The 106778-nt window shown below is 41.8% G+C and overlaps 3 protein-coding genes across 5 annotated transcripts; 1 reads left to right on the plus strand and 2 right to left on the minus strand.

Moving 5' to 3' along the window:
* Positions 1 to 8753: 8753 nt before the first annotated feature.
* Lancl2 (LanC like glutathione S-transferase 2) lies at positions 8754 to 47959 on the minus strand. 3 transcript variants are annotated; one of them, XM_075955094.1, is made up of 10 exons: positions 47846 to 47953; positions 47168 to 47690; positions 34334 to 34451; positions 27699 to 27906; positions 26549 to 26696; positions 25472 to 25618; positions 20239 to 20421; positions 15052 to 15228; positions 11926 to 11998; positions 8754 to 11078 (listed from the first exon to the last, which is right to left on the minus strand). In XM_075955094.1, the coding sequence occupies exons 2-10, from the start codon at positions 47369 to 47371 to the stop codon at positions 10984 to 10986; spliced, it is 1353 nt and encodes a 450-aa protein (XP_075811209.1). In that variant the 5' UTR covers positions 47372 to 47690; positions 47846 to 47953; the 3' UTR covers positions 8754 to 10983. The 3 variants fall into 3 exon arrangements, with proteins under 3 accessions (XP_075811209.1, XP_075811208.1, XP_075811210.1); XM_075955093.1 differs by having other exon boundaries at positions 47168 to 47959; XM_075955095.1 differs by lacking the exons at positions 20239 to 20421; positions 47846 to 47953 and having other exon boundaries at positions 10835 to 11078; positions 47168 to 47508.
* Positions 47960 to 57444: 9485 nt separating this feature from the next.
* Pyurf (PIGY upstream open reading frame) lies at positions 57445 to 60329 on the plus strand. The gene is made up of 2 exons (XM_075955491.1): positions 57445 to 57748; positions 59488 to 60329. The coding sequence occupies exons 1-2, from the start codon at positions 57552 to 57554 to the stop codon at positions 59627 to 59629; spliced, it is 339 nt and encodes a 112-aa protein (XP_075811606.1). The 5' UTR covers positions 57445 to 57551; the 3' UTR covers positions 59630 to 60329.
* Positions 60330 to 66666: 6337 nt separating this feature from the next.
* Positions 66667 to 68307, minus strand: LOC142839469 (proline-rich protein 30-like). Its single transcript, XM_075955605.1, is given in 2 exon segments — positions 66667 to 67165; positions 67167 to 68307. Coding segments are annotated over 2 exon segments (1227 nt in total). The 5' UTR covers positions 68139 to 68307; the 3' UTR covers positions 66667 to 66910.
* Between the last annotated feature and the right edge of the window lie 38471 nt (positions 68308 to 106778).

A 106778-nucleotide genomic window follows, 5' to 3' on the forward strand; every position in this document is an offset into this window, starting at 1 on the left:
TAAGGAAAACTGTTGTCTTTCCATCTCATTGTTCTGCATGCTATGGCTGGGCCTTTTATCAGTGTGCTCTCTTCCCTGCTTATTACAGAATAACTCATCTGACAGATACCGATGCTGGAAACATGGCAGTACATGGGACTTTCAAAGGTCTGTTTATACTTACATATAGTCATCAATAAGGTACAACTCACAGTGACTCATTTCATGTTCAACATCAACTCGGGATTAAAGGGGCAGCCTCAAAGCGGTGCACAGATGTGAAATGGCCTTAAACTATATGAATGACACTGTGAGGGGGTGTAAGAGACTGTGTGGCCGTACACAGTTGCTCTCTCAGCTCCTCAGGAGGCTGAGACTCTGAGGAACACTGGAGCCCAGGAGGACAGGATTGGTAAGAGCAATACACTAACACTCTGTTGCAGATAAACAACTGGGAAAACCAACAAAACCAATTACCAGTTTCTAAACAGACTGAGCTTAGAAACAACTAACCCTGACTCCAGGACTCCTAGAATGCTGGACCACAGGAAAATGTATTGAGATGTTTTGTTATGAATAATTTAAAATACACAAAAGAGAAAAAAGTAATTGAGAACACTCATAAATCCACCACTTGTTTTCTGTAACTCTTAGGTATTTTAAAATAATTTCATAGTAGCTAGTGTGCATTTTATGACGGTTTCTCTGCTACAGTTGAAAGCACTGACAATCGCTGGCAGAATAAGGAGAGAGTCTTTGAGAGAGTTTTTAATGTGTTTATGCTAACTGCCCTCCCCTCCCCTTCTTTTACTACTTCTGGGCTCAGTTCTAGCCGGATTTCTTCAGAGCACTGCTAATATGCTTTGTGACAAAATGCCTGAGAGAATCATCTTATAAACAGAAAATGGTTTAGACTCAGAGTCCTAGAGATATCAACCCATGGTCACTTGGGCCTATTGCCCATAACACATCATAGAGCATGGAATCAAAGAGGCCTTGTTTACCTCAAGAATGATAAAGAGCGATGGTTACAAATACCCCTTTCATGGGCATTTCTCAGATACCCAAGTTTCTCCCTCTACAGTCGACCTCCCAGAGGTTCCACTACCTTCCAATAGCACTATAGGCTGTTACTGAACTTTTAACACATGGCCTTGTGGGGATAGTCATAATGCAAAGTATTATACTACCTGTTGCTTACTTCCTCTCAGGCCTCCATGGGTCCCTGGGGAGTCTCAGCCCTTAGAGTACCAACATCTGAATTGGTACTATCTTCTTGCTGCTACTCCTGTGCATTTGTGGCACCCGCCCATCTGTGGGCTGTTTAGACCTGGTAGCAATGCTTTACCGGATAGTTTGTGGTAGGGCCATCCTCCAGCCCATAGGCCAGGTCTGGCCACCTATACCGACAATTACTCTTAAAGCCACTCTGAAGTTTTATCTGCAGTACCCCTAGATCGATCATTCGATGTGAAACATGTCACCTCATCTGAGAAGGGTCTACCTCCGTCCTTCCCTGTCAACAGGAACTTACTTCTTGTCACTCGGCATGTGTGCCTACCTCCTTACTCTGTAGCTTTACTCTCAATACTAGGAGAGAGTTCTAGGCCCCAGTGACCCTTAGACCTTTTATTTAAGTGTTTTAGTTTGCAGTGAGTAACTAGCCATTTTTTTTAAATGTATTAGTTTTTTGTTTTGGTTTTTGGTTTTTTCGAGACAGGGTTTCTCTGTAGCTTTGGTGCCTGTCCCAGAACTAGCTCTTGTAGACCAGGCTGGCCTCGAACTCCCAGAGATCCACCTGCCTCTGCCTCCCGAGTGCTGGGATTAAAGGCGTGCGCCACCACTGCCCGGCAAATGTATTAGTGTTTTAAATGTGTGTGTGTGTGTGTGTGTGTGTGTGTGTGTGTGTGTGTGTCCCATGTAATACCATACATGTGGAGGTCAGCTGACAACCTTGTGGAGTGAGTTCTTTTCTTTCACCTTTACATGGGATCTAATGATCTAATGACTGAGCTTGTCAGGCTTATGTGACAGGTGTCTTAACCACTGAGCCATCTTGTAAGCTCCTTAATTTGTGTGGTGGTTTTAATAAGAATACCCCCCAATAAAGGAATGGTCCCCATAGACTCATATATTTGAATGCTTGGTCATTAGGGAGTGGTGCTCCTTGAGAGGGACTAAGGTGTTGCCTTGTTGGAGTAGGTATAGCCTTGTTGGAGGAAATGTGTCCCTGGGGGTGGGCTTTGAGGTTTTAGGAGCTCAAGCCAGGACCAGAGACTCTTCCTCTTCCTGCTACCTACTGAACTGGATGTAGAACTTTGTGTAGGAGGTTCTTCTGTTCATGTGTTGCTCTTATTGATTAATGAATAAAGAAACTGCTTTGGGGCTGATAGGGCAGAACTTAGGGAGGCGGAGAAGATGGAACTGAATGCTGGGAAGAAGGGCAGGTGAGAGATGCCATGGATCTTCTGTCTGAGACAGATGCTGGTTAGAATCTTGCTGGTAAGCCACAGTCACTTGGTGATACACAGATTAATAGAAATGGGTTAAATTAAGATGCAAGAATTGGCCAATAAGAAACTACAGCTAATGGGCCAAGCAGTGTTTTAATGAATACAGTTTCTGTGGTTATTTCGAGTGTAAACTAGTCGGGCAGGCGGGACAAACAGGGGACCCTCTCCTTACAAGAACTCTCAGCTACCTCTTCAGCACCATGTCTGCCTGCATAGTGCCTTGTTTCCCACCATGACAATAATGAACTAAATCTCTGAAACTGTAAGCCAGCCCCCAGTTAAATGTTTTTCTTTATAATGGTTCTGTGGTCATGATGTCTCTTCACAGCAAGAGAACAGTGACTAAGGCGATGTGTTTTGGTGACTGACCAGTTTTATTTGGTTAGGTTAGGGGTTTTATAAGGATAGGTTTAGAAAATTCTGATCTCACTCAAACCCCTTTAGGAGAACAGGAAACAAGACAGAAGAGGCTCACCCACTTGCATTGCATCTACCTTAGGCAGGAAAGACACCCCTTCTGGCCAACTTCTCCCAGGAAAAAGGTCATGACTTAAGATGGAGAATCTAGGGCTCAATTTCATCTGTTCTTTCCAAATTCCAGTGAGCTTCAAAATAGCCATAATAGCTATCAAAGCAAACAAACAAAGGACAGAAAGGGCTAGAGCAAAACATGGCGTAATCTCTGTAATATAAAAAAGGCTGGTGAGATTTGTCGATGAGAAAAGAGCTGGGACAGGAAGGGCACACATGGGTGTTGAAGGGAGAATACCTTGAGGGAGTTCAGTGGGTTCTGCCTGGCAATGCTCCAGGCACACTGGTAGCTAGAAGCTCATCCCTTACCTGAGTGAGGCACACTGAATGGTGAGACTCTTGCATGGTTCTGGGAGGTGAGCTACTCAAATTGTTACCCAGTTTTAATATGTGACTTTGTGTTACTGTGTTCCTATTAAACATCTTCGTAGCCCTTGTGGTTTTCCTTCACTAGATCTCTACTACACTTTGAATCTAAAATACTCAGCCCCCAAGTCCCATGTGTTAAAGGTTGGGTCCACACCTGGCTTGTGGTAGAAACTTGAAGAGGGAGGACCAAGTGAGAGATCTTGTGATTGTTAAGGGCACATCTTTAAAGTGGGTATCGGGACCTCAGTTCCTAAGGCTGAAAAATAGGTTCCTCCTTGGCCATGAGATGAATGGCTCTGCTCCAACATGTGCCTTTGCCTAAGTGCCTCATCACCAGCCCACAGCAACAAGACCAACCTATCCGTGTGAGGTGAAACCAGGAAAACAGAGCCAAAATAAACCTGTGTTTTAGTTTGGTCTTCTTTGCTATGTGTTACATTAATGCAAAGCTGCCTAGACTAATTGCCATCCAAATGAATGGAGAGATGTTGTGCAATGCAAAACCTCATGGGCCTGGAGAGACCCAGTTGCTTATCACCGCCCTGCAGATGCTTCTCCTGGCACCAGAGAAGATACAGCTGTGCTGCCTCTTCCTCCCTGACCTCAGTCCATGTGACTCTGAATCCAGAGGCTTGTCTGTTCCATTTCTGATGCTGGAGTGTTGTTCTATACTACCCCAGCCCTCCTATTTCATTGTGGAGGCGTTACTCAGCAAAACCAGTCCTTGGTATTTTGAAATATTAGTTCTTTCAGCTTATAAACCACAAAAAAAATTCTCTCAGGTTCTATACATTTTCAAAGGGGGCGGGGCTGAAATTAAGGTGTCTGTGGAGATCCAGCCCATTGTGCCAGCTATAGAAGCCAGAGAGCAGGAAGGAGCACAGTGTTACAGTGAATACCTATGTTTAGAAAGCATTACAACGTGTCAGGGTTAAAGACAGTGAAGGGAGGAGCACTGAGAAAGGCACACAGGAAGCCTCACAGATCTCCAAGTGTTGCCCACCATGTGGACGGAGGAGCCAAAGCGGTGCAGGTAACAGTGGTGAGAGGCGCTGAGGGTGGCCCCTGGAGGGTGAGTATAAAGGCCGAGATATGCTCCTAAAGTAGTGCTCTGTGTGTGTGTGTGTGTGTGTGTGTGTGTGTGTGTGTGTGTGTGAGAGAGAGAGAGAGAGAGAGAGAGAGAGAGAGAGAGAGAGAGAGAGAGAGAGAACACTGCTTGCTGTTGTGCTGATCCAGCACAACAGTACTTAGTAATATGGTAAGTGGGTGAGGTCACTGGACCCCTGGTACCTCCATTTCCTCCCATAGAAGTGGGATGAGGAGGTACATGGGCTTGGAGTGGGTTGAAGATCTCAAATCCAGCATCACCACATGTGATGAAGGTGGTGGAGACTATGGAATGTGTTATGATCTGGTAGAAGAAATTGGGCACTGGTGAGAGGAGCTAGAGGGCAAAGGCTGCCTCGTACACAATCTACCACAGCCCAGAGCCCACACAGGGCTCTCCAAGTGTTGGCTACCATGTGGACAGAGGCCAAAGAGGTGCAGATAAAAATGGTGTTGTGGGGAGGGTTTCTGTCCTGCCTGGTTTCTGTCCTTCCACCAGGAGGGCAGCAATTTAGCCCCAAAGAAATCACACAAAGGTCTATATTAATGATAAACTGATTGACCCATTAGCTCAGGCTTCTTATTAACTCTTATAACTTATATTAGCCCATTATTCTTGTCTATGTTAGCCACATGGCTTGGTACCTTTTTCAGTGGGACAGGTCACATCTTGCTTCTTTTGTGGTGAGCTTCCTCCTTCCCAGAATTCTCCTGTTCTCCTTGACCCACCTCTACTTCCTGTCTGGTTGTCCTGCCTATTCTTCCTGCCTGGCTACTGGCCAGTGTTTATTTAAAACATAATTGACAGAATATAGACAATTGTCCCGCACCACAATAGTGAGAGGATGGTCCCTTGAGCATGAGTCTAAAGGTCCAAAAGTCCCAGACAAAGCTGACTGTTTTTCTTATTCAGAAAATAGTGTACACTCAATGCATACAATGTAGAGTGAAGAGGCATGAAAGGCACTGGCAAGCCTGGTTTGTATAATATTTGGGGTGTTTCTGCTACCTTTCCTCTCTCTAGAAGAACTCAGGATCAAGATAGAAATCTCTGTGGCCCATTTTCCTCCAATACTTTTTGCAGCATTCAAACACCCTGATGCCTGAGCCACAGCCCAGTCACATTGGATGGGGCCTTTAAACACACTTTTCTACTTGAAATTATTATTTTATACGTGCAAAATTTGAGTGTGATTTGTTGGCATACTTTTCTGTTCTGCCAGCTGCTCCCCCCAATAACCACATAGAGACTTAACATTATAAATGCTCAACTGATAGCTTACTCTCCTTTTCAGCTAGCTCATTCATATAACTTAAATTAACCCATTTCTATTCATCTGTGTGCTACCCCAAGGCTCATTTATCTCATCTATGTGCTTCCAGTCCTGCTAGTTCTGTGGAGTCTCCCTGATGCCACTTTTCTTCTCCCCAGCATTCTCTCTGCCCTAAAACTCTGCCTAGCCATCGAGCAATCCTATTTTTGTTAACAGTAAGAGCAGCACATCTTCACAGTGTACAGGACTGCTCCAAAGCAGTGATTTTTGGATAATGTGTGGCCAATGCTAACTAACCCGCTGTTCTTGAACTCTGTGCACCTCCTGTCTCAGCCCCAGGAAGAATGCCAGGGCCACACAGGCTGAAGATTTAGGAAGCCAGTGAATCAGGCTGGTCCTTCCAGAGTTTCCTACTGGAACCTAAAGGTTCTCCCTCCCTATGGTCTGGAAGCAGAGGGTCCTGCTGAGCATTCCCAGGCCATTAGAGCCCATGTCTATGAAGCAGAAAGCTCTTGCCAACTCACAACTTTGAGTAAAACATTAACCTTCATCACGCTGTCTCAGTTTCTTTGCATTACTGTGGGTGATGCCAACCAAATAAAATAACATGAACACGCTATTGCCCTGTATCATGAATAAATTGAGTCCTCTTCCTCCTTGTGGCCCACCATATTTCAAATTTCATGATTATAATTCCTTTCTTTATGATTTTACTAAGCTTTGTTCTGCCCTATTTTTCATTTTGAACTTTATAATCACAGTACCTTTTTCAATTTGTTTTGCTCACATTGTTATTCTTTTTTTTATTGTGATTATTGTGCTGTGCAATTCTCATTCCTTTCATGAGCATCTCTATTTTGGAATAAAATAAGAGAAACAAGTTGCTAGAGCAAAGTATAAGTACTTATTTTGGGGCTTTTGCCATGTCAGCATAGCATACTGATTTTTCCCATCAGGTTTTGCAGGCACTACTTCTGTGTTAAGCACGATTATACATGGATGGAAACCATTGTAACCATAATAATGTAGCATTGAGGAATAATAATTTTGAATGAATTATAAAATCCCTATAATTATGAGATATATTGATTTAGTCCATGTATGATTGCCAGTGTGAGAGGTAAAGCCCCCATGTTTGTTCCTTTGTTACATGGGTCTCTCAATATGTGCAGGCACCACCTTCTTGAAAAGGCTTGGTAAACTAAGACTAGCAAAGTGAAGATGTCATAAAAGAAGTATCATGTTCTGTATCAAAAGTGTTCTCTAGAGGCCATATGTTAAAAGCAAAAGAGCAAAATGGACTTTAGGGAAGTGATTAGATCCTGTGGCCCTCAACATCATTAGTGGGTTTCCTACCCTACCTACTGATGGGTTTGTAATTAATGACAACTAGATGCTGGTTTTAAAACTATAGATGGAAGCACTTAGTGGTAAAAAGTATCTTGTCCTTGGCCTTCCCACTCAACTCCTGGCGGCCATCTTTGCTCTGTCACACACTCCTGATGCCATGATGCTCTTCTTCACCACAGGCCTATAGCAATGGAATTAGCCAACCATGCACTGAAGCTTCTGAAGTTTTGAGCCAAATAAACTTTGTTTCTCTTAAATTGTGTGAGCTTGAGTATTTTGCCATGGTAATGGAAAACTGACTAACATATAGGGGTTAGAGAAAGAATATTAAACATAACATTAACTTTATGAAATACATACATATATGAAATATAACATTAAGTATATACATGAGTACACCAAATAGTTCTCCGGAGTATGTACTTCCAAACCTAGCTCCAGGTAACTCTTCTCCTGAATTTCTGTCACTTCATTTCAGATGAAAACATCAGTGACCAGGGTCAGCCCCATAGCTCTCACTACCTGTTTTTGAGGACATGCAGATGCCACAAGTTCTCTAATGATGTGGGAGTGTCATATATCAATCTGTTGATTTCATTGGTTAAGCAATAAAGAAACTGCTTGGCCCTCATAGGTTAAAACATAGGTGGGAGGAGTAGACAGAACAGAATTCTGGCAGAAAGAAGCTGAGTCGAGGAGTCGCCATGATTCTCCCACTCCAGGCAGACACAGGTTAAGATCATTCCTGGTAAGCCAGCTCGTGGGCTACACAGATTATAAGAAATGGGCTAGTCCGGGTGCGAGAGTTAGCCGAGAAAAGGCTAGATATAATGGGCCAAGCGGTGTTTAAAAGAATACAGTTTCTGTGTAATTATTTCGGGGCATAAGCTAGCCATGCGGGCGGCCGGGTGCCAGGAACGTAGCCCTGCCGCTCTTATTACTACACTCTAAGTGTTTGAACCAACCCCAGATTCAAGCAATATCACAGTCCTAGCTCTCTTCCTTGTGTCTGTGGATCAGGGTGCAAGATCTCAGCTACTGCTTGAGCACTTAGCTTGCCTGCCTGCCTGCCTGCTGTCATGCTTGCCATAATGGTCATAGACTCTAACCCCTAAAACCATGCACCCCAAATTAAATGTTTTATTTTATCCTTGGCCATGTGATTTGTTGCAGCAATAGAAAAGTAATCAAGACACTCATAATTCAGTTAAACCAGCACTGCATCCTGCTATAACTTCCATTCTTAAATGCTTCCTTTCTGAATCATGGAGCAACATTTCAGTCACTTGGTATATCCAGCCCCTCATTCTTCACCCCAGTCTTGCCTTTTAAATAATCGAGTAAGTCATATATAGCAATTGTCCCAGTCCTATGGTGGGAGAAGATGATGTGACCAGTTCTGGCTATGAAACATTCATGAAACACTCAGGGATTCGGGGAAGGGTTTGTCTTTCTCATGAACAGGACTGAAACCTCTGGCACTGTCACATGCCTCGCCACAGCCCGTGGATCTTTATAACTACCGAAGCTGGATTGTGACCAGGAGGAAAAGATCAGTATAGTCATAGCGTTTCCCACTTTCACGCTGTTGAACTGAGACAGAAAGGAGGAAATAGGAAGGCTCCATAAGTCCTCATCACAAAACTGTCTTTTATTAACAAAACCAAAGAACCCCAAGCACTTTTTGTGGACATTACCTTTTTCCCTCCAAATTTCAAAATGGTATTCTGTGTGTACATATTTTAAATTTTCCAACACATTTAGAATACAGTTGTTGACATAAAACAAGCCTAAGAAACAAAAGTGAGATGTTCTTAAATTAGATTTCATACATTTATAACTATCAAATGGTCATATTTGAGCCCTCGGTCCTGGTTTGCATGCCATTCCTCCTTGGCCTTATGGGACGGGGGCTGCAGCACAAGGGTGTGAGGAAGGAATCGGTGACATCGGTGACAGCGACGGAGATGCACGACTGTCGATACTAGTGGTGAGTGGGAACAAACAAAACCCCCCATTCATCCTGGGGGTATTTGAGTTTTCCCTCGGCAGGTTGGCCAGGAAGATACTAGTTATTTGTCAACCAGTTATGAGTAAACATAAAGGGGAGAGTCACCGCTGCTACTGTTGCCTTGAGGGCCCTTGGTCAGAGCCCTGTAAACTGCCACCTTGGTTCAGAAAAGGGCTTACTACACAGCCCCAGGGGCTTGCTTCATGAACTACACAATCCGGATCTCAGAGATTAGTTCTGCTGTGTATTATTTGTGTTGCAATGGGTAAGAGGATGAAAACTGTACGGTTCGGATGGGACTAGACAGCACGTGTCTAGTTCTGCAGAACAACTTCCCCTCAGCCTGTCTGGGATGGTTTGCCCTACCTTTAGGTAAGAAGGTGCTGGGCGGCCCTGAGAAGCCCATTATCGGGCTCAGGGAGATTAAAGGATAATCATGGGGATTTACATACATGGAACTAATCAACCCAAGGTGAACCAGAATAGTCACGTCTTAGAATGAAGAGATTTAGGAGGCATCACCTGGAAACTGAAGGCCAGATGTTTAGGGTACCAGTCCCACAAACAACGTTCAGCACTCAAAATGGTCCACGCGTGAAGAGGCCTTTTCTTGACGACTCACAATTCTTCCTACTTTATGAAAGGAGTAGTAACTAGGGCAAGTATTCAGGAAGTACTGAGGTCCAGACTGTTACACAATCCTGCCCACTTGTATCACAAACAACAACCAAACTCTGAAATTTATGTGACAGGATTATTAACCGTATGTGAATCCAACAAGATGTCCTTAAAAATAATGTAAAAATCACCCAGAAGCCGGGCGGTGGTGGCGCACGCCTTTACTCCCAGCACTTGGGAGGCAGAGGCAGGCGGATCTCTGTGAGTTCGAGACCAGCCTGGTCTACAAGAGCTAGTTCCAGGACAGGCTCCAAAACCACAAAGAAACCCTGTCTCGAGAAAAAAAAAAAATCACCCAGATAATATAATTGTCTTGGTTAGAATGTTTGTTCCTTGTGTGTATAAATTCAGCCTAGAATTTATCCCCTCAATTTGTATGAAAAATAAAGGATGTATTAAATTCATACCTTAATAAGTTACCAACATAAGAAATAAACTTTTGAAGGGCTATAGATGGATCTGGCTGGCATTCTCTACTCTGTTTTACAGGGATAAGCTGTACTGATAACAGGTGGGGGCTGTTTTGATCTGGGTGACTGTCTGAGGACTGCTAATAATTAATCACTAATTGTGTTGACCATAAGACACAAAGAGGGAAGCGGTGTCCCCTGCGCCTTCTCGAGCTGTACAGTGCATGCTGAGTTGCCCACTTTCCTTCTGCCTTTCTCTCCCACTCTTCTGAAAGCTGCCCGTGGAAAAGGCTAACACACTTTCCTCACAGGGTATCTAGATCTGCTCGCTGATGTTTCAGACACATCACACAACTGTTTCTTTGTTGATAGAGATGACACCCTACTTTAGATACTATGTACAAAAAGGTGTGGCTGTCGCCTTAAACACTCCCACATGCTCAGCTAAGAGGTCAGGTGATGAGTGTGACTCTTCTATCTAGTCAATTTACACCTATAGACAAGCACCAAGAAACATGCACACTACAGGGAGCCTAGAGAGGGAGAATTCGTATTTCACCATGAAGGGGAACGCTGCCACAAAGTGCTGACGTGTGGTTTCCATCGCTCATGCTCTAATTTGGGGGTCTTCGCAACAAAAGGGGCTGTGAGGGTTTTGTCCCCCTCCTTTTTTTTTCTCTTTACATTAGGTTCTGTGTCAGGCACTAATCAGTCCGGTGGATTTTGGTCCAATGGTATGTTAGTTGTCTTTTTGCACCATTTTAATCCTTCTGCAAAAAGCCAAGTTCAAATGCTGGAAACCGTGACGTCTCTGGTACCAAGATGTCAGAGAGAAAGTGAACAGCACCAGCCATACCTGCAAAGCAAAATGTGCATCTCTTAAGAACTGCATGGGCTAGTGAATAAAATAAAGTGACATTAATCCCTTCCTTCATCTACAGGGGCTATAAGGACATAAGGGAAAGTCCCATCATCAGTTGAAAGTGGCATCATTAGGAACAGCACTCATCAGGCAATTATACCATTCCTTATTAGTGTGTGTGTGTGTGTGTGTGTGTGTGTGTGTGTGTGTGTGTGTGTGAATTCAGGCATATGCCGTGTGAGTATGGACATCAGCAGACAACTTGAAGTGTCAGTCCTTGCCTTCCACCTTGTTTGAAACAGGGTTTCCATTTTCTATTGCACACACACCAATGTAGCTGATTGGCAAGATTCTGAGGTTCCTCCTGCCTCACGTCCCAATTACTCTTCAAAGTGATGGAATTATACACTTGAGCTATATACATCTACATGTCTGGATTCTGGGGATTCAAACTCAGATTCTCACACTTGTGTGACAAGCCAATTTACCTACTGCGCTATTTTCTCAACTCCATTATATTATGTTTATATTATAAATTTACCTACTGCGCTATTTTCTCAACTCCATTATATTATGTTTATATTATAAAATGCAGAAGAGGAAACTTATTATCCCCCTACCCAATAAGCCTTCCAGGCTTTGTCTGCCTATGTATTTCACAGAAGTTCCAAAGTTTTTGGAGATATTCACAGAACAAATGTAGGCAAGATAAACATGCTTACTATAATTTTGTTTTAGTTCTGAAGTGTTACTCAAGCAACATTGAATGTACTAATGCTTGTACTTAGAGCAGAAGAACCAAATATCCAAATGTAAGATTTTATTTTTAATACTCTCCTACCTTCAAAGAGGGAATACGGTCTGTCAGGAATGCGACACCCATGTGCTCCATAATCGAGGCACCACTCTGCAAACTAACAAGAAAGACAATCCTTTTTAAGAATAGAATTTCTTAAGAGGCAACAAATGGGACACTTGAACGAGTTTATAGGAACTGAATAGGGGGCTCAAGAGAGGCTCAGTGGTTAAGAGCATATAGTACTCTTCCAGAGGACCCTAGTTCAATTCTAAGCACCCACGCCAGGTGCTCACAAACACCTGAAACTCCAGTGTTAGTGGGAACTGACTCCTCTGCCATCTTCAGACATCTGCACTTACATGCACATTCCTATACATAGACACACACCAACACATAACTTACAAAAATAAATATTGAAACAAATCATTAAAGAGGGCAGTTTGAACCGTAGTGATTCTAGGGCTCTGAACTTTATTGTTTGAACAAAACCCCCTAGCAGGATGAGAGGTGGGGACCCTTCCTTGCCTGTTTCCTCTTCTGTAGGGTTGGAGAAATGGCTCAGTGGTTAAGAGCACTGCCTGCTCATTCCAAAGGTCCTGAGTTCAATTCCCAGCAACCACATGGTGGCCTACAACCATCTGTACTGAGATCTTGCGCTCTCTTGAGTTAGAGACCTGGTCAGTCGACCTTATCAACTTAGACTATGAAACCCAATATGGACAAGGATCACCATATATGGGCGCCCATGCATGCTTCAGCATTGCCAGGGCATAAATTTCATTTCCAAACTTTCAGGCCACATCTACCTTAAAACATTGTAGGGACACCTGGAGGAGAAAAGCAAAATTCAACAGCACCCTGCCTATTACTTCCAAGTGCTTGCTCCATCTGAATAAAAAATCCTGCCCTGAACTTGCCTTCAGACTTGGCTGCTGGCTCCCGCTGGCCTTGGTTACTTCTGGAGAACACACTCAGTGTGCTGCTTTTTCCTCCGTGTCTCTTTGCTGTCTTATAAACTGTTGCTGGAACAATTCTCCATTAGGGAAATACTTCGGCCCTTAGCTCTTTACTCTCTGGGCTTTGCATCCTTAATAAGCTAAGGCCTTCCTTCTTCTATCACAGACACTGCCTTGGTGTCTAACTCATCACTTCCCCACCAAGGACTTGACAAACACCAGTGTGGGAACTCAAGTTCCTCCTGATCCTTCCCACCCAGATCCATGGTGATGTTTCTAAAGAAGAGTCTCAACATGAATCCTCCATTTTCCAAACTGGTGTTCAGTGCTGTCTAGTTTTAAAAATCACCTGTGGGTCCCAAAAATCACTAGTAAGAGGGATTCTTTATTTAAATGGTCTAGAGTAGGTCACACTGGTCCTCAGGTGTAATCAGGGTTGAGAACTGCTCTGTGCACATGTGACTTCAAGTCATATTTAACACACCGCCCCCACCATGGCATCACACAGCACTGAGGTGCTCCCTCTCCAAGATACACTAAGATGCCCCCGACTCTGTGGCTTTGTGCTGGGTACTCTAAAGGAAAGTATCCCACTTCCCTAGGTTACTCCCTTCCTGACTCACTTGCAAAATATTATTGTTGAGGAAATAGGCCTCCCTATTTATGTAACCATCTAATATTAAAGTTACCCCTGCCTCTAGCTCCTGTTCTGCCCTGACCCCATGACCTAGCAATCATGAACTTTATATCTTTGGATGCTTCAAGCTCCAAGCCTCTGGGCAGGCAGTTTCCTCTCTCTACAATGTTCCCCATTCCCTTCTGCATAACTTCCAGCTGTCTTCCTGTTTTGGCTTACACACCACTTTCTGATCTTGCATAACCAGACTGGGTTCTGCCCTCTTACATGCTTCTACAGCACCCCATGATTAATCCGTGAATTGGGCACCCTACAGATATTCAAAAACAGAGAAGCCATTTTATTTGAGTTGACAAAAACAAACTAACAAAAACACCCTAAAACACAGGTGGTCACTGTCCAGATGGTATACAAATATGTTATCCATAATGCCTCTATCCGTCAATGTCCACTGCAAACATTTTGGTGTATTTTCTTCTATTGTTCAGTGTCTGTACATAATTGCACCATGTGAAACATGCATAGTAATAAAAATACAAGCAAGCATTTACACAAGTCTAGCTTCTTGCCACTCATGAAAATATACTGAAGCCATATTTGTTTCTATTTAGGGCCATGTGCTACTGTTGTACATATTCCAGAAGAGTAACCTAGACAAGGACGACCATGGAGCTTACATTTCACCAGTTTGAGCCAAGCAATAAGCAATACACTCAATGAATAACTGGAAGATTCTTCCATGTGGCAGTCTTAAAGATCCTGAAGAATGTCACAGTTAAACTAACCCTGGAGTGGCAAAGAGTTGCTCTGTAAATTGCAGAGGGAAGTACATTTTTGGCGAAGGAAACAGGTAATAACAGTTTAGAGTCCGTTACATTGAGAGGGAGGTGCAGTGAGGCAGTATGTCTGAAAGGGGCATAAGATGAGAAAAGGTAGGGAAACCGGCAAGGGCCAAGGCATGCAGGACTACGGAAACTTGGAGAGGAGTGTAGGTTTGTCACGCAGTCGAATGTGACACTAATGAAGGCTTTAACTAGGAACAGTTGTAGATAGTCTACATGTTACCTCATTTAATTCTTGAAACATCCTGGGTAGATAGGTAGTTGTTTTCTCTTCATTTTTTTCAAATAAAGAAATAGAGGCTTGAAGAATAAATGTACTTTAGGACAATAAAGCTTATATAAAAGCTGGGTATGACATCAAAGATCTATAACCTAGAACCTGGGAGGGGGAGCAGCAGGAAGATCAGAGTTCGTGATCATCTTTGGGAACAGCAAAACCAAAGCCCCTCTGCGCTAGCTCAGACTCTTCAAAAACAAACACATAAACGATGCTTATACACAGTACAGTAACTGACTAGGCAGTGTGATCCCCGAACTTCTGGTCTTCAGAGTAACCTTTATGTTTGCTGCCCTCATCTCAAAGATGGGGACAGAGGATCAAGGACAATGATGTGACAGAAGAAACAGGTTCAACCACAGATTGGGATGGACAGGCTCACGGAGGGAAGAGGAGTTACGCTGTTGGACTCTGTCCTGGGAAGTTACGGAGCTGCAGGGATAGAGGTGTCCTCACCTTGCAGGCTCGATAGAGGTACTTCTTATCCTGCGTAAGGTGGTAAAGGGACAAAAAGGAATAACCATTTCCGGAGGTTCCATGGCAGATTCCATAGCCTTTCCGGAGCAGACCTCGCTGCCAAATCACATCGCTGCACTCCATGGCCTCTTTCAAGTATTTTTCCTCTTTAAAAACCTAGAGAGGGAGAAAACAAAACAGTGTCAGCAAAATGTTTTCAATGAAGAACTAGAAAACCATTTCCCCCACAGATTAGAAAAGTATACAACATTAGGAAGACTGAACAAGCATTATGGTTAAGCAAACAGAAGAAGCTCTCCAGCCAGCCAAGTCCTGCTCATCCTTCTCCTCTAGGATGAGCAAACATAAAGGTTACTCTGAAGACTCCCAGTGAGTCCCCCACCCCATCCTCCTTAATCCACCAGATCTAGCTCTGGTCCCACATCCAGTGTTGAGGCCTGGTCTGGCACCCTGTGCCTGGATGGCGATTAAACTCTAAACTGGGCCTCTCCTCTCCACACATCCTGAGCACCTCCTCCAGACTTCTACTGGGCTTAGAAACTTCCCCGAGTCTGAGCTGAGCCCCACCTACTTCTGTTACCCCATTTGGGCATCAACACTAAATTGCTCCAAGACTGAACCCTAAACCCCATTCAACTGAAGACAATCTGACAAGTTGAGGTCAATGGAAAGAGAGATCCAAACATCAAGTCAACAAAGTACAGACACGATTTCCATGCCAAGAAACAGTACCAACAAAGTAACTTCAGATATCTAGGTCCCATTGCAATAGCACACGCCACATAAATAGACCATCACTGAAAACGCAGTCCTCTCTTAGTGATGTTCCTGAACAAATGCAACTCAGATGATACAGAAAACAAGATGTAAAACAGAAATGATACATATGAACAAGGAACTCAAAGAATATATGAACAAATACCAGAATAAAGACCAAAAACTGTGAATAGAATAACGAAAACAATACAAGATATGAAAACAGAACCTAATAAAGAGACTCTCAGAAGAGAGCCAAAATGAAATAATTCAGGAGAGTCTCATCCATAGATTGGATCAAACTGAAAAGAGAATATCAGGCTTTGAAGACAAAGGAGAGGAATTTGATCACTGAATCAAAGAAAATCTCAAGTCCAACAGAAAAAAAAAAAGAAACCATGAACAGGACATGAAAGAGCCGAACACTAAAAAACAAAACTGAAGCCGGACAGTGGTGGCGCACGCCTCTAATCCCAGCACTCGGGAGGCAGAGGCAGGCGGATCTCTGGGAGTTCGAGGCCAGCCTGGTCTACAAGAGCTAGTTCTAGAACAGGCTCCAAAAAACTATAGAGAAATCCTGTCTCAAAAAGCAAAAATAAACAAACAAAAAACCACAACAAAAAAAACTGAACCTACAAATAATAGGTATAGAAGGAGAAGAAATCCGGGTCAAAAGCAAAGAAAATATTTTCTACAAAATTATACAAAACTTGCCTCATCTAAAGAAAGAGATGCCTATTAAAGTTGAAGAGGCATACAAAATACCAAATAGACAGGACCAGAAAAGAAAGTAAGTCCCCATGTCATGCAACAGTCAAAACACTAAATTCATAGAATATAGGACATTGAAAACTAAGAAAGATCAAGTTACTTTAAAAGACTCCCCATCAGAATACCAGCTGGTTTTTGAAATGTCAATTTTTAAAATATCTTTGAGAAATTCGTATGTGTACTATATTTACACAATTTCTTCCTTTTCCCTTCCCTCTCAGTCCTTCCATGTCCCCCAAATTCATGACTTCTAAATTATTAATTATTATTGTTACAGCTGGGTGATGGTAGCACACTCCTTTAATCCCAGCACTTGGGAGGCAGAGGCAGATGGAGTCCATGGCCAGCCTAGTCTACAGAGTAAGTTCCAGGACAGCTAGGGCTACAAAGAGAAACCCTGTTTCAAGAAACCAATGTGTGTGTGTGTGTGTGTGTGTGTGTGTGTGTGTGTGTGTGTGTAATACACATATATGTATATAAAATTGTTACACACATACACATATATACATACATATATATCATTTAGTGTTGCTTGTATGTGTATGTTTAGGGCTGACTGATTGCTTTGGAGATCACCTATCTAGAGGCTCGTCCCTGGAGAAGACTGAATCTCCCTCACTAAGGTTAAGGGTGGGGCCTTGTGAAATGTCTGCATTCACAGTGGCATGTCAATTGGTATTGTCATTTTTCAGGTCTTATTTAGGAATCCATATTGTTGAGGTTTCATGGGTGCAGAATACCTATCACATATACAAGAAATTACCCTGCAGCAGAGCACATGTCCTGGTCCTTTAGCTCTCAAAGTCTTTTCACCACTACTTCATAGTGTTCTTCATAGTGTTCTGAGTGGTACATGAAAGGGTTGTATTGAGGATGTATCAGTTGCTGTTGGAAACCCCATAGAGAGTTGGTCTCTGAATTTTGACCAGTTGGGTCTTAATGGTCTTTGGCTACTGAAAAAAGGGTGCTTTGTTTTCATTTCCTTTTTTATTTTTAAATGAGATGAGAGCTACACTTCCCTGTGACTAGGTGGATAAGTATCTAGAATGTGGTTCCAAATGACACTGGTTTAGAGAAGTGGCAATAATAGGTTCTCCCTAGGGTCCCTGGGTAATACCAGTCCTGGATAGCAGACTAGTTTTACCATGTCATACATGAATTCCTTCCTGTGGTAATTTGAATAAGAATAATACATTCTCTGGAATTTGAATATTTGGTCTCCAGTTGGTGGTGCTGTCCTGTGAGGCTTGGGAGAAGTGGTGCGGCTGTGGAAAATACATCACTGGGCGTGGCCTTTGAGAGGGTTCTAAATCCATATGCCTTTCCTACTTCACTCTCTGCTTTCTACTTGCAATTTAAGATGTGAATCTCCAGGTTCTGCTCCAACACTATGACTCCTGATTGCTGCCATGTTCCCTTGCCATGATGAACTATAAGCCAAATAAACCATCGCTTCTATCAGTTGCCTCGGTCCTGGTGTTTTATACAACAGAAAAGTAAACTAACATAGAAGATACTGGTATCAGAATTGTGGGGGAATTGCTGTGAAGGACCTGACCATATTTGGTTTGTTTGGTTGGTTGGGTTTTTTTCAATGAATGATGAAATCTTTGGGACTTTGGATTAGAAAAGTGGTTCAATCTATAAGCAGGGCTTAATGGACCACCCTAGCAGGATCTGAAAGACCATGGAGAGAAAAGCAGACCGTAGCAGTAGGGCTCAGGAGGGAAGCAAGAACTTTAAATGTACTAGTATGTCTAGTATCATCTATCTATCTATTTACCTATCATCCATCCATCCATCCATCCATCCATAAATTTTCCTAGTATACTGGTTTTGATAGGATGGTTATTTTCACAATATTTAAATATTTACTCTGCCAATCTGTGAGTATAAGAGGTCTTTCCATCTTCTAATGTCTCCTCGATCTCTTTATTTAAAGATTTAAAGAATTCACTAGCGGGGTCTTTTACCTCCTTAGTTAGTTTTATTGCTACTTTTTCTTGTCTTTGTTTTCTTTTTCTTTTTTTTTTTTTTTGGCTATTGTGAATGGTATCACTTTCATGATCTCTTTCTCAATGTGTCTATAGCAAGTTGATTTTATATCCTGCCATTTTGCTACAAGTGTTGATCATTTCTGGAAGTTTCCCAGTGGAATCTTTGGGATCTCTTCTGTATAAGATCATGTCGTCTGTAAACAGGGATAGTTTGACTTCTTTTCTGACTTATGTCCCTTTACTCTCTTTATCTTGCTGCTGTAGCTGGTGATTCAAACACTATATTGAAAATAAGTGGAGACAGTGAACAGCCCTGCCGCAGTCCTGATTTTATTTATTTATATTATTTAAAGACAGATCTAAGTAGCCCTGGCTATCCTGGAATTTGCTATATAGACCAGACTGTCTTTGAACTCACAAAGATCTGCTGCCCTATGTTTCCCATGTACTGGGATAAAGGGAATATTCCATGCCCAGCCTTGTTCCAGGTTTTAAACTAAAGGATGCTGAAAGGAAAAAAAAAAAAAACAGTCTTCTTCAGGAAAGAGCACAGAAGTTGGTTATCCAGTGCAAATGGTCACCCCCAAAACACATTTACAAGTAATGTCATATAGAATGAACATATTGTATTTGTATATTAGGGAATAGATATAATATATACATGTAATGTGTATAATCTGTGTATATACACATATATGTAATATATACATATAACATAAAGCAATATATGTATATACAATATGTACGATAAACATATGTGTGTTGTGTGTGTATATATGTATATATTTATATTTAACAACTAAAGAAAAAGAGGCCATGAATTTGAAAGAAAGCTAGGGAATACATGGGAGAGACTGGAGGAAAGAAAGGGAAGTGGGGAAATAATATTATTTTATAATCTCAAAAAAATTTATATATATGTATACACAGAGAGAGAGAGATACATACATAACTTAAAAAATAAGTCAGATTTGTTAGCTTGTAATCCTGGTGCTGGGGAGACGGAGAAATGCTGATCCCTGGAGCTCACTGACCAGCCAGTCTAGCCCACTCAGTGTGTTCTAGGGCAGTGAGAAATTCAGAAAAAAATAAAACAAATGGTACTGGAGGAACCATATCCGAGGCTAACCACTGGCCCTTAAATACATGGACACAGATATGTACCTAAGCATACATGATCGCACAAGGTACACAAATACAAAACTAATTAAATTAAAAGGTAGAAAGTGAGGTGGGAGATATGGTTCAGAAGTTAAAGCACTTGCATAGCATGCGGCCTTGGGTTCAGCCCCCCAGAATCTGTGTGAAGGTGGCTGTGATAACACACATTCGTAATCTCAGTGCTCCATCAGGAAAAAGGAAGCAAGGGAAAGGAAATCCTCAGAAGCGCACAGGCCAGACAGCCTAGCATGCATAGCAGCAAAATGACAACAGTCCCTGCTCAAACATGATGGAAAGCGAAGACCAACACCCCAGGTTCCCCCTGACTTGGCACATGTGTGCCCACGTGAACATGGAGATGACACCCAAGGCCCTCTGAGCTTTACACACATGGCCCGGCACATGTACACTCACATCAGCACAGAATGCAAAATTTAAATCAGTATTCGGTGTACAAGCTGAACGATGCAGAGGCACTCACCTGATAGGCCTGCAGGAGCATGTGGATGACTCCCGGGGCACCATGGCACCAGTGCACCAATCGGTCTGTCTCATTGCTTAATGAGGACGGGTAATTTCCAGATCGGAATTTTTTGTGGCGCACATAATCAATACTAGGTTTCACCATTTCTGTTAAGGTTTCTTGGTCCACTTTTGCTTCTGGCTTTAAAGGCACAAAAGAAAACAATTTATCTTTCTGTTTTTTAACTACTGTAACATGGCTAATCTAATAAAGCATTAATTATTCATAACACTAAAGAAGATACAAAATTAGATACAATCTTTTGTTGTTTTTTTTTTCAGACATAGCTTTTTTGTTTGTTTCACTTCTTGGAAATCTTGAATGTATTAGTGTTCCAATGTGTTGAACTTTCTATTCTTTGACGAACTGAGGCCACCGCTTGAAATCAAGCCATCATCCAGAGGGGTGAGAAGAGCAGGGGACTCTAATGAACCCTGAATTATGAGAGTTTTGTGTGTGTGCTGTCTAATCTCTCATTTCCTTCCATGTGGCTTTTGCCTCCTCCAAAAGGCCAAGTACAACACACCTCTCAAATCTATCAACTGGCTTTTTCATTCTGGTCAAATTATTTCACCTCAATTTCTTTATAAGATAATCAGAATAATTAGCTCCTATTGAAAAGTATATGCCTATCTCCTTCATTCAGTAGTTTGTATAATAATGGTTATTACTCACTGAAAACATTCATTAGCTGTTACCTTGGAAAATGAATCAAGTTTGCATTATGGAACTCGGACTACAAACAGTTGGAAAATACTATTTTAAAAGGAACTCTTTCAGTTCGTTCTTTTTAAATAAAAGTAGTGAAATATAAAATATTCAAAGGGTTTCACAATACTATACAGATTCTCATCAAAAAATGGTGGCAATAAATTGCAAGTACGGCTAATTAGATGTCTTTTAGTGTGACAGATTACCAAGCCCTCACAAATCTGGGCTATTGATAAAGTCTGGGATAAAGAAGTCTCTGTCGGCATACATGGATCTCTGTGGGAAGGGGAAATAGACAAGAACTCCTGAGAAAACTGGGAGTGTGGGGAGAGGAGAAGGGAGGGTGGAAGGGGAGAGGAGGCAGGAGAAGGGAGGTGGGGAGGAGAACATGAGAGAACTAGATGGGGGAAGGACAGAAAGGGGGAGCAAGGAAAGAGATATCTTGATTGAGGGAGCCATGATAGTGCTAGCAAGAAACCTGGCACCAGGGAAAGTCCTAGGAATCCAGCTAAGGATGACCCCAGCTAAGACCCTAAGCAATAGTGGAGAGGGTACCTGAACTGGCCTTCCCCTGAAATTAGATTGACTACTTTAACTGTTATCATAGAAACTTCATTCAGCAACTGATGGAAACAGAGACAGAGAGCCAAGCTAGCACTAGGCTGAGCTCCCAGAGTCTAGTCAAAAAGAGGGAGGAGCAACGATATGAGCAAAAGGGTCAAAACCATGATGGGAACACCCACAAAAATACCTGAATTAAGCTAGTGGAAGCTCACAGACTCCAGACTGACAGCAGGGGAACCAGCGCAGGCCCAAACTAGGCCCTCTGGATGTGGGTGACAGTTGTGTGACCGGGGCAGTCTGTGGAGCCACTGGCAGCGGGACCAGGACTTAACCCTAGTGCTTGAACTGGGTTTTTGGAGCCCATTCTCTTTGCAGGGATAGCTTGCTCAGCCTAGATATAGGAGGGAGGGCTTGTCCCTGCCTCAAAGTGATGTGCCAGACTTTGTTGACTCCCCATTGGAAGGCCTCACCCTCCAAGTAGTGGATGGGGGGTGATGGGGTGGGTGGAAGGCGGGGTGAGCTGGAAGAGAGGAGAGAGTAGGAACTGGGGTTGGTATATAAAATAAAAATAAAAAATAAAAAAGAGAAGTCTCTGTCCATTGACTTAATTTTCATTTGATTCTTTGAACAAACTTCTAAATGAGGCATACATATTATTCAAGACTAAAGAGAAATATTGCTGTGAAATTGCTATTATCCTATTACTATTACATAAGATAATCTTATTTCCTTATCAAAAAAACTTTGTTAAGCATGGAGTAAAATGCAACTTAAAGAATATACTTGCTGGACTGGAGAGGGAGGGGGAGAAGAGTCGAGGGAAGGGGAGAAGGGTGGGAGGAGGGGGAGGGAAATGGGAGGCTGAGAGGAGGCGGAAACTTTTTTTTTCTTTTCTCAATAAAAAAAATAAAAATAAATAAAAAAAAGAATACATTTGCTTCTAAAATTTGTTAGGAAAGTTAGTTTAATATTAAAAAATATTTACATATTAGAAAACCTTTTATTTTCCTGAGATACAGAATGTGTTAGATATTTTTCTAACTATAGTTCATGATGTATATTTCAGAATACTAAATTATGCCTAGAAAAATTTATATCTAGCTAAAGTCTGAGGTGTGCATGCTTTAATTCTAACACTCAGAGGTGGAGCAGAAAGATCAAGGAAAGGTACAAGGCTATAACAGCTTACACAGGGAGGTCGAGGCTAGCCTTGCTACATGAGATCCTGTCTTAAAAAAATAAAATAAAATACATAATACAATGTTTAGAAAACTTATTATGCAAAAAAACCACCATTCCTTCTTGAGATACAAATGGCTTTCCTTTTTTAGTGATTTCCTCACTATTGCTAAATAACATGTAGACAGCTACGTCCTGGCCTACTGATTTTAGACGTCAGTGTTTGCCTTGTTTCTCATCAGCCCCAGAGCATTTTCTCATCACCGTTTTTGGCTATATTCCTACTCATTGTGTTCTTTCTAGACTAAACTATGCAACTACTTCTTGATGTTAAGAAATTGGTTGGTGAATTATATTCTACAAGCTTAATGTGTGAGTAGAGTAAGCGCCAGACTGCAGAAGTGGGGGAGACTTGTAGTTCAAGGCTGAAAGCAGACGGCCCTGTCCTCAGGAAGAGCTAATGCTATCCAAGTCCTCAACCAGTCTGCTGGAGAACACCCTGTGATTGCCCAAAGTCAGCCTTTGTCTGTGTTGGGAACTTCAGTTGATGAGCTGGGCTCATCTCGTCTCATCTCAAAACAACCTCACGGAAATGTCTAGGATGTCTAACCAAATGTCTAGGCACTGTGGCTTAGGCAGATGTAAACAACAAATCAACCATTCAGATGCCTGGCCAACATTTTTCAACAGCAGGGGGCTTGAAAATGCCTGTTGTTTATACATCTACCTGAGATAGGTGTCCTATTTTGAGTCTCAAGTACCCCTCCTCTCCAGCTGGTGGCACTGTTTTAGGAAGTCCTGGGACCTTTAGGAGGTGTGCCCTAGCTGAAGGCTCTGGTAGGCTTTGTTTCCAGCCTGAGCTCTGGCTGCTGATGCCCGTGTTCCCGACACCATGCTCTCCTCAACTGCAGTGAATCGTATTGTCTTGAACCAGGAGTCCCTTAAGCTGTCTGCAGGGATTTTACCACAGCTTCTAGTTAAATATAAGCAGGATCAGGACATCAGGGCTGAACTTCTTCCTCATAATTAACAGCTTATAAAGCTAAGAACTGGAACCTCAGGACTCTGGCAACTGGCCAAAGGAATGAGCTCTAAGAAGAGACATGGTATCCTGAACGGTCCTTGAGTTCACGAACCAATAACTACCTAGACCTAGACCCTAAACCTTGTATGTTTACTGTTTAACAGAAAGCCTCTCGATAAATAACAGAACTAAAGCTTTGCTCCCTTCTGTGATGGTTAACTACTTGAATAAGACGAAAGACCCCGGGAAAGTTGCTTGTCTCAGAGACTTTAGAAATAGTACAAAGTCTGCCTAAAATGAATACAGTCACAGCAACAACAACAGCAAAATTAAAAAATTAGAGTCTCCCAAAGGAGATTTTAGTCTCTTCCCTGGGGCAGAGGCTGCACTGGCTGCTGTTTGAAAGGAGTCTGAGGCCAGTAATGCAACATGGTACTCCCATGTGGAGTTCAGCTCCCTTTGATCTCTTCTTGGTCTGGCCTTCTCTGATCAAAACAGATGGTTTCTTTTTCTTTTTTTTGGTTTTTTTTTTTTTTTTTTTGGTTTTTTTGAGACAGGGTTTCTCTGTAGCTTTGGTGCCTGTCCTGGAACTAGCTCGTGTAGACCAGGCTGGCCTCGAACTCCCAGAGATCCGCCTGCCTCTGCCTCCCGAGTGATGGGATTAAAGGTGTGCGCCATCACCGCCCAGCTAACAGATGGTTTCTTTATCAAACCCCAACTCCTTTTGTTGCTTATAGAAAAGAAGGGTCTAACAGATCCAAAAGCCCCTTAGAGATGTCTGAAGAAGCCCCTTCCTCCACTACACTGGCTTCATCTCAACACAGACATGGACCAGTGCAGCTTCTGTTGTATTTAAGTTCCCTAGTTCTATGGTTCTACAGGAAAAACTAATTTTTTTTCTTTTTTTTTTTTTGCTGACAGCTTCCTTGGGCATTTCTGTGTGATCCTTTGTCCCGTTAGGTCGTTTGCCATTTTTTAACTTCTTTTCAGTTAATACCTTTTTCTTTTGGGATCCTACATGTTCCTAGTTTCATCAAAGAGTTAGAATTTCTGTGTTCATTGTTCCTTTTATTTAGAAAGGATTTAAAAGAGAACTTTGTCTTTATCCTACCACTGCAAAAGTGGACTTCCATTTTTCAAATGCATTTGGAAAAGTTTTCATATAGACTATACTGCCAGCCTTCTAAATGACAACGAGAGATGGGAGTGACCGCAGGACAGGCGGCATGGTGCTGAGGGTATGCTCGTAACACAGGTAGCCACTTCGGTAGCAGCCAGCTCCATCACACTCCTTAACTGTGTCTGTAGAAGCTGGCCCGTGTTTCTAAACAGCAGTTACTAAAGAGTGCTTCTGTGTTCCTCACCTTAAAAGCAAGTAAGTAAAGTTTTCATAATTTGTATTTCTCTTAAAAAAAAACAACATCAACCCAAGCATCTGAATCTGAAGCACATACCTGCCTTAAAGAGTCCCTACTTCATGAGGAGGATGAGGGCAGAAGGGAGCAGTGGGTGACAAGCGACTATTCTGGGACAAACTAGACACGGAATGCACTTTCAGGAATTCACTGCTGTAAAGCCAAGCCAATTATCTGTGAGTCAAACCAGAACCCTCAATTCAGTCTATTTGGTCTCTATGAAGAATTTAATACCCCGTTCATATTGGTCTAATGTATATGGTCACTATGTTTATTATCCCAGGGAACTCTTACATACCTGCATTAACATGTAGTAGATTCCAGCCATGCCATGGGCTGCTCCAACATACTGCTTTCTGTGCCACTGATACAGCAGGGGGCAGCGCTCAGTTTTCCTTTCTTCCCTTGACAACGTCTTTCCTGACTCAATAATAGCAGTGACTACCTGTGGAGACAGGAGACATTAGACACCAAGACAACTTACAAGTATCTTCATCTACTCTAATTAACATTAGTGTGTGGGAGAAGACAGAGAAGGTATTTAATTAAAAAAATTAAGCATCCATTATCTAACAATTACATTTATTTAATAAATTCAGTCAGAGAGAAATCAGAAAGTAATGCTTGAGGGGAAAACATTAAAAAGTCTACTTAGGGAACTGAAGTTCTTAGTATAAATAGTTGACTAAATTTTATAAAACCTTCCTATTAAAAAAACCACCCCAAACTGCTTACTTGCTTCATAGCTGTTACGTTTTCTCTGAAAGGCAGCAAGTAAATCTCTAAGGCGGTACACACACTAGTTTCACTGATGAAGTTGGTGGGGTGTTAAGGAACGGGGTCTTCTATGTTATGGTCTAATGCCTGGAATGACTATATGGCAAAGACCCACTTTGTAAAGTGCTGCGAGTTTTAGATGGGCGTCCATCCAGCCTTCTGGCCAGCCATCTAGGTTGTGGGAATGAGACATGAGCAGATGTGAGGTGGGCACCTTGTAAGTGGAACCCTGCCAAAGGAAGCTGTTTCTTTACCTTTCCAAGCAGGCTACGGGTGCCCAGACTACATTTGGCTATGTGGACGGGTATATGTAGAGGACAGCAGAACAGAATGAAAAGAATACAGATACCCAGCTGTGATCACCTCCCTCTAACCTCTTGAAGTTGAACTATGTAGTTCCAATGAAACACAACCTAACTAACACAGTTCACTGATTTTTAAAAGATGTTTGAGAAGAAAATTAGCTATTTCTAAAAGATATTTTATAAGATACTTTTTTAAAAAACTAATCCTACCTAGAAACAGAGGCCGGGTATTAATATAACTGTATGCTATCAGTTAGCTTTGAACTTTGGTAGGTCCAGCAGACCCACAATACCTCTTTAATAGCTGTCTCACCAACAGTGCCGGGGCCAATCTCTGTGTTCAGGTACAGTAAGGCATATAGGTAACCTGCCCGTCCATACAGCAGCTCATCAGGAAGCTCTGATTCTTGACAGACAACAGTTCTGTGCATCTGTAGAAGTCTAACCAACAAGACAAAGGGTTATCCCAGAAAATGCCTAAAAATCTCTCAATTATGACCGAAAAATAACAAGTTCATAAAACAATCAAAACCTCTCTACTAATTCCTGTTTCAAATAACAAAATTAGGGGCTGGAGAGATGGCTCAGAGGTTAAGAGCACTGACTGTTCTTCCAGAGGTCCTGAGTTCAATTCCCAGCAACTACGTGGTGGCTCATAACCATCTGTAATGAGATGCCCTCTTCTGGCCTGCAGGCATACATGCAGACAGAACACTAAATACATAATAAATAAATATATATTCAAATAACAAAATTAAGACCAAAAGTATCTGGATTGGAGTTGTAGGCCAGTGTTAAAAGTGTATGAGGTACTGGATTCAATCTCCAGCTCTGAGAAAAATTCTTTCAGCCCCAAATGTCCTCCTCTCTACCACTCTAAATCATACAGTACAAACAGAATTCACACTTTAAGAACCAGTATTAGAAGAAAGGGATGTAAAATCCGAGTAAGATAAAGCTGAGATGGAGTTACTGCTTAGGTAAGACTAAGTCACTGCATCTTTCAACATCAGACGTCCTCACGTGCCAGATACGCTACCAGATCCAAAAAAGGGACCTTGCTTTCTGCTTGTTCGGGAAGAATACAAGCTGACCATTGCAAAACCTTCACACGCCATGATCATTCCCTCATCACCATAACTAAGAGCTAAAAACTGACCTCCAACTATTCTCCAACTATTTCATGAATGCGAACTCACTTTCATACATTGAAGGCAATCAAAAATTGTTTAGAATGATTATTAAAGCCCCACTGAAATTAAGAGACACACTCATGTATGTATATAAAAGAACACAAGATCCCACCAGTAAGACTAACATATTTCGCTTTTCAGAGAGATCTGTTTGCAATTGTCGATTAGAAAATCAGCTAATTGTTGACCATCTTTGCTCAGTAATTCTGCAACAAAACATCTGGAGACATTTCCAATTTTTCAGACTCACTTTGTGATGCATTCCTGGGACTCACATTCACTTTTGAGTTTGTGGTAGATCACAGCTCCCACAGCAAGGGGCCCAGCATCTCCACACAGGAAAGTGACTCTGCGACCACTCAGATTTCGGAGTGTTCTCTTCACGTAATCCAGGGATCGCAGCAGGTAGGTCTGGTCGCCAGTGACCCGGTACAGCTGCAGGTAGAGAAGTGCTATGCCTGGAATGAGTCCCACCCCCAAAAGAAAAGCATTACTATCTTCCTTTCGCCTGCAGGGAGTAATTTTACAGTTCAACAAAACATTTTCTGCAAAGACTGTGTATTTTCAAATAGACAACATAAACAATAACAACAACAAAATATATAATTTATTTCATAAAACTGAGAACTGCTGAAAACAAAAGACACAAAAATTAGGGTGGAAAAGGCCATGAAACAGTGGAAATTTATCATTCTGTTAACTGGCCCAACACGGGGAGGCAGCACTTTACGCTGATTGCTTTTCGGGCTGGGGGGAGACTTAATTGGGGGAGGGGGAGGGAAATGGGAGGCGGTGGCGGGGAAGAGACAGAAATCTTTAATAAATAAATAAATTAATAAAAAAAAAAGAAAAGAAGACAGAAGGCACGCTACTGCTCCAGCCACTCCCGGTTCTGACTCACGCCCGGCTTAGCCTCAGCCCCCCTGAATCTCAGGCTGGTGAACTCCTTTTCTGCTTTCCCTCACATCACTTCCTTCTACACTGAGCAACACCCAGATTCTTCGCCCAAGTCTTAGCTCACAGAGGACAAGAGCCAGGAGTCCTGCTGAGAGCTTTGCAGAAGCCCTTAGGAGAATGACTTATCTGGAAAGGTACTCTGACCCCCGAGCTAAGGGACTGTGGGAGAAGGTGCTTAGATTTGATCAGTACATGCAGTGGGTCACAATAGACTCCATTACAATGTTCAGTTAATATGTATTAGTAAAAAAAAGAAGTCAGCTAAGTAAAAAAGGAATCAATATAAAGAAAGCACACTGCATGAGAAAGTACTGAAATAAATGTGACAGCGACTAGCTCAAATAAAACATTCATTTAAGCTAAAATTGATGTTCTTTAATATTCTAGATTTCATCTAATTTACCTAATAATCTGATTTTTATTCTTTTTATTTTAATTTTTAAATTTCTATAGCTATCTAGCTGCTTGTTTCTTTTGTAGCTAATTCAGGGTACTTCACATGTTCAAGTTGATCTGAAACATATTTTAAAATTACAATGAATATATGCCAATTTAAAAACTAGGGGATAACTCTATCAAAATAGAGACAAGGAGGGCAGCTGGGGCCTATATCCCCATTATTCCTAAGAAAGAATTAATTAAAGATGAAGAGACACAGTCTACCTTTGTCTCACAGCTTTCTATAAATTGTAAGATGTCCACAGAGAAGGTAAGAGGGAAAAAATGAGAGCACTCACCTTGCCCAAACAGTAAATGATTCCATTTCACTTTACCGTTTTCTGTGACCTAGTTCCTACGGAAAGCATGGCCTCTAAGGTGGTGGTGGCTTTATAACACCTCCCTTATAACACCGGTTCCTGCAGGTCAACCTCCCTTATAACACCGGTTCTTGCAGGCCGACCTCCCTTACAACACCGGTTCTTGCAGGTCAACCTCCTCTACTTGGTAACGCTGTTTAAGAAGTCTATCTGCACATTTTCTTGCCTTTTCCTCTCTGCCTATCCCAGCAATATTTTGCCAACTTTTCACTTATAAAAGTTCCTTCTCAGGGTATACCATTCTTTCTAGGAATGCCTCCTTACTTCGGAAGGGATTAAGAAACACAATCTATCTTTTCTTGCCTCCATGAAAATATCTCACTGCCAATGGCAGACACCACCTGGTGGGAAAGGATATCACAAGCGAGTATAACTAGGAAATAGGCAAGCATTGCTATCCTAACATGACAAAACAGGCTTCAAACATAGCCTGAAGGGATGAGAAAGTCTTCAAATTCTCAATAAATAGCCCCAGGTGATATAAAATTTCTAAACACACACAATCAAAACCGGGTGCATACAATATCATAAAATATTTTCTACTAGATGTAAAAGCACGGATTAATAATTATAAACCCAACATAGTGACAGCAGATGATTTTAATACCCCATTCTCACTAATACACAAGCCATCCAGAAGAAACATCAGACAAACACTGGAATTAAGCAGAATAACAAATCAAATGAATCTAACAGAAATCTGCAGGACATTTCACCCAAACACTGAAGAATATATATTCTCAGCATCAGGCCATGGAATGTTTTCCCAAAACGGCCCTGTATTTGAAGACAAGCAATTCCCGATAAATACCGTAAAACTGAAATGACATTCTGTACTCAAACAGACTACAAGGAGGTAAAGCTAGACACCAGCAGCAACAGAAACCACTGAGAGTATAGTCTCATACTGAATGATAAATGGATCACTGAAGAAATCTGCTGCCTAAATAAAAATAATTTGAGAGATAGCCCTCCCCTCCCAGACACATGCCCCTGCCAGCCTGCTGTGGAACAATCCTTCTGTACACTGTGAGAATGGGTTGCTCTCATTGTTAATAAAAAGCTGATTGGCTGACAGCTAGGGAGAATTTTCAGGTCAGAGAGAATGCTGGGAAGAAGGAGGGTGGAGCTGGAGGAATCTTGAGCCAGACTTGGAAGAAGCAACCTGGGACGTTCGTGGATGAGGTAAACAAGCCTCAGGGCAGCACACAGATAAATAGAAATGGGTTAATTTAAATTATAAGACCTGGCTGGAGATAAGACTAAACTATTGGCCAAGCATTTATAATTAATAATAAGTCTCTGTGTGGTTATCTGGGAGCGACTGCCGGGATATAGAAAAACTCCCCCTACAACATTCACCCACCTACCTAGCTCTGGCACCTCCTGGAGTCTGACCTGAAAATCCACGCAGCTACCAAAGACCCACTTCTTTACCTGCTTCCTAGTCACACATCCATGGCATGACCTGGCACTGGTCTTGTATGAATTCTAACCCAGAATTCCAAATAGGATCCCCAGACACATTCTGCTCAACCACCTACCTATCAGCCACCCTACTCACCATGGTACTAGGAACTGTGTGAATACGACCTGGAACTCCAGGTACAAAATCCCAGAAACAATTTGCAAACCCACCTACCAAGAATCCCTAGGACCACTAAGCATTCCGAGTCTTTGACCCCAATGAGTCACCAAATCTGGCTTGTACCACAGCCACCTCCACTTATGCCTAACCCCTATGGAGCATCTGCATAGTGAGCCTGCTACAAATTTCTGTGAATCACCAGAGAGAATCTGTAAGCTGACAAAAGTTCTGTGTGGTGGGTTTAATGAGAATGGCTTCCATAGGCTAATGTGTTTGAATGCTTGGACCCCAGTTAGTAGAATTGTTTGGGAAGGATTAGAACATGTAGTCTTGTTGAGGTGGTGTGTCACTTGGGGTGTACCTGGAGGTTTCAAAAGTCCATACCAGGCCCAATCTCACTGTCTCTCTCCTACCTGCCTATGGATCAAGATGGAAGTTTTCAACTTCTGCTCTAGTGCCATACCTTGCTGCCTGCCACCATGCTCCCTGTGAGGATGACCATGAACTAAATAACCCTATGAAACTATAAGCAAGCCTCCAATAAGCTGCCTTGGTCATGGTGCATCTCGACAAGAGAACAGCTAGGACAGAGGTTGGTACTAGGGACTGGAATATTGCTGTGACAATAGTGATCCTGCTACTGTTTAGAGCAGCGGTTCTCAACCTATGGGTTGATACCTGTTTGGGGTATCAAAGAAACCTTGCAAAAGGTTCAAATATCAGATATTTACATTATGGTTCATAATGGCAAAATGACAGTGATGATGTAGGAACAATAATAAATGTATGGTTGGGGTCACCACAGCATGGGGAATTGTATTAAAGAGCTGCAGCATCCAAAAGCCTGAGAACCAATGGCTGAGAGGAATGTGGAAGACACTGGGACTTTGGATTAGGAAAGCAGTTGAATGCTGTCAGTAGGCCTTAATGCGCGATCCCAGCAGGAGCTGAGAAGGTAATAGTGCTGAGAGCAATGCGGGCTTCGGACGCTCAGCTGAAGAGGTCAGAGGGGAATAATTGCAACTTGGATAGAGACCGCGCTTGGCATATTTGCCAGAGTTCAAATTGAAGAGTTGTGGTGTAGTATCACTGGCAGAGGGTGGATACGAAGAAAGAGGGAAATGAATGGAATTGAGATGCATCATGTGAAAGACACAAAGAATAAATAAAAAGTTAAAAAAGAAAGAACACTTCAAACTGCTGAGAGAGACATGTTCATAGATTTGTAGGATTAGTATCATGAAAATGACCATTTCCAAAAAGCTATTTACAGATTCAATACAGTTCCTAGTTCATTCACCACAGAAATAGAAAAAAAACGATCCTAAAATTCAACTGAAACCACAGAAGACCACAGATAGCCAAAACAATCCTAGAGAAAAAGAATAATGCTGGAGGGATTACAGAACGTGATGATACTGGTCCACAAGCAGACGTGTAGACCACTGAGACAAAATAAAAATAAAAATCGAGAAGATCCGGGTTAACATCAGCACAGACCTGTTTGTACAAACAAAAATATATAGGGTACTTTGAAAATATTTCCATCTAGTGAAAAAATATAATTCTTCCTAGGGCCTATGACTTCCCATTCATGGTCTTTTGACCAAGTTTTCAGTGGTGTATTGGTTATGTTTTCTTCTAGAAGTTTCAATGTTTCAGGTCTCACATTAAGGCCTTTGATCCATTCAAAGTTGGTTTTCGTGCACAATGATAGATATGGGCCTAATTTCGTTTGCACCACAGTGGTTACTGCAGAAACTCCTAGCTGATCAAAGTGCCAAGAATAAGTAATTGCCAGTGTTCCATTTGAGACAGGCTATCTATAGCAAACTCCTCCCTTCCACGTCTGAGGAAACATCACAGAGGATGAGGCTGGAAGAATGTAAGGCTAAAGAGAGGATGGGAGAAGGGTTGTGAAATGCTGGACGTGGGCTGTTTCATACCGCAACTCCCAACAGCCGTGGTTGCCTGCACAAGACCTGTGTATGGTTAAAGTAGCCAAAACTCCAGCATAGATGGGAAGGGTCACCCTGGGTCACCTGGCAGATGTGGTGGCTTCGGGTAAGACTGTCCTTGCCCTAGAGGATGACCCCAAACCCATGCACACATACTCTACATTAATTTGACTCAGGGAGTTATCATTATTATTAATAATATAAAAGAATATACAAAGTTGAGAGGAAGATGGGTTTTGGGTCCTGGAAGGTTGGAGAAAGGTAGGAGGGGTAGATATGATCAAAACACATTGTATAAATGTATTAAATTATCAAAGACTAAGTAAAAATATTTTTTAAAGCTAAGAAGAAAAGTCTCTAAATTTGTATGCGAATTATGAGCATGTAAATCAGACTTCACTATAATTCCAGAGAACAAGGTGTATCTTCTTTTACAAAGCTGATAGAGCTACAAAAATGTTCTGACTACCTGGTAGTGTTGGGTAGCCAGTTAGATACTGAAGGCCTGGGGCACATTGGAGCTGACTACTTCCTAATCTAGAACTTGTACAATCAAGGTCTAAAACAAATTATCTGTCAAAAGAATGAGACTTGAGTCATGCCACGAACAGACGCTATCTAAACCTTGTTCCAGGAGCCCCACACCTAGGAGGATTACTAGCGGACCCCCTCCACGGCCCCTTCTCCAATAGCCTGTCCAAACAGAATGCCAATCCCCTGAACAGGAGACAGCCTCAGAAAGAGCCATCTGTTCTAGAAATAGTACAAATCTGACCTAAAACAGGTCTCACACTGTCCGCTTTGCTCACTGTTCCCTCAGACTCTTTACTAGTGTTACAGTACAAAGTGATCCCTGTACCACCACCCACTTTCACCCCCTTCACAACGTGTTCAACCTTAATCTGTCATAAACATTTGCTATTCCTTAAACTACACTCTGTGTATCTCATCTGAGCTCCCTCATCATAGATCATGAGAACCAGGAAGAAAAAAACCCTGTGCTAGAACAGCAAAAACGTAAAATTAGTTAAGGCAGTTAATTTTGAGTCCATATTTTTTTCGGTCCTGAATTATACGACTTTTGTTTAAATGATATAATAAACAAACAAACAAATAAATAAATCATTAAAATTATATATACATATATATATATGTGTGTGTGTGTATATATATATATATATATAATTTAAATTATTTGGATCAAATTAAACATAACAAACCAGGTAGTCATTTATGAAAGAGACCAGAGACGCTATTTCATCAAAACTTGCCAGAACGGAAAATGTAACAACAAGCTAAAACCAACAAAGTAAATCATAGGTAGGCCTTTTATTGCCACACATTTGCATAGCTATATATAAGGTATGTTGTAAAAATATACTACATGTTAAAGATCAAAACTTCAGACACTATTTCTTCAGAAAGAAGACTACAAAACAGCTCATAATAAAACTATCTAAGCTTCAAGGGTATAAACATCACCATTTTAAAAATAGGACAAAATTTCAAAGTTGTGGTGTATATACCACAGTTCCAGAATGGAAAACAGAGGTTACTACTTCACCTGTCCAACCAGTATATGCAGAGCAATCATGAGGGTCCGCTGTCTTCAGTCCCTCCTCCATTTGCTGTAGAAGATCTTTGATTTTGGTCTGGATACGCTTTATGAAGTTAGAAACAATCTAAAAATCAAAGAAAGAAAGAAACTTAATTGCATAAGAAGAGAAATTCATGAAAGCAGTGGAAAGTTGTACTGGACACAATAGCAAAAATGACCTTATTTGGTTCCCAGGTGGCCAGAGCCTATTTTGGCTTTTCAGAGTTAATGCTTTAATAAAACAATGCCTTATATGGACTATAATCATATTATTATGATAAATAATATCATAAAGAATAATTCATAGAAATCAAAGACAGAGACTAAAAAAAGCAAAAACAGAAGATTATTTGACTACACAAACATTTTTGGTCATATGAAAAACATTGAAAAAATCTGGGTGATAGTTATTCACACTGCCAACTTGACTGATTTAGAATCACCTAAGAGAGACAACAATGAGTGTGCCTCTGAGGGCAATTCTAAACAGGTTTAACTGAGAGCAAACCTACCCTATGTGTGGGTGGCACCAACCCAAGAACTAGGTTCCGAGACTAAGTTCAAAAGGGAATCAGCTTAATGCCAGCATTCTTCTCCCTCTGTCTATGACCGCGTACTCAATGTGACAAGCCATCTCAAACTCTCACTCTCCCAGTGACATGCCTTCCTGCCATGATTCTTAAAGAAATATAGCAGCCAAAGCACTACAGACACGGTAGCACTTGCCTGTAATCCTGGTGTTTGGGAGGTGGAGACAAAAAGACAAAGAATTCAATGCCAGGTTTAATTGCTTAATTTCAAGGCTACTCTGGGCTCTGCCATGCCCCACCTCACAATGAAAACAAAAAAACAAACAAAAGCTTCCTGCTGTCCCACCCACTCGCAGACTATCCCCTTTTGGTCAGGGACTGCACACCACACACCTTCAAGGTTCTTTCAACCCATATGCCATTGGACAACCTCAGCAAGGTCTAAGATGTATGCTATGAGCTCACGCGTGCACTGGGGAATCCCATTGAGACCAGAGATAGTGAACCCACTCACCTATTAATTCCCACTGCCCCCACATACCATCAGATCAAGCCCATGAGACCAGAAATGCTTTCCTGCAGCCTGAGTCTCCCCAGTCCATACACCGTTGAACAGCCCCACGAGAAAAAAACCTGTCCCCTGGCTCACACTGACCGGTGCCCCTTGAACAAAGGTTTCTTTGACGTTTGAGACTATACTACAGCCACCTATCTACAAGTAAACACCCAACAATTTCTCTACAACATAATTTCACATAGTACCTAACCATGCCAAAAGAAGCTAAGTCCACAAAGAACACAAAGCACAAACACACCCTGACTACAGAAGTGCCAGGAACTCATTCAGAAAGGTACAGAAGTGTCTGGAACTCATTCAGAATGGTAAGCTGCAGTTCCAAATAGAAACACCTCCCAGAAAAAGGTTGAACCCCAGAGACAGAGCAGAGCCAACATCAAATCAGGAGAAAAGACCAGAAATGGAGCAACACATGGACAGTGGTCCGGAACAGTCCTTGGAAAAAGAGAATGTAAGTATGAGACCATCCATCACAGAGGAACTCCTGGCATTGAGTAAAAACTTGTAGGAAGTAGAAAAAGAACGTGCTGGATGTCATGTATTCAGGGGTCCTACTGCTGGAGTCAGTAAGTTACCCTAGGGGAAGGTCTAGTAATACAGTGTGGTACCTTGAACACAGTCTGAACATGGAAAATGACAACTCAACTATGCTGCAGCCTCGTCTTCATCACAAACATACCCACCTAAAAAAGGAAATGAGACCTAACAAATAACAACCCACTAACAAATTCCTGAGAACAAAAAAGTGCAAACTGAACGCAAAAAGACAGCCACAAAGAAGACACCAGAGGACGGATAGATCCCCTGGGCTCAGGGATGGGTAGAATTAATCTAGGAATTCAATCCAGTCTCCATAAAAATTCCAACGTATTTTTTCATAGAAACTTAAAAATAATTTTCAATTTCATATGAAAACATAAAAATGCAGGTCAGCTAAAACAATCCTGAATAATAAAGGAACTGCTGGAAGTATTGCCATCCCTGACCTCGAATGTTACTGTGGAGATATAGTAATAAAAACAGCATGGTATTGGCATAAAAACAGACATGAGGTTTGATAAAGAAGGAAGAAGTACACACTGGGGAAAAAGAAGACAGTATCTTCAACAAATGTTGCTTGTCAAACAGGATACCCACATGCAGAAATAAGCAAATGAATTTCCACTGATCACCCTGCACAAAACTCAACTTCAGATGGAACAGAGATCTCAACATAAGGCCAGATACACCGAACCTGGTAGAAGAGAAAGTGGGGGAAAGTCTTGAACTCATTGGCACAGGAAAGGGCTTTCTGAACAGGACACCAACATCATCGGCACTAATAATAACAACTAATAAATGGTACTTCAGAAAGTTGAAAAGCTTCTACACAGCATTTGGACAATGCAGCAGCTTACAGAATGGGAAAATAACTTTAGCAATTATTCATTTAATAGGTTAGTATCTAAACTATATAGAGAAAAACTGAATACCAAGAAAACAACTTAACTTTAAAATGAGATACTCAACTAACCAGACTTAGAAACACTTAAATGTTCAACATCCCTAACCACTAGGGAAATGCAAATCAAAATTACATGTTACACCAGTCAGAATGGCCAAAATCAATATGCAAATGATAGCACATGCCAATGAAAATGCAAGGAAAACATAGCACTTTCAAAACAATCCTGAGCAAGAAGAACGATACTGGAGGGATTATCATTCCAGATACAGAATTACGGAACTATAGTAGTAAAAATACCATGATATTGCAGAAAAACCAACATGTTGACCAATAGAACAAAATAGTACTTGGGTACACATAATTACAGTCATCTGATAGTTGATAAACATGCTAAAAGCATACACTGGAGAAAAGATAGCATCTGCCAAAACTGGGTCTGGGAAGACTGTATGTCCACAAGTAGAAAAATGAAATTAGGCCCTATCTATCACCATGCACAAACCAAACTTCAAATGGATCAAAGACTTCACTGTGAAACCTGAAAGGCTTAACCTCTAGGCAAGAAACAAACACACAAGCATACACACAAACAAACACTGTAGGCAGCACCTTACAAGACAGAGGTGTAGGAGAGGATTTGTGAATAGGACTCCACCTGCCGAGGAATCAAGGCTGACAACTGACAAGAGGAACCTCATATAACTTCTGGGCTCTTTAGGAAACAAGCAAGCAAGCAAAAATTAAGCTTACAAAGTGTGTGAGACCCTTTGCCAGCTATACATCTGACAAACGATTAATATCAGGAATGCACAAAGAACTCTAAATACAAAGAGAAAAATAAACAATTGAAAAATGGGCCATGGATCTGAACAAAGTTCTCAGAAGAATAAGTAAAACTGCTAAGAAATATCTTTAACATGTTCACTGTTCTTAGCAGTTATGGAAATGTACATCAAAACAACTTAGAGATTTCATCTTACCCTAGGCAGTATGGTTAACACCATCAAAACCACCTACAACAAATGCTGGATAGGGAGCAGGGAAACAGGAACCCTCAGCCACTGCTGGTGGGAGTGCAAACTGATGCAGCCAGTCCGGAAATAAGTGTGGAAAAATCTCAGAAAGCTAAAAATAAATCTCCCATATGACCCAGTTATGCCACTTCTTGGCATATGCCCCGAGGACTCAGCACCCTATTCTACAGATACTGTGCTTAGCCATGTTCATTGCCACTATACTTAAAATAGCTAAGGAATGAAAAGAAACCAAATGGCCTTAAATTAATGAATGGACAATAAAAATGGTCTATATACACAATGGAATACTATTCAGCTATAAATAAAAATGCATTGTGACATTTGCAGATAGGTGGCTAGAACTAGAAAATATTAAAGTTAGTCAGCTAACTCAGACCCACATGGATAAATATTGCATTTCTTTCTCATCTTTGGATCCCAGCTCCAAATATTTAGATGTATTGTCTAAGTTAGGGTTTCTATGACTGTAATATAACAGTGTGATACAGTCAGAAACACTACCACATCAGAGTCCACCACAGGAGAAAATCAGAGCAGGAGCCCAAACAGGGCAGGAAATTATAGGTAGGAATTGACACAGAGACTATGGAGGAGTGATGCTTAGTGGCTTGTTCCTCATGGCTTGATCATTCTAATAACTCCATGACCAGCTAGCTACTCGGGGATGGCACCATGCACTTGAGCTGAGTAATCCCATATAAAAATTCACTATAATCTTATGTATAGGTTAAGAAAAGCTGGCTAGAAACAAACCAAGCTAAGGCCAGACACTCCTAAGAAAGAATATGTGTGATTCATTTGGGAGCTTGGTGGCAGACCCCAAGAGTAAAGAGAAAAGAGTAAAAAGTAAAAAGAATAAAACAACCAACTACATGTGTCCACTTCTCCTTTCATTTCTAGGGCTCTATATGGTGCAGACCCATATGGGGGCTGTGCAGGCTGCCTCAGTTTCCTTGAGTTTATATGTGTGCTACCCATGTTGTATCTAAAAGGCCTTGATTTCTTGGTGTCCTCCAACCCCTCTTTGCCTCTTACACTCTTTCTATTTCCTCGTCCATGAAGTTCCCATGAGTCCCAAAGAGTGGAATTTGATGGGGGAGAGCCCTAAAACATCTCTCACTCTCTGCATGTTGTCTGTCTGTGGGTTTCTGTATTTGGTTCCATCTGCTGCAGGAGGAGGATTCTCTAATGGCTATGCAATGAACAGATCTATGAGTATGGCAGAATATCATTATTTGTTTTCTTGATGTCCATTTTTTTAATCTCTTTATACAGTTTTAGATACTTAACCCTCTATTTGACGTGTATTTAGAAAATCTTTTCCCATTCTGTAGCTTGCCGCTTTGTCTAAAAAATGATGCCCTTTATTATAAAGTAGCTTTTCAATCTCATGAGATGTTGTCTATTAATTGCTATTCTTAGTGTCTGTTCTATTGATGTCCTTCTGTTCAGAAAGTCCTTTCCTGTGCCAGTGAGTTCAAGACTGTTCACTACTTCTCTTCTATCAGATTCAGTATAATTGGCTTTATGTTGAGACCTTTGATCCATCTGGACTTGAGTTCTGCACAGGGTGAGAAGTGTGGATCTATTTGTATTCTTCTACATGCAGCCATTCAGTTTGACCAGCACCATTTGCTGAATAGTCTGTCTTTTTTCTGGTGTGTATTCTGGCTCCTTCATTAGACCTCAGGTGTCCACGGGTATGTGGACTCTAATTCCAGTGATCTACATTGTCTGTTTTTATGGCAATACTGTGCTGTTTTTTCTCCACAGTACAATTTGAGATCAGGGATGGCAACACCTCCAGCAGTTTTTTTATTATTCGGGATTATTCTAGCTGTCCTATTTGTTTGCTGTTGTTGGTTTTGAGGGTTTTTTGTTTTGTTTCTATATTCACATATGAAGTTGAAAATTATCCTTTCAAGTTCTGTGAAGAATTGTGTTGGAATTTTGTTAGGGACTGCACTGAGTCCATAGTAGTATGATTATTTTTACTATATTAATCCTATCATTCTATATGCATGAGAGATCTTTCCATCTTCTGATATTTTCTTCAATTTCTGTATTCAACGTCTTAAGGTTTATAAATACCAGTTTTTCACTTGTTTTGTTAGAGTTACCCCAAGAAATATATTTTTGAAGTGTTTGTAAAGGTGGCTTCCCTGATTTCTTTATTAGTTCATTTGTCCTTGGTATATAGGAAGGCTACTGATTTTCTGTGTATTAATTTTCTATCCTGCTACTTTGCTGAATTTGTTTATCAGCTGCAGAAGTTCCCTGGTGGAAGATTTAGGATCACTATGTACACTATCGTATCATCTGCAAAATGGATACTTTGACTTTATCCCTGACTATCTGTACCCCCTTTATCTCCTTTGGTTGTTTTATTGCTCTAGCCAAGACATCAAGTACTATACTGAATAGATATGGAGAGAGTGGACAGCCTAGTCTTGTTCCTAGTTTTAATGGAAATGCTTAGAGTTTCTCTCCATTTATTTTGATGTTGGCTATGGATATGTGCTTTCTGCAAACTGCCTTTATTATGTTAGGGTATATCCCTCGTATCCCTATTCTCTCCAGACTTTACTAAAAATATTTTTAGAACTTTTTTTTTATCTTTTTCTTACTTGGTGGTTCCTTTTCTTCATTATTTTTCTTTAGAGCAGTTATAAAACATTTTTCTTAATAATTATATTTAATTCTAGGTGCAGTTAGTTTGCCCCCTCCAGCACCAAATACACATTTCTTTTCCTTTTTTTCCCCTTCTGGGAGCTTCAATTCACACCATGGTGTCAAGTGCAAAGCGGTGGATCTGCATTCAGAGGGCACAGGTTCCCCAACTCAGTGTCTCAGGGCAAAGGACTGTATGAGGGGCACATGGTTAGAAATGAGACAGATGGGGGAGGGAGGGCTGAAGATGGCGCCTCCAGCTTTTAAGAGATGCCTATGCACTTCTACCTGAGGGCTTTCCGCAGGTGCATGGCCCTGGAACCCGGAAACGTCAGCCATATTGTGGCTGAATCATTACAGTTGCAACCCTACTCAACAACACCATGATGGTGTCAAAAGGACAGAGATGGGATGGGCTTATAGCCTCGGGTGGTTCTTAAGCATACAAATCTCCCCAGTCATGTTCTTGAAAAATATTCAAGATAATATTTTTTCCTATGTGCCTCACAAGAATAATAAGGGGAGACCATAGTTTCTTAGGTTTGGGGTGAGAGCTGCATTCCTAACAGGTATCTCGTTAGTGCTGATGCCCTTGACACACAACCCTCACTCTGACAAGGATTATAGATGAGACCCCTTCCATCCATATCCCCGCACCCACACACTACTCTTCTTCACTTTGTACTTCAATTTCTCTGGTTTTAAGATATGGAATCTCATTTAAGTTTCTCATGCTTGGATTCTAACTCCTGAGCTCAAGCCATCTTTCTGCTTCAGCCACTTGGGTAGCTAGAGGCTCACATACCCATCTGTGCATCTGGAATAAATTATATTCTCTTGGCAACTGAGAAGTACCAATTTCCTTATATTTTGTTTTGGTTTGGTTTGGGTTTTTTCGACACAGGGTTTCTCAGAAGCTTTGGAGTCTATCCTGGAACTAGCTCTTGTAGACCAGGTTGGCCTCAAACTCACAGAGATTCGCCTGCCTCTGACTCCCAAGTGTTGGGATTAAAGGCGTGCGCCACCACTGCCCAGCTTCCTTATATTTTTATAATATAGATAATTAAGATGTCAAATACATTTTAAAATGGAAGAGAATCCATTAAATTTTTTAAGCTATGGAAAATTAAGTAGCCATAAAATAAACCATTTCCAATAGTTCAAGACGATCAAATTACGAATACAAAGTACAAGTTTCTCTAATTTCATTCATTTCTTCAGATTAATCAAGTCTTTCAAAACCGGCCCTCTTTACTCTTCAGTCTCGGATTCTGTGAGAACACGCTTTAGCGTTTTGTGTCTTCTTGACCACTCGCTGTCAGGAGAGGCTAGCTGCTCTGTCATGAAGGCAGCTCTTGGCAAGACCTGCGTGGTGAGAAACTGAGCCCTTGGGGATGGTGAGGGGGTAAGTTGGTATAGGCACTTGCTGCCAAGCCCAGCAACCTGAATTTAATTCCCAAAAACTACATAGTGGAAGGAGAGAACCACGGCGTGTATGTGTGTGCATGTACACACACACACACACACACACACACACACACAGAGAGACAGACAGACAGACAGAGAAATATAAAAGGGAAAAAAGGTAGTCAACTGAAGCCATCAGCGAGTAGCTAGTACGTACGGCCTTCCAACAACTGTGTGAAGGAGGGAGATTATCTTTTCTTTACTGAACTCTAGAATGGCTGCATTTTTGTGACAAGCCCTGAGTCAGAACCACACAGCTAATTGCAGTATTGTGAGGATCTGGATTCCTCTCCTTCAGACACTGTGTGAGATAAGTGTTTTATAAGTTGCTAAATTCAGGGTAATTTATAGTCCAGCATCAGATAACTGCTACCCAGAGCCTTGTCCTTGTGTGCTCTCTCGGTCCTAGCAGTACAGGCTGTTCCTCATGTCTGCTATTCCTATATTCTCCAGAGTTCTCTTTGTTCCTTATGAGACATTTCTCATTACACCAATCTCATTATAGTTAATAGCAATCCTTTACATTAATTTCCTCTATCAAATTTGGTGCAGGTTTCCTCCCCCAATACCACAAAATACCACATAAAACTGATGCTGCTCAATAAAAAAAAAAAGAAAAAAAATAAAACCAAAAAAAAAAAAAACTGATGCTGCTGGTTAAAAAACCATCTACCCTTCACAGCTACTGGATTACTTGCCATAACCAGTTCCTGGAGCTCAGTAGCTCTGAACCAGATGGACACAGCAATTTCAGGTAAAGAGCTGTCAAGTACTAAAAGTGTTACAGAGAGAAACTCCTACGCTAGGCTCTGCTTTCACAGTATCTGACCCTTCCCCTTCTAACGTCTCCTTTTCATTTTCAAGGGCAACACAACTTCTGTTTCACTTTTTCGCTAGCTCATAATCAATCACAGCGCTGGTACGACACCATCTTCATCACTGTTCAGTTGCTGTGAAAAGACATCATGACTAAGGCTGGTTACAAGAGCATTGGGGTTGGTCACAGTTTCAAAGGTTAGTATGGTTTTCATTACAGCAGAGATCTTGGCAGGCAGGCATGGTGCTGGAGCAGTAGCTGCGACCTCACACCCCATCCACAGGCAGAAGACAGAAAAACAAGGAAACTGGCTCTGGCCTGGGCTTTTGGAATCTCAGAGCTATATACAGCCAACATCAAACTAATGAGAAAAGCTCAAAGCATTCCCACAAAAACCATGAACAAGACAAAGATCCCTGTGCCCTACAGTCCTCTTCAACAGAGTGCTTAAGTTCTTAGCTAGGAGTAATGTGACAGAGAAGGAAATAAAGGGACACTAATAAGAAAAGCCAAAGGTGCCTCTGTTACCAGATGATGAACCCCTATACAAAAGAGACCGATAGAGACTTCACCAAAAAACTCTTGAGAGCTGATAAGCACTTCCGGCAAAATGGCAGTATACAAATCTAACACACAAATCAGTAGCCTCCCTATTTACCAATGACAAACATACTGAAAAGGAAACCAAGTAATTAAACCCAGTCACAACACACACACACACACACACACATACACACACACACACATGCATAAACACACAGGCATGCATGTACAAAATACCCAGGAATAAATCTAGACCTCTACAGTGAAAACTTTAATAAGGCCCCAAAGAAAGAAACTAAAGAAGATACTAGAAAATGGGACTACCCGCCCATGCATATGGATTGGGAAAATAAACATTGTGAAAATGCCCATCCTACCAAAAGCAATCTACAGATTCAATGCAATCTTCATCACAGTGTCAAGCAATACTTTACAGTAACAGAAAACGTAATGCTAAAGCACATATGGAAACAAACAAGACAGGACAGTCATCCCAATCCTAGTGGAGGCAACGCCACACCTGATTTCAGTTTTAGCTCAGAGCCATATTAATAGAGATGTCATGGGGTTCAGACAAAACATGTAGATCAGGGGAGTATAACAGAGAACTCAGGGATAAAACCATGTTACTTCCTCTACCTGGGCTTCTTATTGTTGTTTGGGTTTTTAGTTTTAGGTTTTTGGGGGTTTTTTTGACAAAAAAAAAAATGCCAAAATCTCACTGGAACAAATGGTGTCACGTGGGAAGCTGATTAAGTCCACAGGGAGTGGGTATTATTGACATGACCAAGGCCATATCAAGGACTCCAGTGACTCAGACTATGCAAACTGCATACCCTTCCCCATGTCAGAATCAGGGAACTGGCAAAGGCTTTCCCTGTTCCAAGAATGGATGTTGACAGGATTTGCAAAGATCAACATCTTCCTCCCTGAATGACTGCAACCTCAGATTGTTCCCTTGCAGGGAATCCCAACAAAGACTAGCCAACCACCTCCTCATTCAGCAGCATATGCTAAACCCACCTCCTCACTCAGCTCTATATAACAAACCCACTAAAGAAAGAAAGAAAAAGACATGACTGCTCCTAGGTATGGTGGAGGGAAAATTTTATTACAGATACATGGGAGAGCATAGTCAGAGACAGGGACATCTGGGAGAGTCCCAGAGTGGACATGACCCTAAGCTGGACCATATGGGAAGAAGGGGAGGGGAATGGAGAGGGGAGAGGGGGGAACCAGGTGCTGCAGCCAGGAGGTCCAAAAGAGAGTAGCTGAAAAGGGCCAGGTAACCAAAATGGTTGGATTATATAGGAAGGGCAGCCCAGTCCCTGGGCTTGAGAAGTTTGCGGTAGAGGGTGGACTATGCCAGCCAGGATGGCCCTGTAACAGGCAAGGACTGAGCGCTACAGGGAGAATCTGGCTGCCAGTGTCCACTTTGATATGTTAAATAGGCACCCCAGCCTTTGTCCCAGGTTTGAGACCTAACATCACCTCCACACTAAGTTCTACATAACCCATGAACCAAATCTGGACTGATGAGACCAGTTCTCCAGACAGCGCCTTTTCTGTAATAGGTCTGTTGTTTCTCCATCCCCCCCATTGCCCCACAAGGTAGTCCTAAAGCTGTGCAGGTCGTGGCAGTGCTGGGAATCTTGGGTATCAAGTTTCAAAAGAAAGAAACTAGATCTTCACCTGTCTCCTGCACAAAACCACCTCAACATAAGACTTGACATTCTAAAACTATCAGAGGAAAAAGTAGGGAGTATATTTCAGTGTGCAGGCACGGGTAAGGACTTTTCAAACAAGCCTCCAGCAGCATAGGCATTATGGCCACAGTCAACGAATGGGGTGGATCTCAATGACAGCCCATGGAACAGGAGAAAACCTTTTCCAGCTATACATTCAAGAAGATTATTAGTGTCTAGTGTTTGGAACATACAAAGACCTAAAAAGCAAAACAAACTAAAAAAAAAAATCACCCTAAACACCAAGAAAACACACAACAATTTTTTTTAAAACAGCTACGTAGGATTGGAAGAGCATTTGCTGCTCTTGCAGAGGATCCAGGTTTGGACCTAGCACCCACACAGTTGCTCAAAAGGGTCCAAAACTGCATTTGCAGAGGAACCGGTGCCCTCATCTGACCTCCTCAGTACTAGGCATGCGCATGCAGGAAGAACACTTCCACAAACTGACTTTTTTAAAAGGTAGAGGTGCCTGTGCACTTCTAAAAGGAAGTTCTCAAAACAAGTACTACAAATGGCAAACATTTTTTTAAAAAGGGTTCAACAGCCTCCGCAATGAATGACACACAGCGTGACATGCAGATTAAAATTACCTTAAAATTCCATTTTACCCCAGTCAGAACGCCTATCACCAACACAAATAACAAGGGCTAGCACGGTTGTGGAGAAAGGGGGGGGGGGGGTCCTTTTACAATGTTGGGGAGAGTGTAATCTGGTGCAGCAAATTTGGAAATCAACCTATAGGTTCCTCAAAAGTTAGAGATAAAAACAGCCTAATGCGCTGAGCACGCTGGGGCCTGTGTTTAATCCCAGCACTAGGGAGGCAGAGGCCGTGGGTATCTGGGAGTTCCAGGCCACCCAGGAGCTACGCAGAGAGATTCTGTTTCAAAAATAAATAAATAATGCTTTAAGACAGTCATAGCACTTTTGGGTGCTACAAGTAACAGATGAAAGCTTGGCCCTAAATAAGCCATTTGTACTACACCCTCTAAGATGTGGGAACATTGGGGAAGAACGGTTAGAAAAAAACGCAAGAGCCAGAAGATAGGGACGAATGGGAAAATGCTAGCCTCTAAGATAGGACACAATCAATGTAACAGTGAGCTCTGAATTGCTAATTATTTCACTGGATGTGCACAACAAGGGCCTCCCAACAGTCAGGGATGGGGAGGAGCTCAAGGGACCCTAACCCATAATGCCGAACTATCAGGCTGACTCTGGAAGAGGAGTAGCCATTGTCTTCAGTTGTGTACCCTAGGGAATCCACCGGGTTCCAACGGATAATTCACACAGACGGTCAAGCCCAGGAAGACTCAAACAAACAAACGATGTAAATGTGGAGGAAGCGATTAGTAGGGGAGGTAGCTTTAGATGGGGTAAGGAGCCGACAGTGAGGTGGGAGCAACCAGAATGGATTACATACATGTATGAAATTGTTCAAGGAACAAAATTAAGGCTGGGCGGTGGTAGTGCACGCCTTTAATCCCAGCACTCGGGAGGTAGAGACAGGAGGATCTCTGTGAGTTTGAGGCCAGCGTGGTCTACAAGTGCTAGTTGCAAGGCAGATTGGGCTGTTACAGAGTAACCCTGTCTCAAAAAAAAAAAAAAACGAACAAAATTAATTAGAAAGATTGAATAAGGTGTGACTTTAGCCTTTCTCCAAGTAAGGGCGTGCCCACAGACAGGTGTGGTAAAATCTACTAACACCAACAATTCACTCTTTAGTCCCAAGAAACAACAAAGTGCTCCATTAGAGTGCTTCAGTGGCCAAAAGATCCAAGTAATGTCTATCAGATCTCGAACCCACCGCCCGGCCGCCTTTTCCCAGCCTCTTCGGCTGGACAGACACCAGACGGGACGCACGCCGATGACGTCATCGCACCCCAGGGCGTGGCCGCCGGACGCTACCATTGGCAGAGGTGGCCTCACCCTCCCAACCGCTGGTGCGGGCCCTGGCAGCCAACTCACCTTCCCGTTGGGGTGGAAAGGCAGGCCCGGGTCGTCTGTGGTGGGGAGAGGGCAAGCACGGCCCGTTTCCTCCGCAGCTCCAGCGGCGAGCCCCGCGGCGGAGGCGGCGGCCTCATAGTCTGGGAAGGGATTGGGGAACGCCCGCTCCTCCATCTCCGCCTCTCCGAGGTGCAACTTGAGTCTCTTTGACATGGTCTCGCCCATGTCCGCGCGCTTTCCCTGCTTAAGAGCTCAGGGCACGGCGCGCAGGCAGGGACAAACCTCCTGCAAGGCGTTTAGGCCGGGGCTGCGCGGCGAAGCCTCCCTGGCGGCGGCTGGCTTGCACATCTGGATGCGGGCAGCGGGCGCGAACCTCCAGCCTTCGCCCGTCACGCCCTCCCAGCAGCCGCTCGCAACCTGCCCGACCACCCCGCAGACCCGCAAAGTCTCCCAGTTACCGTCGTCTCTCCGGTGGCTATGTCCTTCCGAGAGGGTCTAGAGAAAAAGCGCTCGCCCGCGAAGCTCCCTTTCCGGTAGGAAAAGCCTGTAAAGATGGATGGGTTCATTCAAAGTGTGAGCGGTTCTCAGACCGGGGAAAAGCGCATCTTCAGACACTCCATCAACCGGACTGCATTTTCACCAGCCCAGCCTTGCCGACCGTCCCTGTCCTCGGCTCCTTGTTTGTGGTGTGCCACTCACAGGAACAGCAGCTGCTTTGTTTGATTTTAAAAAATATCTCTTCTAAAGAAAGAATTTCAAAACGGCCTAAAGCAGTGAAAGGATAGTCTCCCGAGGGAGGGGGCATACAGTCCCTCCCATTCATCACCACCGGGAGGGGGGTTGCTTGGAGGAGGAGCCACAGGCCTTGGTTTTGTTTTGTTATGTTTTATTTTCATGCTCTTTGTTTTGAGTAAACGCACATCTTTGCTAACAAGGATTAATATGGAAGAATGCTTATTAATCATCTAAATATTTTATAGACCAGAGAATTCCATGGTCACTTAATTAACATAATTGACCTGCAGAATAACACGGATGTCAAAGAGGTCCCAAGCAAATAGATCTTCTCATTTCTATAATCACAACGTATAATGCAGAACCACAGCCTTTATTGGTTCTGTGTTTTTTGCAGTGTTTACCTAGAACCAAATCTGTGTAATGATTACTCTTAAAAGGAAATATCTTATTTCAGTTTTCTTTCATGTAATAAACGTTGGTACTTGGTGTCAAAATGTTTCTGCCCCCTGGCGAAATCAGCATACACACACACACACACACACACACACACACACAAGAATCATTGAGCAGCCTAATTGTGTAATCCCCCGAGTCCAAGCTAGGTACATATTAATATAATGCCAAAGGTAACATGATGGAAAACTACGAAGAGCAAAGATTTCAGTCACTCGCACCTTTGACCTCAGAATGGAGTAAAGTGGAAGGTTTAGATTTTCATGCCGTCCTTTGTCATATACGTAATCTTCCCCTCTCTTGTCGTAAAAGTTTAGATCAGAGTTGTAGGAGTTAGCCCCTGTACCCTGGCAGCCCTAACTAGCTAGGCTCTGTCACCAGCCTCAATATCCAATTAAGAAACAACAGTGCAAAGAGGTGCAAAGAGAACCAGTGACAAACTCAAACAGGCGCATGCGCGCACACCCAGCTATTCAGATCCTGACCCAGGCTTAGTCTTAAGAGGTAGACTGGAAATTTGTATACCTCAGAAGGCAGCCCAGGTCCGGGTGTGGTCCGGCCCAACATAGTGTCTATTTCTCTGTCTTCAGAGGTGGTCTGGCAAGTCCTCACAACTCTGGAATCACTGGGAGACAGTTCTCCCTGGCACCAGCTTTCGGCCTTCTATTATGTGACTCATGAGGCAAGTCCTCAAACTGCATGCAGTTTATGCTGTTATTACATCTGGGATTTGTTTTCCAAATAATATTGAAGTAAAGCATGGGGTTGCTTCAATATTAAAAAGCCCCCATTAGCTTTTGTGGTTGCCCTTTAGATATAAATATCCCGAAGTGTCACTATTTTGTCTGCCATTGTCTGGGTATCTGATGATCATGGCAAAGCCCAGAGCTTACAGGTGGTGACTGAGTTCTTTTTCCTCGTTATTGTTTACTCCCAGTTTTCATGCTTTACTGTTAATTGTGTTTAATTCTTATCATTACTTATAACATGTATATAGAATATGATTAAAGAATCACAATTTGATTAATTTGGGAGAACAGGATTAAATGTGTCATTTTTAGACTCTCCCCGTGGGAGTCTTACAAATAGATAATTTGTCTTTCAACATGAAGGTAGCATATCCCCCCTTTCTCTCCTCCAGTCCGTCCCCTACAACTTTCCCTCCTTAATTCACGTGGGGTTTTGTTGTTGTTGTTTTATATTTTTTCTTATTTATAACATAATTCTTATTGATTTCTTGGGAATTTCACATCATGCACCCCAGTCCCACTCACCTCCCTGTCCATTCATATCCTCCTTTCACCTCCAAAGCATGCCCCCAAAAGAAACCACACCCACAAAAAATCAATTCCAAACAAAACAAATACCAAAACCACCTTACTTGTTCATCTTTCCAACACCTATTCATTCATCCTAGAGGCACTGGGAGAAGCAGTGTGTCACACACAGTGCCCCCTTTTGTCCAATGAGTTCCACCCGCAAAGTTCCCATTGCAGAGATTCGCTGGTCTGGCTCAAGGCCTCTGGTACACCATCATCACTGGACCCTCACCAAAATCCTCTCAGGTATCCTGCTGTTGCCCCTGTCTAGCCTAGCTCACCCCACTCAAAGACTGGAAGCATAAAGATAAGTCATTGTTTTGTGTTCCAGAACACCAAAGCCTTGCAGGACATACCATTTCCCCGAAGGAATATAATTGTCTATTCTGATGAGGTGATGCAATAATCTTGAGCTAAGCTCGTGGGTGTGGAGATGGGCAGCAGGTGAAGTGGTAGGTGAAGAAGGGAAGAAATGACTTGCCAGGCAAAGGCAGCTTGTGAACAGACATGGTTTGTGGGCTGTGGGCCTGGAGTTCAGCCTGTGGGTGTGAAAATAGCCACACGATAGGGACTATAGGAAAGAGAAGAAGTGACTCACGATCCAAGAGGGCTCACAGGCCTGGGGGCTGGAGCTAGGTTTGTGAGTAAGCTATGGGCTGTGAGCTGGGATAGGAAAGTATGGGGAAAGGAGGAGGTAACTTATCCAGCAATGGTGGCTTGTGGACAAAGAGTTTTCCTTCTGTAATTCTATTATTCACACATTCCATCACTCTGCTAGGACAGGTTATTACCATACTCTTTTGTCTTATAAGGAAAGAGTTCTAAAATTAGTAGGCATAATAAAATCATGTATTCTGTATCAAGACCAAAGGATAAAAATACATATGCTTTGACCCACAATACCCCCTCAAATAAATATCAAGCAGTCTAGAGGATGCATAGGAAGAAGGGAGGTCATACCCTCAACTCAAATTGGTAATTAAGACAACCAATATTATCTTTTGATGGATGCAGAGCTATAAATAACATCTAAACAACTCCTTGTCCAAATAAATGATTAAAAGATCAAGAAGAGATCACAAGCTAAGGGAAAGTGGTCCACATAGCAGTCCAAAGCTAAAATGGCTAACCCATACAGTTTATTTAGAAAATGGTTTTCAACTTTTGGGGGATTTAAAATATTTCTGTTATGTTTTTGATTCTGGAAGGATACTTGATTTTATCTTACACTGTTTCCTTACACACAGGTTTCTCTCCAGCCTTATAGAGGTCGTGGGGGAGGGGGGAATGGTCACCTATTATGATGCTATTAAAATTCAAACTAAAATGATGTTATTGATAATAAGATTAAGCATCAACAGAGGGGGAATGTGGTAGGGGGAACAGAGGGTGTTTGAGGACTAAGTGGAAAGAAACAGGAAACAGCCTGTAAGCTGGTCAGTGTCCATGCTCAGGTTGGTCAGTTTCCCTAAGTGGACTGATCACATCGCTCCTGCGGTTCTCTTCCTTTCCCCCGTCACTCTAGCCAAGGACTGTAAAACATTCAGTCAGAATGTATGCAGCCATCTACAGAAGACAGAGAAGCAAAGATGTGTGAAAACCTCATGTCTGTAATTCTCCCAGCTCTGGCATTTGGATAATAATCTGCTAGAAGTCTGACATCATAAACTGCTTTCTGGTAAGAGAAGTCTTGGGGTCCCATATATTTTTGGCTAGAAGCCTGCAGCAGAGCTGCCTGTATTAGATTTAGAATTTTCGTGGAATATTTATGGGGTTCGTAAGGATTGTTGACGACATCTGTTTCCTTCCAGATAGCTGTATGAGTGTACAGTACCAGATAAGCATAAATATCAGTTTGCTTCCCATTTCTGTGATAAACACCATGGCCAAAACCAACCGAAGAGGAAAGGGTTCATTTGGCTACACATCCTGATCACAGTCCACCATAAAGGGAGATCAGAGCGTAGAAACAGAAACCACAGAGGAAAGCTGCTTATTAGCTTGCTGCCCTGCCATAAGGAACCTTATCCCCCTGGAACTGTAAGCCCCCACAAAATTCCCCTCCCATAAATTATGGTGATTTATCACAGCAATATAAAAGTAACCACGGTAGAAGCTGGTGTTACCATTGCTGTGAGGAACAAGACCATGTTTATTTTTTGTTTTGTTTTGTTTTTGAGGAATATGGGCTTTTGAACTCTGAACAGCAAAAGCAGTATTGATATGGAGAGTTTTGGATTCAAGAGTCTAGTATTCTATTCCAACAGTCACTTCCTGCCTTATTAATTCTCTTCTGAATGGATGAAATCCCATCAGCAAACAGTGGGAGGATGGAGTTTTCTATAGATTCGTCTTTAAGGTCATGGTTTATAGCAAGACCTCCTGGCTTACATGCTCAAGATTCTCCCCATCAGGAAGGTAAGTAGCAGGACTGAGGGAGGGACAGACCTTAAACAGCACCTCTGGTCCTTCCGGTAGACAAACTTGATATTTCACAATTCTGCTGTCCTTTTGAGTTAAGTGTGTCCCAGTGTTGGGGAGGGTATATGCAATGAGTTGACTTCCCAGGGTTAATTTATGTGCTCCAGGGGCCAGGAACACTGTGACTTTGATTTCCCTTAGGGATCCTGGCTATCCCTTAGCCGCTAGTTCAAGTTCTTGCTAAGGTATCTCACTGCTTGTGGCGTGGGTCCTATCAGCTAGATCAGAATTCTCAGGGAAGTTCCTTTCTCTTGGTGATGTAGAGGGAAAATCAGAGCTGAGTGGGCAACACCAGAGCGGGGCTTGGTAGGTGCATCCTTGTGTTGTTTAAGCTCTGCTAATAGAAGGCATTGTTACCATAGGAGGGTGTGAATTTTCTCATCAACTCCTTCAAAGAAATCATTCCAGAGGCCTCTGGAAGTGAGGTTTGGGATCTTTGGGTTGAACTCTTCTAGGACCTTCAGTGTATGGTGGATAGGGCTCCAGGAGAGGCAGGGTAGGTCAGATGGTAATACATGGCTTTTGTAGGAGCCAGGGAGCGATGACTCAGGTGGCAGAGATATATGGGTATGGATGTGATCGCCTTATTTCAGGTAGAGAAGTAGAAACATAGACCATCAAAATAGTGGAATCTAGCTGATAATTGTGACCCACTTTTGGGTAGTCTTGAAGAGAAGAGAAAAGTTGAACAAAGGGGACCTGGGCCTATTTTCTTTCTCTTTTGCATTATTGATCCATTTGAAGGATAGTATTATAACCGAGGGTGCATTGAGGTGGCCATTTTTATTTATTTATTTATTTATTTATTTATTTATTTATTTATTTATTTTATTTGTCATCAGCTAAGAGCTATGTCTTCTGACAAAAGAAAGACAGAGATTTTGGGTTGAGGGTCTAATTCTGAGCTTTGTTGGACAAGGGTGCTGAGTGGAGACATTGGAGGGATCTTGGAACCAGTCTGTCCCATCTACAAGGAGATGAAGGAGGAAAGATAGAGAGGTCTTGGGTCAAGGTTGCTCTTTCCCTACCTAGACCACCTGCTAACAAGGGACAATGGGTGCAGTCTAGCCTGTCCAGGGTAGAGGCCAGAGCAGGTAGTGGGATTTCCACACCGACCCATGGCTCAGTCTCCTGTCACATCCCAGTTTTCTTTTTCTTTTTTTCTTTCTGGTTTTTCTTCAGGGCATATTACTCTCTTGTCCCTGATTCAAGTTTAGGTCCGCTATACCTCTACATCCAAGATAATTTTGATGCCACCAACCCTCAAACCTCTTGATTTGACATTTAATTTCTTGTAGGAAGCATATCAGTCACAGAGAGGTTGGATCCTCAACAGGAAAAGACCTGTATAGTAGGGAGTATCTAATTGAGAGGACAGTGGCCAGAGTCTTAAGGATCATCAGAATAGACGGGCCCATGGTTCAGCCAGTGGGTAACTGCAAGGGCACTCTTGGCTACTAAGACAACGGTATCCTCCAACTTCCCCTTGCCATAGCAACCAGGCTGGAAAGGCTACGGAGTGGGGTTTGTGATGGGAAGGTTGCACTGGGGGCAGAGTAATGGATTTATTTAGTGAAACTGGACACCACCAACCCCCTCGTAGCCATAGAAAGTGAGCATGTGCAAGGAGAACCACCCAAGGTGCTCTGAACCCAGAAGTCCGACTTCAGACTCCAGTGTTGTTGTTTTGTTTTTTGGTTTTGTTTTGTTTTGGGGCTTGGGGTATTAGTTTTTCAAGACCGGGTTTCTCTGTATAGCCCTGGCTGTCCTAGAACTTGCTCTGTAGTCTAGATTGGCCTCAAATGTACAGAAATCTGTCTGCGACTGCCTCCTGAGTGCTGGGATTCAAGGCATGTGCCACCACACCCAGCCTAACCCCAATGAGTGGTTTCTGCTACAACTTGTGCACCCCGTGCCCATTGCTTCTGGAGGATGCTTCCCTTATTGGCAATGGTTAGGAAACACAGGGACCCACAGCATCCGTGTAAACTTCACCGAGCAAGAAGTCTGTTCAGCTGGCATAAAGCCTACACCCAGACTGTGGAGATGTTAGCTGCAACTTGTATTATTCAGTGCTGGGACTAGAACCCAGGCCTTAGCACACGCTGAGCAAGCCTTCTGCCGCACCCCACCCACAGCCTTACTGTTAACAATCCTTGCCATTTTCTTCCGCACTCCCACATCAGCTGGGGGACCTCCAGAGCCCAGTGTCTTTTGCAAAGACAGCAGAGAGCTTTACACACACTCAGGGACACAGTGGAGCCCGGGCTGAAGAAAGGGTGTGTGTGGGGGGGAGGGGGATATTTGTAAGGTCAGAGCTGTTATTTGCCAGACGATCCAGCTAAGTGAGGCCCTCGTCCTGACACCCATGTCCTTTCCTTCACATGCCACATATAGTGACAAAGCTTTAAGTGGAAACATTTGTACTTTTTGAGAGCTCTAAGGAAGAGCAAAGACAAGTCTTCAGTAGCCATATGGGTTCACCACAGCAGCTAAGGCCCCAAAGAAGTGCCAGCAGCCCGAAAAGATTTCTTACACAGTAGCTCACTCTTAGCTGCCCCCACTTGGATTCCAGGCACGAGCCACCTCCAAGGCACGCTTGCCATCACTTTCTTTTCAGTACATCAGAAATCTTCAGGACTCGCTTATGTGCTAGAGCGGCTTGAGAAACAGAGAACTGAGTGAGTTGCTCCTTCTCCCCCCCCCCCCCCCCGAGACAGCCTATCCCCAGGGGCCTACAGTTGTCCATTCATTCTCGGGGGCTCAAAAGCCAGGGGATCAATCAAGAAATTACTTTGCCCACAGACCTTTCCAGGTGTATCAAGTGAAAAGTCTGCCCTCTTCTCTCTCTGGAAACGTTTGTTTTCTCAGGGGTCCAGTTTGCAATGTCTCTTGAGTTCTGATAGTCTCGCCCTAGTTTTTGAAGGAGAAGACTCCATTTAGTCATCTGAGATGACAGCGTGCTGTTGTATCAGAGCCAGATCCCCTACTCTCCTTACTCCCAGTAGAGGTGGGGGTTGACCTGGGGTTCAAACCATGTCAATCATGGACACAGGGTTCCCTCACTCCAAAAGAGGCCCTCGGAGTGCCAGAAGATCATGACCACTTCTGAGTCCATTGTAGTTTTTAGTAAGGTATAGCTATCTTGAGTAGAGGTCTTCTCAAATCACAAGCAAACCTCCAAGAGATGTAATGGGGTGCTGGTAGTCATTTAGGGAGTCTCTGAGTTCATCATATGGGATGACAAGGAGTTGAATGTCAGTGAAAGACAAGGCAGAGCTGTGGAGAAAGCAAAAGTGGCATCTTTATTGCAAAGAGCTCCCTTTGGGATGGAGAAACCCGGAAGCTGGGAACATGCTAAACCCTCAGTTGGGTGTTTTATGAGGCCCTTGGGTTCTCCCCTTTCCTCTACTGGTCCTGTTTAAATACATACCCTTATGCTGTCCTTTTTAAAAATTTTTTTCAGACAGTATTTCTCTGTAGTTTTTGGAGCCTGTCCTGGAACTAGCTCTTGTATACCAGACCAGCTCCAAACTCACAGAGATCCACCTGCCTCTGCCTCCCAAGTGCTGGAATTAAAGGTGTGTGCCACTACCGCCCAGTCCACTTTTGTCTGGGAAGAAGAAGCCACCATCTTAGGGAGCCATTTTCAGTTTTCCTGCCTACCTATGTCCCTCTAATCCTATCTCAGTAGCAATTTTATGAACTTTTATTAGAAGTTTTTTTAAAGGTCATAAAATATATTAGTGGGTACATCAGGCAGGTGGGCTACAGCCAAGCAAGGAAACTGTGATAGACCCTAGCTGTTGTCTGGCAGATCCTTCTGATGGGTGGAAGGAAAGTAGGGCTCTGTTCATATATTCTTTTGGTCACAAAAGTGTCAGGTCATGTAGAGAGGAGAGTAATAAGTGGCTCCTAAGGGGGCTAAGGATGCTCCCAATACACACTGGCTCTGGACTTGAGGCCTTCCAGCTTCTTCCCATCTCTGAAGCTCTAACCGGTCAGCCAGTCTGTGCAGACATAGCTTCCTTCTAGGGATTCTCTTTCACATTAGCTGACAGTGGGCTGGTAGTACATTCCCAACGGAATGTTAGGTCAGACGCAGAGGTAGGCAGTGAATGGCTAATAAGGCATCTAAAGACAGCTGAAGAGAATCTGGCTCAGGGCCTGGAACATTCCAATTCTCCACAATCATGGAGGGTTCTATTCTGTCCACCAGCTTTGTAGAATCTTTTTCTTTTCTTTGGACACGGGGTTTCTCTGTGTTGCTTAGGCTAGCCTCACACTCTCAAACTCAGAGACCTGGCAGCCTCTGCTTCCTGAGTTCTGGGATTAAATGTGTGCACCACCACGGCAGGCTAGTCTTATAGAATCTTAAATAGAGAAGGTTCCCCAAATGCTCACCCCAACTTCAGTTCATAGTCAGGACAGGTATTGATCTTACTATACCTATAAGGAAACTGGATTATTTTATTATACCAATAAGGAAATTGAGTTGTCTGTCTTAGAAATGTGGAACTGTCTGGGCCCAACTTCTTGCCTACCTCCCAACTGTATAAGGGAAATCAAACAGGCATCACGCCCATGCGAAGTTGGAGTCAAAACCCCAGCTAGTAGACCCTTTGACTAAGGGACATATGTCTGCTTCCTTTCCCAGACAGCCTTCTTGCAGCTGTGGGTCTCAACTTTCCTCATGCTGTGACCTTTTAACACAGTTCTTTATGTTGTGATGACCCCCCCACACACACACCCGTGCAACCATAAAATTATTTTCATTTATACTTCAAAACTGTAATTTTTCTATGAATCGTCATGTAAATATGTATTTTCCGACGGTCTTAGGCAACCCCTGCGAAAAAGTCACTGGACCACAGAGTCTCCACTCACAGGTTGAGAAGAGCTAGTCGGCTTACAGGAATGAATTAGTTATGCTTTATCAAGGTAGTCACAGTTAACAAACCTAGGTTTTAAAAGCCTTCACGGCTTACAGAGTACGAGAACAAAGCCATTCTTTTCAGGTTCTTAAATTTCTGAATGGGGACGAAAACTGAAAAAGGATTAACATAAAAAAAAAAATCTGTTGCTTCTAACACTGTACGCCTGTGCTTGAAGACTGAAGATAACCACCCGAGTCGAAGCCGAGCACTGTGTGACCGGAGTCCGGCCCCTGGCATCTGTGATTAGCCTTACAGAAAAGTTGGACACCCGAATGAGCAGTGGTTTGGTTCACAGTTTCGTAAAAGCGAAGGCGCAGCCACTGACCCCGGAACGTCAGTCCTGCTCCCGGAACCACAGCTGCAGCGCTGGCTGCGCTGGGGCTGCATCCGGCAGAGCGCAGAGGGGGCGGGGCCTGGCCAGGGTGACCCGGCGGGTCGGTGCGGGGGAAGCGAGTTGCGGAACAGTTCGGCGCGGTCATGCTGGTCACCGCGTGCTGCAGGCTCACCCCAGCGCTGCGGGGGCCGCGCGCACCGTCTGCGGTCGCCGGGAGGTATCTGCTGGCGCCTGGGGTCAGGTCCTTCGCTGACCGGAGCGACAAGGCGGAGGAGCCCCGCACCTTCCACCCCGCGCTGCTGCAGTTCCTCGTGTGTCCGCTTTCCAAGAAGCCGCTCAGGTGAGAGTCGCCGGCCGCCTGTACCCCGGGGAAGGGTGGTGGCCCAGCGGCCACAGCCAGCAGGTCCAGAGCCCACTCCCTGGCTGCGGGTCTCTGGGCCGTTCTTTTGCTGGGGTCAGGCCCGCCCGTGACGGGAGCCGGGCGTTTCTCGGGCTCTGCAGTGGCTGCTCCTTACAGTCAGTCAGTTCTGGACCCACAGGGTCTTCAAGAAAGACAGGGTTTTGCAGACTGGCGTCTCCAGAACCTGTTGAAGCAGAGTATCAGGGCCAGCGTCTGGACCTTCCTTCCTTCCTTCCTTCCTTCCTTCCTTCCTTCCTTCCTTCCTTCCTTCCTTCCTTCCTTCCTTCCTTCCTTCCTTCCTTCCTTCCTTTCTTTCTCGCTCTCTTCTCCCCTTTCCTCTCCCCCCTTGCCCCCGCCGTGTCTCTCCCTTCCTTCTGTCTCCTTTTTCTGTGAGAGTTCACGCGCTGCGTCAAAAGCCAAAGGTCACCGTGCATTCGTTGTCCTCAGTTTCTCCCCAATTTATTTTAGGAAGGGATCTCAGAACCTGGGGCAAATTGAGCTGGGGCGTCACATCACTGCACAGGAATAAGCTTATCAGAACTTAGTTCCTTGCCTGTACAGGGCAAATACTTTATTGACCTGCCTACATCTTCCCAGTCTTTTTCATCTTTGTTTTTTGTTGTTGTTTTGTTTTGTTTGTTTGTTTCGAGACAGGTTTGGATATTTTGTCTGGCCCTTCCTGGAACTCTTTATGTAACCCAGGCTAGCAAGTTGTGGTACTCTTCCTGTCTCAGCTCCCTGAGAGCAGATTACAGGAGTGAACGCCCCTCCCCACCTCACCCCCATCTCTTGTTTCCAGTGTTCGGCCACGCATATGAACCTTAGAGACTCTGGAGAAATCCAGAACTATTCACTATTTAATACACAGTAAAAAATTATAGTATCTTCCAGAGTCTTGTGAAGTGCCGTACCTGTACACCTGATGTCTAGCACTCTTGATCTGACTGTGCATTGTCCCATGGTTTTAGTTGTGGCCTAGCTGGTTTTCATTAAAGTTTAACCTCCAGCTGGTTTGGGGAGGAAATACACCCACAGTTCCAGACTCCAGAAACAGAATAATAGACAGCATTAACAAGATGCATAAATGATAAAACGTGGTTATCTTCAGATTGCATGTTACTAGTGATTTTTATCATCATTTTCACCTTCTAGATTGGTTCCTTTGTAGTGAAGAACTTGTTCGGTTTCCTTAAATCTTGAAATCACCATTTGCTTTACTGTCTACCTGTGTAGCTAGCTCACTGCGGACTTGCTGCTTTCCAGACTTCCTTCCTTTGTGCCCTCTCGCCGTCCAGGCTTTTATTTGTACGTGTTGATTCTCAGTGACTTCCTTCTGTTGTCTCACAAAAGTCTCCCTAGCATTTACATCAACAGAGGAAGTTTTTGTTGCTTCCCTTTGGAGTGTTTTGGGGTTGACCATAGCAAGGAAGGAATCCTGGCATAAAATGTAGACATCTTTTCTAAGTAGTATGAAAATGTTAAGACATAACTTGAATGAAGTTTATAAAAGATAATAGGAGAAATTACTGATTCTAGTGGGAATAACTACAGATTGTAACATGGTTTTCTAAGAGAAATGGTTGGGTTGGCTAAGTGCATGTAAGGCGAAAACTGCTGGATTTATTGATTATTAAGATCTTTGATTTCTCACAGTTCATTGTGTTCTTTTTCTCCCTCAGATATGAAGCATCGACAAATGAATTGATTAATGAAGAGTTGGGAATAGCATATCCAATCATTGATGGGATCCCTAACATGATACCACAGGCGGCAAGGACAATACATCAAAATAAGAAGCAAGAAGAAACTGAGCAACATTAGACCATGATTGTTAAAAGCATGACCACTGAGTTCTTGTAATACTGTATACCTTTAAAACAAGGAAGGGCAGCTGGGGAAGAACAGTGGTTCACTTCTGCCTGCTTGACTCTTCTTCCACTGCTCTCCTTAGCAGGTCTTTTCTGATCTGCTTTCTGGAGGAGAATTTCCCACAGGGCTGCACCAGCACAGCCGGGCTTTGCTTTTACAGTCTGCTCTTGCCAACTGCCATGCCAGTATGTGTGTGTTCTACCTATGGACCTAGATGGCTCTAAAGCATAGTACATGCAACCAGAGTCAGGATGACGTGTACATTAGAAAGAGGTCTAAGGCAGCATCTGTGGAAACTACATGTAAACTTACAAAAAGACTTGTCTTGCTTCTGTCAGGCTAAGTCCATGAGACAGGTTGGGGAAGCTTTTGTGCATGTACTGTCCTCAGCATTTTGGATTCACACTTATAACTGCTGTATCAGAATTTCAGCAAAATATTTCAGTGTAGATTGACAACTGAAGTCACTGCCTGAGGCCTGCTTCTCGTCCCATTCATTTAAAGATTAGTCATTCTGACTGTTTGTTTATTTCAAGGTCAGTGGTAAGCTTAAGTACTTAGAAAATTCTGAATGTGTAAAATTACCTCCATTACTTTGACATCACATGCTTACATCAATAATAAAATAAAATGTTGACAGTTTACCACAAAACTCAGTTTGCTGGAGTAGGAGGGTGTCTGTCTGAATGAATGTTTTTGTCTCAAGAGTCTGGTCGTAAGAGAAAATGTTGAAATATCTTATGTAACTACATTTTATTTTTGGACGCACTTAATATTTAAAGTAGTTGAATTTCTCAGAGAAGCGAGATACCTCCAGCAGGTAAGGTCAGGAATGGGAAGCCAATTATGCCGTCTAAGTTTAGAGATACCTTTCAAGGTACACTCAGTTATTTCTGCCCTGGGAAATTTGGTAGGGCTTGAGCTTTGGTTCTCTAGAATTGGAACAGAATTGAGGCAAGCAAGGCAGTGTCTGCTTTAGAAGCATAGAATGCTTCCATCCTTACCTTAAGGAATTGCTTATAACTGTAACCAGCCCAGGGCCTTGTGCTTGCCAGGCAAGTGTGCAGCCACAGAAATAGTCCATGCCTAACTGATGAATCTACCTTCTGTTTGTGTGGGGGAGGGGCATAGCATGGGGGTAGTCAAGGGACAGCTTTGTGGAGTTGATTCTCTCCTTGCACCATGTGGGTGCTGGGGCTTCAACTCAGGTAGTCAAGCTTGGAGGATACTTTTATCTGAATCATTTCACTGGCCCCCGAATTGGTTCTTACGAACCAGCATCCTAAAGTAGTTTGATAAAAGATTTACAATGATTCTGCCTGTCAAGAGAAAATTACAACCTGTCATATATGTTTCCTATTGTATTGTCAATATAATGAAGTAGAAGTCACATTATTTTTTGGTTTGGGTTTTGTTGGTGGTGCTGTTTTTGTATTTTGAGACAGGATTTCTCTGTATCTTTGGAGCCTGTCCTGGAACTAGCTCTTGTAGACCAGGCTGGTCTCAAACTCACAGAGATTCCTCTGCCTCTGCCTCTGCCTCTGCCTCTGCCTCTGCCTCCTAAATTGGTATTAAAGGTGTGCACCACCACCACCTGCTTTATAAGTCACATTCTTAAATTACCCAGTGGCAACACAGAACTGAGCTAGAGGGCTGTATAGCATCTCGGTCCCTGCAGTGGAGTTTTTTTTTTTTTTTTTTTTTTGGTTTTTCGAGACAGGGTTTCTCTGTGGTTTTGGAGCCTGTAGCTCTTGTAGATCAGGCTGGTCTCGAACTCACAGAGATCCGCCTGCCTCTGCCTCCCAAGTGCTGGGATTAAGCAGTGGAGTTTTTAACCCTGAGTTTCACATTTAACCAACTGGAAACTGGCCAATGAACAGTTTTGCTGGTGAAGCTAGTGTTAATCTCAAAAGTCAGGTGCAGCTGTTGGACTTAATCATGTTAGGAAGCTGACAAGTTGTTTCTGAGGGAGCTCAGTGTTTACCTCCTGTCTCTCACTATAGAATCTGCTCGTACAAATCACCCCAGGTGTGGTTATTGGCATAGTACATAGTCTTTAATCTCAGAATCTAGAGAGGCGTTAATAGCACCATTTTACAGATGCACAAACAAGAATATCAATACTGACCTGAGTCGGGGAGTCCCTCTGAAACCCAGCACTTGAGAAGTGCAGGTAGGATCAGGAATTCAATCAACAACAACTTGAATTAGAAAACCTTTATCAGCTGGAGAGATGGCTCAGAGGTTAAGAGCATTGCCTGCTCTTCCAAAGGTCCTGAGTTCAATTCCCAGCAATCACATGGTGGCTCACAACCATCTGTAATGGGGTCTGGTGCTCTCTTCTGGCCTGCAGGCATACACATAGACAGAATATTGTATACATAATAAATAAATAAATAAATATTAAAAAAAAGAAAACCTTTATCAAACCCTAATTAAGCTTATGGGACACCAAAGACAAGTAAGTAGAAGAGAATGGGGAAGAGGAAGTAGGTCAGTGGGAGGGGGTTAAACATGATCAAAATACATTATATACATGGATGAAAATATGAAATTCATTTTGCATAATTAATATGTACTACTAAGTACTCAGAAAAGAATTGTTGGTAGGTGTATCTAGGTTGGGGTTTCTTTTGCTGCCATGAAACACCATGACCACAAGCAATTTGGGGAGGAAGGGGTTTATTTGGCTTACACTTCCATATCACTGTTCATTAGCAGAGTAAATCAGAATAGGAACTCAAGCAAGGCAGGGACCTGGAGGCAGGAGCAGATACAGAGGCCCTGGAGAGGGCCCTGATTACTGGCTTGTTCTCAAGGCTTGCTCAGCCCGCTTATAGAATCCAGAACCAGCAAGGGCTAGCACCATCCACAACAGACTGGGCCCTTCATCAATCACTAATTAAAACGTCCTTCAGGCTTCCCTACAGCACAATCTTATGGAGGCGTTTTCTCTATTGAGGCTCCAGCCTTCCAGATGACTTCAGCTTGTGTCAAGTGACAAAACTGTCCAGTACAATTGACCCCTTGCCAATTGACTCACAAACACATCACAGTTAAGCCACAACCCTTCTTTTCTCATTCATCCACAAGATTGCACATTAAAAATATAAATAACTAAAAATCCCCACTCTTCAAGTTTAAACATTTTAAAGTTCAGCCTCTTTAAAATGGTCATCCTCTTAAAACCAACATCTTTTAAAATTCAAAGTCTTAGCTGTGGACTGCTGTAAAATAAAAAGTAAATGCTTTCTTACTTCAAGAAGGAAGAGCCAGGACACAGTTACAATCAAATCAAAGTGAAAACCAAGTTTTCAATGTCTGGGATTCATGAACAGTCTTGGACTCCTCCAGAGGTCTTGGGTCGCCTCTCTGACTCTACTCTGCACCACTCACAGCTTGTCTTCTAGGCTCCAGTTGGCTCCACTCCACAACTGTTGCTGTTCTTGGTGGTCGTCCCATGTACTTGCTTCTCCAAAACTCTGGGGTCTTCTGTAGCAACTGGGCTGCTCTTTGACCAATAGCCTCTCATAGGCTGTCATCATGGTGCCAAGCCTCAACTTCATTGCATGGTCCTGTCAATCCTGGACCATCAACTGAGGCTACATCTTCACCAATGACCTCTCCTGGCCTTTCAGAGTGCCAAACCTCAGTTACTTCCCATGACTCCCTCATGCCTTCGGGACCAGTACCACCTGGGTGATTCTCACAGTACTAATTTCAGCTGCCACTGTGAGGTACAGTCTTTGCTGCCTCTGGAACAGCTTCTGTGTGCTGACTCAGGAAACACGTCCCCAAAGATTTTGCCTCAGTCATGCTGGTCTCTTCACCGCTAATTTCTTAGCTCCAACCAACCAGCATCAAGCATCCTAGCAAAGCAAAGATTTCACTTCAGTAGTTCTGGTATCTTGTTAATCACAGCTGATTCTTCAGCCCCAGCTAACCAGAACCACAGGATCTTAATTCAAAATAACAAATGGCCCTGATAGGGTCTTTAAACTTCCCCCTGACACTTCACCAGTCAGGCCTCTATCATCTGCATTGCCCTCAACATTCTTCTCTTCCAAGCTACAAAATAGCTCACCAAGTGTTGGAAGAATACTCAATGGCTCTTCTTAGCCAAGTCCAAAGTCTGTCTACAATCCCCCCATGCCCAAAAACGACATGGTCACATCTGTCACATTAGTACCCCGCAATTCTGGTTCCAACTTAGGGCTCTGTGGCTATGATGAAATACCCTGACCAAAAAGCAAGTTGGGGAATGTGGTGGTTTGAGTAAGAATGGCCCCCTTTGGCTCATATATTTGAATTCTTGGTCACCAGAAAGTGTCACTATTTGAAAGGATTAGAACGTGCAGCCTTGTTGGAGGAAGTGTGTCACTGGGGGTGGGCTTTGAGGTTTCAAAAGGCCAAGCCAATCCCAGGCTCCTCTGCCTTCTATCCAGACATAGAATTGTCAGCTACCGTGTCTGCCTGCATGCCACCATGCTTATCTGCCGTGAGGATAGTGGATTAAACTCTGGAACTGTAAGCAAGCCTCACTTAAATGTGCTCTTTCATAAGTGTTGCACATGTGGTGTCTCGTCACTGCGATAGAACATTGATTAAGACCGGGAGGAAAGGGGTTATCTAACTTGCACTTTCGTATCACTGTTTATCATCAAAGGAAGCCAGGACAGGAACTCCAACAGGGTAGGAATCTGGAGGCAGGAACTGATGCAGAGGTCATGGACGGGTGCTGACTACTGGGTTGTTCTTATGGCTTGTTCAGCCTGCTTTCTTACAAACCAGAACCACCAGTCCAGGGATGGAATTAGTCACAATGGGCTGGGCCCTCCCCCATCAATCACTAATGAAGAAAATGTCTTATTGACTTGTCTACAGCCCAATCTTATAGAGACATTTTCTTAATTGAAGTTCCCTCCCCTCAGATAATTTTAGCTTGTGTCAAGTTAACATAAAACTATCCAGCATAGGGTAATACCAGACATAGAAATCTACCTACCTTTTATTATTTTCTGTGTATCTGAATAAACTCATAAGAAAGCAAGAGCCTTCTCCAAGGGAAAAAAAAAGATTCAAGCTAACCTAATTAAGGTAATGACTAGGCCATTAATAGCCACAGAGTAGCATGTTATCTTTCATGTTCAAGTGACAAAAATATTTTACACCATTGACATCAGGGTTCAAATGAATAAATTTTCTAAATAATACTAAGATGATATTTAAATGGTTTTATTGCTCCTACTGTAAGTGGTTTAAAATTATTTTTAATATTTTATTCAAAAGTTGTAAAAGATGACTAAGAAGAGGTAAGTGATAAACAATGTAACCAATGAACTTGAAATTCTGAATATTCTATTCTTTCATGTTCTCTGAATCTACAAGGAGATAGTTGGGGCTTCCTTACCAAATCTCCAAACTGAAACTAGCTCTTCTCATCAGCAATATTCAGGCTCCTTTACAGGGAGACATCTGGGGTTGTTGGGAACCTAGGGCACCCACCCAAGGCCGTTGTTTGACACGACCTCAATGGCCCCTGACTCAAAAGTTATAAAGGAGCAACAATATTAGGCTAAAGAACACATCATACCATGTGTGAGTGTTGTTCTTTTGCTGAACTACAGTTCCCAGCATTCTCCTGGATACAGACATTTCCCAGAAGCCTTTGCATTCCCCGTTAAAAGCGAAGGTCTTCACGAGTTCGTCCTCTTTTCCTTTTTCCCAGTTTTTCCTATTGTATCGGCACACCCTCACCTGCCTGTTGCCCCTCCCCCATTAAAGTGCACCCACGTGGGACCGCCGCGTGTCTGTGTCTTTTCCTCGCGTAACCGTCTTTGTCCTCTACCCTGCAGCCAGAAATTAATTTAAGAACAGTGAGCACATGATTTTGTTTCTTGATGGTCATGAAAGGTTTTATTTTTCACCATTTTAGACAATACTTTAGAAGTATTGCTAAAACAAAAATGTCTCTAGAATTAAAATCTAATGCAAGTACACATACTCACTGGAAAGGGAGAGAGGGCATTTCTCGTCATTGCTCTGGGTGGGCTGTGAGAGTTCTTGCGGGTAATCTCCAATAATGAGCCCCCTGTAGAAGAAAAGACATGATCACGTGATAAAAAGGGGAGATGGATTTCTGCCCTCACAACCTACAAAACTACTCGGAGTTCTACGCGTGTCCATCGGTGTAGCGGCGTAAACGAATGCAGACAGATTGTAAAAATATATATAGTTTTAATGTAGAAATAGACTTACAGAACCACCGTTCCCGCGGACACCAGGAAAGCAGAAGCAGCAGCTCAGAGGATGCTCGCCAAATTTATAGGCAGACATTAGCCCGAGGCGAACAGGCCCCCTAAGGGGCGGGACTTATCCCTACATAAAGGCATGCACCACCACTGCGGGGCTACTGCTACCCCTTTTAAAGTTGTTCTCTCTCTTCTCTCTTTCTTCCCCTCCTTCCCTCCCCTCCCTCCCTCCCTCTCTCTCTCTCTCTGGCGTGTGTAGTGTGCCCACAGAAGCCAGAGGAGGGTGTTAGGTCTCCTGGAACTAGGGTTGCAGTTGTGAGCTGCCATATGGGTGCTGAGAATTGAACCTGAACTTGCAGGAGCAGCAGCTAGCGAACCACTCAGCCATCTCTCCAGTCCTGGAGCCTTCTGGTCTGTACATGGGATTTCTTTGTTTGCCTGTGAATGAGTTGTTCGCCATGTCTTTCCCAATGAGGAAAATGGGCTGCTGTGTGTCCATCCAGGCATGCCCTGAGAAATGGGCCCAGTGACCTCTTCTTTGATTCCAATTATGTGTCCACAGACTAGAATTAAACCAGAAAAGGGCCTTGCAGAGGTCTCTAAGCAGCTCAGATACTGGGATGCGTGGCACTTTCTGTCCTTGACCTTCCTTTCCCTCCAACCTTGTTGAGAGACCGTATCCTATAGCCCTTGAATCCACCCTGTGGGCACAGTAGGACACAGACACAAGTCTCAGGGTTAGACTTTATTGGATACAGTGAAATGGAAGGATGGCTGAATGGGGCCTTGGGTGCTTCTGGTCTTCAACCAGGGGAGAGCAGACTCCACAAGGGGTTTCCAGGGTTCAGGGCAGGAGAACACACTTGGCCTCCAGCCAGCCAGCCCTTCAAGGTGTTGCTGTGGCTTCCTAAGGTCTGAGAAGTCCTGGTAGGGAGGGTGGGGTTTGGAGAGGGTGTTCCATAGGGTCTCCGCTGCTCTGGAATTAAGGTGGTAACTTTTGGAGACTAGATTCTGGAGACGCCAACCTCTTTGGGGCTGTAGACAATCTGGGCCTTAGGGAGGCAGTGACCCATCTTGGTGCCTGAGCTGGAGGCACGGAACATTGGCTGGATTTTAGTGATTGGAGGCCTGCAAACTTGAGGGGCCCGGCCTGGGAGAGTGTGTCCATAACTTGAGCTTCTAGGGTCTGGGTTGTAGGCGGTTGCCTCAGGACGACCTCTCCTTGAGGACTTGCTTCCTGCCGTTTTTTTTTTTTTTTTTTTTTTTTTTGGTGGTAGCAAATGCAAGGCTTTGGCCTGGCCCCGAGACAAGTGGAGGCCGTAGCCAATATTTATGCGGAGAGGCCCAGACTCCTGGCCCTGAGCACAGGGCAGTAGTTGAAGGTAGGCAAGAAGCCTTGCCCCCATCTTGTACTCGGGGGTGGGGCAAGACCGGGTGCGGGGCTGGAGGCACTGTAGACAAATGGGATACTCCACGACTGGGGCCTGGCCGGGTGTGGATGTGCCGAGCAACATGTGCCGCAGAAGCAGTAGCTGGAGATCTGTTGCAATTCTGCGGCGCCCCACACGGCCGACTAGGGTTTGGGTGAGGGCCATTCGGTCCTTGAACACTGCAGGGTCCACCTTGCTTGCCTTGCATCCCCCTGCCACCCCAAGGGACCTGGAGTTTTTGGATTGAGGACACTGCCATGTTTGTTTGTTACTGGAAATCCCTCCAGAAGGGGGGCTGGGGCTGGGGGACGTGGCTGGGGAACTATGGATGCCCTGGAGGTGGGGAGGAGACTGGCAAGAGTGAGGAGAGGAATTTTGTACCTGGGAAAGAGAAGAGTGATGGGAAAGAGGAGGGGAGGTGCCCAGCTGGTAGTTGAGGGGAGGGGATGAGTGTCGTGAAGGAAGACAAGGGTAGTTCTGGTGAGAGAAAGTGGGGGAACTCGGGAGGGAGGAAAAGAATGGGAGGGGAACACAGTCAGAATTTGAGTCAGAAGAGTAGAAGTGAGGCCGAGGAGAGTGGGGCTGTGGCGGAGAAGAGAAGGAAAAATAGGCTGGCCTGTGAGACGGCAAAGGTAGGTGGGGAAGAGGGAGGGACTGATGGGGGGAGAGAGATGCTAAGTTGGATGGAGGGGAGTCAGCAAACTGTGAGAGGACCTGAGGGGGACACCCTGGGGGTACTGTGTTCTGTAGCAGCACCTGGTCCTCGTTTTGAGGCAACATTGCCTTGAATCCAGGAAAAAAAGTGGGCGGGGCCACAAGACTAATTAGAGACCTTCCTAGTTGGTGACTGCCTTCTGCCACAGCAGTGTGGCCGCTGCCTAGTTTCACTGCAGATGTCAGCAGCAGGCCAAGGGAACACGAAGCCTCTTCTGCTTGTCTCTTGCGTGCTCAGTCCGGAGCCTGCATCTAAGCTGGCTCTTCACTTTTTCTTAGCTAGAGATGTACGGAAATGGGGAATGAGAGCTGTCCCTTGGGAGCCGAGGGGCAACCCTAACTCTGTGGGTGGAACTGAAAAGACGACCCAGTCTGGAAGACCTGCAGAGAAAAAGACAGAGATCAGGATGTTGGAACGATCGGTCCACTTCTGGACTCTGCTCCAGGCACTCAGTTCCAGTGTGAACTTATCACAACCCTAGATGTGAGGTCTTAGGGTATAGTTCAGCTGGTAGAGCCAGCGCTTGCCTAGCATGCATGAAGTCCTGGGGTTGATCTCCAAGAGCACATAAACATGGCATGCTGGGTAAAGCTTGTATCCCCAGCAGGGACACAAGGAGATCAAGACCAACCTGGGTTACAGGCATCTGTCTCAACATAACAGCAAAGACACTAGCTGTTTGTCACCTTTGAGGTCAGAAAACCTGGCGGATGCTTTAGAGAAGGGTAAAGCAGCGGAGCAGATCAGAAGGATGGAGGAAAGGATGGAGATGGGAAAGGAATGGAGATAATAGGCAGTTTTACCAATGTGGATTCCTTCTGCTGTTTCCAAGACACTTCCTCAAGCAGAGTCACAAAACAGTCTCTGCCTCCAGCCTCTGACCCCTACACAGACTCTTACCCTGAATTCCACTCCTAGTGGTGCCTCAAGGCCTCTGTCAGGCAGAGCTCTTCTGTGGTGCAGGGTTTTGTCCCTCTATCCCTGACACACAGATTTTGTAAGCATCCTGACTTACTGGCATGCTGGCTCCCCTGGCCACTTGTCACCCTTCACAGTGGTGTCCCTCTCACTCTACCTGGCCTTGACAGAGGTGACTGTCAGACCCAGTGGCAGCAACAGTAGGGTCAGCAGGTAAATGGCTCCCAGAGACTGAAGCTTTGCCTAAGGGGCGGCATTGCTGCCCCCAGTGGGAGCTGAGGGGCTCATTCCCTGGAAGCAGCTTTCTCTGGTATCAAAAGCCTATGTCACAGAGGTCAGATAATGACATTATAGATTCTGTCCCCCCTCTCCCCCCATGCTCTCTCTCTCTCTCTCTCTCTCTCTCTCTCTCTCTCTCTCTCTCTCTCTCCCCCTCTCCTCTCCTCCTCCTCTCCTCCTCTCCTCTCTCTCTAAGACAGGGTTTCTTTTTGAAGCCTTGGCTATCCTAGAACTCGCTCTGTAGACCAGGCTGGCCTTAAACTCACAAAGATTCGTCTGTCTTTGCCTCCCAAGTGCTGGGATTAAAGGCGTGCACCACCACTGTCTGGCTGGATCTTTCTCTCAGGGACCGTGCAAAGGCTGTTTTGGTAAAATTGCCAAGTAGACAGAATTGTAGGAGGCACACCCACAAACCCAGCTCTGCCCCTTCTGCTCTGATCACTCCTCAGGTGGCTGAGCCTTCTAGCTTCCTCCTTGACTTGCTTCCAGAGGAAAGTAGCTGCATTCCATACCCTTTTATCCTTGGAATATTACTATATGTTTTAATAGCTCTTTTTAAGATTTTGTTTACTTAGATGCATTTCTTTCTGTCTGTGTAAGTATGTATCATATATGTCCACGTGCTCACGAAGGCCTTGGAGAGGGTGTTGGACCCCTGGAGAGTTTAGACAGTTATGAGTTGCCTGATAATGGTACTGGGAACTGAATTCCAGTCCTCTGCAAGAGCAGCCAGTGTTCTTAACTGCTAAGCATCTTTTCAGCCCAATAGCTATTTTCTTTTTTAATTATTTGTGTTAAATGGTTTGTTTATTTATTTGCTTATTTTATATTTTATGTGCATTGATATTTTGTCTACAGTTATGTCTGTGTGAGGATGTCAGATTCCCTGGAACTGGAGTTACAGAGAGGTGTGAGCTGCCACGTGGGTGCTGGGAATTGAACTCCAGGTTTAGTAAGAAACTTAATAAAGTGGATTGCAGTGGAAGCAAACACCCGACACTGACCTCTGACCTCTGCACCCGCACAAGGGCAACACACCAACTCCATACTTCTTCCCCAGACACACGCACACAATGGGGGAAGGGCACTTATAAAAGGGTAGAAATGACAATCTAGTAAAAAACTTCAGTCATATCAGTTTTAAGAAGGAATATAGAGGTTGAGGCCTCATCACCAGGACTGACTTGAATTTTAGCACAAAGACCCACAAAATGCCAGATAAACTGGGCTATTAGGTTACCCTACTATTTGAGTCTTTTTGGAAAGTGTCTATGTCCTAGGGATACGAGGACCAGAATTTGAAGATTGTTCATATTATAATATTTGCTGTCTTTTGCTAGTCATAATGAGCCCTAGTCAACCACACATGCATCTATGCTACTGTGATATCTCTCGGTAGACCCAGTCACCATAACAATGGGAGCTTGTAGTCAGAAGAACAAACCAGGTGATTAGAAGGATGCAAATTTCAACCCTATTTACTGACCTTGAAGGAGGAGAGAAGAAGTTGATACTGAATTAAGTCACCAGTGGCCAATAGTGTAATCACTGTGCTCATATGATGAACTCTTCATTTAAAATAAAAACCACCCTAAATAATAGGGTTCAGTGACCTTCTGGGTTGGTGATCTCATGGAGGTGCTAGGTGGATGGTGTGCCCAGAGAGGGCAAAGAAGCTCCGCCCCCCTCACCCTTCACCCTCTACATTCCCTTGTCCTCGGCATCTCTTCCCCTTGGCTATTCCTGAGTTCCAGCTTTTATGACAACAGAGAAAGGCTAGGAAAGGTGTGAGCCTGCATTCTGTGAGCTGCTCTAGTGATTATCAGACAGAGGAAGTCATGGGAACGTCTGACTCACAGGTGACCCAGGACTCAAAACTATAATCTGTCAATGCTTTGGGGTCTGTCCCTTTGAGCTGTGGGAGCCCATGTGAACATCTCTGAGTGTATAGTGCTAGAATTTCCTTGAATTGTTGAACACCTGGTGGGTGTCTAGAGAATTTGGAGGAGCTGTGACAGAAAATACCCTACGTTTGGCTTCAGAAACATCAGAAGAAGCAGCATTTCTCGCTGTGAGAATGAAGAATGACTAGGGAAACTACAGTTCACACTGACCCCGCTTCTTTTATTTTGTGTTAATTACTGTCAGTAAAATACTGTTAAGCATGCCAGGCGGTGGTGGCACATGCCTTTAATCCCAGCACTTGGGAGGCAGTGGCAGGTGGATCTCTGTGAGTTTGTGGCCAGTCTGGCCTACAAAGTGAGTTCCAGGACTGTTACACAGAGAAACCCTGTCTTGGGAAAAAAAAATTGTTGATCAAGTGAAAGGAAGCCCTTAGGCTGTAGAAGGGTTCAGTGGTTAAGAGCACTGACTGACCCGGGTTCAATTCTCAGCACCCACATGGCAGCTCACAACTGTCTGTAATTCCAGTTCCAGGGGACCTGATACCCATGGCAAATCACCAATGCACATAAAATAAATACAAGAAAAGAGAAGTCCTCTAAGCCTTTGTCATCCAGGTTGTAATGCAGTTGTTTTGGTTTGCTGGTTGTTTCCTGTTGTAGATATTATCTGCCACATACTCTTCCCACCCAAATTCCTCCAGCTCCAGGCTTAAGAACACCATGTTCTATTTCTTTTAAACATTCTACTCTGAAACCTACAAATAGCAAGGAGGATGGGTGAACAAGCTAATTGTAGCTGGCCAAGAGAGTTTGACCCTGTCGCCTTTCCTTCCCTTTTATATCTTGTTTTTATGTGTGAGAGGGAGAGTGAGGCACTCACGGGTTGCGGCGTGTGTGTGTGTGTGTGTGTGTGTGTGTGTGTGTGTGTGGTCAAAGGACAGCTGTCAGGAGTGGGTAACCACTTCCTTCCTCCCTTCCCCTCACAAAGCTGTGAATTTGTTTCTGAGCCCAATCAGCTTACTCCTGTAAAGCAGATAAACACCAACGCAGGTTCTTCTTTTGTTTTTGTTTGTTTGTTTTTGTTTTTCGAGACAGGGTTTCTCTGTGTAACAGTCCTGGAACTCACTTTGTAGACTAGATTGGCTGGCCCGAACTCAGAGATCCGCCTACCTCTGCCTCCCAAGTGTTGGGATTAAAGGTGTGCGCCACCACCGCCTGGCAGAAGAAGACCTTTTTAACCTAGCCCTTAAGAACAAAGGTTAAGAGAAAGAGAGGCACTCGGGAGAAAGCCACAGCCAAGAGCGTGTGGACATCTCAAAGAGAAATCACCTTAAAGCCTTTGTCGTTGTTTGTACCAGGGTCTCGTGCAGATCAAGCTGGCCTTGAACTCCTAAGGTGGCTGAAGCTGTCCTTGAACTTTAGATCCTCCAGCCCCCTGTCCTGACAGCTGAGGTTACAGGAATACACCACAGCTCCCCGTCTGTGACGTGCTGGAGACCAATCCCAGGGCTCCACGTGTTTTAGGCAAGCATCCTACCCACTAAGCTATGTCCCGAGCTCGGCATTCTTCCTTGTGTAAGGACAGAACCCCATGACCTAACCAGCACCCACACATACTACCGTGTAATACTGTTGTGCTGGAGATTAAGGTTCATAAACTTTGGGGGATGAATTCAGTCCACGGTGGTGGTGGGGTCTGAACTGTCCCATTTCAGCATTAGAAATGTGCACTTGGCCATCCCAATCAAACAACCCATCGATGAGAATAGAATATCCAAATTGTACCAGACACAGAGGGCAACGTGTCTGACAGGTTTTGTCTTCACCTTCTCAGAGAGTCAGTCCCATGCAGACGGGACAGCGCGACAGCTGTCTGACTTTCAGAGAACTATCACGGGGGCTCGTCACACCCAGCTGAAGCGGAACCCAGAAGTAAACTTGTTTTCACTCCCTGGAAGCCACAGTGGAAGCCACGAAGCCCAGCGTTCAGGAGCTGGACCAGTACCAACCTGGTAGAAGCATGTTTGAGGCGTGGGGAGTAGCCTCTCATCCCATGTTCTTGCCTGGCTGCTGCCGGTATGAAACCACCTGGGAGCGTCATGACAGAGTCTTCCCTGCTGTGTCCATCTCCTGGAGAGCAGGCTGAAGGACAGGACTGAGACCAAGTTGTCACAGAGAACATTCTCCAAGAGCCTGCCCCATGGCTGCTGCTACCTCGGCAGAGAGAACCAAGCCCAGCATGGCCTGAGCTACCTACCCCCTTAGAGGATGTTCAACATGCAAAGCCCTTCAAGACCAGCTCTCCAAGAGTCCTGGTGCCTTCTCTGCTGGCTGCGGGAACATTTGTAGAAATATTGGGGTGCTAGAAATGGCTCCTGCTCTTGCTAGCATGGGACCCACAACTCTGTCCATTGGTTCCACCCCACTCTTAGTCACTGCATCTTTGTAGATGCTGTATCCCTGTATTCTTTTCTTTGACTTTCCATCCTTCCTTGCTCTTTGTTTCTTTTTCTTCTCCTCCTCCTTCTTTTTTGTGGGGAAGAAACTCCTAGGCTGTCCTGAAACACACTGTATAGACCACGTTAGCACCAAAATTGAGGCAATCTTCTGCTTGCTCTTTCGGTTTGCCTGCCTTCCTTCTTTCATTTCTTCAAACAGAGCCTCACACTCTATAGCCCAGGCTGGCCTAAAGTTGAGGTGATCCTGTCTTAGCCTCCCAAGTGCCCCCTGTCTCTGTCTCTCTGTCTCTGCCTGTCTCTTTATCTGTCTCTGCCTGCCTGACTGTGTCTCTGTTTTTCTCTCTCTTTGTGTGTTTTCATGTGTGTGTATTCTCTATATATGTGTGTGTATGTGTGTTTTCTCTCTTTGTGTATTCTCTCTGTTTCTCTCTCTGTGTGTGTTCTCTCTGTGTTCTCTGTGTGTGTGTTGTCTCTCTGTGTGCATATGTAATTTCTCTCTCTCTGAGTGTTCTGTGTGTGTTCTCTCTCTATGTGTGTATATGTGATTTCTCTCTGTGTGTGTTCTCTCTCTCTCTATTGTATGTGTGCCCACATGCTCTGTGTGTTCTCTCCCTATGTGTGTATATGTGATCTCTCTCTCTCTCTGTTGTGCGCATGCCCACACACACTCTCTCTGTGTGTTCTGTGTGTATTCTCTGTGTGTGTGTGTGTATGTGATTTCTCTCTCTCTCTCTCTCTCTCTCTCTCTCTCTCTCTCTCTCTCTCTCTCTCTCTGAGTGTTCTCTCTCTCTGTTGGATGTGTGCCCGCACACTCTCTCTGTGTGTTTGTGTATACGTTACATATTTACTTCCAGCCAGACCAAGGACTCATGGCAATGAACACGTGCTGGTAAGGATGAATGGACTAAGGGTAAGCTGTGTGACTCAACAGGCCACACTACAGCTTCCACAACAAGATATTCTCTCTCTCTCTCTCTCTCTCTCTCTCTCTCTCTCTCTCTCTCTCTCTGAGTGTTCTCTCTCTCTGTTGGATGTGTGCCCACACGCTCGCTCTGTGTGTTTGTGTATATGTGATTTCTCTCTCTCTTTCTGTGAGTGTTCTCTCTCTCTGTTGGATGCGTGCCCGCACGCTCTCTCTGTGTGTTTGTGTATATACTGGGATCATACTCAAGGCCTCATGTCCTCTAAACAAACACTGTCACACTGCGCATCTCCTCAGCCTGTGACACTACTTTTCTTCTTTTTAAATTGATTTTATTGAGCTCTACATTTTTCTCTGCTCCTCTCCCTTTTTCTCCCCTCCCCTTCAACCCTCTCCCATGGTCCCCACACTCCCAATTTACTCAGGAGATCTTGTCCTTTTCTACTTCCCATGTAGATTAGATTCATGTAAGTCTCTCTTAGGGTCCTCATTGCTGTCTAGGTTCTCTGGGATTGCGAATTTATGCTGGTTTTTTTTTTTCTTTATGTCTAAAAACCACTTATGAGTGAGTACAAATGATACTTGTCTTTCTGAGTCTGGGTTACCTCACTCAATATGATGTTTTCTAGATCCATCCATTTGCCTACAAATTTCAAAATGTCTTTTTTTCTGCTGTGTAGTACTCCATTGTGTAAATGTACCATATTTTCCTTATCCATTCTTTGGTAGAGGGGCATTTAGTTGTTTCTAGGTTCTGGCTATGACAAACAATGCTGCTATGAACATAGTTGAGCACATGTCCTTGTGGTATGATTGAGCATCCTATGGATATATACCCAAAAGTGGTATTGCTGTGTCTTGAGGAAGGTTGTTTCCTAATTTTCTGAGAAATCGCCACACTGACATCCATAGGGGTTGTACCAGCTTGCATTCCCACCAGAAATGCAGAAGTGTTCCCTTTACCCCACAACCTTTCCAGCATAAGTTGTCATCACTGTTTTTGATCTTGGCCATTCTTACAGGTGTAAGACAGAATCTCAGAGTTGTTCTGATTTGCATTTCTCTGATAGCTAAGGATGTTGAGCATTTCCTTAAGTGTCCTTCAGCCATTTTAGATTCCTCTGTTGAGGGTTCTCTGTTTAGGTCTCTACCCCATTTTTTTTTATTGGATTATGTGATGTTTTGATGACCAATTTCTTTTTTTTTTCTTTTTATGTTTCATGTTTTTTTTTGTTTTTTTTAATTTATTTATTTATTAAAGATTTCTGTCTCTTCCCTGCCCCCACCTCCCATTTCCCTCCCCCTCCCCCAATTAAGTCCCCCCCCAGCCCGAAAAGCAATCAGGGTTCCCTGTCCTGTGGGAAGTCCAAGGAACCCCCACCTCCATCCAGGTCTAGTAAGTTGAGCATCCAAACTGCCTAGGCTCCAACAAAGCCAATGCGTGCAGTAGGATCAGAAACCCATTGCCATTGTTCTTGAGTTCTCAGTAGTCCTCATTGTCCGCTATGTTCAGTGAGTCCGGTTTTATCCCAGGCTTTTCCAGACCCAGGCCAGCTGGTCTTGGTGAGTTCCCAGTAGAACATCCCCATTGTCTCAGTGTGTGGGTGCACCCCTCGCGGTCCTGAGTTCCTTGCTCATGCTCTCTCTTCTTCTGCTCCCGATTTGGACCTTGAGATTTCAGTCCTATGCTCCAATGTGGGTCTCTGTCTCTGTCTCCTTTCATCGCTTGCTGAAGGTTAATATTCAGGAGGATGCCTATATGTTTTTCTTTGGGTTCTCCTTATTTAGCTTCTCTAGGATCACTAATTATAGGTTCAATGTCCTTGGTTTATGGCTAGAAACCAAATATGAGTGAGTACATCCCATGTTCCTCTTTTTGGGTCTGGCTTACCTCACTCAGGATAGTGTTTTCTATTTCCATCCATTTGCATGCAAAATTCAAGAAGTCCTTGTTTTTTATTGCTGAATAGTACTCTAATATGTATATATTCCATACTTTCTTCATCCATTCTTCCGTTGAAGGGCATCTAGGTTGTTTCCAGGTTCTGGCTATTACAAACAATGCTGCTATGAACATAGTTGAGCATATACTTTTGTTGTATGATAGGGCCTCTCTTGGGTATATTCCCAAGGGTGGTATTGCTGCATCCAGGGGTAGGTTGATCCCGAATTTCCTGAGAAACCACCACACTGCTTTCCAGAGTGGTTGCACAAGTTTGCATTCCCACCAGCAATGGGTGAGTGTACCCCTTTCTCCACAACCTCTCCATCAAAGTCTATCATTGGTGTATTTTATTTTAGCCATTCTGACAGGTGTAAGATGGTATCTTAAAGTTGTCTTGATTTGCATTTCCCTGATCGCTAAGGAAGTTGAGCATGACCTTAAGTGTCTTTTGGCCATTTGAAGTTCTTCTGTTGAGAATTCTCTGTTCAGCTCAGTGCCCCATTTTATAATTGGGTTAATTAGCCTTTTACGGTCTAGTTTCTTGAGTTCTTTATATATTTTGGAGATCAGACCTTTGTGAGTTGCGGGGTTGGTGAAAATCATCTCCCAGTCAGTGGGTTGCCTTTTTGTCTTAGTGACAGTGTCCTTTGCTTTACAGAAGCTTCTCAGTCTCAGGAGGTCCCATTTATTCAATGATGCCTTTAGTGTCTGTGCTACTGGGGTTATACGTAGGAAGTGGTCTCCTAGTCCATTCTGCTTTCTTCCAGTCCTTCTCAGGGTGAGGTGCAGGCAGAGTGAGAAGGAAGACCTCGCTGTTGCCTCCCTCCACCCAGCTGGATGTGCTCCAAGAGCCCATGGCTGAGGCTCCAATGGAGCTTTGGAAGGGCACAGTTAAGGATGACGGTGGCCATGGACTTATCCCTACAATAAGTTACTCTTTAGAAATTAAATTTAACTCATCTGCAGCTGGAAGCAGCAGCAGTGTCACTGCAGAGCCTGTGGGGAAGCAGTCAGACCCAGAGCTCGATCACATTTCACATGTAAGAAGTCTGGGAAAGACATGAAAATGTTCACTGGAAGTGTGTGTGTGTGTGTGTGTGTGTGTGTGTGTGTGTGTGTGTGTATCTGTGTGTGTGTGTGTGTGTGTGAGAAATGACTACCTGCACTAAGAATAGATCATTAGCATGCTGTGTGCTGGAGCTGCTATCATGACTAAATAAAACAGCATTGAGTGAAAACAGTTATAACAAATATATTTCTAAAATTTTCTATATCCTGGATGACTTAATCAAATCCACAAAGATCCTGCCTACTGCATCAGCATCAGTGTAGATTCTTGCAGTGAATTACACAAAACAAACTGAAAATTTTGTGATGCTTACAAACAAATTCATGCTTCCATCATTTGGTTTTCACGGTGTGGATGATCTGTGTCTAGTGAGTAAGTGGCATTTATTGGCATCCTTTTATTCCAGTTTTAAAACAACGATTTCATAGTCCCGCATTATCTATTTAACACTATAATTTTGTTGTATTTGTGTGTAGGAGAGAAAGAAACAGGAGAGCAGCTCAACATTAGTTCAAACTGATTTCAATCAAACTCGTAGAAACACCTGTCTTACCCTTGAAACTGCTGGATTCATAGGTGTCTGCCACCACACCTGACTTCACTTTCCATTTGAGTCTCCTGTATATTTATAATTTTATTTATAATATTAATAATTAATATTCCAGCATATAAAAATGAACTTATGACATTCATCAGCTAAACTTAAATTTACTTGGCATATTTTGAATATGTATACTTTAATAAAAATTGTATTTTGCAACTATTAAAAAACTTTGGGTATTTTGACTTTAAATAATTTGATACTAGTAATTCAAGAACTGAAAATATTTCTCACTGCTAATTAAAAGCTTATTCAATATTATACCAATAGCAGTGTAACAATGACAAACTTAGAAAACGTAAAATATTAAAAATTAATTCATTTTATTAAAACACTCAAACTCCTACTGAAAATTACTTAGTTTATATTTTGTTAAGATAACATTGAAATGATTTAAATAGTTTATTTTCTCTTTTAGAAAAATAAAATACAATGAGAAAGAAATAATTTAGTGAATAAGTGAAGTAGGATTCTAGATGCTTTTGAGATAACCAAAAAGATCTACTTCATTAAAAAATATTACAACAGGATAAACATATGTAAGAAAAATTTCAATCTAATTAATAGAATGTTAAGACCATCTTACATTTTACTAAGCCATAAAGAGAAACTCTCCTAAGAATTCCCAAGTATACACAAACTAAACAGAACAGAAAATTACTGATAAACACTAAATTAATTAAAATTGTTGCATAGTCCTGGTGAAGTTTCCTATAAATAATTGCACAAGTTTGAGAAAGGTAGAAAAATGAGAAAATATAAAATATAATTTATATATATATATATATATCTTAATATTATAAATGTACTCCTGCAGATTAATGAATGCATGTTCTTTGTGTTTCACCCTCTGAGCCATTTCAGCTGTTTTGTGAGAGGGTTGGAAATGTAACACAGCTGCAGTTATTTAGGAAGAATCATGTGTATAAAATTATGAGCTACTCTCAGAAGGATCCATAGTCAGATATGCTCATTTAAATACTTCATGTGGGGTCACTTTTTTACAGAGATATAAATGTACATTTACTGTACAAAGAGATAGATATCATTACATTTTCATTCAATACATAATATTCATGATCACCTTCACCCTATTAGCCTTCCCTGTCTAGGCGTTGTCCTCTTTCCAAAAGGCCACCTTCTACTATCACACACATTACAATCAGAGGTCACAGCAAGAGAAATCTATGTTCTTTTACAAATTATTACACTGATATTTTATGTCTGCAGGCATTTGTTGTGTTTTCTCTTGACATAATAAGGCTCAGAAATGAATTCTAAACAGAGAACTCTCTAATCATTTTATTACAGAAAAATCTGCTTCCTTCTCCTCACTATTAATGAAGAGTAAAAGACACACTCACCTGGCAGGACCTTTAATAAACATCCATTTAGAATGAGGCAATAAGGCATAGTTATAAAGAACAAGTGTCATCAGCTCATCTCTCTCTAGACCCATAATTACCATGTCACTGGTAAGATGAAGTTATAACCTTGAAGTTGTTAGAAAGTGAACTTTCCTAATTCCAGGACAACAATTGAGAAAGAACAGCTGAACACTGGCTTTCCCATGTGTGATCTCTTCTCCCAAGTACCTATCGGTCTGGTCTGTGTAGATTAGTTCATCCGGTCCTTCTGGACAAAACTAAAGTAAAAATTACATCACATTCAAAAGAAGTAGAAAAACATTTTGATTCCTCAAGGAATCCTATTTGCTTCCAAAATGTTTATTAATAACCTCCATATTTACTTGACAGTGGCTTCATGACCTCACCGAGAAATTAAAAATCTTTTGCTAAAATTAAAAAAATATTTGTAAATACACTTGGGAAAATTAATCTTTCTTACAGGAACACAGACATGAGTTGAGGTAATCAGCAGATAGTGAGCTGTGGATGTGGGTTGTAACTTAGTTGATAGAGTGTATGTGTAGACATTGTTGTTAAGGTGGGATACCATGGAGAAATCAAACCTTGAACTTCTATGCACATGTGAGGGAGAAGAATCCCAAGTCAATGGCGAACACAAGACCTTCAAGGAGATCTTAGAAGAAATCTGTCCAAAACTAAGGAAAGTTCACCCATACACATAGAAGAAGCACACAGAACATATTAAAGACAAGAACATAAGAAAATTCTAGAGCATCTCATATTTAAAACATTGAGGAGACAGAGCAATAAAGGTGCATTGAAAGTTCCAAGGGAAAAAGTGCAAATCACAAGTGAAGAACACTTTTCAGAGAACAGCTGATTTTTCAAAGAAAACTTTCAAAGCCTGAAGAACCTGGAGTCAGGTTCTTAGAACCCAAGTCCTAAATGACAACCAATTTAACAATATGACCAACAAAACTACTGTCGTGATTTAAGGAAAAGGAACAATTTTACAAACACAACCAATTTAACAATATGACCAACAAAGCTACTGTCATGATTTAAGGAAAAGGAACAATTTTACAAACATTTACAGCCTAAAAATAATTTATATGCAACAAACCAAACCTAAGGTAATACAGGAAGCTTTATTTTGCTGTAAATAGAGGGATAAGCTAAACATAGAGGCTTCGGAAGGAACATGAGCCATAATTATTAAACCATAAAGACCACTGAGAACACAATAATGAAAATCAATAACATGATGACCAGAACTAGCACACACATTTCAATAACAATTTAAGCGTGAATGGCCTCAATTCGCCACTTAAAAGACAGAGTGTGACCTAATGGATCAAGAAACCAAATCTATCTATCTGGTGCCTACAAGAAACAGATTTTAGTTATAAAGATAGGCACTACCTTAGAATAAAAGGAAAGACAAAAGTACTCCAATCAAGTAAAACTAGGAAGAAAGAAGATAGCACCATCCAAACATCTAAGATAATAGACTTGGAACAGAAACTGAGCAACAGAAATAAAGAGGGAAACTACATTTTGATCAAGGGATCAGTTAACCAAAAAGTCATTACTGCCCTAAACATATGCACACCAAACTCGGGGACAGAAAATTTCAAAAAAAAATATATCTCTGTTTTAAAAGACACAGATTAACCCTAATCCATTAATAGTAGGAGAATTCAATGCCCAACTTTCTACAAGAGACATGATATCTTGCAAGAAAAAATATACAGAGAAACATCAGAATTAATTCACATCACATATCAAATGGTCTTAAAAATGCCTATAAAAAAGTCCACTCAAACACTAAAGAATACACATTTACTTTGCATTATAAAGAAACTTTTCTAAAATAGACCACATATTGATATGTACAACAAATTATTACAAATGAAAGAGATTGAATGTCCTTGTAGCATAATTGAGTGTCCTTTGGGTCTATGCCCAAGAATGGTATTCCTGGGTCCTGAGGTATGTTGATTTCCAATTTTCTGAGAAACCACCATACTGACTTCCAGAGTGGTTGTACAAATTTGAAGTCCCATTAGTAATGGATGGATGTTTGCCTGACTACACATTTGCTCCAGCATAGTCTATCATTGGTGATTTTGATCTTAGCCATTCTGAGTGGTGTAAGATGGTATCTCAGAGTTGTTTTGGTTTGCATTTCTCTGATGGCTAAGGATTTTGTATTACAACCATTTGAGATTCTTCCGTTGAGAATTCACTATTCAGTTCTTTACCACATTTTTAAAAATTGGGTTATCTGGATTTTTGATGTCTAATTTCTTGAGTTTTTAAATATATTTTTAAGATTTGTTATCTGTGTCATGTGGGCATGGTGATGATCTTTTCCTATTCAGTGGTCTGTGTTTTTGTCTTTTTGACAGTGACAACAAGCTTTACAGAAGCTTCTCAACTTCAAGAGGTCCTTATTTTACTGTTGCTCTCAGTGTCTGTGCTACTGGTATTATATATAGGAAGGGGTCTCCTGTGCTCATGCATTGAAGGCTACTTTCCACTGCTCTTCTATCAGGCTTAGGGTGGTTGGATTTATATTATATTTAATCCATTTGGTCTTGACTTTTGTGCATGGGGATACATATTGATCTCTTTGCATTCTTCTACATGCTGACATCCAGTTATGGCAGCACTATTTGTTGAAGGTACTTTGTTCCATTGTATAATCTCAAAAATCAGATGTTCATAGATGTGTGGATTAATATTCAGGTCTTTTTTTTTGATTCGATTGGTCAACCTGTCTGTTTTTATGCTAATACTAAGCTGTCTCCATTACAATAACTCTATAATAGAGCTTGATGTCAAGGATAGTGATACCTACAGGATTGTTTTGGTTATACTGATTTTTTTGTTTTTCCATATGAAGTTGATTATTATTCTTGCACGTTCTGTGAAGAATTGTGTTGGGATTTTGATTCTTATTGCTTTGAATTTATACATTGCTTCTGGTAGGATTGTCATTTTTATTAGGTTGCTCTTACCTATCCAAGAGCATGGGAGATCTCATTTTCTGGTATCTTCTTCAGTTTCTTTCTTCAAAGACTTAGAGTTATTGTCAAACAGGTATTTCACTACTTTGGTTAGTGTTAACTCAAGATATTTTATGTTATTTATAGCTGTGGTGAAGGCTGATCTTTCTCTGATTCATTTCTCAGCTTCTTTATTATTTGTCTTTAGAAGGGTTACTGATTTTTATAGTTGATCTTCTCTCCTACCATATTACTGAAGGTGTTTATCAGCTGTAGCAGTTCCCTAGTAGAGTTTGGGGGGGGGGGGTCACTCATGTATATAATCGCATCATCTGCAAATAAGAGAAAGTTTGACTTCTTTCCAATTTGAATCCCCTTGAATCTACTTTTGTTGTCTTATTGCTCTAGTCAGAACGTGCAGCCTCCACTTTCCTTAGAGCTAAAATTGGTGTGGGGAGGTTTGCATCAGGTCCCTCACCTGCTGTAGTTGGCTAACAGAATGAGGAAGGGTCTTTCCTTCACTACATAGCCACATAGCAGGCTTGACCTGCTCTCCCATTCTCTTGCCCTCACCCATGCCCGAGCACATAAGTTCATCTCTGTTGTGCTGTCCAGAGGATGTGTAGGACTCTCTCTTTGGAGTGCTTCTTTAGGTGAGAGCCATGACCATTCTCCATAGTGTTGTAGCCAGTGAGAGGCAAGATCAATTCTGTACAGCCTTATCCTCTGAGCGTTGGTGGAATTAGGAGCCACAGACATCAACAGAAATAATGGATGTACAGATCAAAGACCCCAGACATGATCCCTGCAGGACAGGCACAGAGTAGAAGGTGGGGCTACTGGAGAGGACAGGGCCTAGTCAAAGTGTGGAGAGACAGGAAAGGCTAACAGGGTGAGGATAATCCAGATCATAACTGGATATTATGTATTGAATGAAAGTGTCATAAAATCCTTGTTTTACACTGAATGTACACTAGTACATATGTAAAAAATGACCCCAAGTGGAATATTTTAGCAATCTCATCTGACTGTGGATTTTTCTATATGTTCTCTAATAATTCTGAGAACATGGTTCCAGCTAGTAATTAATGCCCACTGTCTTAGTTTTCCATTCTTGTCACAAAACACCTGAAATAACGTAGAGGGTGAAAATCAGAGAACACACATTTATTTGTTTGCAGGTGTACATTGATAATAAAAAATGATACTTTGTTTTTCTCATTTTACTACTTTTCTTAAGTTAACTTACCATGCATTTATTTATATAAAACAAAATCCAGAAATATACAACAAATATTAACTAATTTAGTGTTTAACAGTAATTTTCTGTTCTGTTAATGTGTATTTACTTAGAAATTCTAAGAAGAGTCTCAGCTTACGTCCTACTAAAACATAGGATGGTCTTAACATTGTATAAATAACTTTAAAATTTTTGCATATATTTGTTTATACTATTGCGGTGATTTCTAATTCTAAAGAGTGATATTGCTGGATCATGAGGTAGGATGACTCCCAGTTTCCTGAGAAACCGCCATACTGATTTCCACGGTGGTTGCACAAGTTTGCATTCCCACCAGCAATGGTGTTTCCCTTACTCCACATCTTCTCTAGCATTGGTTATCTTTGGTGTTTTTGATTTTAGCCCTTCTGACAGGTGTAAGGTGGTATCGAAAAGTTGTTTTGATTTAAATTTCCCTGATCGCTAAGGAAGTTAAACATGACCTTAAGTATCTTTTGGCCATTTGAACGTTTTCTGTTGAGAATTCTCTGTTCAGTACAGTACACATTTTTTAATTGGGTTATTTAGAATTTTAATGTCTAGTTTCTTGAGTTCTTTATGTATTTTGGAGATCAGGCCTTTGTCTGATGTGGGGTTGGTGAAGATCTTCTCCCATTCAGCAGGTTGCTTTTTGTCTTAATGACAGTGTCCTTTGCTTTACAGAAGCTTCTCGGTTTCAGGAGTTCCCATTTATTCATTGTTGCTCTTATTGTCTGTGGTACTGGGGTTATACATAGGAAGTGGTCTCCTGTGCCCATCTGTTGCAGTCTACTTCCAAATTTCTCTTTTATCAGGTTCAGTCTGGTCAAATTTATATTGAGGTCTTTAATCCATTTGGACTTTTATTTTGTGCATGGTGATAGATAGGGATTATTTTCATTGTTCTACAGGTTGACATCCAGTTATGCTAGCACCATTTGGTAAAAAATGCTTTCTTTCTTTTATTATATAATTTTAAGTCCTTTGATGAAAATCATATGTTCATAGGTTTGAGGGTTAATATCAGGGTCTTTGATTTGATTCCATTGGTCAATGTCTCTGCTTTTATGTCAAAACCAAGCTGTTTTTATTACTGTAGCTCTCTGATAGAGTTTGAAATCAGGGAAGGTAATGCCTCCAGAAGTACCTTTATTGTATAGGATTATTTTGGCCATTCTGGGTTTTTTGTTTTTCCATATAAAGTTGATTATTGTTCTCCCAAGGTCTGTGAAGAATTTTGTTGGGATTTTGATGTGGATTGCATTAAATCTATAGATTGCCTTTGGTAGAATTGCCATTTTTACTATATTGATCCTCCCAATCCAAGAGCATGGGAGATCCTTCCATTTTCTGATATCCTCTTCACTTTCTTTCTTCAAAGACTTAAAGTTCTGGTCAAATAGGGCTATTGATTTTTTTCAGTTGATATTGTATCCTGCCACATCACTGAAGGTATTTATTAGTTTTAGGAGTTCTTTGTTAGAGGTTTTGGCATCACTTATGTACACTATCATATCATCTGCAAATAACGAAAGTTTGACTTCTTCCTCTCCAATTAGAATCCTTTTGATCTCCTTTATGTTGTCTTATTGCTATTGCTAAACTTCAAGCACTATATTGAAGAAATATGAAGAGAGTGGACAGCCTTGTCTTGTTCTTGATTTTAATGGAACGGCTTTGAGTTTCTCTCCTTTTGATTTGATATTATCTGTTGGCTTACTGTATAGTGCTTTTATTATATTTAGATATGATCCTTGTATCTCTAATCTCTCCAAGACCTTTATCATAAAGGGGTTTTGAATTTTGTCTAATGCTTTTCAGCATCTAATGAAATGATCATATGTTTTTTTTCTCTCAGTTTATTCATATGGTGGTTTTTATAGATTTTCATATGTTGAACCAGCCCTGCATCTCTGGAATGAAGCCTACTTGACTAGAATGGATAATTTTTTATTGTGTTTTTGCATTCGGCTTGCCAGTATTTTATTGAGAATATTTGTATCGAAGTTCATGAGTGAAATGGGCTGTAATTCTCTTTCTTGGTTGAGTCTTTGTGTGGTTTTGGTATCAGGGTAACTGTAGCTTCATAAAACGAGTTTGGCAATGACTTTTCTGTTTCCATTGTGTGAAACACATCAAGGAGTATAGGTATTAGCTCTTCTTGGAAGTTATGGTACGATTGTATTAAAATCATCTGGTCCTGGGCTTTTTTGGTCGGGAGGTTTTTTTTTTATGACAGCTCTTATTTCCTTGTGATTTATGGTTATATTTAAATTGTGCACCTGGTCTTGATTTAATTTTGGTATATGTACTTATTGAAAAAATGTCTATTTCTTTTACATTTTCCAATTTCGTGTCATACAGGCTTTTGTAGTAAGACCTAATGATACTTTGTATTTCTTCTGTGTCTGTTGTTATGTCCCCCTTTTATTTCTGATCTTGTTAATTTGCCTATTCTCTCTCAGCCTTTTGATATGTTTGAATAGGAGTTTGTCAATCTTTGATTTTCTCAAAGAACCAACTCCTTATTTAATTGATTCTTTGGATTGATTTCCGTGTTTCTATTTTGTTGAATTTGGCCCTCAGTTTGATTATTTCCAGGCTTCTACTCCTCCTGGGTGAGTCTGCTTCTTTTTTTTTTAAAGAGTTTTCAGGTATGCTGTTAATTCTCTAATGTGAGCTTTCTCCATTTTCTTTATGTGGGCACTTAGTGCTGTTTACTTTCCTCTTAGTACTGCTTTCATAGTGTCCCATTGGTTTGGGTATGTTGTGTCTTTATTTTCATTAAATTCAAGAAAGACCTTTCTTTCTTTCTTTCTTTTTCTTTCTCTCTTTCTCTCTCTATCTTTCTTTCTTCTTTTCTTTTTTTCTTTCTTTCTTTCTTCCTTGACCCAGGGGTTGTTCAGTAGTTGACTGTTCAGTTTCCACAAGTTTGTAGGCTTTTTGGGAGTGGAATTGTTGTTAAATTCTAACTTTATTCCATGGTGATCTGATAAGACACACGTGGTTACTACAATTGTTTTGTATCTGTGGATGGTTGCTTTGTTACTGAGTATGTGATTAATTTTTGATAAGGTTCGATGAGATGCTGAGAAGAAGGTATATTCTTTCCTGTTTGAGTGGAATGCTCCATATATGTCTGTTAAGTCCATTTGATTTTATTACATCTGTTAATTTTCTTATTTCTCTGTTAAGTTTGTCTCTGGTTGACCTGTCCATTGGTGAGAGAGGAGTGTTGAAATCTCCTACTATTAGGGTGTGGGATTTGATGTGTGCTTTGAGTTCTAGTAAAGTTTATTTTACATATGTGGGTGCTTTTATATTAGGGGCATAGATATTCAGGATCGAGACTTCATCCTGATGAATTGTTCCTGCTATGAGTATAAAGTATCCTTCTCCATAACTTCTGATTTATTTTAATTTGAAATCATTTTGTTAGATGTTATTTAGCCAAACCTGCTTGTGACTTAGGTTCTTTTGTTTGGAAAACCTTTCCCCAACCCATTACTCTGAGGTACTATCTGTCTTGGAGGTTGAGGTGTGTTTCTTGTAAACAGCAGAATGTTGGATCCTGTTTTCGTGTCCATTCTCTTATCCTGTGCCTTTTTAAAGGTGAATTGAGCCCATTGATATTAAGTGATATTAATGACCAGTGGTTGTTAACTCTAGTTATTTTTTTCTGGTGGTAATGTTCATGTGTTTCCCTTCTTTGGGTTGTGCTGGTGGAGGGTTGTTAGATGTCTGTGTTATTTTGGGTTTGTTGGCTTCCTTGGATTGTGGTTTTCCTTCTAGTACTTTCTGTAAGGCTGAGTTTGTGGCTACATATTGTTTAAATCTGTTTTTGTCCTGAAATATCTTGTTTTCTTCATCGATGGTGAAATAAAACTTTGCTGGGTATAGTAGTCTGGGCTTGCATCCATGGTCTCTTAGTTTCTGCAGAACACCTATCCAAGACCTTCTGGCTTTCATGGTTTCCATAGAGAAGTAAGGTTAATTCTGATAGGTTTGCTTTTATATGTTACTTAAACTTTTTCCTTTGCAGCTCTTAACATTCTTTTGTGTTTTGATTATTATATGGTGTGGGGATTTTTATTTTGCTCAAGTCTATTTGATGTTCTGTAAGCTTCTTGTACCTTCATAGGAATATCCTTCTTTAGGTTGGGAAAGTTTTCTTCTATAATTTTGTTGAATATATTTTCTTGACCTTTGAGCTGTAATTTTTTCTCTTTCTTCTAACCCTATTATTCTTAGAATTTTTCTTTTCATGGTGTCCCAGATTTCCTGGATGTTTTGTGTTAAGGATTAGCTGGGTTTGCTGTTTTCTTTGACCAATGAGTTTATTTCCTCTATAGTATCTTAAACGCCTGAGGTTCTTTCTTCTACCTCTTGTATTCCTATGGTTATACTTGTGTCTGTAGTTCCTGTTCATTTACCCAGATTTTCCATATCCAGCCATTCCTCAGATTGTGTTTTCTTTATGACCTCCATTTCAGTCTTCAAGTCTTAAACTGTTTCCTTTACCTATTTAACTGCCTTTTCTTGGTTTTCTTGGGTATCTTTGAGGGATTTATTGATTTCTTCTAACTTCTTGTTTGTCTTCTCTTCCATTTCTTTAAGAGAGTTTTTCATATCCTGTTTAAGGGTCTCTATCATTTTCAAAATGTTACCTTTAAAGTCGATTTCTTCTACTTCTTCTGAATTAGGGTGTTCAAGTCTTCCTATTGTGTGTTAGCTGGATTCTGGTGTTATGTTGCTTTTCAGGTTGTTGGAGGAATTCTTGCATTGGCACCTACCCATGTCTTCCTTCAAATATGGCCAGGAGAGTCTTGGCGTCTTGGTCCAATCTTTGCTGTGCCTGACTGTGTACTTGGTGGTTTTTCTTGATCTGCCCTCTCTTAGGTCCCCTCAGCACTGGAGCTGGCTCTCAGATCCCCACCACCCTGAAGCAGGCTGTGCTGGTGGATCTAAGGACCCTGCAGATGAAAAGGAGTGCTTGCGGGCAAGATGGAATAGGGTAAATAAAGAAAGTCAGTAGCTGGGGGAGACTCCCCGATGAATGGCCAGAAATGTTTAATGAATTAGAGGGAGCCTGTACTCCATTCCTGTGACCCTACAGCCTGGCGGCCACACACTCACCACTCCGGATGGATGTCCTCAGCACAGGAGCAGGACCTCTTGCTGGGATGAGGATCTTGCTGACAAAACGGTGTGCTTGAGGGGGCAGTGTAATGTGGAACAAAGAACCCCTGCAGCAGGAGCACTCACCACTGGCTCCTAGACCCTTAGCACTGAAGCCAGCTGAGTTGGGGGATCCCAGGACACCAGAGATCGAAAGGAGTGCTTGAGGGCAAGATGGGATGGGGTAAATAGAGAAAGCCAGTAGCTAGGGAGACGCCCCACAGAATGGCCAGAAACATTTAGGGAATTGGAGGGGGTCTGTACTCAGTTCCCGGGACTATCTGGCCAGACTGCCAAACACTCATCACTCTGGATGCATCTTTTCAGTCTACAAAATTCTCTATATGAGGCCACAGTTATCCTGATTCCAAAAACACATAAAGACACAGCAAAGAAAGAGAATTACAGACCAGTTTCATTTATGAACATTGATGTAAAAATACTCAATAAAATACTTTCAAAACAAATCCAAAAACACATCAAAAAGATCATTTATAGCAGATGCAGAGATCCATAGACAAGCACTGGGCCAAGCTCCAGGAATACAGCTGAAGAGGAGAAGGGACTATATGAGCAAGGGGGTAGCATAAGGTCATGATGGGAAGGCCCACAGAGACAGCTGGCCTGAGTATATAGAAGTTTATGGACTTTAGACCAACTGCTAGAGAGCCTGTATAGGAGAAATGTAGGCCCATGCATGTGGGTGACAGCTGTGTAGGTTGATCTGATTATGAGGCTCCTAGCAGTGGAATCCGAACCTACCACTAGTGCATGAACTGGCATTTTGAACCTATTACCTATGGTGAGATACATTTCTCAGCCTTGATGCAAAGGGGAGGAGCACAATACTGCCTTAACTTGATCTGCCATGCCTTGTTGACTTCCATATAACGGCCTACACTTTTGGAATGGAGACTGAGGAGGAGTGAATCGGGGTCAGGTAGAAGGGAGGTGTGGGGGAGACAATGGGAGGAGAGAAAAGAGGGGAACACTGCGAAGAATTCTACCAGAATTTCAAAGAAGAGCTAACAGCAAGAGTCTTCAAATTGTTCCAAACAATAGAATCACAAGGAACATTACCACATTCCTTTTATGAGGCTACAGTTACCCTGATAACCAAACCATGCAAAGACACAACAAAGAAATAGAATTACAGTCCAGTCTCCCTCATGAACATCTATGCAAAAATACTCAAAAAATATTAATGAATGTAATCCAAGAACACACACACACACAAAGATCACCTGGCTTTATCCCAAAGATGCAGTTATGGTTTAACAAAGAAAATCTGTCAATGTAATCCACCCTGTAACTAAACTAAAAGAAAAAAAATACACAATCATCTCATTAGATGCTGAAAAGGCCTTTGACAAAATCCAACAGACTTTCATGATAAAGACATTGTTGACAGGGTGATTATAAGAAACAGACCAAAACTTAACAAAGACAGTTTACAGCAAACCAGCAGCACAACATCAAATTAAATGAAGAGAATGTCAAAGCAATTTCACTGAAATCCAGTACAAAACAAGGTTGTCTAATATTTCCACATCTACTCAATATGATACTCAAGTTCTAGGTAGAGCAATAAGACAACAAAAGGAGGTAAATGGGTTATTGGAAAGAAAGAAGTTAAAGTTATGCTATCTCAAATGAAATTATAGCATACTAAGTGACTCCAAATATTCTACCATGGAATTCCTACAGCTGATAAATACCTTCAGTAATATAGCAGGGTACAAAATTAACTAAAAAAAAAAAAAAGAAACTGTAGCCCTCCTATATACGAATGATAAACAGGAAGAAAAGGATTCAGAGACCATCACCATTTACAATAGCCACAAATAATATGAAATATTGTGGAGCAGCTCTAACAAAACAAGTGAAAAATCAAAATGACAAGAACATTAAGTCTTTGAAGAAAGAAGTTGAAGAAGATATCAGAAAGGGAAATATCTCCCATGTTCTTGTATAGGCAAGATTAAAGTAATAAAAATGACAACCTTACCAGAGCAATCAACAGGTTCAATGCATTCCCCATCAAAATCCCAAAACAAAAACACACAGGATTCAAAAGAACAATACTCAGCTCCATATGGAAAAATAAAAAAAACACAGAACTGTATTAAAGGGTTGCAGCATTAGGAAGGCTGGGAACCACTGTTCTTATCTGTAAACACCAGGTGTTTGGTATCAGCATTAACATGGAACTCTAATTTGTCCTGTCTTTTCTACCTTCCAGGATGGTTCAAAGTCAGGATCCCTCTTACATTTCATGACAAGGAGCACACAAAGGATGCTTCACTTGGGTTTCTGGGTGTTATTGCGGCTTGCTCTCATGGGAAGAAACATGAATGATTTCAAGCAGCACGGGTCCATGACTAAAACTGGAGATCCAAAAATATTGCTTGCCTTCTTTCCTCATATCAGGATACTATGTTTGTACCACTAAAATTTTTTTTAATTGGAAATAAAATAATTTAATAGCATCTACCCATTAAACTAAAATGCAACAATCCAGAAAGTTGGCCTTAGTTTTCTTTATGAATGTCTTACATGCCTCTTCATTTTGAGCAAATATCTGTTTACAAAACAAACACACAGCAGGAACCAAAATGCATAAAATTCTAGTTCCTTAGGCTGAGAGGTTTTACTCTTTGAAGTACCATATGTTTCAGTTGTGGTCTGTAAAGAATAATATTCCGTAGCACAATAAGGTGACTAAACTTGGTGGCATTTTATAAAGTACAAGGAATATCTCTAACAACAAAATGTTCACGGAGAGGGAAATTAGTTTCCTTATTTGATCATCGTACAATGTATACATAATCATGCCCCTAAGTGTGTGTAATTTTGTGTCAATTTAAAAGGCACTCTATATTTTAGTATTGTACTTTGTATTATGATTGCCTGTTTTCTGTTTTCGGTCTAGACCAGTGATTCTCAACACCCCTAATGTTGTGACCTTTTAATACAGTTTCTCATGTTGTGGTGACCCCCAACCATAAAATTATTTTTGTTGCTACTTCTGTAACTGTAATTTTACTACTATTATGAATCATAATATAAACATCTGGGCTTTCCGAAGGTCTTAGGTGACCCCTGTTAAAGGGTTGTCCTATCTCCCAAAGGGCTCGTGACCCACAGGTTGAGAACCACTGGTCTAGACAGTAAACTCTGGTTCCAAAATTTTGCTTTCCTTTGAGTGTTTCAAATGAACTCCAGTGCCTAGTGTATGGTAGATTATCATTACAGCATTTTTGTTTGTTTTTTTAAAGATTTATGTATGTCTGTGTGTATGTACTCACATGTATGTATGTACAGGTGACATGGAGGCTCAAAAGGAACAGTGGCTCTCTTGAACCTGCAGTTTCAAGTATGTGTGAACCACCAAATGTGTTGATACTGTGATCTCTGATTATAGCCAGTGCCATAAGTGCTCTCAACTCCTGAGGCATCTCTCCTACCCTCTTGTTTGCTTAAGGCAGGGTGTAGAAGCTCAGGCTGAAGCTCCTCTAACTCCTCCTGCCTCCTGGGTGCTGGGATTGAAGACATGAGCCATCACGCCTGGCTGTCACGACATTGCTAAAATAACTTAGTACAAAGCAGGCAGTTACTTCCTGAACAAATACATGATTCAGACAAGCCTTACTAATTTTTAGTGTTTTTATTTATTCTTAGACAATTTCATATATATATATATATATATATATATATATATAAAACCTCAATCATATTAACCCCCAATTTCTCCCCAATGCAGGGCCCTCCTATCTTCACATCCTTTTTTAACGATCCACTGAATTCAATTACTACTGATAAAAAAGCATGGGGAACTTACCAGCGTGTCTTATCATTTCAGCCCAGTTAACAACATCTCACGCTCACTTTAAGAGCTAAAAAAAACCAAGAAAAAAAAAGAAAAGAGCTAAAAAAACCTTCTGCTTATATAAAGTTATGAGGTTGGGGGGGGGGGGTGAATTGTGGGTAAAGTACTTTCTCAAGCATGAGGACCTTATTTCAAATGCTTAAAGCCCACATTTAAAACATGGGTATAGTTATCTACCCCTCTATAGCCCCAGCACTTCAGAGTGCAGAGGCAGGAGGTTAGCTGGCCCTTACTGCCTGGTAGCCTAACTCCAAATTCAGAGGAGACTGCCTCAATGGACTGAGACAGTGACAGAAAGGATCATACAATGGCCTCGGCCTCTGTGTAGATGCACCCACGCACACCTGGATGTCCACACACAAATACGTACATGACATACACAGAAAAAAAGTCCTTAAAAATTCTGAAGAACAACTTGAAATTTATATGGGAAAGTTCCCCCAACCAAGGAATGAATAAAGAAATTGTGATACCTTTGCACAACAGAGTATCACTGGGCTGATAAAAACAATGACATCAAAAAAAATTGAAAGCAAATGGATGGAATTAGAAGGTGAGGGAGATAATCCAGACCCAGACAGACAAACATGGTATGTACTCACGCATAAGTGGATATTAGCTGTAAAATACAGGATGACTATGCTGCAATCCACAGTCCCACAGAGACTAGGTAACCAAAAAGGGCTCAAGAGGGACACCGGATTGCCCTGGGAAGGGGAAATAGAAGAGATTTCCTGAGTGGACTGGGGGAGGGTGAGTATAGGAATATGAAGGGACCAAGTTGTAGGGGGGATGAATGGGTATAATACTAAAAGAGACTACTAGAAAGTGGGGAGGGCATTTTGGGGTCAGGTAAAAAACCTGGTGCAAGGAAATCTCCCAGGAATCTGCAAGGAAGACCCCAGATAATACTCCTAACAATGGTGGGTACATAGCCTGAACTGGCCATCTCCTCTGACTAAGCAAGACTTTAAGTGAAGGGATTGGGAAACCAAGCCAGCCACATCACCTTCAACTTACAAGCTGTTCTGCCTATGTGATATGCTGGGGTAAAGGATGCCTAGAGATTGAGAGATTGGCCAGACTGCTCTAGCCTAAAACCTATGCCAGGAGAATAGAACTCCCCACCACATATACGCACTGCCTAGATCACCAGTACCCACAGGCTGGATGACCCAGAGATCTACTATAGAACCAAACCAATGTAATGATGCTAACAATATTCTGCTATACCCATAGATTGGTGCCTAGCCCAATTATCATCAGAGAGGCTTCATCTAGCAACTGATGGAAACAGATGCAGAGGCTCACAGTCAGACATTAGGTGGAGCTTGGCGAATCCTGCAGAAGAGAGGGAGGAAGGTATCTAATCTGAGCTCATAGGGGCTCACAGAGACTAAACTGACGAGGGAGTCTGTAAGGGACTGACCCAGGCACTCTGCATATATGTTACAGTTGTGCAGCTTGGCCCTCAAGTGGAACTCCTAACAGTGGGGCAGGGGCTGTCTCCGGCTCCTTTACTGGCTTTGGGACCCTACTCCTCTTTACAGGGCACCTTGCCCAGCCTTATTATAGGGGGAGGTGCTTAGTCTTCCTGCAACTTGATATGCCATGTTTTGTTGGCATGCATGAGATACCTGCCCTTTCCTGAACAGAAACAGAGAAATGGATTAGGGAGTGGGAACAGAGTGGGGTAGGGGGAGAGTACTGGAATAAGTGTGTGTGTGTGTGTGTGTGTGGTAAAATAAATAAATAAATAATCTATGAAAATTATACATAACTCTTTTGGGAGGCTATAACATAGCAGTCCTGCTATTAACTGTGTGGGGAGTAGGTGTGAACAAAGCTGTAATTAGATCAAACAAAGGATGACAGATGGTAACGAGTTCACAGTGACACAGAAGAGAATTGGAACCATAGCATTAATGTATTCAATTCTATAAACACACTTGACTTTTTAAAAAACTTAGAAAACACCAAAAGGTAAATCTAAACAAACAAGCAAAGGACCAATAAGAAAATAATAAATAAATAGGAAGAAAGAAAGAAAGAAAGAAAGAAAGATAGATAGATAGATAGATAGATAGATGGATGGATGGATAGATAGATGATAGATGCACAAAGAAGGCAAAACAAAAACTCTACAAAAATACCACTGAATTAATTTTGTGCTGACTGTCTACTGCTGGGTATGGGGCTTGTCCTAAAGTTTGGTTAATATATCCAGTGAGACTTGCTTGGAAAGAAAGCCTGACTTTTCCTTTCCTACTAGATATCAATACAGATAGCTTCTGGGTTGTGGAAGCCGCCTGTACCTACTTTCCCCTGTCAGTGCTGGGACCCTTTCTGGCATGAACTTGTGCAGGTATTATACACGCTGCCACAGTCTCTGTGAGTTCATATGTACATTAGACCTGTCGCACCTGGAAGTCACTGTTTCCTTGGAGTCGTTCATCACCACTGGTTTGTATAAATCAATCCACTCATTTTCTACATAGATGCCTGAGTCCTGAGGAAGGACTTTGATGAAGGTATCCCATTTAGGACCAAGTACTCCAAAGTATCTGACTCACTGCACGCTGTCCAGACTTGAGTTTCTATATTAGTTCTTATCTTCTGAAAGAAGAAGCTTCTCTGATGTGAAGAGAATGAGGCACTGATCTATGGGTATAGCAGTATGTCATTAAAAGTTTTTTTTTAATGGCTATGTTCCTTTAGCAGAATAATAGTATTAAGCTTTCCCATAAGCCCATGTCCTGTCTAGTCTCAGGTTTTTGGCCACTTTAGTGGTGTCAGGTATGGATTCCAACTTAAGGAGTGGGTCCTAAATCTAATCAGAAAGCAGTTGGTCTCTCCCATGACATTTGTGCCACTATTGCACCGGCATATCTTGCAGGCAGGTGGTTGTAGATTGCAGAGGTTGTAGTGGAGAGTGGTCCACTATTATTCCAGGTACACAGAGTATCTTCCAATGTCATGAACATTAGTCACTAGGGGTGAAGCTTCTAGTTAGATACCAGCTCAATGTCTCTGTGTTCCGTGATGTATTTTCATAAATAGGACCTTACCATCAAGTTATAGACAGCAACCAAGAGCCTGTGATGTTTGAGGGTATCTTGGTTACTGTTCTGTTGCTGTGACGAGAGACAATGCCCAAAACAACTTGTAAAAGGGATCATTTAATTGGGGCCTTGTTTATAGTTTCAGAGGTAAGTCCATGATCATCATGGTGGAGAGTGTGGCAGCAGGCAGGCGTGACACTGGGGCAGTAGGCAGGAGCTCACATCTTGATGGAGGAAGGTCATTGGTTAAATAAAAAGAAGCTGCTTGGCTCTCATTGGTTAGGAGATAGGTGGGAGGAGTAAACAGAACAAAACGCTGGGAAGAAGAGGAAGTGAGGTCGGACTCGACAGCTCTCCTCTCCAGAGCAGACGCCTTCAGAGAGACGCCATGCTACCTGCTCCAGGGAAGACGCACGCTATGAAGCTCTGACCCAGGATGGACTTAGGCTAGAATCTTCCCGGTAAGACCGGTGCTATACAGATGATAAGAAATGGGCTAGTCCAGGTGCGAGAGTTAGCCTAGAAGAGGCTAGATAGGAATGGGCCAAAGCAGTGTTTAAATGAATACAGTGTCTGTGTAATTATTTCGGGGCATAAGCTAGCCGGGCAGGCGGCTGGGGTTTTGGGGACACAGCCCCGCCGCCGCTTCATATTACTACAACATCTGATCTATACGTTGTAGGCAGAGTGAGAGTGAGACTGGATCTGGCACAGATTTTGAAACCTCAAAGCCTACTTCCAGGGATGCATCCAATAAGGCCATACTGTCTCTAACAAGGGTATACTTCCTAATCCTTCCCAAAGAATGGGAAGTTCCACGAAACAGGTCCTCAGTTGCAGGGAGCCGGACGAGATCATCATTACAAGATGGCGCCAACATCCTGTCTTGTTGGAAATAAACAACTCCATATTTGGCTATGCCTTTGGGAGCTGCGTGTCCCCCGCTTCCCGCATGTGCGGTGGTTTAGAGTCCTTGGGCCTATCCTGACGCAGTCCGGTGTCAGCTGATGGTGGCAACCAATCACAGGGAGACCCGTGTGCCAATTCCCTATATAAGCAGCTGCTTTAGTGCTCTCGGGGGGGGCCCCTTGCTTCCTGCTCTCCCTCAACCAAGCGCACTCCATTAAAGTGTGATCTGAGAAGAATCCTCGTGTGGTGGTTGTTCTTTCTCGCTGGTTGAGAAGTTCGCCGCACTCAGTATTCAAATATGTGAGTCTGTGGGGGCTGTTTTCACTCAAACTACCATGCGGAGTGGTTCCTAATACATTTGTTTTTAACCAATGACTCAGCAAGATATAACCTATTCCTGGCACTGGAGATTTTACTTGGTGCCATAAGATGTTTAATTGTGGCATTGTCTTCCTATTATTTGGTGACTCCATTTATATTTCTAATATGTATATATTTTACAATGTTTCTCCAGTAATAGGTTTCCATATGGTCTGTAAATTGGCTGTCAGTGTTGGTTGTCCCTCCCCATATTCCCTCTTTTACGCATCTTTCCCATCTCCCTCCCAATTTAATTCTGCTATTCCAGTTTCCCTTTTGTCTCTCTCCATAACAGTATATTCTACTTACTCTCCTTTAGAAGATCCTCTCCTTCCCCCAATCCCTTACATGGTACCTAACCTCTGTGGATATTAAAATTGTAGCACACATATTGAAAGCTTAAAAGCTAACATCCACGTATAAGAGAAAACATACAACATTTGTCTTTTAGGATCTGAGTTATCTCACTAAGTATAATTTTTTTCTAGCTCCATACATTTACCTAAAATTTTCAGGATTTTGTTGTTTCTTTTCTTTTCTTTTTTACATGACTTAAATTTTAAAAAATCCATTGTGTAAACATACCACATTTGCATTAATTATTCAACAGTTGATGACTATCTAGGCTGTTTTCAATTTCTGGCTCTTATGAATAGAGCAGTAATGAACACGATTGAGCAAGTGTCTCTGTAGTAGGATATAGAGTCCTTTGGGTATATGCCTAAGAGTGGCATAACTGGATCTTTAGCCAGATCTATTTCCTGTTTCCTGAGGAACCACCACACTCACTTCCATAGTGGCCTTACAAGTCCACATTATCGCCAACAATTAATATGTGTTTCCCTTATCCAAAATTCTCACAAGTATGTGCTATCATTTGTCTTACTGATTTGGTCATCCTGACCGATAGAGATAAAAGTTCAAAGTAGTTTTAACTTTCATTTCCTGATGGATAAAAATTTTGAATGTTTCTTTAAGTGTTTTTCAGCCATCTGTGTTTCATATTTTATACTCAGCTTACTTCTGTACCATTTTTTTAATTTTATTTTTTTTGATGTTCAGAATTGTTAGTTCTTTACATATTTTATATATTTTAGAAACTAACCATCTATTAGATAAACAATCTTTCCTCAGTCTGTAGGCTGCCACTTTGCCTGACTGATGGTGTTCTTTGCCATACAAGAGCTTGGCAGTTTTGTGAGGTCCCATTTATTAATTGTTGTTCTTGGTGGCTGTGCTATTGGTATTTTGTTCAGACTCTTTTCCTGTTCCAATAAGTTCAAAACTGTTTACCACTTGTCCTCTATCAGATTTAGGGTATCTGGTCTTATGCTGAGGTCATTGATCCATTTGGAGTTGAATTATGTGTGTGTGATAAATATATATCTAATTAAATTCTTCTATATACAGATATCCTGTTTGACAGCCCATTTGATTCTATATTTACTCCAGTGTGTATTTTTGACTTTGTTTTCAAAGTTTATGTGTCGATAGGTATGTGGATTTATGTCTGGGTCTTCAAATAGATTCCATTGGTCAATGTGTCTATTTTTATGCCAATACCATAGTGTTTTTATTATTCCAGTTCTTTAGCACAACTAAGTAATATTTCCATCAGTTCTTTCATTATTAAGGATTGTTTTGGCTATCGTGGAGTTTTTGTATTTATATATGAAATTGAAAATTGTGTTTCCAATTTCTGTGAAGAATTATTTTGGGATTTTTATGGGGATTACACTGAATCAGTCGATTGCTCCTGGTAGGATGTTGGTGGAGGCAGATGTTTTTTCCTGGCTGCTCAGATTCCTGAAATAACCACATAGAAACTATATTAATTAAATCACTGCTTGGCCCATTAGTTCTAATTTCTATTGGCTAACTCTTACATCTTAATTTAACCCATTTCTATTATTCTGTGTATCGCCACGAGGCTGTGGTTTACGGAGTAAAGTCCCAGCATCTGTCTCCAGTGGGGCTACAAGGCTTCTCTCTTACTACACCTTCCTTTTCCCAGCATTCATGTTTAGTTTCCTCCACCTAGCTCTACTCTACCCCATCACAGGCCAAGGCAGATTTCATTATTAACCAATGGTATTCACAGCATACAGAGGGGAATCCCACATCACTTCCCCTTTTCTGTTTAAATAAAAAGGAAGGTTTTAACTTTAACATAGTAAATTACATATAACAAAATAGGTATCAAGCAATAATTACAGTTACAATATTTATATCTACTTTATCTTTTATCATATCTAAGGAAAACTATAACTGTATATTCTTCAACTCCATCAAAGAATCCCGAAGAATATAATAGTACGTAAGTAAACAGGAAGTGCATTGTAAGCCGCTGCAAAAACTCTAGAAATTACTGAGATATCTCGCTACCTGAACAGTCACCCAAAGTTCTTCTGTATCATTGGAACATTCATCTTCAGCATATAGGCACATAGAATCTAACAGACTTTTCCACAAAGCAAGAAATTTCAAAGACAGTTACACCTATATTGGCAGTTTGTCAATAACTTTTTTTTCTGTGTCCTGCAGAATGCCTGGCAGACTCTTTCATGAACTAGGAACCCTGAAGGACCATCTCACCTTTAGGCAAGTTCAGCTATCATTTCTCTGTGGGTTCTGTATGCCCAGTTCATACAGCATGCCATCAAGCAGTCCAGGCAAGGGCAGTTTCTTGCGAAAATGGTTAACAAACTCCATAAGGAGCCTCTTTTGGTGCCCATCTTCCTCTTGAAGTAATTGGTGCTGCCAGGAGCATATGTGTCTCATGTCATAAAAAGTCCTAAGTTCTTAAAACATTTTAAATTCCATATTCCGTAGGTCTTTGAAAGGTTTGAAATTATCTAACTGAAATATATCTCTATATATCTAGAAAACCTAAATAACATGACTATAAGCTTGATTACTATAGATGACTATCTATTAACCTATATTTCTTAATTATACATTGCATTTTTAAATGAGATATACAAACGCAATACCTTAATCAAGAGCCAAAATAGACATATAACAAAAATTGACCTTAAATTTATATCAATAAACCAAGATCCATACAATACAAAGTATTCATCTCTATATCATATCCCCCTTTAAATATAAACAAACACTTATAGACAATATTTGGGAATTTGGCATAGTTCTATCTAAAGTCTTCTTGCTGTATTTTGGGTGAAGTAATCCTTGGGGTGTTCACAGAGACCTTTCAAGGAGTCTTGGTCCATCAAACCACATTATTCTGGAAGAAATCCATAGGTTCTCATCTTCTTTGGGAACAAAAGAACCTCTTTTCCAAAGAAACATATCCTTAGACTCAGGTTTTAAAGTCAAGAGACCCTTAGGTTGGTTTATCTTATCAGCGTGTACAATAAAATGTCTCTCTGTACTTAGCTCCTTCACAGTGAAAAAAATTCAAAGAAAACACAATAATATACATATCCAGACTCTCTGTGTGTAGTTTCCATCTTTACAGAGCTTATTTTTCTTACTCTATTATTTTTCTACAAGTTTAATATTTATTTTATTATCTTTACTCCTTTAATCTATGACTGTCTGTACTCTTTTATATTACATTTACTGTCTCTTTATTTTCTTCTCTCTCCCAAGCCTACATACATTTTTAAACATATTGTATCTCATTTAGAGGTCTTTTATGTCTGAATCTGTCCTTATTGTGAATTTGTAATTTTTTTCTGACAAGGATGGCTTCTTAAAATGCTAAGAGATGTTACTATGACTAAGGCTGCTTTGCCTTTTGACTCTTCTTAGTCCAACATGTTGAAGGAGGTCCATGAGTTGCCTCTGAGAGCCATTCTATCCACCCCAGATCCAGAGATGGGTTGCAGTAGGTCTGTGTTGCCATTAACAAGTTTTAGCACTATGTTCATGAAACCCATTTAAATGTTCCATAGACAGGTCTCCGGAAAGAGTCAGAGTTTGTGCTAGCATCATGGCCCAGGAAGCTGCAGTTTCAAAAATGCACCTTTTTCCTGCTAGCACTGAATCAGGAAGACCTCTCTTAAAAGGAGGTGTGGCATGCCACCAGCAAACAGCAAAAAACTGTATTAAACTCTGGTTTTTTTGTGTGTGTCTAGAATTCCTTTTCAAATTCTCCCAGGTTTTAAGCTGATTTAGTTGGCCATGTTGGCACACCAATTCATTGTAATATTGCCTTCAATTTTTTTCTTCAGTGTCTTTTTTTTTCTTTTCTTTTCTTTGAGACAAGGTCTCACTATGTAGCTCTGGTTGTTCTGGAACTTACCATATAGAGAAGGATGGCCTTAAGTTCACAGATACCCACTTGCCTCTGCCTCCAGAGTACTTACATTAAATGCCTGAGTCAATACACATGACGCTTTCTTCAATGTCTTAATGTTTTTATTATACATGTCTTTTATTTTCTTTGTAAGAGTTACTCCAAGATATTTTATTTTATTTTGATGCTATAATGAAATATGTTGTTTCCCGGATTTCTTTGTGAATTTGTCATTTGTATATAGATAGGTTACTGATTTTTGTGTGTCGATATCCTACTACTTTGTTGAAAGTGTTTATCAACCATACAAGTTTCCTGGTGGAGGTTTTAGGGCCTTTTATGTATAAAATTGTATCATTTGTAAATAAAGGTACTTTGACTTCTTCCTTCTCTATTTGTATCTCCTCAATGTCATTCATTTGTCTTAGTGTTTTTCAGGTCCCATGGATGTGGATCTATTCCATCTTGACCAAAGGTTGGAGAATTCAGGCCGATTTTTGCTCTTTCAAGTGTTGACTAGAGGTTTGACCCAAGGGTGTGGCTGATTACAAGATGCTCCACCAAATATGTGGTCACTGCATATCCTGACTAAACATCAGAATACTTAACGCAGGATATAGTTACTTGATGTTTCAGGTATTGAAGAGATAATTGTTCTGTATGTTCTTTGTATCATGGTAAATCAATCTTTTACCTTCTTTCCCCCTTTTGGATTGTGGTATATAAGCATATAAAACAATAAGCTTGGGCAAATTCAGTATCCATTGGGTTGCCCTCCTGACTCTATTCTGAACCTCTGTCTATTTCCTTTGTATCTCTGTTCTGTCTAATGTTCTAATCCACATGCACCTCCCCTGGAACATATGAACCAGTGTGCTGGACCCCAACAATTGTTCTAATTAAGACTTCAAGTATTATATTGGTTAGATATGGAGAGATTGGCCATTCTTGTCTTGTTCTTGAGTTTAGTGAAAATGCTTTGAGTTTCTTCTCTTATAAGTTGGTATGGAATTGCTGTAAATTGCCTTTATTATGTTGTCATGTTGAAGTATGTTCCTTGTATCCCTAGTCTCTCCAGAACATTTATCATGAAAGGATAAAAGATAGAATTTCATCTAAGGTCTTTTTTCCATCTAACGAAATAACCATGTTGGTTTTTATCTTTCAGTCCTTATATGTGACGGGTTAGTTTATTTATTTGAGTTGTTGAACCATCCCTGAATCTTTTACATGACGCCTACTTGATTGTGGTAGATGATCTTTTTGATGTGTTCTTGGATTTAGTCTACAAGTGTTTTATTAAGAAACTTTCCATATGTATTCATAAGGATGGTGGCTATTACTGGTTGTAAACTTGACTATATCTGGTATTTACTAAAACCTGAATGACTGGGCATGCCTGTGGGGGATTTTTTGTTTCTCTAGAGAACCAATATAGGCCCATAATTACTAGGGGATAATGCTTTTGTACACTGTAAATATTTGTCACTCATATTGGCCAGTAGCCAGGCAAGAAATAAAGACAGGAAAACCAGATTAAGAGAATTCTGAGAAGAAGAAAGGCAAAGAGTCAGTTACCAACCAGATGCAGAGGAAGAATGAGAATATTGTACTGATGAGAATATTGTACTGATAAAAGGTACCAAGCCATGTGGCTAAACATAGACAAGAATTATGGGTTAACTTAAGTTGTAAGATTTAGTTAATAATAAGCCTGAGCTAATAGACCAAGCAGTTTATAATTAATATAAGCCTCTGTGTGTTTCTTTGGCACTGAATGACTGTGCGGCCAGATAGGACAGAAACTTCTGTCTACATATAATTTCCTTTTTTGTGTGTGAGTTACTGTGGTTCTGGTGTCAGGATAATTGTGGCCTTGTAAAAAGAATTATGAAAATTATGAAATGTTACTTTAGTCTCATTTTGTAGGATAATTTGAGGTGTTTGGTATTAATTCTTCTTTGAAGGTCTGGAAGAATTCTGCATTGAATCTCTTATTCCCTGTACCTTTTTTTTTTTAATTTGGAGACTTTTAATAACTGTTTCTATTCTACTAGTGGTTATGGTTCTCTTGAAATTGCTTATCTGATCTTGGTTTAATTTCAGTATCTCACATATATGAAGCTATCTAACCCCATCTTTCAGATTTTCTATTTTGGTGAAGTACAGGTTTTAAAAGTATGTCCTTAAAGTTCTCTGGATTTCCTTGGTATCTGTTGTAACACCCCCCCCTTCATTTCAAATTTTATTAATTTGCATAATCTCTCTCTGTATTTTAATCAGTTTGACTAGGGTTCATCAAACTTAATAATTTTCTCAAAGAACCAATTCTTTGTTTCACAGATTTGACCCCACCACCACCACCTCCCTCCATTTCATTGATCTTAGGCCTGAGTTTGATTATTTCTTCCCATCTAGTCATTTGGGGCATTATCTCTTTTTGTTTTTATAGAGCTTTTAGGTATTACTAATATGAAATCTGGGTCACTAATATGAAATCTCTCCATTTTTTGATGTAGGTTCTTATCTATGTACTTGACTCTTAGAGCTGCCGCCATTGTATCCCATTCATTTCAGTATTTGCGTTTTCATTTTCACTCAGCTCTGAAAAGTTTTTCTATTTCTCCCTTAATTTGTGTCTTGACCCATTTTTCATTCAGTTGTGAGTTTCTCTCTGTTCATGAATTTGTAAGCTTTCTGTTGTTTTGTTGTTGTTGTTGACATTTGATAGCTGATTCATTATGGTCAAATAGCATGTGAGGTATTATCTCAGTTTTCTCAAATCTGTTGAGTATTATTTCATGTCCACGTATATGGTCAGTTGTAGGGAAAGTCTCCTGAGCTGCTGCGATGAGTGTATCTTCTTTTGTGTTTAGCTGGAATGCTCTGTAGCCATCTGATAGGTTCATTTGTTTTATGATGTTATTTCATGCCAGGATTTCTCTGTTTAGTTTTTGTCTGTAGGATCTGTCTATTGGTGGGTGTGGGATGATTAAATCACCCAATATCACTGTGTGAGGGTCAATATGTGATTTTAGTTGTAGCAGTGTTTCTTTTATTAACTTGGGTAAATGTTTAGGATTGCAATATGTATGCTCTAAGTGGATTCATTCTTTGGTGACTGTGTAGTGTCCTTTCCTATCCTTTTGATTCGTTTTGGTTTGAAGTTGTTTTGTTTTGTTTTATCTTTGGTCATATGTTAAGCTAGCTATACCTGCTTGCTTCTTGGGTCCATTTGTTTGGAATATCTTTTTCCATTCTTTTATACTGAGGATGTCTATATTTGATGTTAGGGTGTTTCTTGAGTGGGACAAAAAGATGGATCCTGTTTTCTAATTTTATTTTTATTTGGGAATTGAGGCCATCAATGCTAACAGATAACAATGATAACTGTTTATTGATTCCTGTTAGGTTGTTGGTCGTGGTCTTCCTCCCCACTTTTGATTCAAATGCTTAGCATCTGGACAGCAAAATGTTTTCCTCATATTCTTTAAATCTTTCACTGTGACCTGTCAGTTCCTCTATGAAACACTAAAAATAAAAATAAAACTGGATGATGGACTCCCCTTTCCTTTTAAAGAGTGAACATCTATTCACTGAAAATACTTTCTTGAGGGTTCACATGCAGAATCTACAATAAATATTACACTGGGACTATATTAAGATAAGACTCTGACACTGCCATTGCCTCCATGAGTTCAAGCAGCTTGAAGTCTGGTTTGGGATATTGTAGCACCCTTCATCTATAGGGCATTATTTTCAAAGGCATGGAGGCACCAGAATGTAGTAGTCTGGAACTGTATATAGGTTGTTTTATGTTTTCCTAAGCATGCACACATTTTTATAAACACATTTTATACAATTTTATAGAAGTTTAAATTTTCACTTCAAGGAAGTGCTTTATGACTTAGGTATATTAAAAGTTCCCATATCATTACTCATATTGTGGCAGTTACTTCAACAGAAGCACTATGGTACCTCCCTGCCAATGTGAAAAACTAAAAGATGGCTTATATCTTGGCGAAACAGGTTAATATGGCACATGATTTCATCATATTACTTAGAATGTTAAAATGTATGAGATGTTTACTTCTGTTTAATATTTATTGGATTATGGGTAGGCTAAACATTAAGTGAAACTGTGGAAGGTGAAAGAACGCTTCTGTGTTTAATTCTTGAGTAGAAAAAGAAAGATAGAAAAGATGTAAGGTTTAAGACAGACATGGAAGAAATAAATGTATAAATGTGCTATAGAATAGAGAGAATACAACACTTCAGGAAGTCCGACCAGATGTCTAAGAGTTCAGAAATAGGCCGGACCCTCAAGGAGGGTTCCGTATAAGTTTGAGTGTCTTCCAACATACATGTGATTCATAAAAATAAGAAAATGAAAATAACTGCTTCTCAAAGGTAAGGACTCAGAGAAAGAAGCTGAGAAAAATCATTGAGTCGGACCCAGGAAAGCCGCAGGTGAGATGTGGGATGCACTGGAATGAACTTAGCCTTAAAGGCTACAACTCCCCTCAGTAGGTGGTACCAAATAACCCTCTTTCCTACTGTGACCTGGTGTCCTTCTTGCAGAAAGCATCTGATATGGGATTTCCCTATGTATGCTGTGAATACAGAATAAAGAAACTGCCTTGGCCTGTTCATAGGGCAGAACTTAGGTAGGTGGGGAAAACTAAACTGAATACTGGGGAAAAGGAGGCAGAGTCAGAAAGAAGCCCTGCACCCGCTGGAGATAGACATTGGAACTTTGGCCAGTAAGCCACAGCCATGTGGCAATACACAGATTACTAAAAATGGGTTAAATTAAGATGTAAGAGCCAGCCAATAAGAAGCTAGAACTAATGGGTCAAGCAGTAATTTAAATAATATAGTTTCTGTGTGATTATTTTGGTTCTGGGCAGCCAGGACAAACAAGCAACCTCGTTCAACAAACATCATTCAAGACCTTCACAGATTTGTTTTAAAGACTCAGTATACTGTGTAAAGGAACAGAAAACAGCAGAGAAATGACAAGCGATGTCCAAATCACATGATGATGATGATGATAAATGAAATGAACCAGCCTTGCAAAAGCAAGTAGCACATTCCCTCTACCATGGAAATAGAATAGACAACTAAGTATAAAGAGGCGGGGAATGAGATGAAATTTAATTTTTTTTAAGATTTATTATTTTATGTGAATGAATGTTTTGTCTGCATGTATGTGTCCCACATGTATGGTTGGTGCCCAGAGACATCAGAAAAATGCATCTTTGTCCAATGCTGGAGCGATGCTGCAATAAGGGAAGTACCTGGAGT

This window comes from Microtus pennsylvanicus, chromosome 21 (assembly GCF_037038515.1).
Source record: "Microtus pennsylvanicus isolate mMicPen1 chromosome 21, mMicPen1.hap1, whole genome shotgun sequence".
NCBI classification, from domain to species: domain Eukaryota; kingdom Metazoa; phylum Chordata; class Mammalia; order Rodentia; family Cricetidae; genus Microtus; species Microtus pennsylvanicus.

Bases quoted from the DNA above. Each gene is read 5' to 3' on its own strand.
- Pyurf (XM_075955491.1), top strand. From the start codon at position 57,552: ATGCTGGTCACCGCGTGCTGCAGGCTCACCCCAGCGCTGCGGGGGCCG. The intron at 57,749-59,487 runs GTGAGAGTCGCC...TTTCTCCCTCAG, and splicing joins CTTTCCAAGAAGCCGCTCAG to ATATGAAGCATCGACAAATG.
- Lancl2 (XM_075955093.1), bottom strand. From the start codon at position 47,371: ATGGGCGAGACCATGTCAAAGAGACTCAAGTTGCACCTCGGAGAGGCG. The intron at 27,907-34,333 runs GTGAAGTAGTAA...GACTCATTCCAG, and splicing joins TGCATATACTGGTTGGACAG to GCATAGCACTTCTCTACCTG. The intron at 11,999-15,051 runs GTGAGGACACCT...CTTTCTTGTTAG, and splicing joins ACCTCTATCGAGCCTGCAAG to TTTGCAGAGTGGTGCCTCGA.